The 130,347-nt window shown below is 39.3% G+C and overlaps 3 protein-coding genes across 4 annotated transcripts; all 3 read left to right on the top strand.

Moving 5' to 3' along the window:
* Positions 1-26,819: 26,819 nt before the first annotated feature.
* Positions 26,820-38,753, top strand: LOC127643275 (copper chaperone for superoxide dismutase-like). The gene is made up of 8 exons (XM_052125983.1): positions 26,820-26,873; positions 28,668-28,740; positions 30,257-30,394; positions 31,328-31,502; positions 33,321-33,381; positions 35,260-35,337; positions 35,659-35,762; positions 37,155-38,753. Exons 1-8 carry the CDS (start codon positions 26,850-26,852, stop codon positions 37,306-37,308), a joined length of 807 nt encoding a protein of 268 aa, XP_051981943.1. The 5' UTR covers positions 26,820-26,849; the 3' UTR covers positions 37,309-38,753.
* A 241-nt stretch (positions 38,754-38,994) lies between these two features.
* rbm14b (RNA binding motif protein 14b) lies at positions 38,995-61,018 on the top strand. Of its 2 annotated transcripts, XR_007971086.1 has the most exons (5): positions 38,995-39,182; positions 41,288-41,640; positions 53,766-54,756; positions 55,015-57,168; positions 57,599-61,018. XR_007971086.1 is itself a non-coding variant. In XM_052132018.1 (4 exons), the coding sequence occupies exons 2-4, from the start codon at positions 41,292-41,294 to the stop codon at positions 55,319-55,321; spliced, it is 1,647 nt and encodes a 548-aa protein (XP_051987978.1). In that variant the 5' UTR covers positions 38,995-39,182; positions 41,288-41,291; the 3' UTR covers positions 55,322-61,018. The 2 variants fall into 2 exon arrangements, 1 of the variants encoding a protein (XP_051987978.1); XM_052132018.1 differs by having other exon boundaries at positions 55,015-61,018.
* Positions 61,019-61,935: 917 nt separating this feature from the next.
* On the top strand, positions 61,936-122,493 carry LOC127643729 (alpha-actinin-2-like). The gene is made up of 21 exons (XM_052126572.1): positions 61,936-62,274; positions 82,551-82,665; positions 86,058-86,177; positions 86,329-86,415; positions 86,563-86,650; positions 93,211-93,289; positions 93,971-94,052; positions 94,155-94,240; positions 94,534-94,626; positions 96,331-96,561; positions 97,505-97,652; positions 97,863-98,013; positions 106,853-106,961; positions 107,155-107,295; positions 110,704-110,886; positions 111,335-111,469; positions 111,855-112,034; positions 112,535-112,681; positions 114,462-114,527; positions 115,670-115,828; positions 119,984-122,493. Exons 1-21 carry the CDS (start codon positions 62,137-62,139, stop codon positions 120,140-120,142), a joined length of 2,697 nt encoding a protein of 898 aa, XP_051982532.1. The 5' UTR covers positions 61,936-62,136; the 3' UTR covers positions 120,143-122,493.
* The last annotated feature ends 7,854 nt before the right edge of the window (positions 122,494-130,347 follow it).

Genomic DNA, 130,347 nt, shown 5'->3' with positions numbered 1-130,347 from the left:
CTTTGGGCCAGTACGCTGAGACATGCTAAACTGTGCACTGTGCTGTAGCGAATCAGCTCTATGAAATATTAATAATCAATCATAACTTGTTATAATCGATTATGAATATTTGGATCAGTTAATCGGGTTAACTTGATGTAGCTACATTAACATTACAACCAAATACTCGGTTCATCCCGTGAACACTCAATATTGGTTATTAATTAATTAATTAATAGAAAGGTACATTTCCGGGGCATGGGAAATGTCTTTCTTACTAAGTATTAAGAGCAAGTAGTCAAAATCTATGATTAGTGACTTTAGATATGAGCTTGAGACACAGACAACTTTACATGTGACATGAACAAGACTTTATTAACTAGACTAAACATTTAAACTACTCTAACATACATATACATACATGCATACAGTTTACCAAGGGAAAGAGGGCTGAAGCAGAATACAGGAAGGCAAGAAGTTATAGCATTGTTTGAAATTCAGCAGATCAACAGCCTGAGCAAACCATCATATTAGTTCTGACACGCCCTTTTTAGAAAGGGGTGAGGATACTTAATGTATCAAATAATGAGACTAAGTTTGATACTTGCATGTCCCACTTGAATTAAACTGTCCTGATGCAATTTGTTGAGGCTCCAGTTGATCTTTGATGATGTTGTCTTGATGAGAGAGAACCAGTGGGAGTCAGAGGATCTTTGGTGAATGGAAAGACAAGGCCGTAGCCTGGCGCATGCTTGGGAGTCCTTGGGGGCCTTCTAGTTCAGCATCATCTTCATTAGGACTTCTCAGGAAGGCCCAAGAGAGTAAGAGAGCACAAGGCTCAGAGAACCAGAAAGCAAGAGAGGCAGGAAGCAAGAGAGGCTAAGAGAGCAAGAAGAGAGTGAACCAAGAGAGAGAGAAGCAATTTATAACCTTAGGAAACATGTCCCACCTCTCATTGGCTCGACCAATAAGAAGGGTTTGAGTTCCAGGCGGGAATTTGGTTTATGGCTCTTTGTTCTAAGAGGGGTGGTAGCCAATGAAGAAACTAGGAAATATTCTTGTAATACTAATATGTTGTTGTTATCGACATATCATGTACACAGTCATTTTGATCTTCAAAATACCAAGTTATAGAGACCAAATATGCCACACATATGATTTCGGTTAACCATAGTATGCAAAGTCTGAAACATTAACCCATTAGAGTTTGCAAGAGAACATAGACCAAACAACATTTAGGAAAATTATGAGATGGAACATTAGATACATGTTAATACATTTATCACAGGGATATATATAGGATATATAGGATTAAAAGGGGTTCATTTCTCCTTCTCAGTAAGGATTGAGTGAGCTTCAGCAGTCTGAGCATTCCTTTGGGGGTCGTAAAAGTCCCCTTTCTTTGGGCAGGAGAATGATTCCTTTGTTCCGTCACGGCTCATTTGCATGTTTCTGGCTGGGTTTATGACGGTAAGAGATTTTGGGCTGAATGACTCAAAAGATGGTGAAAACCTAGCAGGATACAATTCTAAGGTGACCTCATATTTATATTCGGCTAGGGCAAGTTGTAAGGTTTAATTTGATATCAAGAAAAATGTATTTGTGACACTTAAAAAAAATGGTTAAACACTCTCAGGCTATTACATATAAAGCCTCAGAGTTTTCTACACAAATGAAACAATTCTACTAATTTTGATCTAACACCAAACATACACAGCACACAGGGATTAAAACATTTTTCATTAAAAATAAGCCCTTTTAGGCTTTATGGGAAAGGCACACACATTTTTACGTTCAAAGTTCCACATGGTTTTTCTCATGGTAAGCACGCGGGTGTCACGTGCGGGGGAGGGGGGCACCACAAGGGAGCACCATGAGGGTTCTCTGTCAACAGTTCTTTTGTACTATCACAGACCATTTCCGTGATCTTACAGGGGTCCTTTGTCCCAAAATAGCTGAGTCCATGATTATCCTTCATTGATTCCTCCAGACGCTACAGTCCCCCTTTTCGCCAGGTGATGTCCCTGTTGGAGACATCATCGGGCGACAATCATCACAATGGCGGATGGCAGGTGAATCATGAGGGTTTTGTAGCAGGTGGTTGTTCCACGGTGGGTGATGTAGACAGTAGCCAAATCCAGGTCTCTGCAGCAGGTGCAGAGGCAGCAGGTGCCTTGACAATGTGTCACCTGTCATTATGAAGTCAGTTCGTTTGAGGCAGGTGCTTGTTTGTGGCTGCAGGGAGTGGTTATGGGCATTGTGTAGTGTGGAGAGAGTTTCAGACTGACCTAGTACTGGTAGCAAAAGGGCAGCAGGTGGCCGTTCAGCCCTTGGTTCGGCACCCAGTCACCAGGTGTCTGAAGTCTGCAGTGTTACTCTGCTCTGGCAGCAGTGCTGACTTGAGCTTGCCTGAGTGGTGTTGGGCAAGAGTCAGAGGTTTGTTCTTCCCAGTACTCCTCAGGGGAGTTCTGTTCCAGGAGCTCTTTTGCTAGTGCTAGCAGCTCTTGTAACTCAGAAACAGGCATTTCTAGCTGTCTTTGTGCAGCCTCTGTTTGGCACCTGTTTGAAAGGTGTACAGGAGGATGTTGTTGTAGACTGCTGTGGGACGTCCTGTGGTGTTTGCTGGGTGAGGATGTTCTTTTCCATGGCTTCTCCCAGCGGTTGGTCTTGTGTCTAGATCTATGGCCATGGTGACGGTTCTGCCCTCTGCTGGCTAGTAGCATTTCGTTGAAGACTCTTGCATTGTGGCAATGCTGGGTGCCTTCTGGTACCAGCTTTGGATTCTGGATTTTGCAGTTCAGAATCACTGGGGTCTTACAAACTCTTTTTGAGGAGGCCTTGTGTTTGTTAAAGGCCTTCTGTGTCAGGTCACGCAGTTGTTGGATAGGCATTGTGTGGGGGCAGGCCATAATGCCTAAATGGTGACTTACCATAGGATGGAGGATTCGGAGGAAAAGGCTCTTGAAGCTGGTGTCCTCCTCCATCCCAGGTTTGTTGCGAGCTCCGAAGTAAGCTTGTCTGAGTCTGTGGTAGTAAACATAGGGAGTTTCTTGCCGACCCTGTTTGGTGTCTAGGGCAGCGATCAGTCCGTTTTTATACTCTGAGAATTCCCTTATGATGGCTTGTTTCAGCTGCTGGTAGTTAGACTGGATGTTTTCTGGCTGTCGAGCCAGAAGTCAAGTCAAGTGGTTTTTATTGTCGTTTCAACCATATACAGTTAGTACAGTACACAGCAAAACGAGACAACGTTCCTCCAGGACCATGGTGCTACATAAAAACAACAAAGGACCAACATAGGACCACATGAGACTACACAACTAAATAAAATACCTATATAAACTACCTATATATACCTATATAAAGTGCACGTGCAAACATGTGCAAAAAGTACAGGACAGTACAACAAATTACTGACAATGAACAGGACAATAGACAGTGCAGTGCCGACCAGTACTCAGTAGTGCAAAAAGATGACAGTTTCTAAAAATGTAAACATAACATACTATGAGATAGTGTTCTATGCACATAGCAGTTATTGAGGTAGCAGACAGTTATAAAGTGACAGTAATTAAAGTGCAACTCAGGACACGTGTGTGTCAAACCAGTCTCTGAGTATTGAGGAGTCTGATGGCTTGGGGAAGAAGCTGTTACACAGTCTGGCGTGAGGGCCCGAATGCTTCGGTACCTCTTGCCAGGCGGGAGGAGGAGTAAAGAGTTTGTGTGAGGGGTGTGTGGGGTCGTCCACAATGCTGGTTGCTTTATGGATACAGTGTTTTTTGTAAATGTCTTTGATGGAGGGAAGAGAGACCCCAATGATCTTCTCAGCTGTCCTCACTATCCTCTGCAGGGCTTTGCGGTCCGAAGCGGTGCAAGTCCCAAACCAGGCAGTGATGCAGCTGCTCAGGATGCTCTCAATAGTCCCTCTATAGAATGTAGTGAGGATGGGGGTTGGGAGATGTGCTTTCCTCAGCCTTCGAAGAAAGTAGAGACGCTGCTGGGCTTTCTTGGTGATAGAGCTGGTGTTGAGGGACCAGGTGAGGTTCTCCGCCAAGTGAACACCAAGGAATTTGGTGCTTTTGACGATCTCCACAGAGGAGCCGTCGATGTTCAGCGGAGTGTGTTCACCTTGTGCTCTCCTAAAGTCAACAACCATCTCTTTTGTTTTGTCGACATTCAGGGACAGGTTGTTGGCTCTACACCAGTTAGATCAGCCGCTGCACCTCCTCTCTGTATGCTGACTCGTTGTTCTTGCTGATGAGACCCACCACGGTGCGTGTCATCGGCGAACTTGATGATGTGATTCGAGCTGTGCATTGCTGCACAGTCGTGAGTCAGCAGAGTGAACAGCAGTGGACTGAGCACACAGCCCTGGGGGCCCCAGTGCTCAGTGTGGTGGTGGTGGAGATGCTGTTCCCGATCCGGACTGACTGAGGTCTCCCAGTCAGGAAGTCCAGGATCCAGTTGCAGAGGGAGGAGTCCAGGCCCAGCAGGTTCAGCTTTCCAATCAGGTGCTGGGGAATGATTGTGTTGAATGCTGAGCTGAAATCTATGAACAGCATTCGAACGTATGAGTCCTTATTGTCTAGGTGGGTGAGGGCCAGATGGAGGGTTGTGGTGATGGCATCGTCCGTTGAATGGTTTGAACGATCACGCAAACTGCAGTGGGTCTAGTGAGGGGGCAGCTGGGTCTTAATCTGCCTCATGGCGAGCCTCTCGAAGCACTTCATGATGATGGGTGTAAGTCGCGACGGGACGGTAGTCGTTGAGGCAGGACACTGAAGACTTCATGGCATGGGGATGATGGTGGTGGCCTTGAAGCACGTTGGAACAACGGCGCTGCTCAGAGAGATGTTGAAGATGTCGGTAAGAACATCTGCTAGCTGGTCTGCACATCCTCTGAGCACTCTGCCAGGAATGTTGTCTGGTCCAGCAGCCTTCCGTGGGTTGACTCTACGTAGAGTTTTCCTCACATCTGCCGTGGTAAGACAGAGCACCTGGTCGTTGGGAGGAGGGGTGGACTTCCTCGCCATCACGTCGTTCTGCACTTCAAACCGAGCGTAGAAGTCGTTCAGCGCATCTGGAAGGGAGGCATCTTTGTCACAGGCAACTGATGTTGTCCTGTAGTTGGTGATGGCCTGGATGCCCTGCCACATGCGCGCGTGTCACCGCTGTCCTGGAAGTGACTGTGGATTCTCTGGGCGTGTCGCGCTTTGCCTCTCTGATTGCCCGTGACAGTTTGGCCCTAGCTGTTCTTAGGGCTGCCTTATCGCCTGCTCTGAAGGCGAGTCTCGGGACCTCAGCAGCGTGCGCACCTCCGCAGTCATCCACGGCTTCTGGTTGGAGCGTGTGGTGATGGTCTTGGAGAAAGTGACATCATCAATGCACTTGCTGATGTAGCTGGTCACTGATGCTGTGTATTCCTCCAAGTTGGTAGAATCGCCATATGTTGCAGCCTCCCTGAACATGTGCCAGTCAGTACACTCAAAACAGTCCTGAAGAGCAGAGATGGCTCCTGCTGGCCAGGTTTTCACCTGCTTCTGAAGCGGTTTTGTGCGACTGACGAGCGGTCTGTATGCTGGAATTAACATAACAGAGATGTGGTCTGAGTAGCCGAGGTGGGGGCGGGGCTCCGCCCGTACGCGCCTGGGATGTTTGTGTAAACAAGATCAAGCGCGTTAGCCCCTCTCGTTGCAAAGTCCTCATACTGATGGAATTTAGGGAGCACTGTCTTGAGATTTGCATGGTTGAAATCTCCGCGACAATAAACAGTCCGTCGGGGTGAGTGTTCTGCAGTTCAGCTCATAGCCCCATACAGTTCACAGAGCGCTTCCTTAGCGTTAGCGCTGGGGAATGTAAACTCGGTTATAATAACAGTGGTGAATTCCTGTGGTAGATAAAAGGTCTGCATCTAACAGTCACAAGCTCCAACAGCGATGAACAGTAACTAGAGACTAGCATAGAGTTCTTGCACCATTCGTGTTGATGTAAACACACAAGCCACCACCGCGAGTCTTACCGCAGAGAGCTGTATTTCTGTCGGCGCGAAGCGAGGCGAGCCCGTCTAGCTGAATGGCGGCATCCGGAACTCTGTCGCTGAGCCACGTCTCCGTGAAAACAAAGGCGCAGCAGTCTCTAAACTCACGCTGCGTAGCCTGCTGGAGTCGGATATAGTCCAGTTTATTGTCCAGGGAGCAAACATTTGAGAGCAGGATAGGCGGGAGAGCCGGCCGGCTAGGGTTTGTTTTTAGCCTAGCATGGACCCCGCCCTCTTTCAGCGCTTCAGCTTTCTGCACACCGCTTACGACATCCTCTCCCCGGCCACCGGCATCAGGCGACGCCGAGGGCTGGAGGCCTGGTCTCCGCAGCAAGCCGAGTACGGCGTAGCGCCTCCTGCAGGTCATCATGCAGCTTGGTTTTTGCATGAGTCTTATATTTCAGTAGTGTCTGGCGATGGTAGACACGAACACCGGTTGCTCCGATGTCCATGTGTTGCAAAAGTCGGGCTTTTTTAACAAAAATAGTACCATTGTGGATCCGGAGTGGCCGCTGCGTGCTACTGCGCCGCCAAGCGCGGTAGCGTGCCGAAAGCGTCGCAACTCTGGGCTGGATGTGATCCAGATCAGATGAAGTCTATCTTGATGGTTCACACTCATCAAAGACTGCAGGTGAAAGTCAATGTCTCGCAGGTAAGCGTGGACGTCGTGGTCTCCTGCAAGCTCTGATGTAAATGCAGGGATATGTCTGGCCATTCGGTTGAGGTCTTTGAGTGTTGCTACACGTGTCGTTTCAAGATTCGTCTGAATCAATCCTTTTCCTTCCGCGGCTGCATAAGCTTTAAGGAAACTGTCCGATGACGTGTTAAGCAGAGGGGTTTGTCTCCCCCCTTTGTAACTCTGTGCTTGGCTGGGGGAGGTTTCTCTGCTGATTGCAAGTGGGGGAGTGAGATGTCTCTCCTGCTGTGGTTCCTTTTGCAGCAGGTAAGAGTGTCTCAGTTCTCGTTGGACCATGTCAAGTTCATCTTTGGTGTTGTCCAGCTGCTGGGTCAGCACTTTAACTCCAGCTCTGGACACATTCAGGTGACCTTCACATGCCATGATTCTGGTATCATTGTCCAAGAGTTCAGAATTTGCTGTTTTTAACAGTGAATCTTTGTGAAAGAGTACCTTTTCCAGGTGCTCTCTGGCTGTCTTTTCCAACTGCTCTTGTTGTTTAGCAGCTGTCAGAGCCGTTTGAAGTCTGTGGATTACCTCCTGTGACTCCCTTCTGCCAGGGTCCTTGTGTCTGTCCTGAGCCTCCATCTCTAGCTGGTCTATGCGGTTTTTAGCATGTGTCAGCTCCGTTTGGGACTCAGTGATCTGGCGTTGGAGGTTGTTTACCTCCTGTTTCAAACCTGTGAGGTTGTGGGCCAGGACGATAACCTCAGTCAGATATTTGTGCTCATACCTCTGGTTTGAGTCGTCTGTCATTAGTTCTTTTCCCTCGTTTTCCAGTTGCTTTTTGTTCTGTTGCTGAAGGTCGTCAGCAGCCATGGATAAAAGGGTGTTCCTCAAAACACCTAGCCAGTCCTTTTGGCCTGCCATCTGGGCAGTTAGGCTGAGCATCTGCAACATTTTGGCACACTTCTGGTGAGAGTAAGGGCAAGAGACTAATGCAAGATCAAACAGAATTTGGAGCTAAAGGCAAAGTGAGACAGCAAGGTGTATAATGTACAGCTAGGTTTTGCTAGGTGTGGTTAACAAGTGAAATGTGTTCCTGATTATTACTATCTTAGCTGCAAATAGCAGGATGCTCAGATTTGTGTGGATCGGAGTGGCTTTGCTAAAAGAGCGTAAGCCTAGATTGAATAAATGACTTAAGATGTTTCTTTGGGTCAAATTATTTATCAGCACTTACTGATAGCATACAACAGGCTTGATCTTTGAACACATGAAGAAGAGAAAGAAAGAGGAAGAAAAGAGCTTTCCTATTAGATTGTGTCTATTAGTGGTGCTCAAAATTATGCCATAGAAATCGTCTAGATTACTAGTGTAGCTGGCTCATAAAATTTAAGCAACTTGTTGCAAATAAACACAAAATCGAGAAGAAAAGTATGTCTAGTTACTTTTGCAGTTTTATGGGGAAATAAAACCACACTAGACCAAGAGGGTTAAATGGGAAAATAAATAGCTGACTTCTATTATTAGTAAAAATAATAAAAAGACTTGAAGAAGTGATTAAAATAGCAGAATAACCTTGTATTGGGAATAATCAATAGCACTTATGATTAACAATTAGATTTGCTTTGGACATCATTCTATAGTTGGTCACAGTTGTTGCGTGTTCAAGACCACACAATGTGTTTGTCCCTCTATAAAGTTTAGTCAACGTGCCATTGAAAGTTCCCAATAACTATAGAAATTATTCTCTATCTAAACAGTTTACATGTAATTAAGTTTTTAGATTTAATTAACAAAGTAACTGCAAATTTAGCTGAACAGCGTTCAGTAAGGGATGCACCTGAAAGGTGCAGGTGAAGTTAGATGAGAAGAATTAAAGTTAAGGAAAGAGAAAGTGAAAATTCAGAAACCAGAAATGGGGTTAAAGGAAAATGGTTTAGCTCACTTCACTCTGCATACACACAAGCTGTAGATAAAGGCTTCATGTAAATTGTGCTAGCAGCTAACTGTTGAAGCTATTAGTTAGCTTAGCCTATGCTGAGGGGCTGCTAAGTTGGGTTAGCTTAGCCACCTAGGCTGGTTTGTTTACAAAATGGCGTCGGAAGGTGACATGTGCTATCTGGAGTGAGCACTTCCTGTGACAAGTCGTTGTCATGGGAACCAATGCACTTCAGAGTTTCAGTGAGTGAAACACACTTTTGATCACCAGGGAGCTAAGCCTTTTAGATGCACAGATAGTTTAGATGAAGGACATCAATCTAACTATAATTTGTAAGGCCTTTATACTGTGAAAAGGGGAGCATCGCCCAAATCTACATTTATATAACACTGTACTGAGATTTCTTCATCAGAAACAGGTTAAGCAATCAATTCTGGTACTGTTTACATGCCGCTGAGCTGAGATTCCTTCATCAAAACAGACTTAGACTTTAATACTGAAATTAGGGTTTCTCCGCTAAAATCATATTACTCGTACACTGATACCTTTTGAAAATATGCTTAAATGTGTTAAGACTCTTTCAATTACAGTAGAGATGTCAATTCAAGCCATCACTTTATCCGCATCCAAACAAGCCAGCAACTAGTGAAGCAAATGCCGTTTCGCATGTCATGTCCTATTCTGACCGGAATTATTCAATGCACACTTTTAGGTTGACAGTGGTTCAAGCTCATAACCATTGTTTAATCATGCCTGCGCATTCACCACCATTATGTAGCGAATCAGCTCTATGACATATTAATAATCAGTCATAACTTGTTATAATCGATTATGAATATTTGGATCAGTTAATCGGGTTAACTTGATGTAGCTACATTAACATTACAACCAAATACTCGGTTCATCCCGTGAACACTCAATATTGGTTATTAATTAATTAATTAATAGAAATGTACATTTCCGGGGCATGGGAAATGTCTTTCTTACTAAGTATTAAGAGCAAGTAGTCAAAATCTATGATTAGTGACTTTAGATATGAGCTTGAGACACAGACAACTTTACATGTGACATGAACAAGACTTTATTAACTAGACTAAACATTTAAACTACTCTAACATACATATACATACATGCATACAGTTTACCAAGGGAAAGAGGGCTGAAGCAGAATACAGGAAGGCAAGAAGTTATAGCATTGTTTGAAATTCAGCAGATCAACAGCCTGAGCAAACCATCATATTAGTTCTGACACACCCTTTTTAGAAAGGGGTGAGGATACTTAATGTATCAAATAATGAGACTAAGTTTGATACTTGCATTTCCCACTTGAATTAAACTGTCCTGATGCAATTTGTTGAGGCTCCAGTTGATCTTTGATGATGTTGTCTTGATGAGAGAGAACCAGTGGGAGTCAGAGGATCTTTGGTGAATGGAAAGACAAGGCCGTAGCCTGGCGCACGCTTGGGAGTCCTTGGGGGGCCTTCTAGTTCAGCATCATCTTCATTAGGACTTCTCAGGAAGGCCCAAGAGAGTAAGAGAGCACAAGGCTCAGAGAACCAGAAAGCAAGAGAGGCAGGAAGCAAGAGAGGCTAAGAGAGCAAGAAGAGAGTGAACCAAGAGAGAGAGAAGCCATTTATAACCTTAGGAAACATGTCCCACCTCTCATTGGCTCGACCAATAAGAAGGGTTTGAGTTCCATGCGGGAATTTGGTTTATGGCTCTTTGTTCTAAGAGGGGTGGTAGCCAATGAAGAAACTAGGAAATATTCTTGTAATACTAATATGTTATCGACATATCATGTACACAGTCATTTTGATCTTCAAAATACCAAGTTATAGAGACCAAATATGCCACACATATGATTTCGGTTAACCATAGTACGCAAAGTCTGAAACATTAACCCATTAGAGTTTGCAAGAGAACATAGACCAAACAACATTTAGGAAAATTATGAGATGGAACATTAGATACATGTTAAGACATTTATCACAGGGATATATATAGGATATATAGGATTAAAAGGGGTTCATTTCTCCTTCTCAGTAAGGATTGAGTGAGCTTCAGCAGTCTGAGCATTCCTTTGGGGGGTCGTAAAAGTCCCCTTTCTTTGGGCAGGAGAATGATTCCTTTGTTCGTCATGGCTCATTTGCATGTTTCTGGCTGGGTTTATGACGGTAAGAGATTTTGGGCTGAATGACTCAAAAGATGGTGAAAACCTAGCAGGATACAATTCTAAGGTGACCTCATATTTATATTCGGCTAGGGCAAGTTGTAAGGTTTAATTTGATATCAAGAAAAATGTATTTGTGACACTTAAAAAAATGGTTAAACACTCTCAGGCTATTACATATAAAGCCTCAGAGTTTTCTACACAAATGAAACAATTCTACTAATTTTGATCTAACACCAAACATACACAGCACACAGGGATTAAAACATTTTTCATTAAAAATAAGCCCTTTTAGGCTTTATGGGAAAGGCACACACATTTTTACGTTCAAAGTTCCACATGGTTTTTCTCATGGTAAGCACGTGGGTGTCACGTGCGGGGGAGGGGGGCACCACAAGGGAGCACCACGAGGTTCTCTGTCAACAGTTCTTTTGTACTATCACAGACCATTTCCGTGATCTTACAGGGGTCCTTTGTCCCAAAATAGCTGAGTCCATGATTATCCTTCATTGATTCCTCCAGACGCTACAGTGTACACGGAACCGTCTTTTGTGCTCCTGTGCACTTTTTTCATGGTTGTTCAAAGTAAACATGTTAAATGGATCTCTTTGACTGTTTCTCCTTGTCCTGCTGTTTTTCTGTGTGTTTTTTCAGTGTCTCGTGCATGTATTAGATGCTGTGTAAGGAAGAAAAAAAGAATGTAAGCATGTCTCGAGACACCTGCATTCTGCTATGTGTTCGGCTGGATCTAGGACACAGTTTCCACCTGGTATTAAGATGTGTGTCAGGAGATCCAATCATGTGGTCTGGCGAGACACGCTGTTTACACCTGGTCGCTTAAATGCTCTTGTGCTTGGATTTTGAGGGGAGGGTTGCTGATTTCATGACGACACGCATCAAAAAAATGTCTGAAAAGATAAAATTAGTTTATATTAGGTTTTTGTTTGGTGTAGTGTTAATTGAGAGGTGAGGTGTGGTGCTTCACTGTTTTCCGGGATGTATTCAGAACTAATTAGCAATTACACATGAAATGCGATGTGGTCACGTGTTTTTTACCTTCGCATGTAATTTTTGAGATCTGAATACAAAACATTTTAGACCCCGTTTTGACCTGAATTTAGCCTTACCACTTGTGATAGGATAACCCAAAATGCATCTTGATAACAGGTGGAAACGGGGTCTAGCTTCTTTTTAGCACAAAAACACAGTCGGTCTAAACGGCCACTAAGCAATGCATTTTAAAACGCTGTGTCAAGTTAACAGGAGTTCAGTTTGGAAAAGTGTGTCTCAAGATCCTCACGCTCTTTTCCATTCTGTTGCGCTTGGACTAGCATCCTGTTTGAACAGCCTTTATTGCAGTTGCCACATTGAGGCAGAGGCTTACTTTGGCAGCGGGGGCGTGGTCAAGCACCCGTCCGGGAGAGGAAAGCGGTAAGGGCGCTTAACACCTGAGCTAAATTATGCCTAACACCTGTCTCTAATTCCAGTGAGCACGAGGAGAGCGGCATAAAAGCAGACACCGAGCCTCCAGTCAGAGAGAGACGACAAGCCAACTCAGTGCGCTTGCATGATATTGTGTATTGTAAAAGTAGAGAGAATTAAAAGCTTACCTTGTGCTGAACACCTGTTCCCTGTCCTCCTTCTTGTGGGAAGCGTTACACTGGTGCCGAAACCCGGGACTTGTTCATCCAAGTATGGAGATGGGTCGCCCCGTAGAATCCTCCCAGCTGACGGAGGTCCTCCAGTCCCTCGCGACACTACACCAGAGCCACCAACAATCCCTGCTTGAGCTTAGCCAGGAGGCCGCGCCGGCCATAGCCGCGACCCCGGACACCCGCTCCACGCTGCCCCCGCCCACGTTACAGAGGATGGGGGTAGCAGACGATCCTGAGGCCTTTCTTGATTTGTTTGAGCGAACGGCAGAAATCTGGGGCTGGCCGCATGAACAATGGTCAGCCCGCCTAGTTCCTCTCCTGTCCGGGGAAGCTCAACTCCCGGCTAAACAACTGCCGGCAACTAACCTCCTGGCCTATACAGACCTAAAAAGAGCCATTTTGCAACGGGTCGGTCGGAGCCCGGAAGAGAATCGTCAGCTCTTCCGGGGCATGAAGTTGGAAAAGTCCGATCGCCCGTTCGCATTTGCCCAACGGCTCCGGGACGCCTGTCGGAGGTGGCTGATTGCGGGGGACCTCGACGTCGAGGGTGTTATCGATCAGGTGGTACTGGAGCAATTTTGTCAATGGCTGCCCCGGAAAATGGCGGAGTGGGTCCAGTGCCACCGCCCGGCGTCGCTGGAGGAAGCCGTTCGTCTCGCGGAGGACCATCTGGCGGCGATCCCGAGGGCGGACGAGCCCTCTTCTTCATCTCTCTCTCTCTCCCCTTCCCTTGTGTCTGCCCCTGCCCTCGCCCCCTCCCCTGTGTTCTCTCCTTCTGTTCTCTCCCCAGGGCCTGTTCCTGCCCCGCGCAGGTGTGGAGGGTTCCAGAGACCAGCTTCCCGGCCTTGGGAGAATGTACCCTCCCATTCCCCGTCTTTCAGCCGCTCTCCTCCTCAGGTGGGGGCGCCCGCCAGCACAAGTGCGGCCGCAACGCCTGGGCCGGCCTGTTGGAGGTGCGGAGACCCGGACCACTTCCGTGATCAGTGTCCGCTGATGGAGGTGGGGACGGTGGTGCAGGTCTCCGACGTCCCGCAGGCTGCCCCCTATCGGGCTGGAGCATACCGGTTCGGTAAGGATCAGGGGGGGTATTTACCAAGCTTTGCTGGATACCGGCTGCAATCAGACCACCATCCACCAACGCTTCGTTCAACCCGGGGCTTTGGGTTTAGCTAAACTGGTTGGGGTGAGGTGTGTGCATGGGGATGTTCACAAGTATCCCATGGTGACTTTGGCGATTAAATTCGGGGGAAAAAACCATAGTGTGGAGGCAGCGGTTAGTTCCCGCCTCACCCATCCGCTAATCTTGGGTACCGATTGGCTGAATTTTAAAGATATTTTAGAGGGTATTTGTGCGGATGGGTCCTGCATAAAGAGGTGTACGGTGTGCGATGCTTTGGCAGGGGAGGCGGAGCCGGGGCCGTCCTCGGCTGCTCGGAATGACGAGGGAAGGGGCGAGGTGGCCGCCCCTCCTCTCAGGGAATTCCCTGAGGGGACTTCCCCTCTAGGCAGTCGCGGGACCGAAACCCTTAAACATGCTCTTGACCAAGTGAGAGTAATTGATGGTCAACAGCTCCGGCCGGGCATCGCCATTGCATACCCATATTTTGCCATGATTAGAGATCGGTTATATAGAGTGATGCAGGACGCTCAAACAAAGGAGGAAGTAACACAATTATTCATTCCACGGAGCCGCCGGGAAATGGTTTTCCAGGCGGCTCACTATAATCCTATGGCCGGTCACCTAGGGGAACGGAAAACACTTCTCCGTCTAATAGCCCGTTTCTATTGGCCGGGCATTGGCGGTGACGTCCGCAGGTGGTGTGCGGCATGCTGTGAATGTCAGCTGGTAAACCCACCGGCCACATCGCTTCGTGTTAGTCCTAGTGGATTACGCAACGCGATATCCGGAAGCAGTGCCTCTGAGCAACATCTCCGCACGTAGTGTTGCAGGGGCACTCTTCAAGATAATCTCCCGGGTGGGGATTCCGAAAGAAATCACTTCGCGAACTTTACGAGCTTTTGGGCATTAAATCGATTCGCACTAGCGTTTACCATCCGCAGACTGATGGCCTAGTGGAACGATTTAATAAAACGCTCAAGAACATGATTCGTAAATTCGTACACGATGATGCTAGAAATTGGGATAAGTGGCTAGACCCCCTGTTGTTTGCAGTACGAGAGGTCCCGCAAGCCTCCACAGGGTTCTCCCCGTTTGAGATGCTGTATGGTTGACGCCCCCGCGGGGTCATTGACGTCATCCGCGAAGCGTGGGAGGAGGGACCTTCTAATAGCAAAAATGAAATTCAGTTCGTTCTCGATCTTAGAGCAAAACTCCACACACTGGGGCGACTAACACAGGAGAATTTGCTCCAAGCTCAAGAACGCCAACGCCGGCTGTATGACAGGGGTGCTCGGCTACGGGAATTCGCACCGGGAGATAAGATACTCGTATTACTCCCGACATCGAGCTCTAAATTACTCGCCAAGTGGCAAGGACCTTTTGAGGTCACCACGGCCAGTAGGGGATCTCGATTATGAAGTTAAGCGTACTGATAGAGGGCGCGCGTCAAATTTGTCACCTCAACCTCCTGAAATTATGGAGGGAGGCGGCCTCTGTGGCGTTGGCCACGGTAGTTCGGAGAGGGCGGAGCTCGGACCGGAGGTAAACAAAAACTACAATCTTAACACTCCGGTTACTTGTGGAGACCAACTCTCACCGCGGCAACTCACAGAGGTTTCCGAATTACAAAAGGAATTTGCGGCTGTGTTTTCCCCTCTACCGGGCCGTACAAACATCATACCTCACCACATCGAGACCGAGCGGGCGCGGTGGTGCGTTGCCGCCCTATCAGCTACCCGAACATAAAAAGAAAATAGTACGGGAGGAATTAGATCGCGATGCTTGATATGGGCGTAATAGAGGAATCCCACAGTGATTGGTCCAGCCCGGTTGTTCTTGTTCCCAAGAGTGATGGGTCTGTTCGATTCTGTGTGGATTACAGAAAAGTCAACGCGGTGTCTAAATTTGATGCGTACCCAATGCCTCGTGTTGATGAACTGCTCGATCGGTTAGGTACTGCTTCGATTTTATTCGACCTTGGATTTAACAAAGGGTTATTGGCAGATCCCTTGACACCAATGTCCCGTGAGAAAACAGCCTTCACTACGCCGTTTGGATTACACCAATTTGTGGCGCTTCCTTTCGGTTTGTTTGGGGCGCCGCCACGTTTCAGCGACTCATGGATCGGATCCTCAGACCTCACACCGCGTACGCCGCTGCCTATTTAGATGATATTATCATTTATAGCAATGATTGGCAGCGGCACATGCAACATCTGAGGGCCGATCCTGAGATCGCTGCGGCGGCGGGGCTCACAGCAAACCCTAAGAAATGCTGCGATTGAGCGTGTGGAGGTACGGTATCTGGGGTTCCACTTGGGTCATGGCCAGGTCGTCCCCAAATTGATAAGACCGCGGCGATTGCGACTTGCCCTAGACCTAAGACCAAAAAGGGGGTGAGGCAGTTCCTGGGGCTGGCTGGCTATTATAGAAGGTTTGTGCCTAATTATTCGGACGTCACCAGCCCACTGACTGACCTCACTAAAAAGGGGCTCCAGATCCGGTTCAATGGTCGGAGCAGTGTCAACAGGCGTTTATGCAGATTAAAGCCGCACTTTGTGGGGGCAGCTTCTTCATGCACCTGATTTCTCTCTCCCTTTTATTTTGCAGGCGGACGCTTCAGACAGAGGGCTGGGGGCCGTACTCTCGCAGGTGGCGGAGGGAGGCGCCCAGTGCTGTACATTAGCTGGAAGCTCTCTTTGAGGGAGACTAAGTACAGCACCGTGGGGAAGGAGTGTTTGGCCATCAAGTGGGCGGTCCTCACCCTCGGTATTACCTGCTGGGGCGGGCCTTCACCCTCTGCTCGGATCACGCCCCACTCCAGTGGCTCCACCGCATGAAAGATACTAGCGCCCGGATCACCCGTTGGTACCTGGCTCTCCAGCCCTTTAAATTCAAGGTGGTCCACAGACCGGGGTGCAGATGGCTGTCGCCGACTTTCTCTCCAGAAATGGGGGAGTGGTAGGCAGGCGGATGGTGCCCGGCCTGAGTCGGGCGGTGGGGGTATGTGGCAGTGGGGGCGTGGTCAAGCGCCCGTCCGGGAGAGGAAAGCGGTAAGGGCGCTTACACCTGAGCTAAATTATGCCTAACACCTGTCTCTAATTCCAGTGAGCACGAGGAGAGCGGCATAAAAGCAGACACCGAGCCTCCAGTCAGAGAGAGACGACAAGCCAACTCAGTGCGCTTGCATGATATTGTGTATTGTAAAAGTAGAGAGAATTAAAAGCTTACCTTGTGCTGAACACCTGTTCCCTGTCCTCCTTCTTGTGGGAAGCGTTACACTTACCAACTGAATTAAACAGAATACCACTACTATTTTGTGTACCGTGGTAGTACCATGGAACTACCATGCATGCATTTTGTTTTTGTTTCATTTTTTCTTGTTTTATGATTTAATTAAGTTTTGAAAACATGATGTGGCTAAAAATATTTTTTATGCACTTTATTTTAGAATGGAATGCACTTTTGTTACTTGCAATAAACAGTATAACACTGCTGTTTTGTTAATATTGTACTGTATTCATTGCGGCCTCTCATGGACAACGTTGATTAAATAAAAAGTGAGTCTAAAATATGTTGAGTCTGTCTATTTCTCCTCTTGCTTTTTCTTAATCTGCTCCAGACTTGTAGGTGCGCTTCATGATGATGAAAAACCCTTTGAGAGTGTGCATATCTTTCACATCTAGCTACAACTCTCTTCTTGCAGTTACATTTTCCCTTCCCTGTTGGCCCACAAGGGGGCCCACTGTACAACCTCCAAATGGGGGCGTGGTTTCTCCAGAAGGTGTTGAGGTTACTCCAAAAGGGGGCAACACCACAGGCAGTTAGGGTAAGGGGCTCCCTATATCTTTGCTGCCGATTTAGAGCAAAATATGCTACTACACTTATCAGCCACAACATTAAACCCACTGACAGGTGAAGGGAATAACTTTTTATATTTTTATTACACTGGCACCTGACAAGGGGTGGGATTTATTAGGCAGCAAGTGAACAGTCAGTTCATGCTTTGGAAGTACCAAAAATTGGCAAGCGAAAGGATCTGATCGACTTTGACAAGGGCCAAATTGTGATTTCTAGAAGACCAGGTCAGAGCATTTCCAAAGCAGCTGGTCTTGTGGTGTATTCCCATTATGCAGTGGTTAGTACCTACCAAAAGAGGTCCAAGGAAGGACAACCGGTGAACCGGCGACAGGGTCATGGGCACCCAAGGCTCATTGATGAGCGTGGGAGGTGAAGGCTAGCCCATCTGGAAGGCTAGCCCATCAATAACTACTGTAGCACAAATTGCTGAAAAACTTATGCTGGCCATGATAGAAAGGTGCCTTTCGATGCATTGCAGCTTGCTGTGTATGGGGTTGCATAGCCGTTCGGTCAGAGTGCCATGCTGACCCCTGTCCACCGCAGAAAGCACTTACAATGGGCACGTGAGCATCAGAACTGGCCAATGGAGCAATGGAAGTAGGTGGCCTAGTCTGATGAATCATGTTTTCTTTTAGATCATGTGGACGGCCGTGTGATGACAAATGTCATTTACCTGGGGAAGAGATGGCAGAAGGATGCAGTATGGGAAGAATGCAGGCCAGCGGAGGCAGTGTGATGCTCTGGGCAATGTTCTGCTGGGAAGTTCTGGCGTTCATGTGGATGTTACTTTATTTACCTAAATATTGTTGCAGACCACATACACCCCTTCATGGTGGTAACGGTATTCCCTTATGGCACTGGCCTCTTTCAGCAGGATAATGCGCCCTTCCACACTGCACAAATTGTTCAGGAATGGTGTGAGGAACATGTAAAAGAGTTTAAGGTGTTGTCTTGGCCTCCAAATTCCCCAGATCTTAATCCGATTGAGCATCTATGGGATGTGCTGGACCAACAATTCCGATCCATTGAGGCCCCACTTTGCAACTTACAGGACTTTAAGATTCTGCTGCTAATGTCTTGGTGCCAGATACCACAGGACACCTTCAGAGGTCTTGTGGAGTCCATGCCTCAGCAGGTCAGAGCTGTTTTGGCAGCATGAGGGGACCTATGCAAAAGATGTTGTAATATCATCTCTCTTGCCAGGTGATTTGAATAGAACGCACAGTGAACCGAGATTCAACATCTGTCTTTGTGTACAGTGTAAAAGTGTTAGGCTATTTTAGATTTAAGCATTCCCACAATATGTTGAATTAGGATGACAGCAAGAGGAATTTACTTAATTGCAATTTAAAAATAAATTTAACAGTAATACAACAGAGGAACTTTGTTTCTCAAAATTAAGCATTCTGGGAAATGAAGTTTTCTTCCTGCATAGTCTATGAATGAAAGTAAATGTATTAAATATAACAAATTTGTGGCATTCCAAATATTGATTATTAGTATCATCTAATGTTTCTGAAAATACTCTGTATGTTGTGGTTCAATTCTGCATCCTGTTTGCTCAATTCAAATGTATTGCAATTTAAAAGACATTATCAATTCAGTTCTTTATCCTATCAATGTTTTTTTAACTGCATCCCCTCAAACCAACTGCCAAAAATACCTATAGAAATGTGCTGTTAAAGTTGTTTTCAAAATGACAACCACTGTGTTTTGTTGTGGACATCTGTGAGCTGTATCAGACCTTCTCTGATGAAGTGTTGGGTTCTGGTCAATTCGGGGTGGTTTACGGAGGTGCTCACAGACAGACAGGTTGCCTGATCCCTGTTAAAGTAAATGATAAAACCAGATTTCCCAGCAAACAACAGAGGCAGACTAAAAATGTAGTCTCAATATTGCAGGTAGGTCTCACCATTCACATTTTAAGTATTTCCCCCATTATAATAAAAACCCAAATTTCTTCTTTACCGTTTACTCTATAAAGATATCGGCATTTTGTGTATGTGTGTGGATCATATATTATCTCATCATGGTGTGATTCATTTGGAGGGGAACATACTTTCATTGTCATGGAGAAGCTCCACAGTGACATGTTAGAGATGATTATGTCCCATGAGAATGGAAGTCTGGCTGAGCGAACCACTCGTTTTCTTGTTACACAGGGTAACTAGTGTATTTATTGCATGAATTTCACAACAATCTGTTTCCTGTATGCCTTGTTTATAAATCAGCAAAGATTTAACAAATTTGAGTCTTCTTTTGGATTAACAAGCACTTGCATTATATTGATGACCTGTTGTTATGTGTTGTTAGTGCCATAGGTTTTGGAGGCTCTGAGGTACCTCCACTTTAGGAACATTGCACACTGTAACCTGAAACCAGAGAATGTGCTACTGGCCTCACCTGATCCATTTCCTCGGGTCTGATACTGTATCTTCACATATGACTGAACTGATTGATATCCTCAGGTCAGGGCTGAGTTTCCCAAAAGTATCGCAAGCTTAAGTTGATCGTAGAGACCACTGGTGCCAATAATTTCTCCAACATACTTAGGTTTACCATACTTTTGGGAAACGCAGCTCTTGTACGTTCACATATTACTGAATGGATCCATTTCCCCAGGTCTGAAGCTGTGTTGTATCACTTTATATTGGTTCAGTTTTGTCAGATTTAACAACTTAAGTAAAAAATTTAATTTTTATCAATTTATTGCATAACAAATACTTATTACAAATACATATAAATATCAAATGTAAATGTAATATAAACCATAAATCTAAATCTAAATGTTACATCTAAAATTAATATAAATGTAAATCATTATAAATGTAACATTCATTTATTACATTCAAAATCTAAAAAAATTAAAAAAATAAAATTTATGTTAAATCTAAATCTTGAGCTAAACATTTAGAGGTCAGCCTATGCTGTCACTGTCCTGCCTCAGGCACGTCCATCAAAAAGCCCTTGTGGGCTTTGTTCACTGCAAGAAAAATCAGATTTTTTTCTCAAACTGTTCAAACTGCAGTTTATATGTGGACGGATCCGATTTTTTCCAGTTCAGACTGCAGTCACTTTTGCTAGCATGTCCACATTAGTTGTCATAGTAATGATGCAAACATGTGCACGTTCACCATGTTTGAGAGTTTAGCGATGGACGTTTTCCATGAGGGCAGTATTCAAATATGACTTTTATCACTGCATGCGTGCGTGTGTGTGTGCTGGCCTTTTCTGCATATCGCGGCGGCGTTTTGAGGCGCCGGCCCGCTCTGTTCTCCCAATGGCCAGTCTGCACCTGATCGGCCCCAAAGTGCGTCCGGGAAAATGCCTGGTATACCAGTTAACCAGTCCAGCCCTGACCCCTGGTTTCAGGTGTGATATCTTTTTTCTCTTTCCTTTTCCAACACTGTTACAAAAAACCTGAAACCTCCCTAAAAGAGAACAAGGGTAGCTGGACTAGTGCGTGAATTATAAAGTGACTTTCAAAATGACCTAATTTCTTTAGGTAAGCACATTCAGTTTAGGTTAATTTCCCACAACAAGTTTCTATTTGTCTATTAGTCAACAGAGAATGGCCAGACTGGTTCGAACTGACAAAGTCTACGGTAACTCAGATAACCGCTCTGTACAATTTTGGTGAGAAGATTAGCATCTCAGAATGCTAATCTGGTTGGCGCTGTTTTGGCGGCACGAGGGGGACCTCCACAATATTAGGTAGGTGGTTTTAAAGTTGTGGCTGATCGGTGTATTTCTCTCCAGGAGTTTAGACTAAAGATGTCTTTATAGTCCTTCAGACTCGAGTTATACAATTGGTATCTCCTGACCTCCTCACACACGTGTTCTTGACATCCATAATCCACTGTTATTGTTTCCACCTTAGCTGTATTACATGATCTTCTAGCGCTTCTTCGTGACAGCAATGGCTAAATGGTGAGTGTTGCCTCCTTGTGGACACACTAATTAGGGCAAATAATTCCAGGCGCATGTGTATTCTGCATGTTCAAAGATGTGCTGCTGGAATTATCTGGCTGCGTGCTCAGTGATCGATCACAATGCTAATGACAAAATTTGTGTCACGCTTGCTGTACGTGGACAAAGTATACTTTGGGCTTTATACATTTTTATTTTAGTTTATTTAGCATTTATTTTAAATGTTATGGTTTGTAAAAATAATGAAAATATAATGAAAAAGATTTTCCAAAAAAGCTGCCTTACTTTTAGATAAAGATCCTCATTATTTGCAATAGCCCCCATTCCAAATTATTTCACAAAAATGTGTCCGATGTAGCGAATCAGCTCTATATTCTTCCACCATTAGGTAGCGAATCAGCTCTATGAAATATTAATAATCAATCATAACTTGTTATAATCGATTATGAATATTTGGATCAGTTAATCGGGTTAACTTGATGTAGCTACATTAACATTACAACCAAATACTCGGTTCATCCGTGAACACTCAATTTTGGTTATTAATTAATTAATTAATAGAAATGTACATTTCGGGGCAAGGAAATGTCTTTCTTACTAAGTATTAAGAGCAAGTAGTCAAAATCTATGATTAGTGACTTTAGATATGAGCTTGAGACACAGACAACTTTACATGTGACATGAACAAGACTTTATTAACTAGACTAAACATTTAAACTACTCTAACATACATATACATACATTCATACAGTTTACCAAGGGAAAGAGGGCTGAAGCAGAATACAGGAAGGCAAGAAGTTATAGCATTGTTTGAAGTTCAGCAGATCAACAGCCTGAGCAAACCATCATATTAGTTCTGACACGCCCTTTTAGAAAGGGGTTAAGGATACTTAATATATCAAATAATGAGACTAAGTTTGATACTTGCATGTCCCATTTGAATTAAACTGTCCTGATGCAATTTGTTGAGGCTCCAGTTGATCTTTGATGTTGTCTTGATGAGAGAGAGAACCAGTGGGAGTCAGAGACAAGGCCGTAGCCTGGCACACGCTTGGGAGTCCTTGGGGCCGTCTAGTTTGGCATCATTCAGCGAGAGAGTGAGAGAGCACAAGGCTCAGAGGGCAAGAGAGGCAGGAAGCCAGAGGAGCATAAGAGAGCGAAGAGACGAGAAGGGCTAAGAGGGGGCTAAGAGAGGAGATAGAGAGAGCGAGGAAGTGGGCGCAGCAATTTTATACCCTCAGGAAACAGGTCCCACCTCTCATTGGCTCGACCAATGAGAAGGGTTTGGGTTCCAGGCGGGAATTTGGTTTATTGCTCTTTGTTGTAAAATTGCCCATTGCATGTGCAAGAAAGAAAATAGGAAATATACTTGTAATACTAATATGTTGTTGTTATCGACATATCATGTACACAGTCATTTCAATCTTCAAAATACCAAGTTATAGAGACCAAATATGCCACACATATGATTTTGGTTAACCATAGTATGCAAAGTCTGAAACATTAACCCATTAGTTTGCAAGAAAACATAGATCAAGCACATTTAAGGGAAAATGTGAGATGGCACACTAGATACATGTCAATATTTATCACATGGATATATAGAATATATATATAGGATTAACAGGGTTCATTTCTCTTTCTCAGTAAGAGAATGAAGTGAGGGTCAGCACTTCTCTGAACATTCCTTTGGAGGTCGTAAAATTCTCCTTCCATTGGGACAGGAGAATGATTCCTTTGTCAAGGCTCATTTGCATGTTTATGACAGTAAGAGATTTTGGGCTGAATGACTCAAAAGATAGTAAAACATCGCGTAATATCATTCTACAGAGATCTTATATTCGAATTCAGCTCGGACAAATCGTAAGGTTTAATTTGATACCAAGAAAGGTATATTTGGTACCTTTAAAAGTGGGTTTAACATTCTTACACTCAGGCTATCAAATATAAAGCCTCTTATTAGATATAATGAGTTCTCCTACACTACTAAACAATTCTACTAATTTTGATCTACACCAAAATACATAGCACACAGGGATTACAACATATTTCATTAAAACTAAGCCCTTTTAGGCTTTATAAGAAAGACACACATTTTTACGTTCAAAAGTTTCCCCTTCCTGTCCACACGATAAGCACGTGGTGAGCATGCGGATGTCACATGCGATTCTCTGTCAATAGTTCATTGTCTCTTTGTCAATACATTTATTGTGCTTGTGGAGACTGGTTGGCGCTATTTCAGTAATTAGGGGAGTTTTTAACAGTAAGTTCTTGTTTGTTCGTGAATCTGTTAAGGCCACTGATCCTCCGCCATACCTTACACCGACTTAATAATTCTTTCTCTCCCCGGCCTCTTAAATGTTTGTATCCCCAGTATACAAACACATTGGTAACATTAATAAAAAAAACAATTAATCATAGCAAATGTTATCAGCATAACAATTTGAGAGATACGTTGAAAATTTACTTAATTTCTAAAATTCTCATTATTTGGGATGCCCTCTTTTGCTTTAATTTCAGCATGCACATAAACTGGCATGGACAAAATGTTATGATTCAGGTTATCCAACATGATTTGAAATGTTCCAAAGAGCATCTTGTGTGCTTTATTGGAAGCAAGGCAATCTGACCTTTATGTTCAACTCATATTTAGTGAACATGGTCACAAAATGATTTTATTTGTTTTGTGACCTAGAAATTACTGCCTTTAAATTAGTTTAACACAGCAAACTTAACAAGTTTTCAATCGGTATTTAACTAGCATGAAAACATTTGAGCTTTTTAACTAATTAAGCTGAGGTTGGGAAATGGGGTACCTCACACATGAGGCAGATGATGATCACTGGAGATCTCATGCCCAGGAGAAAGGCCTCAGTTTTCCAGAACATTTAGCAGCAGGAGCAAGTGAAGAGCAGGAACATCAGTCATCAGCCGTTTAGATTTTACTTTCATAACTGTAAATAATGCATTATGTGCAGGGTTGGGAGGATTACTTTTGAAATATATTCCACTACAGATTAAAAAATACATGCTGAAAAAGGTCAGTAACGTATTCTAAATACTTTGGATTACTTCTTCAGCACTGGTCGATTTTTTCACTTGTTTTGACCATAAAAACTCTGCCAGTACAGTAAGACAAAATACACATGTTAAAAATACATTCTCTGAAAAACCTAAAATATCTTATGCAGTGTTGTTTCTAGAACAAGATACATCTAATTAAACTTGTTTTAAGGATTTTTAGATATTTTTACAGGAAAACAATACAAAAAAATATTATCAAGAATATGATTTTTGCACTAATATCAAAGGTCTTACTAGAAAAATGAAATTATGATCTAACATGAATTTTCTTGATAAAAAAATATGAACAAGGTTTATTTCTATTTCTTCTGCTCCAAACTTCTTACTTCAAACGTACTTCTCTGTCTGCTCGTATGAATGTAACACAATCTAAGAAAGTGTTTCACCGCTGTTCAAAAGCATTTTGGATCGCATCATTTATATGTATATATGTTTTCCATCTGAAAGGACTAAATATCTAGAATGAAACAAATGACAATAAAATGCAAAGTAATCTCTTCAGTAATAAAAATACTTTTTGAATGTAACTGTATTCTAATTACAAATTATTTAAATTGTAACTGTATTGGAATACAGTTACTTGTATTTTGCATTTTAAATATGTAATCCTGTTACATGTATTCTGTCCCAACCCTGATTATGTGTGCAGCATTGTAAAACTGGTTTGTTGTGGGTTTTTTTTGTGTGTATATAAGTTTGAAAAAATTGTTCAATAAAATAAGAAAAAACTCATAAACTGTAATTATAACAATCTTGACATCATACCTCCTCGCACAACCACCACGCCCAGATGTGAAAACCTGCTTTTGGATCATTGTGAAATTGTGGTAGTAATGTGGGGAATCTTAAATTGTTTAATAGTAAAGGCAAATAATAAATTAGTTACTAGAAGGTGTTGACCATGGTCAGAAATTAAGCAGAGTTTAGCACAAAAATGCCACTGAAAGGGGAAATCATTCATATTTTTACATGTTATTGAAGTACAAGTTGATTGAATTTATGAATAAGGGGTAATAAATTCTCAATCTAGTCATTCATCCTGAGAATTTATCCAAACTGATTGAATTATTTGACTGACACTGTTATTATTTTTTTATGCGGTTTGAAAAATGTGCGATTTAAATACCCCTGAAAATTAAAACCAGGGGGCAAATAATATCCCTTTGGAAAATGTTATTTTTGACCCTAGTGCTGACACAGTGAATGACAAGGCTAGATTGTTTCCCTATTAAAGGGTTGGTTCACCCAGAAATGACAATTCTCTCATTATTTACTCACCCTCATGATATCCCAGATGTGTATGACTTTCATTCTTCACCAGAACACATTTGACAAAAAATAGCTCAGTATGTCCTTAAAATGCAGAGTTAAATGAAGGTCTTCTAAAGTGACATGAAAAAGATCAATATTTAAGTACTTTCTATCTTTAAACCATCGCTTCTGGCCAGCAGAGGTACGCATGTTGATGTAATCACGTTGACATGGTAGCCGAGAACTGACGCACATGCGACACACACACAGAAGAGCAGTGCTGTTTACAAGTGAGGAGGAGGAACGCTGCACAGATGTTTAATTGGTTTTGGTTTAGATCTGTTTGTTGTATCGGTTTGTTTACTCATAATGGTGTGTTTGTGTGCTTATCCTGGATATTTCAACCAAGAAAATAATGTGAGATTGTGTCCGGTACATGGCAACATGAATACGTCACACGAGAGACCACGTGAACTCGTCTCTCTCGTGAATGAGTAGCCTATACTGCTGCTGACCATAAGCGATGGCTTATAGTTAAAAAGTTCTTAAATATTTATCTTTTTTGCAACAAAAGTGAACGCATCGCTTTAGAAGACATTGATTTAATGGATGACGTTTATGCTGACTGTCTGTGATTTTTGGAGCTTCAAAAATCAGATCACCATCCGTTTGCATTTCAAGGACCTACTGAGCTAAGATATTTTTCTATTTCTCTTAAAATGTGCTCTGCTGAAGAAAGAAAGTCATACACATCTGCTATGGCATGAGCGTGAGTAAATGATGAGAGAAATTAAAATTTTGGGTGAAATATCCCTTTAAGTGACTTATTTGCTGACAGTTTTAGTTGACATATTTCACTAGTGCCTTTCTCTTTTACTTGCGCTCGCAATTTTATCAACTCTCTTTTAATTCTTCTCATTAACAGTAAGGAAACTGTAAGTGCATATACCATGAAAGTGCATTTACCGCCACTTTCTGGTTTCATGGATCAGAGACTGCGCTCCCTCTCTACCTTCTCTTCCCCCACCCCTTCAGATCCGCTAGGACCCCGGCTTCCACCGTCTCTGCGTGTTCTTTGTCTCCTCTCATTTTGGGCTAGGGACTCTTATTTTATTATTCGATAGCCTCAGATCGCGACTTTTATTTTGAAATGTTCTTTAAGGTCTGAATTTCCGTCTACGTCACTGTCGGCGCGCAGACAAGAGATGGACACAAACAGGAAAGCAAAGGTGTGAAACTAATACAATTCTTATGGTGAACTGCAGTCATAATTATTAAGGGCACGAGTTATATATTAATTATGGGCTAAATATTATGGTAGTGTCAAATAAATCGATGTAATGTAAGAGCGAAATAGCAGCAATAACGTCATTCAAGTCATTTTGGTGAACCTATTATTGATTCAATCATTATAATCATATAATTTGCACGATTCATACGCGTTTATATGTTATGGATGAATAACATATGTAATTTACCTCTGTATTTTAACCAGTTGTTGCAGTCTTGCTCTTACCGGACACTTATGAAACTTGTTTTACCGGTTCTCATGTAAAATGTTATATGTATTTATATAAAGTTTTGTAATTTATAAATATAATGTATATACATATTTTTTTTTTTATAATGTTCTCATATTATTATTTCGTGTTGTTTATATTCATATTATTATATTGTCTGGAATGTAAGACTCAAAAACTCAATTATGATTTTCATTAGTTTTTTATTTAGTAAATAATCCGAACTGTAGGGGAGAACGGGGTAATGTGAGACATCGGGTAATGTGAGACACCCCCTTTTATATATTTTTATTTATAACAAATCATGGATTAAAGGCTGTATTAAAAATATTTATAATGAAATATTTTGTGTAATTACTATATCATTAGTTATTTTATGTATGTTTTGTAATTATTCATATTTTTTACATTTTATTTTCATAATCTTTTTTTTTTTGTCATTTTGAGTAATGAGAATTGGGGTGATGTGCTCAACTGTCATAAAAAATGTAACAGTGCAAAAATTAGGCTTCAAATTCTTTATGAGAAATATATATATATATATATATATATATATATATATATATATATATATATATAGTGTGTGTGTATATATACATATATACAGGGTTGAGATGGTTACTTTTGAAATGTATTCCATTACAGATTACAAAATACATGCTGTAAAATGTAATTTGTAATGTATTCTGTTATATTACTCAAGGTCGGTAACGTATTCTAAATATTTTGGATATCTTCTTCAGCACTGGTAGAGTTTCTTCACTTGTTTTGACTATAAATAATCTGCCAGTACAGTAAGACAAAATACATTCTCTGAAACACCTAAATATCTTATGCAGTATTGTTTCTAAAACAAGATCAGGATTTTTTTATATTTTTACAGAAAAACAATACAAAAAGTATTAAGGATACAATTTTTGCCATAATATCAAAGATCTTACTAGAAAAAAGAAATTATGATTCAACATGATTTTCTTTTATATAAAAATGTGATCGTGCCTGTTGCATGTAAAATGGCTAGAAATAGCATTTTAGCTTAGCATAAAGCTGACAATTTACACAAGGTTTATTTCTATTTCGTCTGCTCCAAACTTACTTCAAACTTATTTCTCTGTCTGCTCGTATGAATGTAACTTATCATAAGAAAGTGTTTCACCGCTGTTCAAATGCATTTTGGATCGCATCATTTATATGTATATATGTTTTCCATCTGAAAGGACTAAATATCTAGAATGAAACAAATGACAATAAAATGCAAAGTAATCTCTTCAGTAATAAAAATACTTTTTGAATGTAACTGTATTCTAATTACCTATCATTTAAATTGTAACTAGTGGAATACAGTTACTTATATTTTGTATTTTAAATATGTAATCCCATTACTTGTATTTCGTTACTCCCCGACCATGTTTATATATAAATATTCCTTTTGATTTTGTGATGAGAAATAAACATGTTCTTAATAGGATTTTAAGAGATTCACTAATGTGTGTGTTTGCGCAGCTTGAGTTTGCAGTACAGATGTCGTGTGACGGCTGTGTAAAAGCAGTGAAGGGTGTCTTGGAGAAAGAGCCAGGTGAGTTAAAACAACCCAAAACACTCTTGACTTTGTGTCAAGGGTATTAACTCATATATATCAGAGGTGCAAAACACTAAACACTGAGAAATGTTTATTTTTGCCTTATTTAATTCAGTTGGCATGTAGGAGTTGATAACAGTTTGCTTAATCTCATTCCATATCTGGATAATTGCTGCAATATCATAGAGGATGAATTTCCTCCTCTATGAAATTGCATTATATTAGTTTTGTACAGTATGTTAACTTAATAGCCAAATTACTTGAATGAGAGTATACCTGAAATAGGAATATGTTTCAGTCAAAATGTACATTATGTAGTTTAGAGATGATTTAGAGACATGTAGGAAATGGCTATTTCCATTTAAATAAATGGTGTATTCTTCTTGCAGCAATGCAGATCTTTGGCATTTAGAAGCTGCTAGTTTAGGACCTGTTAGGAGTCTGTTTCTCAAACTAGAGACTGTGACTTACTTGTCTTTTTGTTGTGTTTTTTGTCTACTTCCCTCTCTATCCTGGTTAGAGATTCTTTTTTCAAAACAGTAATGCATGGAATAGCCTTCATCTGTCTAAAACAATAGATTTTAGGAGAAAATTGAATTTCTGGAGAAATTTGTATTTTTACCTATTTTTAAAACCAAAATTTGACTTGCAAGTGTAAAGTAACTTGTAAGAACTCAGTACCTCAGCAAATTGTGGAAAAAAACCCCAATGTATTGTGATTTCCGCATTGCAGTGCAACCGTTTTCAATTGTTCTAATAATAAGATAATTTTCTTGAGTACCAAATGAACACTTTAGAATACTTTTGTAAGGAATAGGTGACACCGTTTGCCATCACAGGTAAAGAAAAATGGAATATAAATCACTTAAAACAATTATTTCAAACCACCAAAATAATTTGCAATGAATGATTTTGGCAGTATTTTTGACCAATTTAAAGCATCTTTGGTGAAAGTTCTTTCAAGAACAAAAATGACTTTGTGTCCTAAAAATGGAAGCATATATACTATATATAATATAATTTTCATAAAGTAACTTGCAATATAATTACTTGAGTAGATTTTTGGCAAACTACTTATTTACTCTTACTTGAGTCATAATAATTCTCAGTATTTCTTCTTGTACTCAAGTAAATGATTTCTTCAGTAGCAGTACTTTTAATATCTGTACTCTTTCCACCACTGATATATACAGAAACATACTCTCAGTGATCACTTTATTAGGTAAACCTGTACACCTATTTATTCATGCGATTATCTAATCAGCCAATCGTGTTGCAGCAGTGCAATGCATAAAATTCAGATATGGGACAGGAGCTTCAGTTAATGTCCACATTAACCATCAGAATGGTGAAAAGATGTGATCTCAGTGATTTAGACCGTGGCATGATTGCTAGTGCCAAACGGGCTGGTTTGAGTGTTTCTGTAACTGCTGAGCTCCTGGGATTTTCACACACAACAGTCTCATATAATATACATTTGAGTATATGTTTTGTGTGTGTTTTGTGTTTTTAGGTGTGCAGTCAGTGCACATAGACTTGGCTAAGGAGGAAGTGTTGGTTGAAACTGAACTCACCTCTCTGCAGGTCCAGAACCTCATTGAAAGCACAGGCAAAAGAGCTGTGCTGAAGGGAATGGGCAGCTCAGAAACAGGTAAATTATGTTAATTCACATCTCTATGCACTTGCTTTGGTCTTGTTGTGGCACACAATTACTGAAAATAATGACTAAAGTGGTTGGATGATGACATGGTGAACAAAGGTGAAGTGTTTTAACAGTTTAACTAAAAAGTACATCACAATGTGGCACATGTCTGATGGTTCTGGAATGCTTCTTGTTCAGTTCGGCTGAGGTTTACATTTGTTCTTGTCAAGTATTTCATGAAAGACTTTGCTGTGCCACTGCTATTCTGTTTAGAATAGACCTCTTTTAGTTAGAATTTGCTCATATTCCCATTATGTTTGCATCATTTTAATGCTTAAAACAATATACAGACAGGTGGAGTGTCTTAAGAGTCTTTTGGCTTACATTTTGTGTTTGTATATGCTGTTGTCAATTACATTATTGAGTGAATAAACTGATAGTTCGCCCAAAAATGAAAATTCAGTGGTTAAATCAATGTCTTCAGAAGTGATTTGTTAGATGTGGGTGAGAAACAGATCAACATTTAAGTCCTTTTTCACTCTAAATCTCCACTTTCGACCAGCCCTCCTATGCGTTTTCACACGAGAACAGAGTTCTTCTTCTTTTGTTTTTTCATATAGCCACCTACTGGCCAGGAAGGAGAAAGAGAAAAAAGAGAGGGATGAAGGAAAGTAAAAGAATAAATAAATCAGATTTGTTCAACAGCCCACTAGGTGGTTTTGCAGAAGAAAAAAATCATACACATCTGGGATGGCATGAGGGTGAGTAAATGATGAGAGAATTTTCATTTTTGGGTGAACTATCCCTTCAGAGTTGAGTAAAGACCAGAACACACAGTTTAATCAGAAAATGATGTGCATGTTAATGTGGTCATTATTAGTAGTGTATCACAGGAGAAACATAATGACATCGGTGTGCGTTCGACATGCGTGTGTGTTGTAGACTTGGGCACTGCCGTGGCGATGTTGAGTGGGGCGGGGCTAGTGCAGGGCATTGTCCATTTCCTGCAACTATCACAGGATCGTTGTTTGATTGACGGGACGATTGATGGGCTGGCACCTGGAGCGCACGGCCTGCATGTGCATGAACTGGGGGACCTCACACAGGATTGCATAAGGTCTGTGATGTGCACAGAATGGGGGCAGCAGGGGCACGAGACTCTTTACCTGCTATATTTTACTGTAGACAAACACATTGCAGAACCAACTGCTATTTTATTGCAAGTGTGATATAACAAAGTATTGCAATAATTTCAATAAAGACAGAGTGTCGGGGTATTCTTTTATATTCTTTCATTATGCATATTTTATAATATACCTGTTATTCTTAATGTACTGTATTTTATTCCACATGTATTTACCACTGTACCTTGTGCTATATTATCCAGGCTTAAATGCAGGCATTATAAAAAGAGAAGTTGGCTTCAGGTGTCCATTTGTAAAATACTCGTAGAAAAATACATTTGCAAATAAATATCCAACAGCACTCTTTACTCATCTTTCTCACATAAAAAACAAAGATTATATACTCCTCAAATTGCATCAACACCATGAAAAGAACATAATGTAACAGTTATACCATTAGGTAAATAAATGCTTTAACAGTGTTCATTATATTAATCTTTAACAGCTTAAGGTGCGGACAGGAGACAACAGCACCATCTACTGTACAGGAGTGAAATCGTTTTTAGTTTCACTTTTTATGGACTCTTCCGTCAGTGGTTTGTCTTGCAAAATCGTCATGGATTTGGTGTGAACAGGCCTTTGGTGATGTCTTGTGATGTTTGGTAGTATAAAACACTGACTCAATTCGATACCTCCAAGCTGTCTGAAGTTTGGGGAAAAAATGAATGCACAATTAATCAAATTAAAATGGTGACATGCCCAAGTGTTATTGTTTAATGACAAGACTGCAATCTAAGTCTGCATGAGCTATGTGCTTAAAAGTGATTGTGTGAATCAGACCACTCATATCTCTGAACTCCAAAGAATCATGCTCGCTGTGTGTTACATGAGATGACAGATTAGAGCAATAAGCAACTGTTAAGTGTACAGCACAATCAAACTATACATTTCTATTATTAAATCACAGCATTTTCGCTTGAATGATAACCCGTGAATCTTCTGTCAAAATAAAAGCTAGATGCCTGAAATTGAAGAAATTGCGACAGAAATATATTACAACTGTATAGTAAAATGTAATATTAATAATAGAAATATTATTATTATTATTAACAAGATAGTAATACAAATTAAGCAATATATTAGAATCAAGAGTGCTGTTGTACTGAATAAACATTTGGTAAATAAAATGCAATGTTATGTTGAAGAGTAATTTTTCTATATTTGTTAAAAGTTTTAGGAATTAATTTGATTAGATACTATTTTATTGATGAAAGTAAATGAAACTTTAAAACTTTAATACATTGGAAAACAATATTTAGGAGGGGGAAAAAAAATGATTTCAATAGGGCCCTACTGTAAAACACTTAAGCAATGCATTCATGCATTTGTTTTAATTTATTATTTACATTGAAATGTGACATTTTAAATAGGCTAAAGGAGTGTTCAATAGCACATTGGTGTCTAGAACCGTGAACTTTTTGTGGTATCTGTACCGACTATTGAAATTTCGGTATTGTGACAACACTTTGCCAAGTTTGATTGAACCTGCGGACACATAAATGGGATTTTAATGACATGATTACATTTTGGGTGAAATATCCATTTAATATTCTTAAGTGGTGTAGTTATTTATTATTATATTGTTATATGTCTAAATCAGAAATAATTAAAATAAATAAATACAACAACAAAAATCCAGACGTAAAGAAAGACTTCAAAGACTTGATGTAATTTGCAGGCATATGATTTTGTCTTTGTATAAGTTTTTGCTAAATAATCATTTATGTATGTTCTTTCTCTCTCTGTCTCAGCTGTGGAGATCACTTCAACCCTTTCAGGAAACTGCATGGAGCTCCTCAAGACTCAGAGAGGGTATAGTGCTCATGTAAAATGATTTAAGTACTTGAAACATTTCAATTCAAGATCTTCATTAACAGACATTCTATTTATTAATAGTGCATAAAGTAAGGTTAATGTAGCAGTTACCACTGGAGAAAGAACAATTGGGAAAACCAATGGCAACTCTGTACCAAAACTGAAAATGATCCAACATTTTTTTAATCTAAATATGAATTAAATTAATATTTCTTTAATTAATTAAAATTAGTATACATTTGGAACTCCCACAAACTCATATTGAGTGAATCATTATCATTTATCCTTTAATATTACTCTTAAAAGCCCAACTCATCCTTTCTTTCTTGCATTTTCTGTAGAATAACTTTTGATGAAAACTAATTCATAATTAAACTCAATTATATCACTATAAACACTTCCAAATAAATAAATAATGACAGTAATATAATTTATGCCATTATCTTTAAAGATTGACAATGGGGGAATGCATTCTCCATTACAGCATTTCCATTATGGTACAGAATTGCCATATGACAACCTGGCTAGTTTGTTGATCTGTGAACTGCTCAACTTATCATTGATGCAGCACAAATAAACAAGCAAACAAAACAAAATTCCATATGTAGAATATTCAGAAATGGAATATGATGAGCACTTTAGCTCTTAGGTCTTCCAGTCATGGAGAGACAATAAAAATGTCATGTGACTTAAAAACAGCATATTATTGCTTTTTTTTTAGAGACTGACCTTTTATTTTGAACAAAGTATTTTGTTGTATTTTCTTTCTCTGAAATACAAGAACGTGAAGGGAAACAATATGTGGCCTTTGGCTACTCTAAGCCAGTACTCTATACCATACAGTAGGGAAGGAAGGAAACTGATGTGTTATCAGAATCAGAATGAGCTTTATTGCCAAGTCTCGGTTGCCTCCGCTTCTGAGACAGTCAATCCGCACATCTTACTCACAGCATGTAGAGGCTCATGCTACTCTCAGCAATCCACGCGCAACTTACCACATGCCCCATTATGAACAAGAACCCTTAATTGTGACCACGAGGAGGTTACCCCATGTGACTCTACCCACCCTAGCAACCGGGCCAATTTGGTTGCTTAGGAGACCTGACTGGAGTCACTCAGCACACCCTGGATTCCAACTCGCGACTCCAGGGGTGGTAGTCTCAATGGGGCAGTTTGAACTATTCATGAGATGAATAGCCTGAGGGAAAAAACTGTTTTTGTGCCTAATGGTTCTGGTGCTCAGTGCTCTGAAGGCGCTGTTCAAAAAGGTAGTGTGCTGCGTGAGTGGGGTCCTGAGTGATTTTTCGAGCCCTATTCCTCACTCTGGAAGTGTACAGTTCTTGAGGGGAGGGCAGGGGGCAACCAATAATCTGCTCAGCAATCCGAACTGTCCTTTGTAGTCTTCTGATGTCCTATTTTATAGCTGAACCAAACCAGACAGTTTGAAGTGCAGAGGACAGACTCAATGACTGCTGTGTAGAACTGTATTGGCAGCGCCTGTGGCAGGTTGAACTTCTTCAACTGGCGAAGGAAGTATAACCTCTGCTGGGCCTTTTTCACAATGGAGTCAATGTGGGTCTCCCACTTCAGGTCCTGTGAAGTGGTAGTGCCCAGGAACTTCAATGACTCCACTGCTACCACAGTGCTGTTTAGAATGGTGAGCGGGGTCAATGTTGGGGTGTTCCTCATAAAGTCACTATCATCTCCACTGTTTTGAGCACGTTCAGCTCCAGGTTGTTTTGACTTTACCAGTGAGCCAGCCATTCAACCTCCCTTCTGTATACAGACTCATCATTATCTTTCGGGTAGTGATGATTGCTGATTTATGGTAATGCTGTGTAATAATTACTATACTAATGTCTGTTTGGTCTGCAGCATGTGGGAGATCTGGGAAATATCAGAGCTGGTCCTGATGGCAGAGCTTCATTCAGATTAGAAGACACTCAGATAAAGGTATTTCAGTTTGTATTGTAATAAGGACTTCAAAAAGCAGTCCTGTGTTGCTGATTCCTGTGTGTATTTGCAAACCCTGCTGTGGCGTATTTGGAGTAACCTTTCTAACTATCCAAAGTCTGTTTATAAAAGTAAATTCTGCTTTACTCATACTTTACCTACTTCCCTCTTAATCACTACCACTGTGTCATGATTATACTTATACAAAGTAAAATGTGACCCTACTTTTTTTGCTGGAATAATATTAAGCCTGAAAGGAGACACAGTTTACTCCGGCCTGTGTAGTGTTGTATTCATTGTCCAAAATGAACATTTTCACAGGTGTGGGATGTGATTGGTCGATCTCTAGTGGTAGATTCAGGAGAGGATGATTTGGGCCGTGGGAGTCACCCACTGTCCAAAATAACAGGAAATTCAGGAGAAAGGTAAAAACTGTTTGTCACCCAGACAAAACATTAATAAAATTAACCCTTTGAGACCCCGCATCCGCATGCATCGACATTACATTTTAGCTTCGCTATAGGCTATTCTTAATTTAATTTCTTTAAAACCAACTGATCTCAGTTCAGGAGACTCTAGGTTGTCAGTAAAACATTCAGCGCACCGCATCATGTGACAAAACAACATGGTGCCAATCTCAACAGAGTTTGTCTTTGGGAGAAAAGAAAAGAAAACTACATCTGGTAAGAAACCAGGTTCATTTTACACATTAAAACCTTTTTGAGTCAAAAGAGTAGAGTCTCTAGTTTAATTCGATATGCCATTTTAAAAATTGCATCGATTTATCGGAAAATGGTACGCTGTTAAACACACAATGTCCAGGGAATAACTGTCCAAAAAAATCCTATGTTCACCCTGCATTATCACATTAAGAATCCAGTGCTGGAAAATTTTCAGAGGTTGTATACAGTTAGAATGAAAATAAGGTGTATTTAAAACTGTTCTGAGACCAGTGAAGACAGACAGCACACCGGAGGCTAAGTCATTCACTAATTAGGGAGCAAGGGACCATCCTATAGCTTTCCTATGCAGCCAAGTCCATTCACTTCTAACATCGGGTCAAACGTTCAGTTTCATGCTGTAGATGATGTTTGCATACATCAACATGGTTGGCAGACATGGGACAATGGTAATCAGAACATAGATTTAATCATTTTTCATGCTAAATATTTGAACATGCTTGGCAGTTATTGGGCATTGCTGACCATTACTTTCAAATATAATTAATTATGCTAATTTCTGATTGTTAAAATGCTTTAGCACTGGCTATCACTTATTTGTTTGACAGAGCAAAGAGAGAACATTGAGATTTTGTTGCCAAAGTAGAAACAAAAACATTGTAACATAAGTCAAATAATTTGTATATGTAGTTTATTTGTGCTTTTCCCAATACACATTGTTCCTAAGCAGCTTTACAGAATATCAGCTGTAATGTCTGTAACGTCTCAAAAACATGAATAAGCAACACTCCTGGAAACATAATAAACAATTCGATATACAAAATCTGACTTTCTATAGCTTGGTATTATTTAAAAATTTTATAACTTAGTTCCGCTGTCCACAAATGTAGACATCAATGTTGAGGAAAACAATGCTTTTTTGCATGTTTCATAGGGGCTACTAGTTCCAAATAAAAAAGGGGAATAGAAATTGCAAAGAGCAGTCATGCTCTGGTCTCAGGAGGTCAAAGTGAATCTGCTTTTTTTGTATTTATTCTTTACAGACATCACAATCCCATGCAGAGCCCACATGTTTCACTATACTTCCATGTGTGTTTGGTTTTCTTTTGACTGGTTCCCCTCTCGCTCTTTTGTCAGGCTGGCATGTGGAATCATTGCACGCTCTGCCGGGTTGTTTCAGAATCCCAAACAGATTTGTGCCTGTGACGGTGTCACTCTGTGGGAGGAGAGAGATCGGCCGATAGCTGGGAAAGGACGTAAAGTCACTGACGCACCAGCAGCTAATTTGTAATTGGGTGAGGATGTGACCTTCCAACGTGTTAAGGACTGCAGATGGATGTGAGCTGCACAGAAGGAAGGAAGGAAGGAACGAAGGAACGAACGAACGAAAGGAAGATGATCAAAGAAAAACCAAAATGTGCCTGTTTGAAGCTGCCCAGAATGTCCATTCAAGTTGTAGCATGTAAGATCGAGCCAGTTCTTGAAGTTCAGATACTCACTTGACACAAATACAATATCAAGCCGTGTATAAATATGTAAATTGATTGTGTGAATGCACCCTGTTCTCACCAGTTTCTCTTAAATCATCACAGTAATTCTGTTCTTAAGTGTCTGATATTACATACTCTAGCTTAAACTAAAGCGGTCATTCTCACAAGATGTAAAGGACTGCTTTTTTTAGCCATATGAAATTATAAAATATTTCAAGTCTTCAAAGTCATGCTGTCATCAAAATAACTGTTGCTGACATATGTAATTGAACTCAATTATGAAGTCTACCATACAACTGAAGATATCTAAAATCTGTGAATATCTGACCTTAAAGGAACAGTTCACCCTAAAATGAAAATGTTCTCATCATTTACTCACCCTCATGCCATCCCAGATGTGTGACTTATTGTCTTCTGCAGAACTCAGAAGAAGATTTTTAGAAGAGTATCTCATCTCTGTAGGTCCATATAATGCAAGTGAGTGGTGGTTAGAACGTTGAAACTCCAAAAATGGCATAAAGGAAAGATAAAAGTAATCAACACCACTCCAGTAATCCATGTCTTCTGAAGCAATATGATAGCTGTGGGTGAGAAATAGATACATATTTGATCTGAAAAAAAAGACTTTTTATTTTATTATAAACCAATTTCAAACTAGCCCTCCTATGCATGTTCACAAGATTATCAAGTTAATCTTCTTGTGTTTTTGCCGATTTGCATTCTTTGTGCATATCGCCACCTACGGGGCAGCAAGTAGAATAAAAAAAGAAGGGAAGGATTAAAGAAAAGAAATTAATAAATAAATAACACAGTATTTGCACAGCAGCCCAGTAGGTGGTGATTTCAGTATGCATGAAGAATGCAAATCTGCAAAAACAGAAGAAGAACTCTTGTGAACGCACGCCCTTGGAGAAAATTAGGCCTTTGCCACTCATAATCTGTCCCTGCCCACACCTATCATATCACTTCTGAAGACATGGATTTAACCACTGGAGTCATGTGGATTACTTTTATGCTGCCTTTATATGCATTTTGGAGCTTCAAATTTCTGATCACCATTCACTTACATTGTATGGACCTACAGAGCTGAGATATTCTTCTAAAAATCTTCATTTGTGTTCAGCAGAAGAAAGTCATTCACATCTGGGATGGCATGAGGGTGTCATATGTCATTTTTCTGTCATATATAATTGTTGTGATTGTTATACAGAGAATGGTATTTTTTATTTTTTAAATAAAATGAACTGCAGCAAATAATTTTTATTTGTACTGTTTTTCATTTTTAATGGTTTAATGGTGTTTTTGGACAATTATCATGATGATGGAAGGTGTATATCATGTTTTCTGGTCATGAGGCAGTAACATTGCATTCTTTGAGGTACCCTGGAGTAACAAGTAGGTTCATGAATATGGTAATTATTCTGTACAATGGTATCAAAGTCCTACCTTAACTGCACCATGGTACCGCTACAATACTGATTCAGTGGTCTCTAGTTGCTTTTGTGCGTTTTGTAAAATGTACGTTTAGTTAACTTATGCATAGTGTAGAAGTAGATGAGCGGCACTCTCAGCCCCCAGTCTCCCTCAGCATGCGTTCATTCCTCACTACTGAAGAATGAGCGTGTTTCTAAAGAACGGAAGTAGACCGACCATTTTGAAACCCCGCACCGCTAAGGTAAGATGGAAGATTTCCCCCCTCTCTTTATACTTATGTTTCAAACAATCCGATACTCCTAAGTCATCCTATGTAGATCAATAAATAACAATTACCAATGAAACACGCTATGGCATACTTACGCCCGCAGTGTGATTTATGGACAAACGCGGAGGGTTTGGGGGGAGCGGGGACACAAAAATACCAACAAAATGAGTCATCTATTGAGTTATGTTGGAAAGAATGAATATGCGCTAAAGCTTAATGAAAATATGACAATAGATTGTGTCACTGCAGTACTTTGCGCTGCTATTCGTGTCAGACATCGGGAGTGTTTTGTAAACATCTGGTGTCAGAATTGTAACATTTTGTGTAAATCACTCGACACGCGTTACTCATGTTTTTGACGCCAGACTGTTATAAAGGGAGCGTCAAGTCAGCGGTTTCTCATATTGATAGGCCTGAGCGGTCGTTAAAAACAGTTTTTTTCCTCTTTTTTTTTTTTTTTAAACGCTAGAAGAATATAGTTCTCTTGTGTTCATGAGTGTGCTCGTACGCCGTAACATTGAGGAAGTGAACGTGTTTACCCTGCGTCACCAGATTGCTGTGGGGTTGTGTCTGCTCCTATTTAATTGTCTGTACTATTAAATAAATGCTTGCCCGTATTTCAATTTCTGATCAGCCTTGAACAACGTGTTTAGTAATTTTTATGCATGTATGTTGTGTGCTAGCTAGCTTAACCTAAGTTTCATTTAGTATAATGTTTTTTTCAAGACATTGTTATGAAAAGATTAAGTTTAACCCCAAAATGATAATTCTATCATTTACTCACTCTTATGTTGTCTCAAACTCGTATGACTTTGTTCCTTCTGCAGAATACAAACAAAGATATTTTAATGGAAATATTATATCTGTTTGTCTATACAATGAAAGTGAAAGGTGACCAAAACTTTGAAGCTCCAAAAATGACATAAAGGTAATCCATAAAACTCCAGTGGTTTAATCCATGCATTCTGCAGTGATTTAATCAGTTTAACCAATCAAAACTAGTGTTTCTTGACACATGAGCTAGATAGCACTAGGATGTGTAATCAAGAAATCATTAAGGAGACTTCTGATGTCAAGCTTTATATTGAAAAGGGAGATTGGATTGGATACAGAAGACGTGCTAAAAGACTGGAGTGTTATGGATTACTTTTAAGCTTTTTGGAGCTTGAAAATTTGGTCAACATTAATTTCCATTGTATGGACAAACAGACATAATATCTCCTTTAAAACGTCTTAATTTGTGTTCCACGGATGACAGAGTCATACAAGTTTGTTACTATGACTAGCACAGACATAGAAGTAACAAGAGTCTAAAATGAATAAAATCACAAATGCTGTTTATTGTTCAACCAAAATCCCAGTTATAACCAGGAATTATTTTTTGTTTGTTTATTTGGTACATAACATGGGACTTTTAACTATAAATATGCTCAAAACACATAAGGGACTCTTATTTTGAAATGACTTAGACTTGGCTCTGTTACAATTATCTCTATTTAAGTATTTACCAAATCAAGCTTTTAATAGCCTATATATATTCACCAGATGAAGGGTATTGTTTAGATATAATGTATACATAACCAGGTGAGGTTTAATGAGGAATGTGGTTTATTATTATTCACAAGATATTAAGTTATAGACAGGATGTAACTGCTGATGAGGCACATTTCCATATGGTCGCATTTTTCTTTGCATGTCCTCGCTTCAAATTATAACACAATTATCGGATCAAAATAATTGATCTCACCTCTGCAGGAGATTGTTGTAATGTAACAACTACATTTTCTAACTGTAGATTCCTCCAGCGCGCCGGTGGAACCAGGGGGAATAAAATAAATAAATGAATAATCTATGAGCATAGATTTTTTTGCAGATAACCGATAGATTCATAAAGCAACTATCGGCACTGATTATCCCATTAAACCGATATATCGGTCCACAACTAGTACCACATTACTTTATTACTTTATTGTAAGGGAATCACTAGTTTTCAGAGACCTTTCCCCTAAAAGGCCCCACCCATGTTGTAAAACATTCTGACACCACTGCTTTTAATCCTGAAATGCCTATCTTTACAGCACAATGGATAAGGGCAACACTGTTAAGCTCTTTGTTGGGAACCTGGCCCTGGACACTACGCAAGAAGAACTGTCAGCCATCTTTGAGTCATACGGACAGGTGGTTAGCTGCAGCGTCTTGAGGCAGTTCGCTTTTGTCCACCTGCAAGGAGAGGGTGCTGCCGAACGTGCTATTAGGGAGCTCAGTGGCAGAGAGTTCAAAGGCCGTAACCTAGTGGTGGAGGAGTCACGGGGACGCCCACTCCATTCCACAAAGGTTTTTGTGGGTAATCTGAGCAGTATGTGCACCACAGAAGACCTCCAGGAGCTGTTTCAGACTTTTGGGAAAGTTTTGGAGTGTGACAAGGTGAAAGGTGAGTGTACAGAAAAATTATCACAAGTAGTTAAAAGTATCTAACACATTTCTGTTCTCAAGTGGCTTCCACATGACTCGCAGCGGGGCGTCAATGCTCAGCTCATTGCAGGGATCCAGACTAACATTTGAGAGTGGTAGCACCATTATCTGATTTGGTAACACCTGTGAAATTTTTTTTTGTAATTTATATTTATAAGGAGAGAAAATAATCATAGTAATATTATTAGTGTATAATATTGATATGATATGATTGGACAAAACATACATTTTATGTTAGTCAACTCAACAATCAGTTCATTCCAAATGGATTGTTTAGTGTAAAACATGTTGAAGATTAGCGGACAGGTGGTCAATTTATTAAGAGATGAGCTGTTTATTCAGCTCACTGAAGCATCTCCTCCATAGACATCCATAAAATAAATGGCCTCCTGTCTCCTCGCCAGTGTACAGAATGTATATAGAATGTCTATGGGAGGGCCACATTATGCTATTTTATGCTCAGCTTGTAGGTTTATGCCTAGCATAGAAAGGCTCTGATATGCGCCTCGCTCATTCAACTGTAAGCATTTGCCTGTGGAGTTAAAGGAAAAAGTAACAATTTAGTGCTTGTTATACATATCAATGTAAGCTCAGTGTAAATTGCACAAGTGCATATAAAAAAAACATGTTACAAAATGTAGTAATGTAGGAAGTGTAATAGCAATAGCAATAGCAACTTTATTTATATAGCACATTTAAAAACAACACAAGTTGACCAAAGTGCTTTACATTGTAACACATAACACAGAAGGTAAAAAAGATCTAATCTTAAAAGTAAGCATCACATAGGCAGCAACACGTTTAATAAAAAATTATCACTGATTAAAAGCTATTGAAAACAGATGTGTTTTAAGTTGTCTTTTAAAATCCTGCACATTAGCGGCATCTCTAATATGTTCAGGCAAACTATTCCAAAGTTTAGAGCTGCTACAGCAAAGGTACGATCACCTTTTTTATTTCGATGTGTCCTAGGTATTTTGAGTAGCTTCTGAGTCGCTGATCTCAAACTTCGGTCCAGTCTGATATTCAGTTAAAAGATCTGACAGATAGGCCGGTCGCGAGTCCATGCAGAGATTTGTACACCAGTAACAAAAGTTTAAAATCAATCCTATAATAAACCGGAAGCCAGTGCAAGGAGATCAGGGTAGGAGTAATGTGTTCACGTTTTTAATCCCCATTAAAAGTCTAGCAGCTGAATTTTGAACTTTTTGTAAACGAGAAATAGATGACTGACTAATTCCCGTATATAACGCATTACAATAATCAAGTCTGGATGTTATCAAAGCGTGGATCGCGGTTTCAAGGCTTTTAAACGTCAAGCATGATTTCATCTTTGCTAGATTGCGTAAGTGAAAGAAACTTGACTTTACAACAGAATTGATCTGTTTGTCTAGTTTTAAAGAGCTGTCCATATTTACACCTAGATTTCGAATACATGTTTTAACATGAGGTGACAAAAGGCCAAAGTCTATTTCTGCTGTACCCTTGGCTCCACTAGAACTGCAGACAATAATCTCAGTCTTGGTTTCATTTAAATGTAAAAAATTCAAAGTCAACCATGTTTTAAGATCTTTAAGACAGGCCATAAGTGGTTCTAAACCATTTTCATGTGACAATGGCAGATACACTTGTACGTCATCAGCGTAGCAGTGAAACTTAATGTTATGTTTCCTGAAAATATTTCCCAACGGAATCATATAGAGAGAAAATAAAATAGCAAGAATGGAGCCTTGCGGCACACCATACATGATCGGTGCTGATCTAGAAGAACATGTCCCGATCTTCACTACCATACTTCTACCAGTCAGATAGGATTTAAACCACTCCAGGACCTTCCCCTGAACCCCCACATACTCCTCCAAACGTGAGATCATCACTGAGTGATCAATTGTATCAAAAGCCGCGGTTAAATCTAATAAAACTAACACAGCAGACTTTCCAACATCAACAGTCATCAACAAATCATTAAAAACTTTTACAAGTGTTGTCTCAGTTGAGTGGTGTTTCTTGAAACCAGACTGGTAGACTTCACCGATCTTATGTTCTTCTACAAAGTTATTTAATTGATGAAAAACAATTTTTTCTAAAATTCTGGATAAAAATGAAAGATGAGATACCGGTCTGAAGTTAGCCAGGACAGTCGGGTCCAGATTTGGTTTCTTTAGTAAAGGCTGCACACATGTTTGTTTCAACATGTTTGGAAATATCCCAGTATCTAAACTGTTATTTATAATTTGCAAGGTACCAGGCCCAATCACCTCAATAGTTTCTTTAAAAAACCATGGAGGGACCATATCTCCATCGGAGCCTGTGGGTTTTAATTTACTTACCACCTTTTGTAACCACTGAAATGTAGCCAATTCAAATTGATCAAAAACTGCAATATGCCGAACAGGACTTAATGGTTTATAAGTCATCGGTGAGAAATCCAGTCTAATTGCATCAATCTTAGAAATAAAATAATCAAGAAAGTTCTCACATACAGACGGGGACGGAGTTCATTTTACCTTAGGAGAAGGATTTACTACAATATTAATAATATTAAAAAGTGTTTTCGGATTATTCAAGTTTTTCTCTATAAGTTCTGTGAAGTATCTAGATTTAGCTGATTTTACAGCTCTCAGAAATTGTGTTAAAGTTTCCTTAAAAATGTTATAAAAGATTTGAAGTTTATCCTTTTTCCATTTTCTTTCCGCCTGCCTGCAAGCTTGTCTACAGCGCCGTATCTCATCATCATTCAACCAGGGATCAGACCTATTTTTACAATATTTACTTTTTAATGGAGCCACTGCATCCAACACTTCTTGACAGGTTAAGTGTAGCAGTTGAAGGTGTTCATCCACTCCCCTGTCCTGAAGACCACTGTCTGACACATTGTACACCTCCCTGAACCTTGTAGTAAAATCTGCACAGGTTGTAGATGAAAACTTATGAAAATACTGAATAGATTTTACAGGGTTGTTAAAATGGCAGACAACAGGAATAGTAAACAAAACAGGTTTATGATCAGAGATACTGTAATCACTTAATTCTAAGTCCTCAACAAGAAAACCATGTGTTAGTACCAGGTCTAATGTATGGCCATGCATGTGGGTTGGGCCTTTAACTTCCTGAGTTAGGCCAAAGGAGTCAATCAAACCTAAAAATCCTTTGCCAGGGAATTTTCAGAACAACACAGATGAATATTAAAATCACCCACAATAAGCAGTCTATCAAACTTTGATATCAAACCTCCGAGAAAATCTCCAAAATCATTGGTAAAGTCCTTATGTTGTTTAGGTGGCCTATATATGACTGCTATTACCACTGGGTTGTCAATGTCTAATATCATTAACTGCAGTTCGAACGACTGATATCCCTCGGTCACTATTTGTCTACAGTTAAACTTCTCTTTAAAAATAGAAGCCAACCCTCCTCCTCGACCAGATAAACGAGGAGTATTATAAAACTTACATTTCTGTGGTAGAAGTTCAGAGAAAGGGCTTATTTCTCCACGCGTGAGCCACATTTCAGTAATAAACATAAAATCCAAACCGCTCGCGGTAAAGAATTCATTCAATAAAAAGGTCTTATTTACCACTGATCTTGCGTTGATCAAGGCAATCCTCAGTTTTACCGGGTCATTGTTTACTTGAGATATCCGGCGCAAAGGTCTAATATTGCACGATCTCACACCACCACGATGAAGTCGAGGCGGGCGATACAGTTGCTCCAATCCAGACGAGGTCGGGGAGATCAGAATGTTCCAAGCATATGATGGTTCTCTTATGAGAGGTTCTCTCGTATTGCGTAAGCTAGCTTACGCTACGGGAAAGATTCATCTTTTCTGAGATATTGAAGCCAAAAAATTATCCTTAATTTTGTATCCATTGTCAACGCAGTGCGGCAGCTGCAGACCTTGAGCGGGCTAGCTAGCTCCTCTCAGCGCCGGAGACCGACACATCATCTGCGCTGTCTGCCTGGGACTGGGGCATGCAGAGCTCGCCCTCGCTGACGGCGGATGCGACCTCTGCGAGGAGCTTCCGATGTCGACCCTGCGGGCTCGACTCGAAGTATGCAAAACCGGAGCTGCCGCGCCGCCTTCTGTTTCACCGCGCCGGAAGATGCGCCGGTCCCAAAGGCTGCCGGAACCGGTTTTAGAAGCGACTGTCTCGCCGGAGTCCCTCCCTCGAGCATCGCGTTCACCCTCCCCGCCCTCCCGGGACGCGCAGTTGCCGCCGAGCGGCCGCACTGCTGCCACCTTGGAGAGCGAGGCGGAGGACAAAGGCTGCTGTTCCATCATGGCTTAGGACAGCGAGGAGTGGTCACAAGCCTCCTCAACGGCCCAGGAATCAAGCAGGACCCGCGCCGGAGTCGAAGGGGAACTGATATGCCTCCTCACACAGGCCGTCGACTGCCTCGGGCTCGAGTGGTCACCGCCCCCTAAGCAGGCTCCCAACAGACTCGACGGCTGTTTTCTTCAAAGCCGTCACCGCGCAGTTCCTGCCAGAACTCCACGCCGAGCTCTCTAAATCGTGGAACGCGCCTCTCTCGGCCAGGACTCGATCCCACGTCTCCACCGCTCTCGCTTCAGTGGACGGTGCCGCCGAGAAGGGCTACTCTTCCATCCCCCCGGTCGAGGATTCGGTAGCAGCACACCTTTGCCCGCCCTCCGCGAGATGGCGGTCTAAACCAGGAACTACTTCCGCCTGTGTTGGCCGCGCCTATTCCGCCGCCAGCCAAGCCGCATCTGCTCTGCATTCCATGGCCGTCTTGCAGATCCTCCAAGCGGACCTTCTTCGGGAGTGGGATGAGAGAGGCAGGCACCCAGAGGCTGTTACAGATCTAAGGAGCGTGACGGACCTGCGCCCTTCAGCGCCACCAAAGCTGCAGCCCAAGCTATAGGGAAGTGCATGGCCTCGCTGACTGTAACCGAGAGACACCTGTGGCTAACGCTAGCCGACATGGGAGAAACTGAGCGCTCAACGCGCCGCTCTCTCCGTCCGGTCTCTTCGGTTCCGTGGTAAGTGGCATTGTTGACCGTTTTTGGAAGTCCAGAAAGCCACCCAAGCCATGAATCTCTTCCTGCCTCGCTGCGCTAGCTCCTCTGCAGGCAGCCCACGTAACCAGCCTCCTGCACGAGCATCTTCACAGCGCCCAGCTCAACAAAGCCAGACTTCCCAGCGCTGACAGGGCGGCCGCCCCAGATCGGCTCAGACAGCCGCCGTAGACCACCGCCCCAGCGGGCCTCGGCCTAAGATTGCGCTGAAACCTGAACAACCGAAGTCCTCCTAGCTTTGTTGAACAAGCGACGGCTCAGTCCGCCGCGGCGGACCACCGTCAAAGCTTCAGCCCCTGTCAGTCCCCTTCTCTCAGGCTACTGCAGTGGTGAATTTAGCAGCCAACAAGCGGTGACACTGCCGGCTTGCCTGCACTCAAGCGCCGTTTTCACGGCGACCCAAATAAATCTTGTAAAGAGCAAACATGTCTTATGTGTAGAAAATGTGCCCACAACCCTGTGTTAGCCCCTACACACAAGCATAACACATCCGTGCCCCTATCAGAGCACGCTCTCATAAAGCGATTCACGAACCGCTCGGCGTCAGAGTCAATGAAAGCGCCCACAAATGCGTCTGTGCGCCCATTCTCTGGCTGCTCTGTCACCCGACCAGCCCTATGTGTGAAAGCGTGCCCACAATCCAGTGTTCACTTCTGCACACAAGCACTGCATGTCTCGTGTCCCCACCAGAGCACGCTCACATAAATCGATTACTGAACCGCTCGGCGCTAGAGTCAATAAATCGCCCACGAATACGTCGCGGCGTGCCCATTCTCTGCCAGCTCTGTTACACGGCCAGCAAACATTCCTCTGTGTGTAAGTCCGTGCCCATGACTATGCTTGCGCATCACGTAACAGATGTGACTCTTTCCCCATTCATTCCAATCGGAAGTCACTCACAAAACAGCCTGTTCATGCTGTCTGCGAGCAATCATGCATAAACACACTAAGCGCGCTCACACATTTTGTTCAGCTCTGTGTCGCGGCAATCAGAGCGAATTGGCCATTCACCCTCTAGCGTTACGCTTCAAAGCGTGGGAAGCTATTCCAGGGATATCCAAGTGGGTGTTAAGCAAAATACAACAGGGCTATTTGCTACAGTTCGATCGCCGCCCTCCTCGCTTCAGAGCTGGCTCGAAACCACTGTGAACACGGAAGCTTAGCGTGCATGCTTCGTTCAGAAATAACAAGCCTTCTGTGCAAAAGGGCCATAGAGAAAGTGCCACCCTCTCTGAGCGAGTCGGGGCTTTACAGCCGTTATTTTCTTGTTCCCAAGAAAGGCGGTGACCTCAGACCCATATTAGATCTCAGGGTTTTGAACAAGGTGCTTGCAAAAAGACCGTTCAAAATGCTTACAATCAGGAAACTCCTCGCGCATGTGCGCCAGGGGGACTGGTTTATTCTCTCGATCTGAAAGATGCATACTTTCAGATTCAGATAAATCCCCGTCACAGGCCATTCTTGAGATTCGGCCAGGTTTATCAATACACCGTCCTTCCGTTCGGCCTGTCCTTAGCACCCCGTACTTTCACGAAGTGCATGGATGCGGCGCTCGCACCCCTGCGGAGTCAGGGTTTGCGAATTCTGAACTATTTGGATGACTGGCTGATTATGGCTCAGTCACATATGGAGCTTCTGTCTCACAGAGCAGTTCTCCTCAGCCATCTGAACAGTTTGGGTCTTGCAGACAATTGGACCAAGAGCTCACTACAGCCCAGTCAGACAATTTCCTTCCTTGGGATAGAACTAGACTCCGTGGCAATGACGGCTCGCTTATCTACACAGCGTGCATCTTTTCAGATGAACAGCCTCACGCCTCTGAAGAAATTCCAGAGAGTGCTAGGTTACATGGCCTCAGCCGCAGCAGTACTTCAGCTGGGTTTACTGCACATGTGCCCGCTTCAGCATTGGCTAAGCACCCGCGCGTCTCGCCGGGCTTGGGCCACAGGCCGCCAGCCCATCAAGGTGACTCAGACCTGTATTTCAGCTCTGCAGCCTTGGACAGTGGCCGAGTGGTATCAGCGAGGAGTGACAATGGGAGCTGTATCTCGCCGAAAAGTCATCTCGACAGGCAGCGTCCAACACGGGTTGGGGCGCGGTCTCGCGAGGGCTCTCCGGTTTTCGGCCTATGGTCAGTTCAGGAAAAGCTCCTTCACATAAATTGTCTGGAAATGATAGCGGTCGATGCGCGCTCGTGCGCTTTCTCCCGGTCATTCAGGGTCACCACGTCCTGGTCCATTCGGACAACAGATCTGTGGTATCCTACCTAAACCGTCAGGGCGGTGTCAGATCCAGGAACCTTTTCCATCTGGCGGAGCGCATACTGAGTTGGTCCCAGTGCCACCTGTGCTCGTTGAGGGCGACGCGCGTGCCAGGCCACCTGAGCGGCGGCCCGGACAGACTGTCCAGAGACAATATTCCCCAGGGGAATGGTCCCTGCACGCTCAAACAGTCCAGGCGTTATGGCACCTATTCGGCAGAGCAGAGATGAGACCTCTTTAGCGTCAGAAGAGAACTCTCACTGCCCGATATTTTTCTCAGCGAGGGCAGCTGGCCCAGGACTGGCCCAGGCGCCCGCTTTACGCCTTCCCCCCAGTCTCGCTATTGCCACAGGTAATGCAGAGGATCAGGGAAACGCGTCACTCGGTGCTCCTCCAACGACTACCCGTCGCTCTGCCAGAAGGAGTAATAAATACCATTATACACGCTAGAGCCCCTTCCACAAGAATACTCTATGCGTCAGAATGGTCTGTGTTCTCAAAATGGTGCACCGACAGAGACCTGGACCCGCGGACATGTGGGGTGTTGTCGCTGCTCGTATTTCTACAAGAGCTGCTGGATAAGGGCAGATCCCCATCCACGCTCAGAGTGTATGTGGCAGCCGTTGCGGCGTTCGCTGAACCCCTGCACGGCCAGTCATGGGGAAAAAAACGAGCTGGTCATCCGCTTCCTTAGGGGAGCTAGAAGGATGAACCCCAGCGCCCCATCGGTTCCTATCTGGGATCTTTCTATAGTTCTCGAAACTATGAAAGCCCCCTTTCGAACCACTTCAATCCGTGGATTTGAAATACCTTTCACTCAAAACCATTTTTCTGACTGCCCTGTCATCAGTCAAACGTGTGGGAGACCTTCACGCGCTGTCTGTCAGCGCTGCGTGTCTTGAGTTTGGACCAAGTGACTCCAAGGTCATTTTAAAACCTAGACACGGCTTTGTTCCCAAGGTGATCGGTACTCCTTTCAGAGCACAGGTCATTTCCCTATCGGCGCTACCAGCATCCGATAGTGAACGCGACGCCAATCTCCTTTGCCCAGTCAGAGCACTGAGATTGTATACCACGCGCTCCGCCGCTTTCAGACGCTCTGAGCAGCTTTTCGTTTCATTCGGAGGGCGCACCAAAGGTCTCGCCGCCTCGAAACAGACACTATCTAGATGGATAGTGGACGCTATTGCTGCTGCATACGCGTCAAAAGACCTGCCATGCCCGTTGGGCATTAGGGCTCACTCCATTAGAGGCATGGCATCCTCGTGGGCATGGTCCAGCGGGATTCCCATTCACGACATATGTGTGGCAGCGGGATGGACTTCCCCTCCACATTTGTCAGATTTTACAATATGGAAGTGCCCGCTCTGCAGGCAAAACTACTAGCGGTTTAATACGCTACAGCTCCCCTGGTGAGCTGCACTGATGGGACACATTCCACACAGACCGGCACCGCCCTCTGTCGTTCCCTTCCCACTATGTGCTTATATATTACACAAACACTGACCCGCATTCTTGCCGGCCAAATCTTATTTCCCCACTCATAAGGGCTCCCCGGTTTCCCCTTAATTCCCTGGGGCTCATACAGTGGATGCTTGGCGCGCAGCGTTGACAATGGGTTCCCGTGAGCGTAAGCTAGCTTACACAATACGAGAGAACCTCTCGTAAGAGAACGTATAGTTTACCTAACGTAACCTCGGTTCTCTCTAGATGAGGGAGCGAGTATTGCGTAGCCGGCCGTGCTTCGGCGCCACGGCGACTTTTCGCTTCAGTCAATGAAAACCAGGGTTCCAGCCTACGAACTACGCTTATATGCACTCTAGTCTCGCCCTTTTTGGCGGGCTTTGATGCAGTGAGCGCGCGGACGCCTCTCATTGGATGCGAGTTTGCCCAAGCTCGTCTATAGGCTGCAGCAGTTGCCGCAGAGCAACCAATGAGCTCGCTAGCTAGCCCGCTCAAGGTCTGCAGCTGCCGCACTGCGTTGACAATGGATACAAAATTAAGAATAATTTTTTGGCTTCAATATCTCAGAAAAGATGAATCTTTCCCGTAGCGTAAGCTAGCTTACGCAATACTCGTTCCCTCATCTAGAGAGAACCGAGGTTACGTTAGGTAACCGATACGTTCCAATGAACGGCGTCTTATGAGATGACAGCAGTCCATTTTGTTGATAGAGGAACTCCGAAGGGTATACCTCTCCCGGTTTTTCACAAGGGTAAGCTTAATCTGAACAGCAACACCACCTCTTTTCCCTCTTCGCCTTCGGCGTTTCCTTCCCGTCGGCAAACATGGCACGCGCCGCAGAAAGGGAGGCACGGCCGCCAGCAGCGGTGGTGGAGTGCAATAAGCATCCAGCAACACCCAGTGAGATTGCTCATCGACCAGAAATTTAATGTTCAATAGAGTTTGCCGATCATACGCTATTAATGGCAGCGCATTTTGGCTTAAGACAACACTTGAGTTTAAAATCACTTGGCTTAAAAGACTCATAAAACACCATAAAATAAACAAACTTGGAAAAAGTCTCAGGAACTGACGGCCTGCCAAAAACACCGGCGCCATCTTGAAAAAAAAAATCAAATAAATTATAATAGATGGATAATTTATTGTCCTCAAATTGGAAATTTGTTTCCACCGTCGGTGCATAGAAAAACATAAACACAACAACACCATACATATTAACCATCAAAACAATCACAAACATAGCGTAAAAAAATCAGTATCATCTGCGTATATAAAGTAATGAGTGGTGGTAACTGAACTGGATTAATTATACAATAATTGTGTAAATACATAAATTCAAGGCACAGTCATACGTAATGAAATATTTTACCTCAGGAGGTAAAATATTCTGAAGTTATATATAAAATTTTTTACAAATAGGCTTGTGCTGCATCTATGCAAGTTTTTTTTTTTTTATCAATTAAATTATTATTTTATATAATACAATTATTAAATAATTGTTATAAGTGTAATTCTTCTTTCATCTTTAGGTTCCAACCTTGTGAATATTTTGTTAAAAATGTGTATGAAATGTTAAACAGTGAGAACAGCTTGTATCATTAATGAATATGCAATTTCATGACACATTATAAATTGACAGTGAAGTCATATATTTGAATATTATATATATTTATATACTGTATGTGAAGATTTCCCCTTCTAGATTTGCTTAACATCTTTTTTAGTTTTCACTTGCATTAAGCTTACATGTCATCAAAAATTTGGCGAGTAAAAACCAAAATGTACTAGCCAATGGCGATTCTTTTGCCGAGTCAGTTGAGGTTTGAATAGTCCAGTGGTATTTTTAATTAGACCACAACTACAGGTAAGACCATTGCTCCTCACTACCACATTAACAGCAATGAAAAAAACAAAATTGCTATTTCTGTTTTGAAAATACATTCAAACCTATACATTTAGATACTACAAAGACTAAATAAAACATTTAACCTGTCATAGTTGTAATAAAACAAATTAGCGTATATTCCCCCACAAATTAGCATATATTCCCCTATTAAGTAGATCTATATAAATAATAATATTTAGAATAAATATTTCTGCCAAAAAAAAAGTACAATACCATTAGTTACTATAGTAAATCCATGGTACATTTTTTGTTTGGGTGGAAAGCCTTAAAATTTATGTCTGTGTTCCCTGCCGTTTTCTTCATCAATGCTGTTTAGAATGGTGGGGCAGTTATATAATGTTTTGAATTAGTTTATTAATGAGCCATTTGGGCTTTTCATAATGGTTTGTTATAGGAATGCACCGATCCGATACCTGGATCAGCTACAGTTTTTAGACTGATAGTATCGGCCCGACAAGCCTGATCCAAATCCAATTCTGTGTTTTAGTCTTGTTCGTTAATGTCAAGCTCCAAAAATTACACAATAGAACCACAAAAGCACTATTAAAGTAGTCATATGACTCCTGCATTTTATTCAAAGTCTCTTATAGACATGCAAGAGTTTTGTGTATCACAAAAGGCTAATATGTAGCATGCATGCCTAGCGCTGAATGGTGTGGCTCTGTTGACACACACATAAGTATGCAATGGCTGGAGATGTTTCTTTACATATAAAAGAGTACCCTCAATAAATATCACACTGTGAGGTATAAATCTTCTACACTGATTAAGAAAAACAACACTGGTATCGGATTGGTATTGGCCGATACTGAGATTGCAGGTATCAGAATCAAGTTGGGAGAGAAAAAGTTGTATCGGTGCATCTCTAGTTTGTATGCACTGTGAATTCTGTGCCAAGTTCAAATGGGTTCGGCAACCTGTGCCACGCTTCTCATGAACCGAGTTCACGAGAGTTTAACAACTGAGGAAAGAAGGTAAATATTTATGAGTATGACATTCAATATCTCTCCATAAAGTCTTAAATATATATATATATTATTACTACTATTAATTTTTTGCTTTTTACTTTATACGTCATCATTAATGAGGTACAAAAGTGTGTGAAAATCAACCTGTCATTGCAAAGATAGACTGGTAATCATTGGCTGCCATTTTGAAAGAAAAGCATTTACAAGGTCAGAGTTGAAATTGTTTGAACTTTAAGTGCCATGTTACAATGCTTAACAGAAGCGCAATGTGGTGCCAGGGGAAACGCTGAATGAAGCTGATGCTTCAGTCCATAGAGTTCAATGTATTTATTAATGCTCATGTGAAGCCTCCTTATGGATTAGAGTGCATACAGGGTTCCATTTGGCTCTGATTGGTTCTCACTTACTAGTTGGATTCCTTAACAAAAAGTCTGTCTTCTTCTGCAGGTTATGCCTTTGTACATATGGAGAACAAGGAAGATGCCCTGCAGGCTATCGAGGCTTTGCATGGGACCTCCTTCAAAGGCCGGCCACTATCAGTGGAGCTCTCCAAAGTTCAGCCAAGTAAGCAGGCCCCTACTGGAAAGATCCCATGCGTAAGCTGTGGCAAACAGGGTCACTACGCAGGTGAATGCCCTGCTGGGAAGCCCACCCTGGAGCAATATCAGAGCCAAGCAGCCGTGCTAGCCGCTGCGGCTGCTGCGGCTGCTGGCCTGCCATTGCAGGTTCAACAGAGTGTCCACAATTCTGTGTACAACACCTCTACTTTTGATCCCACTTACGCTGCTCTGACTGGACTTACAGCCGGTGCAAGGGCAGAGGGAGGAACAGCGGTGGCTCCAGCCGTCTATGGAGCATTAGCCAGTCAAGTGTACGGAACAGTTGCCAATCAGTTCTACAGCGGGACATTTGCAAATCAGGCGCTCGGCAACAGTGCTGCTGCTGCGCAGATGTATGGCTCTGTTAACCCAGTTCTTTATGGACAGATGACGAGTGGTGCAGTCGCAGCTGCTGCTGCTGCATATGGTCCACAGGTTTATGCGTCGGCGGTAGCTAATCCAGTGTTCCTAGCCGCGGCACACAGCATGGATGTACCGGCAGCTGGTGCTACTGCTGTTAACCCAGCCTATACAGTAGCACCAGCTCTCTACAGTGCTACACCAGCTTACGGGGCTCTGGGGGCAGCTGATCCAGCAGCTTTCTTAGAGGCAGCAAGGGCACACTACTTTGCACAAGGACAGCAAATGCTAGCTGAACAGCAACATACCAGCTCCAAGTCAGGAGAGAGGGACCGGAGTCCACTAAGAAGATCAGCCCCTTTGCTGCCAGACCCTGTTATGAAACCATTTATGTACCAGAGGGCCAAACGCAGAGCCTTGTTACCTACTCCAGCTGGTCGAGAGGAAGCTTCTGCACAGGAGGATGACCCTATAGCCAGGTAAATTGACTAGCAATAAACTTTGGAAAAAGAGAGAGATCATGAATGATAACATTTATTTGATTTAGTTAATCTTGTAGTAAATTTAGTGAAGACCTTTCATGGAATAGTGTAGCAATATATATATGTTTTTCCTTCCTGTCTAATGGTGTATGTGTGTGTGTATATATGTATATGTGTTTGTTTATGTGATTTCTGTCTCTCTTTCCCTGTCTGTGTGGATGTGCACATGTGTTTCCTGTCCTCTGTTTCTCTCAGATACTATGCCGAATACTACCAGCAGTACCAGCAGCTGCAGCACTACCCACAGTACCAGTATGCCTACTCATCTCCCAATCCCCTTGTGGCGATGCCCGGACTATCCACACTGTCTGGTGTGCCTGCTCAACAAGTAGCAACGCTCGACACTCTCAGGCCAGTGCTGAACGCCGCCCCCATGCCTGCTGCAATCGCCATGGCAACACAGCGCGTGTATGAGCCTCCGCCGATTCCGCCGTCGCACAAGGAGCCCCTCCTCCGCCGCCCCGAACTCGCCCTACACACCCCTGAAACACCCTTCCGATAGTGTCCTCCACGTCCTTTCTGCCTCTCCTTTCTTGTGCTGCCTGTGTGTGTGTGTGTGTGTGTGTGTGTGTGTGTGTGTGTGTGTGTGTGTGTGTGTGTGTGTGTGTGTGTGTGTGTGTGTGTTTGTTTGTGTGTTTAAGATGGTGGGCGTGTTGGTTTTATCTATAGACTGGAACCTCTAACCTTGGTTCTGATCACACACCGGTGCAGTCAGGGCTGAAAAAGGGAAACTGCATGCTCTCATTCCCTCACACTTTACCAATGAAACACATCAGTGGTCTGTTTAAGAAATGTCCACTGACCTTAAATCTATTGCCAGTTAGGTGTAGATTAGGGGTATAGGGTAGATTAGGTATTTGCCATGATGATTTTAAACTTTTATATTCATAAGTGTTTGTAGTCTATGAATGATACTGTACTTGATAATTTTAAACATTGCTTGAAATTGTCATACGAACGTAACCAGTTTACATATTCATATAGTTATTGAGAAATTAGATATTGAAATATTTCAATAAGTTTGAATGTAAGTTTACTCCAAAGGGGTGTGAAGTGTTGGACCAGGGTTGGACAGTGTTTTACATGTCTTTGTGTGTGTTTCTTGTTTTTCTCTGGGACTGTGTTGTAGCTTGTATGCTTTCCATTGGTTGTCACAATAGGACATGTACACGTGCACAGGGAAGCAACCTCGATCCACACGCACATACATACGCATCCCTTACACCCCAGATGGGGAAACATTAGTTATGACCTTTAACACCTCCCTTCCATCCCTGTCCACCCATCCTGAAAGCTGAAAGACACTGTGACTTTTCTCCCCTCCTACTTTATGTAGCTACTTCCATAAATATGGAGATGTATGGGAAATACTTAATCATGAAGGTGTAGTTAGTAATTTGCTGGGATTGGCCCTCCGGCCTGTCTGTCTTATGGGAGCGTCTCTACGTTCACCGACTTAACTGCCACAAAATTAATCATAGAATCTGTTTTAAGTGTCTTATTAATGCTATCATGTTTTTTTTTATTTTTTATATTAAAGTAGTTATAAGGGACTCAAATATTCATTTAAAGAAACATGCTCAACAAACATAAACATTTTTTTTTTAACTTTTGTTTACAGCTTCAAGCGAGATATACTTTTACGCAAAGATTGTTTATAGCCAAAAAAAGAAATCCTGCCAAAATCATGTTTTTCAGTGGCCTATGATTCTTATGCCTTAGTAGTGAAATGTATTAAAGATTTTTTTATTTTTATTTTTTATCTGTAGTCTTATAATGTGAAACTGGATTAAGGCTACACTTAAGTGCTGTATATTTTGTGGTGCTGTGATTTGGAATTAAATGCATTGGGAGATTCCTATCAGTTTCTTTCAGTCTTCCTGCTCTTTTCACTGCTGAAACTCCATAGTTGACCCTCACTGCATCTCTCTTCTTCTCTCATTGCATCTGCCTCTCATTTAGTGCCAGTATGTCATTCGTTTACCATGCCCTTATTCAAACCTACAGTATGTGATGAGGATGTCAATGTGTGAATGTGAATGCTTATCTTACTAAATGTTTTGCATCGACATTCACATTTGTAGTTTCTATCAAGGTAACTATTTTTGCCACAAGTGAAGACTGTACACAATCTATACTGACTATATAACAAGACTACAAATAAAGAGCCCGCCCGATCATTTAAAGAGGAAACACTAGAGCTTTTGCTGGAGCTTTTACTATTTTTGCCTTTTGATGTTTCATGATTGTTTTTCCTTTGTGAAAGACCAGACTCATGAATCGGAATCCTGAAAAGAAGCTTAAGGAGTAGAGACTGATCCCAATCTCACCCCTGTCTCTATGGATGGGGTAAGTCTGGGGTCAACCCCACTCTATACCCCACCCCACCATACCAAACCCCCTACAGGAGCAACAAATTCTTCTGCCCAGCTTCTGGTCCCTTTTAGCCACCCAAAGACTGCATGCAGCTTTTGTAACTGGTGTGGTGTACAATGACAATTTGTGACTAGATTTTAAGATTCAAGCAGTTTTGCATATTGCAAAACGTTATTTATGTGTGAGTGTCAGATGACACTAGCACTGTTAGACCATTTTGCAATTGTTTTCTGATGTTTTACGTGATGGGGCTGAGTGCACATGTAAATTTAAGACTTATTCCATATATCTTCGCTCGTTTGTATAGCAGTGGCTTTGCTGTAGTGCATGCTTCCTTTTTGTTTTCTTGTTTCAAGCCCCATAAAACGAACACTTACTGATGTGATTGTTCCAACTGAACTAGGTCCCTATGGAACTGTGAACACCATGAGCAGTGCTGGTTGGGTGAAAGAAAGTTAGTGCCAGGCAATGCACGGGAAGTTCTCTATCTCCATTCAGGTAAAAGCACTGTGCCCCCTTTCTGCCTGTCGTGCACCCTTTCTGCGTGTGCGCCTTGACCGCATACCTGCTCTATTTCTCCTCACTACCACCCCACCCCTTCTGTAGATTCCTCACTATTTGTCACCATTGCCAGAGCCAATGAGATTCTCTAAACACTATTATTACGCTACTATCTGTTACTGCCAAAGGGGGTGGGGGTTGGGGAGTGACCATTTATTTTTTTGGTGGTTAGTGTCTCGTAATGGTTGGGTACTTGGTGATGTGTGGGTTTAGCTTTGGAGAGAATGTGGTCATAATTGGTTCATATACGGTTTAATTAATGGTTTATTAGTTGGTGGGTGAATAAATCAATGAGATTTGAATGTGTCTTTGAGTGGCTATATGAACACATGGGGGTGGCAAGGGGTGGCTGATAAAAAAAGAGTGTCAAAGGTTAGTACTTGTGAGTCAAACTGTTCTAAGGCTTGGTAGATGTGGACCTTGCTCAAGAGTTCCTACAGTATCGCCGACTTCGCCTGGCCCCCGTCGCCTGTGCCTTTAGTTTTTTATGATTTTACTCCAACACCATCAGGCCTCCCCAAGTCTGCTCGCCGTTGACTCCCAATTTGCCGTCGCCCTCGTCGTATCATCAGTGATAGCTGTTGAGTTTGTTTACTGTTAACCAATGCCTAAACGAATCCTCATAGCTTTGTGTCACTAGACCTGAGATACCGGTTAAACTTAATTCGCAAGACTCTCATTTGGACACTGGCAGGCCTTATCTTGTAGGGCAGCACTTATGATTTGCCTCAATCCAGCAGTGAATTCTCTGTATAAACTTCTACTTATGCCTTCTCGATCAGTGTTGGGTAGTAATGGATTTCTTGTAATCTTGATAAAGTAATCAGAATTGAAAAATTGTGTGTGTGGGGGGTTATAACTGAGCGATGCAATCTTTGGTTCTCTATATGCATTATTTATATGAAATATAAAATTACAATTAATATATCATTAAAAATATATATTTTAATAAATGTTTTGCTTATCATCTAGCCATGTGTGCATAACAAAATTGATTTGGCCACACCTTCTCATGAATAATTACATGGTACAAATTGTTAATCTCCAAAACATATCTTGAGACATTCAATTTGTTTTATTTCAAAGCTTGATTAAGTTTTTTTTTTACAATACCTAAATGACATGCCTAAATAACAACAATAATGATAACGTGCATGATATCACTGCCTTGCATCTTGAATCTTGAGAAACACAGTTTACTGAGTGACTGACAAATAGGAAGTTCATCATTTTATGTTATTTACTGATTACAATTTTAGTTGTGTAATTTATAATCAATACCATAACATATTTCAGAAGTAATCTACCCAACACTCTCCTTGATTGACAAAACTTTTCAGGCTAGAGGAGAATTTATGAAATTATATTCAGAGAGTTTATCTGAAAGCCAACTTTTGTCACCTGTTCAAATGAGAGTCTGATAAGTTTGTGTTTGAAGTAACTTGGGTATCTTGCAGATCCTTTTTCCTTGGGAAAAAAAAGGAACCACAAATCCACGTAAATCTCTCCTTTCCACTGCCAAGGTGCCGGTGCCCATTCTGGAATTATCCTGTGTGTTTTATTTTTAAATCAGTAGTAAGACTCATGAAGCGCCATGTTTGTTTGTGGGCAGGTTGTGTTGAAATGTTGTCACTTACGTCATTATTTAGCTCTCAAATCAGTGGAAGAACTGTCAGTGGGCTGGTTTACCATTTTGGTGGAAGAGGGGTATCTAGGCTCCTATAGGACTTCCTTCAGAGGAGCATAGTAGTGGTGTACCTCATTCGAAGGTGCTATTTTTTACAGGCCACATGATCACTTTAAAGTGTCTGATCATGTGTGTTCAAGGTAAATCTCTTTTTGTTTGGCAAAACATGCAAAGACAGATTGATCTACTGAATTCGGAAACAGTAGGTTGAATTTTCTTGAGCTAAAGTCAGTCTCTGCTTACCAAAATTTTAAGAACTGCCTCCAGTGGCCAAAAGGAGAGTGTTTTTAAACATAAGGGTGCATGTGAGCTCCAGTTTTCGGGTGAAATACACCCTCAGAGTGGGCGCCAAAGACAAGTTGTTTATAGCTGTATAGGATGTAATACAGTGAAGAGCAATGCATATTTTATTCATTCTTCCCCAAGCCTAAACCTAATCATCAGTGGAATAAAAATGTATTCTTAGAGGGAAATTGGAACCTTCGAATCTTACTCAACACAGATGTCACAAACATGATTACTTCCTGGATTCAACAATCTGGATTTCCCACTTGGCCTCTGCGCACTTCCGGTTGCACTACTGGAGAAGTTAATAGTTTGAACCGATGCAACAAGTTCTGGATGTTGATGGCGCTTGTCAGTAACTCTGCATAATGGGGCCGGTATCAGGGTACTGGCACATTCTGAAGCAAATTTCGACTTCTCGTGTGTTCATGTTGCAAGACATTTAGCATCTTTACGCATACTGTCTTGTGTTTCTTTCACTTTGCCAGTAGAAATAAGGAAAAACGGTAAATGAGCCGGAAATGGAAAAAGGGCTAAATAACCCCCTTTTCAATCTATTCAGACCATATTATGGAAGAAGAACTGTCCATGACCTTAAGGCAGATACAATGTCTGTGATCCAGAGATAGAGTATCAGTGGCACTCCCAATATCAATAGTTCTGTATTAAGATATCTGGCGTGCAGGTATTTGTGGTTGACAGATATTTCTATGATGTCTCCGCGACTGGGGTTCGTCTTTGATGGCAGATGTCTGTGGCAGATAGATTTCCGAGTTGTATGAGTGGAACCTTCCATATTCAGTATGTTGGTTCTGTAATATTTAGAATTGAAAAACAATCCTCCTAGAATATACTCTTCCAACATAAGCCTCCCTGAATGTAGATGGTATGTTCCATGGTTTCCATGGATTACGGAATGCTCCCCCTGATAATTTTTTCCTCCACAGATCCCTTCTAGTGTTTGTATCCCCTTAAATGTGAAAAGGTCCAGTATTTTAATTTTGTATCTCTGAGTAATTTTTAGAACTGGGTGAAGATAGTGCTTTGACTTTTGAAGGTTAAAGTCAGTCATTTTATAACTGATGTTTGGAACTGGAATAAATTCTATTGCAGGCGATAGGACATGAGCTGGTTGTAATTGTTTTAATTACCTTCTGTTGAATATATGCATGCTTTTGTTCATGTGTGTATATCCAAAAACCTTGCAACTTGTAAAGTGTACTCTTCTACACCAGCTTTTGCATGAACACTGTCTGGCATTGCATGCTTGCTGCAATAAACTAGTACTACACCACATCATAAGCTTTGTTGTGCTCATTTACTTGTCATGGTTTGAAAATAAGAACAGTTTACTTTTTTTTTAGGAAGTAAATAATTGATAACAAATTGGTCTTGTGTTTTTATAATTGTATGTATGAGTGTATGTGTATATATATATATATATATATATATATATATATATATATATATATATATATATATATATATAATCAGCTTGTTTTACTGTATAATAGGCTTTGTGACTTACATATTTGAGGATGAGGTCACTTTAACTTTGTAAATATTAGGCTGAAATGTTTTTTCAATGGCTGATGCCAATACAGATATCTTTAAAGCAGGGTGGCCAATGGTTAATTAACATAATATGATTTAACAACATCAAATGAGATATTTACACAAGTTTATTTAGAAAAAATTCACATTGGCTGTTATGTTTTGAAACTGAAACGAGGGGGAGGTAACACTTAAATCCAAGTGAGCAAATTATATCGGCCAATAATCTCAAAATGGCCAAATATCATCCAATGAATCAGCCTGACCAATATATCAGTCTGTCACCAGTAGTAAACATAGATCTTAGTGTTTACTAGGAGGGGCACATTCAGCGGGGCCAGATATCCAACAACAGCCCTGAGATCTGCTGTTGTAACTATATTTAATCTACAGCAATTAAGCTGAAGAAGTTAAAACTGTCCCCAGAACTGCTGCTCAAGGAAGGAGACACCAGCTATTGCCAAGGACAACAGGTGTCCTTAGCAAAGCAGGGGCCACCAGTAGGCGTGTATGGGGTCTTTCCCTGCCCTTCAGTAAAACAGCCTTCAGTTATTGGTCCAAGTACACAGTTTGTCCTGCCTCTCAAACCTTTTAGGTTGCAGAACTTGATACCACATTTTTAGCCCTGTTATTTATTGGGGTGCAGTCACGTGTGATACTCTTGACCAGGAAAGGAGCACTGGGCAGCAGAACTTCTGCTCGCACCTCCACACGGGCACCTCGGACAAGTGGAGTCTGGCCTCTTCCTCCACGGTCATACACAGAGTCCACTAACCCACGGACGGGATTTAGAGTTCCTAAGGCGCAAGGCGCATAACTTTTAATTTTAAGAGTTAGAGGGATAAGTGAAAAAGATGACGGCTGTTGTTGAGACACAGATGCAGTATAACACCACCTACATGATGTCTACAACTGAAGACTACATGACTCAAGAGGATGACTGGGACAGGGACCATCTGTTGGACCCTGCCTGGGAGAAACAACAGAGGAAGGTAGGTCCACGTAAATGTGCTGGGCATGCAACACAATGAGGTAACTTTGCTAGAAGATCTTCATTTCCAATACTATTCCCCTTTTGTCAAAAATGTACCAGGGTAACCACAACTATGATTCTGTGGTAACAATATAAACAACATAATGACCATAAGATTCTGAAAGCATCTATCACTGGAGGACATCCCCGTTAATTTTTTTTTATAATTTTACAGGAGTAGTTAGCATACTGCAGTAGTGGTACTTTTGGCAGAAAATATAAAAGTTAGAATGATACATTTGGCAAAAAGAGTAATTGTAGAAGTGCTACATAAAACACAACCAGGGCACTTTGTGGGGTGGTTTTATTTTTTATATTACATGACTGTCCTTACTGTCACCTAAATTTACCACGATAACATAGCTTCAGTCAAAGTATGACGGATACTTCTATAAGCCACCACTGTCATCCCAAAATAATTAATACAACAATTACCAAAAGGTTATGAATGGATATTCTGAAAAGATTCTGACACTGTTTTAAGGAGATACCATATACATTTGTAACATTAACTAAGAACTATTTAAGCAGAAACTATGGTACCCATTCTAATTCTGGTAACTTTAAGTGCTATATATATATATATATACACATTTAAGCAATATCACAGGAGCAAGAGTGCTAGATGGCCCTACATTAGCACTGCTGTGATTTGGCTGCAGGCGGAGTGCTGTTGGAAATCATAGCAGTGCTGATTTAGGGCCATATTGCACTATTGTGAGTGTGATTTTGATTATCTACAACAGCTCAATGAAGAAGTACATTTAAAAAAAGTACAATCATTAAAACGCATATGTACATGGAACTAATTTATTACAGGGCAGATCAGAATCTGCCATTGCTGGTTCAAACCAAATGATGCGTCCAAGCATTCGTTAGTAATTAAAAAATGTAATTTCAGAAATAGTATCACGGCTTGTGCTATTTCTAACAAGATATTGGATAAACAAGGATGGATGTGTGTGTGTGTGTGAGAGAGAGATGGAGTGTGTGCGATCACCTTTTGCCATGCCCAAGCAGAGATGCTGTCAGCTTTCTGAAGATCAGCTTTCTTATTGGAAAAAGTAGCCATTCAAGCGGGTGTATTTCTCCCTATTTCGCGGTAGCCGGTGCACAAGAGTCTTTCACTATAGAAACCGCATTTTAAACAGTTTGCCCACTCCAATGTGGAAAGTACGTTAAGAGGTAAGCACTTTCAGTTTGTGTAATTAATCTGTCTGTTTTGTCTCTCAGCTGTGATGAGTCATAATGCTGAAGTTGTTCATTTAAAGCCATTTCCTAGCTTTAATAGCCTATCACAGATTGTTGTGTGTAAACACTGGCTGACACGAAATTTACTTCATGTCACCTAACTGGCACATATTACACACAAAGATTATCTTTTGCCACCACCTGCTGGCTAACATATATAATTAAAAAAAAATACATGTAAAAAAAGACAAACAGTAGCTCTTACACTTTAGTTTAAAATGGCATGAACACAAGCGGAGTGATACCCACACAGTGAAGTATGGAGTGCTGATGGAATGTCTCACGTCCAATCAGATTCAAGGACCGGAACTAACTGTTGTGTGTGTGTGAGTGTACACACACACACACACACAAAACAGTTAGTTTCAAGGACCAGCTTGTGCTCTCTCGTGCAGTCTTTTATTGTCATGTGTGAAACAGAAGCAAGTGCTCCACAAGATGCCCTATATTTTTACAGATAATTAAATAGCTAAATTATTTTATTATTTTGCAATACTAAAATGTTAATGTTAAATTGTAAGTATATATTAATTTAACACATATCATACTTGTAATATACATACTATAATATATTAATACTGCACTGTAAGTGTTGGGTCTCTGCAAGCCACCTACTGACAGCTGTGCCCCCACACTTTCAAAATGAATGCTACATCCCAGGTCATCCCCCTACCCCACATACAAATATTTGCCTATTTTTAAGATTTACTTATTTCAATTACATAACAAAATTCCATCACATTGATTTGAATTTAAATGTTTAACAAAACTGTTAATTAACTTATATTAGGCTATTCAGCTCAATTTGATGGAATTTCTTTATGAAATTTAAATACATAAATCTTCAAATACTTTTCTGAGGGTATTTTGCTTATTTTGTATGTTTTACATTTAAAAGAAATAAACTGCAGTCATTGGGAGAAACAACTCTTATGTAGAAGATAATGTAGAAAACACATGTGCAGGCACTCTTCATAAAGGTGTCTCATAAACACTTATTTGATGTTGGCAAGACCTGACAAGGCTTGAAGGATATCAACAGATGGTTCCTCACAGAGTGAGAGAGAGAGAGAGAAAGAGAAAGAGAAGTGCAAGAAGGGTTCATTTCAGTCTGTGAATAAACACGCCCTAAAAATACTCCTGAACCTTGCCGCCCCATCTCCCGTATTCCTGCATCGTTCCCTACATTGATAAGGACATTTTTTTAGCCTCCTTTGCCTGTGTAGTCACTCCCTTTTTGTTCCACAGCCAGGAAAAACAGGGTACCACGTCAATTGTCACTATTTTAATTGCGCATGATTTTTAAGGTGCATCTGGAGGCGTTCCATTGCCAACACCTTTTGGCACAAAGCTGATGTAGTCTTTGCACTTTACACATGTCAGTAGTTATTTCATCTACCCAGCTAGAATAAGTTCTTGTGAACTTTCTTTTTAAACCATTTATATTTTCTTACTTTTACTCCAGACATAAGGCCATCTATATGCTACTGTATTTCTAAAAGATGACAATTTTTTTTTTTAGCATATACTGTATATATGCACTTAAAATGTACAGCCTCTCCTACGACAGCAATGTTGTTTTTTTTTGGAGCTCGAAGGCTCATTTAGTGGATTTGAAATGTGGAAACCTGTGGATTTGCATCTGTTTTTGTAACAGGCCTAAGCCTACAGGTGACACAAGTACATTTGCATATGCTTGCATATAGACACTGAAACGTGCAATATTGACATACTGACAACCTCTTAAACGTAATTCATTTTACGTATATGAAACTTTAGGGATGTACAAATGTTTATGAAACCTTAAATGAAATTTGTGTAATTAATCAGTTGATTTTCCTGTATTCATAATCAATGAGAGTAAATAAATGATCAATGTATTCACATTTATTCACGTAATTGTAGCATTTACCCAATTTGAAATTATAGAACAGTTTCTTTCTGTGTAATTTCTGGTGCACTGTTCAACAGGTTTAGAATGATTACCTCATTTTTGAGATTTTAGACATGCCACTATGAATGAGCTGCTCTCATGCACTAATGCTCAATGAATGTCCAGATTATTATTATTTTGTTTTTAAATGAATTCAATTTTGGGTTGTTTCTGACCTGAATCTATCGTATGCCTTCAGAAGACATGCAATATGATGCTCGAGTTGCATGAACTGCTTTTGGGTCCTCCTTATTTGCTTAATAGTAAGCCAATATTCATTGCCATTGTATTAAAAATACAGACAGTGGTATTCATTAAACATCTCTGGTAATTAACAAATTATTCAGTAATATAATTTCCTTTATAAGAAATATTCTGGGTTCAATACAAGTTAAGCACAATCGACAACATTTGTGGCATAACATTGATTACCACAAAAATTAAACAAAAGAAAAAAATCTAATTGAGTTTACAGTTAGGCGCTTACAATGGAAGTGAATGGGGATCATTTTTGGAGTGTTTAAAGGCATATAGGTTAAGCTTTTTAAAAAAGGAGGGGCACGTCAAAATAATGTTTTGTGGTAATGAACACACAAATGCTGTCGATTGAGGTTATATTGAATCCGGAATATTCCTTTAAGGGCATCGGTTGCAGTGAGCTCCTTTTGAGGAAATTATGTCAATTAGTGGCAACTGGGTGACACATTGTAGTCATCTGTAGATGTGACAATGGATCTTCCAATCTGATTAAATGAATCTTGTTATCTTGTAGCTATAATTTTGTTTTGTTTTGAATGGCTTCAAAACTGCGTATTAGATCAGTCTCAGAGTCTTGTTCAGTGGCAGAGGGTCTTCAAACATCCTCAGGCATGTGAGATCAGCATGAGGAGCTGATATCACAGAGTAAATATAGAAAGTGCATCATTTTGCAATGAATCAAATATGGAGGGGAGGGGAGGTGAGGAGGGGGTCTGCACCTGTTGTAGCTCCCCAACACATAGACTAAAGTCACAGTAAGCGATTGTCAACATGCTATTTCATCTGATATGTGTCAAAAGGCAGCAGAAAATAGACAAATAATTTCTCAGCATCACCCTGCTGTTGACTTGTAAATTCTGAGGATTTAAATTTCTGTTTGAAATATTTTTCAATGGCTGATGCCAATACAGATATCTTTAAAGCAGGGTGGCCAATGGTTAATTAACATAATATGATTTAACAACATCAAATGAGATATTTACACAAGTTTATTTAGAAAAAATTCACATTGGCTGTAATTATGTTTTGAAACTGAAACGAGGGGGAGGTAACACTTAAATCCAAGTGAGCACATTATATCGGCCAATAATCTCAAAATGGCCAAATATCATCCAATGAATCAGCCTGACCAATATATCAGTCTGTCACCAGTAGTAAACATAGATCTTAGTGTTTACTAGGAGGGGCACATTAAGCGGGGCCAGATATCCAACAACAGCCCTGAGATCTGCTGTTGTAACTATATTTAATCTACAGCAATTAAGCTGAAGAAGTTAAAACTGTCCCCAGAACTGCTGCTCAAGGAAGGAGACATGCCACTATGAATGAGCTGCTCTCATGCACTAATGAATGCTCAATGAATGTCCAGATTATTATTATTTTGTTTTTAAATGAATTCAATTTTGGGTTGTTTCTGACCTGAATCTATCGTATGCCTTCAGAAGACATGCAATATGATGCTCGAGTTGCATGAACTGCTTTTGCGTCCTCCTTATTTGCTTAATAGTAAGCCACTATTCATTGCCATTGTATTAAAAATACAGACAGTGGTATTCATTAAACATCTCTGGTAATTAACAAATTATTCAGTAATATAATTTCCTTTATAAGAAATATTCTGGGTTCAATACAAGTTAAGCACAATCGACAACATTTGTGGCATAACATTGATTACCACAAAAATTAAACAAAGAAAAAAAAAAGAAAAAAATCTAACTGAGTTTACAGTTAGGCGCTTACAATGGAAGTGAATGGGGATCATTTTTGGAGTGTTTAAAGGCATATAGGTTAAGCTTTTTAAAAAAGGAGGGGCAAGTCAAAATAATGTTTTGTGGTAATGAACACACAAATGCTGTCGATTGAGGTTATATTGAATCCGGAATATTCCTTTAAGGGCATCGTTTGCGGTGAGCTCCTTTTGAGGAAATGATGTCAATTAGTGGCAACTGGGTGACACATTGTAGTCATCTGTAGATGTGACAATGGATCTTCCAATCTGATTAAATGAATCTTGTTATCTTGTATCTATAATTTTGTTTTGTTTTGAATGGCTTCAAAACTGCGTATTAGATCAGTCTCAGAGTCTTGTTCAGTGGCAGAGGGTCTTCAAACATCCTCAGGCATGTGAGATCAGCAAGAGGAGCTGATATCACAGAGTAAATATAGAAAGTGCATCATTTTGCAATGAATCAAATATGGAGGGGAGGGGGGGAGGGGAGGGGGGGGGGGTCTGCACCTGTTGTAGCTCCCCAACACATAGACTAAAGTCACAGTAAGCGATTGTCAACATGCTATTTCATCTGATATGTGTCAAAAAGCAGCAGAAAATACACAAATAATTTCTCAGCATCACCCTGCTGTTGACTTGTAAATTCTGAGGATGAAGTGTACCATTCTCAAGTAAAATATATATGAAAGATCTTTTCACTTTAAAAGAATCATTAAATGTAATGCAATTGTTTTGATCAGTCAAATCAGACCCGTGAGAACCAATAGCATTCAGTATCAATGTCGTCAAATCTGGTGAGATCCAAAATGCGGAAGTATTGAGAATTGAGTTGTTCTTTGAACTGTCTGTTTCAATGAATGTGTACAAACAAAGATTCAGCAATTCAGCAACCGATTCATTTATTTGTATAAAAACGTTCAACTTATACACCAACCAATCACATACGCTTCCCTCGTCTCCTTCAAACCCCTCATATTTCCTTTCTTCTGTCGAACACAGAACATTTTTATATATTACAATCATGGCCACAGGTTCAAATTTATGGTTAGGTATGGGGTTTGGGTTAGGGGTTAAATTACTAAATATAACACAAATACCTGTTCTGAACCTGGAAGATTTGCTTTCTTCATTCATGGACAACAGTGCTTTATTACATTACAATCATCATTATGTTTAGGGTCTGGCTTAGCTGTCCCACTTTACCCATATCACCATACTATTAAGGGCTACAAAATATAGCCTACTGTGACATGCAAAAGTAATTTAAACCTGGAAATACAGAGGTTTTATGATTGTAAAAAGATTTAAACAAAGAAATATTGTGGCGTAAAATGGTACGAATAAAATAAGAAAATGTGTGACATTGACCATGTTAACTCCTTGTTTATTATTATTATTATTATTATTATTATTATTATTGTCAGTTTATTGTATTATTGTTTATTGATTCTCATTGGATCACTAATCAGCATAAACTACAAAACATTTTAAATAAAATATGCACAGCAAGTGAGCAACGGATGTCTGTGATTGGTTAAAATGTGCAACTGCTTCAAAAAACATATTGTAAATAGAAAATATTGATGCAAAGTGAGTAGACCTAAAAGGAATGTTGTTATTGACCATATTCTGTAATTGTAATCTCAGTTATTTATTTGATTAATTGAAGCTACACCCAGACCTTTGAACGGCATTGTATATAATACTGTACATTATCGTCTACTGTACAGTATATATTCAGCTATGCCTATGTGGTTAAGATCCAAAAAAATACACTGCTGCTTTGAAGGCCAGAATTTCTATTATAAACATTACACGTTCTTGAAATGATCTTTGACATAAATATAAGTGTAAACAATACAGTGAGATTCTAGCAAAAAAAGTGCAATATATTGACTGAAAGTAATGTGGTGTGGTGCAATTATATTTGCTAGCTATGACTGTTATGCACTAATCTTTAACCCCATAACATTTTTAATGTAACATGGTTGGCATAAAATGTTTTGAAAAACATTTTTTTTTCCCACCAATTATATTTTGATGTATTACAAAGCACATCGATTCTAGCAGAATTTATTCAGTTGTTTATTAAAATGCGAATATATGAGTTACAAACTGTTGGATTTAAATAGTAGTAATTCTTTGTTTTGCATGATATAACCACATATTTAGGATTATAAGAATTATTTGATTTTAAGGCTAATTAAATAGATTTTCAGAGAATGACAGGTATAGTATGTTTAAGAAAGATTTAGATTTTCAGTGTTTTTTGAATTTCTACACTCTTGTAGTGCTATTTTGTAGTGTTACGTAGTTTCTGTTAGACCTGTATTTATTTAAACTTTTTATTTTTTTTTTTAAACCTACGACCATTGGAATCTTAACCAAACTAACAGGTTTTAACGATTTTGAAATGTTTTTTAAATGCATTGTATTGTATTGTATAAAAAAGCACTTTGTGCTTTGGCCTAGCAGTCAGCTCACATGCTCGGACACATTCAGCTGTGGTGCTAATGCAAGCAACAAAAGTTCGACTCTAGCTCACAAAATTTCCAATCCCATAAATTACTGTCTATTCATTACTGTTACAAAAATAAACTCAATCAAACAAATAATTTTTTTAAGTTTTTAATTTTAGTTAATTATTTTTTTATAAAAAGTGACAGAAGTCTAAAGATAACATTTTAACACATACAGAATTGCTTTACATTATCAATACTTAATTTTATGCACTGTTACTTTGCATTGTTACTAAAATTTTAAAGAAACATTTCATTTGAGGAGAATCTGCATTAAATGTTCCCACAAAACCCTTTGTCTTTTCTTGGGTTCAGATTCATTTATTTTCAAGCAGAGCATGACATTGAGTTTTATGGTCTGTATTTGAAATGTCAGCAGGGTTAAATACTTGGAACATCAGACTGTGAATCAGTGTAGTGAGACTTCACACAGCTTTCCCTCAATGTCAGTTCACTAATGGATTGTCCACTTTAAATGTGGTCAGATCAGTAACTGCAATGATTTGTCATGCCATTTTATGACACTGCAGATACGACAGAAGGGACTCTAGAATGTTTAGTCATGCCACGTGAACACAGAAACAGTACCTCACCTTTCCTGCATGCCAAGTAGAACAACCTTCAATGCAAGAACAGGAGGATGCATAGAATAAAGTGTTTCCAAGAGAAAGCGAGAAAGAGATTGTGTGGTCATATCAGATGGCAGTTTCTATTCCAGAAGCAGTGTCCATGTATGGCAGCAACTATAAACTACCAGAGAGACAGATAGGTCTAATGACGGATTTGTGTGTGCGTGTTCAGGTGTTTGTAAATGTGTGTTTATTTTTGTGTGTATGTATGTAGTTGTATATTTGAAGGCTTACTTCACTTACAAAAAAGTGCCATGATTTTAGCATGTCTTTTAGGACATTTTATATGGTAATGACATGTTTTTTTTGTATTGGGGTGTGTATGTGTGTGTGTGTGTGTCTGTGTCCATCTGTTCAACTCATTACTAAAGTGTCAAATTAATATTTATGTTCCTGTAGCTGTCTGTAATGAAGAAACGTCACTATATTTTTCATTTAATGTTTGAAATTGAATATCTTTTTTCTTTTTTTTTCATTTGAATTCCAGAAAATACCCAGAAATGTATATGTACTATTTAAAATGAGATAAAATAATCAGATGGCACTTTACATGAAAAGGTCAAATAGGGCTTGAGACTCTACTGGAAGTGAAAAGTTGTTTTATTTTAAAGTTTTGTCATTTCTGACACCAAAATTTGAGATGTGTCTGGATATAGTTGAGTTTAAAACCCTTATTTGTGTGATTTTTGTTATTTTCTAGCAATTAATACAAAAAAGAAATACAACAATAATATGAAATAAATAAAACATAACATTTTAAATAAATCAAATGCCAGAATTGGTGACTGGGTTGTATATTTAGCCTAAATTAAGCAATCGCTCAGTAGGAACTAGCTAGTTTGGGACCCAGTGTTGAGTTATTGATAAACTTTAATTTCCATAAATTAAACAAAAACATTTGTTTGATCTCTTTTCTAAAAACGAAAGTGGTAACAGGGTTGAATGTTTGAGCCTGACCAATAGTCAACAAAAAACTAAATAAATAGCTAAAATAAATGAGATTTTTTCTTGTCTTCTCTGCTGTAAAAAGGGTCCAAAAGATGTTGTGATAGCAGGGTTTTATGCAAAACGTGGGGAAAAAGTTAACATTATTTATTTATTTTTTGCTAGTTAAAATCAGTACATTTATATATTAGTACATAACAACAATACATTTGATATAAATCCATTACCAATGATGTCACAGTTAAAACAATTGCGTAATTTAAGTTTGGCTAAAATGACCATTTGTTCAGTAACAATTTATTATATTTAACAGTTCTCATTCCACAGCCCCTAGTCATGGAAAGTGACTGATAATAATAACAATAATACAAATTGAAATATTTTGCTTTACACATTATGGATAATTTGTTGATAATTTGGATAAAAACTTGGAGTACATTAACATATAGATAAGCTAATATGGTCTAAAAGCCATTAAAATCCAGATACTCAGATGAAATCACCCATTTAAAAGGCAGTCATTTCCTTTTGGACAAACACAGCATTCTTGAGATACCATAGAGGATGCTGTTAAATTAGGTTGCCATGGTAACTCTATATAGAACTTATTTTTAAGGATATGAGATTCTTTCTTTCACTAACACACATATCCACACACATGCACTGACTTGAAATGAGACATGCAGTGATGGATCCTTCTTTCACAGTCATATTCTCAGAGGTGGTCAGTCACACTTCTGGGTGCTCTTTAATGAGTGTTGCTATGCTCAATAAATGTTGAAATGTGAGATCTCAGGTCCACCCATGCCTTGAGTGTGTGGGTGTGTGTGTGTGTGTGTTAGGTGACAGAAAGGTTGCTGCCATGTCATTCCTTTAAGATGATTTCAGATTTTCCAGAGTGCCTATCATTGGTTAACCTAAGTCAACCCCTGAGTCATCAGTACATGTTGATCATAAGCATTAGAGCTTTTAATGGTATGCCATTAGAGTTCAGTTTGGTTAATAAGTATTATGAGAAAGATCTACAAATTTAACAATCTTGCTGTTTAAATATTGGTGTTGCATGTATGTGACATGAGTTTAGGCATTAGAGGCAATTGTTGTAGGCTATCCCAGATCAGCGTTAACAGCATATCAGATTGTCTTTTTTTTAAAATTCTAAATCAAACATAGTGTCAGTTCAGGAAAGTCACGTGAGTTAAGACTTATTAGAGTTGTCCAATTTAAGTCCTCCATTTATTCATTGCTTTAGCATCTTTCCATTGCATGGATGCAAGCTGCACTTAACACCCTCCTCCATCCCCAGCTCCACTTCTTGTATGGCAGCTTTGCTTTTAGTTTTCTTGACACCTGTCTTTTGTTCTGTCCTCTAAGGCAACAATTATTTACCAATTTGTTATTGTGCTTGTTCTTGATTTATCAACTTGATATACTTGATTTGAAATTCTTTTACTGTAAAGGCCTGAATATACTTTGGTTGTCCACGATGCTGATCGGCCTAACCATGGCACGGTGCGGATTTTCTCAACCCCCCCCGATGCGGTCCTCGTTTGTGCACATAGTCGGTGCATGCACCGGCCACTGACTGTACTAAAAGAGTATCACAAATCAGCTGTAGTGGGCATGTGTCAAACGCATTCGTATAGATTATGGTCAGAAGAGTATACTCAGAAATGCAACTTGGTCGGCCGGGCACGGTCCGATCTGGAACACAGAAAAACAAAGTATATCTGGGCCTTAAGTGTCCATTTAATCTATAATTCAATGAAGGATTGTCCCATGTTGCTCTGTCAGAAAGTTTAACAAAAGCTTAAATGTCACCTCAGTTTAGTCAAAGTTTTCAAACGGTTTAGTCAAACAGTAGCAAAACATCAGCAAAACAGCATTCTCGCACAACAAACTAACAGACAACCACGTATGAAGCTAAACATAGCATTAAACTTGAATCATGATCCGCTTCAACTATCACGCTCTCAGCTTCCTGCTGCCAATAAACAGGCTGCCCTGTGAACAAGCAAAATGATTGATGGCAAAAAGCACCTGAAAGTCATCTTGTTGTCTAAAGCTTAACTTTTAGTGGTAAGTATATATCATAAAACAATTAGATTAGAATTTGGGTCAATGAGGTGATGCTAATTTTTTGTCCAGATCTATTCAATAATTAAAAAAATACATGAAAAAAATATTTTATATATATATATATATATATATATATATATATATATATATATATATATATATATATATATATTATTATTTTTTTTTAATTTCCATTATTTATTTATTTTTTTAATTAATAATTGTATTTTTAATGGGGTTTTTTAAACTTCACTCACAAATATTAGAGTTTAAAGGGATTATCTTTGTTTTGATTTCTTTTTTTTTTTTTTTTTTTACAAAATTGCTACCTACATGTTAGATACACCACATGACTGATTTGGTGGACAAAAGTTTTTCAAGTATTAATCATACTTTAAAACAAAATTAAAAGTATGATTTTAAAAATGATTAAAATTAAAAACTGCTCTTTTTATGACATTAAAAAAATATATTCTGCAGTACTCATGCCAACATTTATTTTTTTCAAGAATTTAAGCTATTAATGTGAATTAATGTGTGTATTATTTAGACTTTTATTTATTTTTTCACACAAAATGTGTGCTTTCACAAAAGCGTAAAAATATAGATATTTTATGATATATATATATATATATATATATATATATATATATATATATATATATATATATATATATTATCATAAAATATCAATATTTTTATGTTTTTGTGAAAGCACACATTTTGTTCAGGTTATATGGCATAACCATGAGAGACCATCTTTAAAAAATGCATGATATTTGCAAAAAGAAAAATGTTTTATAACATTTTCAAAATTAATTATTAAGTTGTGTACACTCGTGTATTCAAACTGCAAGGAAAAAACACCACATGGCATTTTTAAAGTCATTAAATGTTTTTTTTTTTTTTTGAAAATACTATAAATATAAAAGACAAAAAATGTAAAAGATTTCTTATTTTTATCACCTCAGACAATATTATTTGTCAAAGACACATTTATTAAAGGAGCACTTAGTAATTTTGATTAAAATTATTAAATTGACTCCATCAAGTTGAGTTAATGAATTTCAGATTGAAGGAAAAGCACAGAGGGAGAGAAGAAGAAATATATTTTTAAACCTTTATGGAAGATAAACCCCTGGCAGTTCGACTTGACACACACACACACACACACTATAGTTGTTTTGCTGTACAAAGAACACAATCCCTCTGTAAGAACCCAATGTAAAAATGGTTAAAAGAGGTCAGGCTGCAGGAAGTGTGTGTGTGTGTGTGTATACACATCAGGGAACTGTTGCCTTTTCTCATTTGGAGTAATTTGCAAGCCCGTCATTCTTTTGCCTCCTCTGACAATTACCTTCATCAAGTGAGTGAACGGTTCGAACAAATGGCAGCCATTCAGAGCTAGGGCAAGCTATTAATACAGCCTGTTCTACTTTATTTATCCATAATTAGCAGCATCTCAGTGTGTACATTCTTCGGTAAGGTGATAATTCCCCCTATAGAGCCATTACCTGCCTCCTGTGTGTGAGTGTATTCACCAGGGTTGAGATGGTTACTTTTTGAATGTATCCCACTACAGATTGCAGAATACATGCTGTAAAATGTAATTTGTAACGTACTCAAGGTCTTTAACATTTTCTAAATACTCTGGATTACTTCTTCAGCACTGGTACATATTTAACAAGGTTTTACTAGAAAAAAAGAAATTATGATCTAATGTGAATTTTATGTGAAAAATATGATCGTGTCTGTAACGTGCATGTAAAATGGCTAGAAATAGCATTTTAGCTTGGCGTAAAGCTGACAATTTACAAAAGGTTTATTTCTATTTCTTCTGCTCCAAACTTACTTCAAACTTACTTCTCTGTCTGCTCGTATGAATTACACTAAAATCCAGTTTACATGTGGTGGCTCAGCGGTTAAGGCTCTGGGTTACTGACTGAAAGGTCGGGGGTTCAAGCCCCAGCACTGTCAAGATACCACTGTTGGGCCCTTGAGCAAGGCCCTTGACCCTATCTGCTCCAGGGGCGCCGTTTCATGGTTGGCCCTGCGCTCTGACCCCAGCTTAGTTGGGATATGCGAAAACATTAACATCTAAATACATTTTTGGTAATCAATATTATGTCACTAATGCAGTCAATTGAGCATTATTGAACCTGTAACATTCCTTTAACATTCACTTTATTTGAATGAAAACAGAAGCAATAAAAGTGAATGGTGACTGAGACAAAATAAAATTGTGTTCCATGGAGTAAGGAAAGTTCTACGTGTTTAAATCAATATGAGGGTGAGTAAATGATGACATTTTTATTTTTGTGTAAACTAAAAATTTGGTCATGCATTACAAATGATTTAACTGCTGTCAGTGTTAACACGACTATAATCAACAAAGTTGTCTACACGGACTATGTTGCTGTGAGGACATAGTGTTAAAACTGTTGTCTGTGTCTCATCAGGGGAAAAATGCTATGATAAAACATCAAGGAAACAATGTCTCTTCCATGTTAATCTGAGTTATCCAGTCACGACCACCAACAGCATCGCATGATGAAACGGTTTGTTAGTAATTTGGTTTCAAGACTTAATTAACATACTTTTACAATGCTCCAGGAGTAGGCCTATGGACTTTGCTAATGATGGGACTTTTGAGTATGTAGTAATATATAGTACACATGGGTACAATATCATAAATTTGTGTCTTGACACCACTGACCAATTTTTCATGTACAGTTTGGATTTACATGTACGTGTTAATAGAGCGAAATTCATAACCTTAAAATACAACATTTCTTAACTTTTAAGTTAAAAGTTTTAAAAACTGTTCAAAACACCTAAATACAACTTATATGTAAACAGCTTTTTAATAAACCAAGCAAAATTGGATGACAGAAACGAATGTGCTACTTGTTGCATATTTCATGATTTCTATAAAACAGAGCAACTGCTCATGAATATGTTGCCTCTACCAGCGTCTGTCCTGGCTAGAAGCATAATGAACCTTTTTTTTAGCAAGTACGCATTGAATGAACACAGTAGGCCTGAAATGAACTGGATGGAGCATACAAGAAATGGAATGGACTGACAAACAAGCTGACATCCTTCTCTGAATCAGAGATGCCAGAACGCCCAATTCATGCCTTGGATGTGGGCAATAGTAGCCCAAATAGCATGCATCAATGCATACTTCAAATATCCTCTTTTTGTATGTTACAGTTCAGATAATTAGTACTGTCAATGTAACTCTTCTTTTGTCAGAGGCTCTTTTCAGGTTTTGAACAGGTAATATGTAATGATATGTAAATATATGATACTATAGGGTGTAATGGGGCTAAAGGAGAATATATTGGGGATGAAACAAGGAGGATAACAGGGAGACAGGTGGAAATACTGAACTGATAACAAGGCAAAGGAGTAAGTGGGGTTAAGATATAAGACAGGGAACTAAAACACTGTCACATGAGAGAACATAGAGAAACTAAATTAAAAAGTTGGTGGACAAACTAACTTTAAGTTGAGGCATCCTTGGCCATGTTTGCCCATTTTTTTTAATATTTAAAAATACTAAAGTAACATTTAATAATAATCATTATACACTTTGAGAACACAATAAAACTGATTTCCTTGAGGGTTGATTTAGCACTATTGTATACTAAACATGAATTCATGTATTTGTAATGGTTTTCAATATGGGTCAAAAATGACCTGAAATACAAAAGGAGGGTGCAGTTTTTTAAGACAATGCAATTTCATTTGAATATATGGAAAATAATGTATTAAAAAAGTAACACAATTTATAATGCCCCCTGACTGCTTTATTTGAGGAATTCAATTCCTTCAATTAAATTACAGCCTAAATTTGTTTGTTAATCTGGGGTAGAAGGGGGTGGTCAGCGCAGACTCATCTTGGGGCTGTACTGGCAACACGTCAGTTGTGGCTCTGGAGAGTAGGCAGTAGGACCTTTCACAGATGATGTACCATTGCGCAAAATTGAAATTCAAATTCAGCGGGCCTGAGCACAACAGAATGCAGGAAGTATTTGGAGACTTTCACATTTGTCAAAGTTTGAAACTATGTTTAACTCGACAAAGCATCCTGATACTCAATTGCAAAATGGATTGCTTTCTAGAGTAGGCCAATAATTTGGAATAAAATAAACAATACATTTAATTCCAAAATCACTTTTTGTATTGTGCAGCCATAATAATGTAATGTATATAAATTATGAAATTTAAATTAAATTATGTTTATTAGTATTTAAATTTTTATATACAAAATTATCTTTATTTGGAGACTTTCTAAGTAATTATTGATATATACAAGTAATATTTCATGCATATTTCTTTAATTATGAGGCACATCATGTAATTAATTAACGGTTTATCATGTCACAATACATCGTGGTTCAAAAATAAGACAATGCGCAGATGGGACAGGTTGTGTTGATGTTGTTGTTTTTATTATTATTATTATTTTAGCGTCTGTTCTATCCAAAACACGTGACTTTCTCATTAAATAACACGGCATACAAATTAAATAGTTTCACTGCACACAACGACCTCTAAAATATGATGCTAGGTGTTGTACGATGAGTTCGACTGAAACTGCAGAAACTGAAACCAGGAGTGGGAAAGAGATGCACCTTTTCAGCCAAAGGAGCCATGGTTTGTTCCTGGGAGGCAGCAGATGCCCTTACCCCGACCCCACCCTAATCATAACCAACTGGAGCCAGTAAGGCAGAGGAGCCTGCCAGAAACAACAAATGACACCTTTCTTCCATCCAATGAGAATATTTGAGTTTATTCTTCGACTTGCGATTTAATATTCTTCGAAAACATATTTATAAAATAGTTAAAAAAAATGCATAAATACTGAAAAAAAACAAGAAAAACAAGCAGAACCTCTGGCAACCCATTGCGCCACAGTGGACTGAATAATTACAAAAACTATGAACGTACAGAATTATTGTTGGAATATACTTAATATTCATGAGCAAAGTTGATAAGTTATTGTAAAAATTGTAAAATGACCTCTGAATAGCAACCCCCTCCCCCCTCTCTCTCTCTTTCTTTCTATCTGATAAACAATCCTCTTAAAATAGTAGTACAATTCTGACCCTGCTTGTATTTTGGTTTAAAAGGTCACCCATAGGATAGGGCTTCCCCAGCCGTCCAGTGGGGTTTGGAGAAGGCATGCATCTCCACTCGAGCTACATCACCTCATTTTTAAAGATTGACGCCCCCACACAGACACAGACATAGACACACAAATGCAAACACTCACCCACATGCACATACTGGTAACAGGTGGATGGTGGGAAATGCATTTACTTAACAGAGTGGAAGCGTCAGCTGCACTCACAGAGAGCTGTTATTTAAAGACGCAGGGTTTCATTATTGGCTTCACACAGTATTAGCGGTTATGACTTTCGTTTCATTTTCAGTGACAATTTACAGTTCGTGAGGTGGGTTCACATACTTTTGTGCCTGAAAATTCTTTCTGGTGGAGCAAATGACAGACTTTGGAAATAAGACACCTTTGCCCTCTAAGTTGAAGCCCCCTCATGTCTCTCTGTTCCTGTTGTGTCTCTTACTTTCCTCCTCAGGTATCCCTCTCTCAGCTGTGTCTCGGGTGTCCTGTGACATCCACATTTAGACATTGTCACCCCTCCTCCCTCAGTCCTCCTTTTCACCCTTCCTGCTCTCCCCCTTTTCGACCTTTCCAATCTCTCTATTACATCCTTGCTCTGTGCTCTATTTTTTATATTAAGGTTCTGGGTTATTCAGATTTTCTCTGTTGTTACACTTACTTACTAGTAAAGGTTCAAATTAGAAACAAAAAGTTTTTTCCCCCAAACTTTTCAAGTTCTACAAAATAATCTTTATTTTCTTTGGAAAACATTCTATGTACTGGTCCAGACACAGAGCCCAGAAACAAATATGCTGATCAGAACAACATACACACAAAAAAGGGGTAACCTGCAATTGTTACCTTACCGGCATATCCAGTGGGTGGGGCCAGGACTATATAATAAGTTTCCGCTTAAAATGTATAAGTTCCTGAATACATAAATAGTCATATATAGAAAAAATAAACTAAGCTCCAAGCAGTAACAAAACTCTATATCAGCTGTTACCTTAGGTTGTTTTCTTCAAAATGAGCCATTTTTTACTTGTCTGTGAACTTGCTTGGCTAAATAATTTAATGTTATGTCTCAGATGTCCACAAAATATGCAGTCCAGCAGAAAAAGCTAGATAAACAAATAATCAGAAAATATATTGCTGACTACCGAAGATAAAATATACATATTGCCATTGCCTGATGTTCTAAGCTTTTCATCGACACCTAGATTAGGCTTCTAGTTCACTAAGAGGCTGAGATATTTGCTAAAACACCGGGGAAGGTGTGTGGGATCACAAAATATGTGACTGAATGCCTGTGGACAAGGCGAGTGCATGGCAAGTGCTCAGTTGCATTAGAGCGCAACATGCATTTCAGATCTGTATACAGTGAAGGAAGTTGATAAAGAAACATTTATTTTCCCAAGTACTTGCTGCCATATAGTGGAATGCACTTTTTGTATAGGCATAGAGCAAACAGAGCCTGAATTACAGCCTTTCAAAAGACAGGATCAAATTGATGAATTATTGAAAAATAATTAATCTATCTATATGTATATCTATCTCTCTCTCTCTCTCTCTCTCTCTCTCTCTCTCTCTCTCTCTCTCTCTCTCTCTCTCATATATATATATATATATATATATAATGTTGGGGGGTAATATGAGACTGTAATATGAGACTTAAAGTACATTTTATATTTAGTCCATTGTACTGTATGTGAGCTTTTAAATTTGGGTGTGGTTAAATTGCAGGTGGCAGCCAAAATATGGAATAGAGTTAATTTAATTTAAATGCGACCACATGAAGCACATTTTTAGGTAAACATATTTTTTTCAGTGTATGTAACATCAAGAAAAATATAGCCATCTCCCTTGTCTCTACTCATCACTTTTATTTAATTTTGAGTCTTCTCTCATTCTCTTCTTTGCTATTTTCTTCTCTTTTCATCATGGAGCCTAAATATATTCATGCTTCTCTGTTTTGCTGCCTGCCTGCCCACCCACTCAGCCCTACAGAGCCCCCCGGATTCCAACACTGCATCGCATTTCACCTCCACAAGCTCCCATTTTCCTCCATTTTATTGTCATTTTTAATTTCACATCTTTTTCTTTTCTAAGTCTACTTTCACTATCATTGGGTATACAATTGTTATCCTCTGGCTTTCTCTCAGCACATCCGGATCTCCTACATTTCACATTGTTAAGCACCTATCTTTCTCTGTCATGCATTACTCACCTGCCTCCAACAAACAAATGAATGTACACGCACACATTTAGATCAACCAGCTTGGCCTTGTAACGCCTACATCACTGGCTCACTTTCCTTGGCATATCGCTCCCTGGAAGTGGATGATATTTATAAGATCTTTGAAATATGATGATAGCACTGAAATAAAATGAATAAAACTCCTGCATGTACCCCTGATACACACGGTATTCTACAACATCAAGTCCAAATTAACAAGATGGTAAATGTTTTTGTAGGTTGTTCATTAAGAAAGTCGTCATGAAATCAGAATCAACCCTATTTACTTTCTTAATACACAATCCTGGTCTTAATGTGTGTGATTCATGACTTCACGTTATTCCAGATTTTTAAAAAGTAAACTTTTTGCCTCGCTTCTGAGGTAACTACTTTTCGGCAGACTTTACTTAAGCCAGAAAATAATGTTAGCCAATAGCCAAATAGCTAATCTAGCATTTTTGGTAGGCCACCAATGTATGTAATGCAGCCTTTCAAAAATATTGCCAATCATTAACAGGATAGTTCACCCAAAAATGATAATTCTCTTATCATTTACTCACCCTCATGCCATCTCAAACTCATATGACTTTCTTCTGCAGAACAAAAATGTTTTGAAAAAAATATTTTTTTAAAGAATGAATAAGATGTTTTTGTCCATACAAAGTTAGTTAATGAGGTCCAAAGCGTTCAAGTTAAAGGCGGCGTAAAGGTAATCCATATGACAACAGTGGTTTATTCTATGTCTTCTAAAGCTATATGATCGCTGGGCCAAAACTGAAGTCTTTGTTCACTATACATTTTGCAATCTGCACTCTCCTTGGTGTGTTCATGAGAGACACTCATTTACACACACACACGCGCGGACATAATGATTTTTATACCGTACAAATTATAGATTCTATTCCTTAATACTAAAAATACATTTTTACATTTTCAAAAAAACATAGTTTAGTATGTTTAGAAATGTCCTCATAAACCACATTTATAGCATAATATCCTTGTAGTTACCAGTTTGTAAACTTAAAAAAAAAAGTCCTCATAAACCACCCAAACTTCATCCACACACACACTTGTGTTGCGTTTCAGGAGGGGAGTAATCCTCCACAATGGACTGAAAATCCACATTCAGATCTGGCTGTATTTTGTTACGGAACACCCAATTATCACGATTCAATCAAATCCCAGTGAATAAAATCACGTAAACATTTCCCATTAAATATCCTGTTTTCCACAGAAATATGTTGCAATAAGGAAGTACAATGGTTTATGAACGGCATTTAATATAGCCTTCAAAACGTCATCCTGATTAAAATGTCAGATTGTCCAATTCTTAAAGAATAGGATAGCTACACTAGAGAGTAAAAATTATATAAAATATATACCTAGAATTTGAACAGAGGGTTCAGCAAGTGAGGAACGCCAAACAGCACCTCAAGTATCTTTGAACTTTTACAGTATTGAATTTGTCTTATTGTTATAGAGAATAAAAAGGCAGTTTAACAATCTGTTTGTCTATCTCTTTCAGACATTCACGGCGTGGTGTAACTCTCATCTGCGCAAAGCAGGGACTCAGATCGAGAACATTGAAGAAGATTTCAGGAATGGCCTAAAACTCATGCTGCTGCTTGAGGTTATCTCAGGTAACTATATACATATGAAAAACTGGAAATAACACAAATTTAACAATTGTGATTTTAGCCTTTCATAACCATAAACAGAATTAATTTATCCTGTGACTCCTGTAATACTTAAGTTATCCTGAGAGAACCATTAAATTCATTGTGGTCATAGCTGTCAGACTAGTGATATAATGAATGTATGGAGTTTTCCATACATTCACCTTTGTAAAACTCTCAAATGGTCTTTTACCAATGAAATGACACTTTAAACTGCTTGTTGTCTGATCAGAACTTTTCACAATAATGTTACAGGTTATATGTCATTTTCTTGGCGCTCAAATACTTTCTCATACTGTATGTCAGTTTAATTGGAAGAGACAACTATGATGGCACTTTTCCTTTGCACGTTACGGTTCAACACAATTCGACTCTACTTGCTTTACTTTTCTGAGCTTGCTTTTCCACTGCTGTTTAGTGCCGCCTCAATATAGGTGGGATTATAGGCTGGTCGTTATAGTTGCGCCACCTCTACTGCCGTGACATCATCTTAAACGTGACACAAAACAATAAACAATACCGTGACTGCTAGCTGTTAACTACTAGCTCATTGTGCTGCATAAAGCAGTTGTTGCATGGTGATTTTACACAAGTGTAACAGTTAAATTGGCCTGGTTGTTTTAGAAGCAAGCTTTCCAGTAGCTGGTCAACTAAATAAAGTGAAGCTTTCAAGCAGAGTATAGAGTTAACATAAAACGTACATCCTCCAACTTGGACTCCAGCCGAGTCTAGGGCACTCTCCCTCCAATTGTTCTCCAGTCTAGATAGCGTCCTTTGGCCAAACCACTTCCACTTTCCCTTGATGGTTCTGTAGTCACTTAAATTTTTTTTTACTTACTTTTCCCTACACTGTTGGTAGGGTGGTAGCCATGTGCGGCCAACAGCTGAGACACTTCCTTTAAGACTTTTAGGTTTTGCATCATTTCATTCATCACTAACGAGAGGAATGCCTGCACCTCATTTATGGACCGGCATGGTTTGGTTTTGCGCATAGCCATTTCTTTTTACAATTTGAAAGTTGTAGTGATGATTCCCTCTGACCAATCAGTGATCTGCAGGGTTTGTATCAGCTCGGCTCACTTGGAACCTTGACCGAGGTGGTACTAAAAAAAGTACCAGGTACCATCCACAGTGGAACACCCCCAAAAGTTGAGTCAAGTTGTACTGTGCAGAGGAAAAGCCCCAAAAGTAAGCCATTCATAGTTTGAATGTCTGGAGAATATAAACACTGTCTGGCACTGGAACACTGGAATGCAGTGGGGCAGTAAGACTGCTAGGGGAACCTGTGATTAACCTGAAATAACTAAATTCAACTGTACATTTCATTGAATGCTGTAATCATGTTTTATAGCTGAATATTTCATCATGATCAAACAAAGTGATTTGGATGTTGAGGATTTTGTAATTACCTTGTTCAACATGTTGCTACTGAATGTTCCAGTACCCGAACATTGATCACATTCTGCCAAGTTCCCCGGGATCTTCCATCCAACATTCCTGCGTCAGTTTAAGTTTCAGTTAGGACTGACTGCATGCTGCAACAGCTGTGTCAGCAGTACAGCCGAACTGATATGGGATTTTTGAGACCGATAACGATTTTAGAGAGGGAAAATTCACAGATTACCGATATGGTGGCCAATATAGTTCATTTTTGAGCTGGAATGAAAACTGACGTTTTCTATGTGGATAGTGCACCGATTTTGACTACGCAAAGGTACTCAAAAGGCTGCTTTCTTAAACAAATATTTTTATCAAAGAATATTTGACATTATTATTATACATTGTCAACAAATTCTAGAAATGAACACTTGGAAAATAAAAAATAAATAAAAATACAATAAATAACCATCAGTACAGTATGTTCAGTATCAGTCAGTTGCTGACCATTTAAATAAAGAATAAATAAAAATACAATAAATTGCTAAATAAACATCAGTACTGTTTAGCAGAAGTCAATTGCTGACCATTTAAATAAAGAATAAATAAAAATACAATAAATAGCTAAATAAACATCAGTACTGTATGTTTAGTATCAGTCAAATGCTGACTATTTTACTACTGCCAGTCAATTAGGGGCAGGTTGTAAAACAAAAAGCATTTACACCTGCCGAGTGAAGAGATAAACAGTGGCAGCGGTGTTATACCATATTCTGTTATACAAGTTCAGGGGAAAATTTCAACGATGGAAAACCAGACTTTTAAATATTACATTTTGTAAATGCAATGACTGGAATTGTTTGGTTGAAGAGGGTACCAAACTGTGAATCAAAACAGTTTGGTGAATACATGTTTACACATTAGCTTCGACTCAGCTGACAAGCAATGAAAGTGGCTACCTGGTTGGCTAATTATCTATAAGCTTGTGGTTACGGAAAATATGGATGTTGTTTATTTACTTTCCAGCATTGAATCTCACCAACTAGGTAACAACATAGCATGAAATCAACACTCAACAGACACAATCTACCACCGCACTGTTGTCTGCTGAGCTGCAAAAAGATGCTCTGATGTTTACCTTTCAATCTGCTACATTACTGACTGCACTGACTATAGCTGGCTAACATAGAAAAAAGGTGTGATAAACATGAGTGACATGGTTATCAGGGACAGGGTTAATGTTATATTAGTTATATTGAAAAGGGAAAATGATGGGGTCATTGTTTATTAACATTCAATTACGTATTTCACAAACTAGTTAGCAACTTACAGAGAAGACATCGCTTAACTCCGCCCTGTCTGCAAGGTGTATATGTTTACCGATACACGCAGATATGAAAACTTTTTTCAGAACATATTATGCATAAAACAATGCTTGAATTGGTGTCATAACGTATAAAATCGGCTGACCGATAAATCAATCGGACACTAGTCATGAGCGTCTAAGACTCAGGTTTGCATCCTGCATTGAAAACAGAAAGTAACTGCATTCAAATGACTATTGGATTTAGGGTTGGGGGTAAAATTGATAATCCCCTTTATGGACATTTCATTCAAGTCCACACTTCCTGCCTTGGCAACTGGGGGCATTAGTTTGAATTTTGGTAAGCAGAGACCATATTTACCCTTAAATAAAATCTAGAGTTTCCACAAACTTGCCGCAAATTCACCACTCATAAATTTTCACATGCCAACAAGCTTTGCTGCAAACTCTTAATTGTCTGCAAACATTTGCAGCGAATAACAAGCTAATTTTCATGTGAAATAATGATTGGCAAGTTTGTAGCAACTCTAGACTGTATTAAGGCTAGATGAAAAACTTTTTAACTACTATTAAAGATGCATTCACTTGCAAATTATTATCATTAAATGAACAATAATGATATCTGTTGGGACTGACTGTCTTCATAAATTGGTAGGTGAGAGACTGCCCAAACCTGACAAAGGAAAGATGCGTTTCCACAAGATTGCCAATGTCAACAAGGCTCTGGACTACATCTGCAGCAAAGGGGTCAAACTGGTATCCATTGGTGCCGAAGGTGTGTAAAGTGAAATATAGACTTTTAGAAAACTGCATCTGTCACTTAAACACTTTTATATAATTTATATATCGTAATTAACCCTCAAAATGCAGTTGAATAAACTTACATTAAAAGAAAATCCTTTCTGTTCCTCTATCTACCACTGCAGAGATTGTTGATGGTAATGTGAAAATGACTCTAGGAATGATCTGGACCATCATTCTTCGTTTCGCTATCCAAGACATTTCTGTAGAGGGTACGTACACACTCACTTTTGCATTTTTAATGTCAAAGAGAAACCTGACCAAACATGTTACTAATATAACAGTCATTATCACTTCAGGCAGATCCATTAATTGAAAGCAAATTCTAATTTTCTGTTTTGTGTGTGGTCACTCCACAGAGACCTCTGCTAAAGAGGGTCTTTTGCTGTGGTGTCAGAGGAAGACTGCCCCCTACAGGAATGTTAACGTGCAGAACTTCCACATCAGGTGAGAATGACTGAATGAGATGCAGTCAAGTGTGTGATCGCAAGCCCTTTCGATATTTAATCATGTGCAGGATATGAATTATAGATATCAACAATTACATTTTCAATAGTTAATTATTGATATCTGGAAATAAATTAATACTAGTAAAAGTGCACATTTTTGATATCAACAATTACATTTGTATTAGTAAAACTAGGGCTGTCAAACGATCACGATTAATTGCAATAGCTTTATAAACATGAGTGGACAAAATATGCTTCATCCAGATGTATTTTGTAGTCATCCACACAAAACCTACCCCACCAACAGAGTTGAACAACAGAAAATGAACACAACACAACTCAATTCAAATTATGTAAATAATGTGGTAGTTGTAAGTGTATTGTGACTGGATTTATTAGCTTCTTTTTATGGAGTTTTGACAGACATAATCTTTCCAGGAGCACAGGGGAATTAAATAAATCATGTGACTATTTGTACCACTCATGAAAAAAAAGAAAAAGTCTGCACTTTCATTTACAATTGACAACTCATTAAAATACATAAAAAACTAGGATGGCCAGACTCCCGTTTTTCCTGGGACAGTCTCGTATTCAAGCACTTTTCAAATTTCCTTATCACCTATGTGGCATTCTCAGTCACGTGAGTATCCTAAGCAAAGGTAGCCAAGGATACAGCTTGTAAAACCAATAAAATCACACTGTGTTATTTGAAGTAAAAGACTGAATTAAACTATCCAATCACAATCCCCTATCAATAGACGTCCAGTTAGTGAACTGCTTGAAGAGTCAGTTTGAAAAAGCACACAGATAAAATTGCTGCTGGAAAAATGTCAAGGAAGCGTGCATACACATTTAATGAGGATCTTCAAAAAGAGTTTACATTTCTAAAAAAGGAGTCACAGACAGAGCCTAGTAATGTGAGGTGTGAGATTTGTGGAGTTCACTTTTCCATCGCCCATGTAGGCTGGTCCGACATCGCACAGCATGTTCATACAAAAAAGCATGTGGATGCTGCTAAAAGTATGTGTGCTACACCAAGTGTTAGGGATTTTTTTGTGAAGCAAAGTTCAGAATCTGACATGGTGCATGCAAATGAAGGAATTTTTGCTTATCATTCTGTTGTGCACGACCATAGTTTTCAGTCGGCTGACTGCACTGCGAAACTGATCAAGTAATTGTATGATCCGAAATGTCCTTCTGTCCACACCAAATCTGAAGCTGTCATATGCAACATACTAGCTTTTGTGCAGCTGGACTCTCAGAAATGACTGCAGCATGGCAACACACATTTCGTCTCTCTTGGTCCAGCTCTTGAAAGAATATTACGCATTTTCAATGGTCAGTGTAACAATAATGAAGGCAATGCTTTTCATATGTCTTAATTTTGGACTGGAGTGCTCTGCATTTTACAATAAACTCTAGAAAGACAAGTGCACACTGAGAAAAATTGCTGCCAGCGGAAAGTACAAGGTGACAACAGTTACAAATGCGGATGCACCCTCTACTTCGCATAGATCTGTGCCTAGTTAAGGATACCTCAATTTAATTTTTGATGGAAGGGGGCTGTCCTGTTTTCTACAAGCAGTAATCTGGTCACCCTATCAAAAACTCCTTTTAGACCCCATTCACAATTGAACAGGTGGGATTAAATGGGTTAATGACAGATTACCTGCAGGGTTCCAGAAATGTCTCCAACTGCTTTATTGACTAGTGCACTATCAAACAGAGACACTGACAGAGCCTTATAGAAAATAGCAGGGTTACATTAGCCGGTAAACAGTACCGCCACTCCCTATTTACACATATTACACAGTCTGCATAGGGCACCAACTACCTAGGGCGGCACTGACACGTTATGCGTTTTTCAAGGACCCGGTAGTAGTCGCGGAACACAGACGATCGCCTCGCACCACGCCTCGTATGGCAAGCCACGAGTTCAGAATAACACAATATTTTTTTAACGCGTGTACATCTAAAACAGCGTATTTTGCGGCATTCTAAACAACCATAAAACCGTAAAATAATCAGTAGAAATGCCATATAAACAATGTTTTGGGCTGCACAAACCAGCGCTTTTTTCAGCGTTTTCTATGTAGTAGGCCTATAATGAGCCCCGCCTGCAGGTTTTCACAGCCAGTAAAGTGTAAGGTGTTCCCACCCAATCAATGATGTCAGACCAGACCAGTTCACTGCTGCAGGTTATTTCTGCAAAAATGAGCTGGTGATTTTACAGGATATATACATATACGTGCTGTGCGTGTGTGTGTGTGTGTGTGTGTGTGTGTATTCTTAATCATTTCTTGATTAAAATTAATCATAATAAAATATAGTGAGCTAAATTTATAAAGATTTGTAATGAATTGCTGCTTTTTACCCCATTAATTCATCTTAATGCACCAGTGTTTTCTCTATTTTTCTGAGGTGACATTTTGAACTCAGAAATCTGTACAAGGAGGAAATTATAATAAGATGTAAATTATTATTCAAATAATAGGTTATCTCCTGTAGGTAATGTATTAATTTTATTAATGATTGTTATTGATGACATCAGTACTGTTTGTGGTCGGATGAGGACACTATGTGCCTGTGATCTTTTCTCTAAATGCAGCACAGTTTGGATGGGTGAGTTTTGTGATATTAAATAAATAATTATATTAAATAAATGAATAATTTACACTTGTTCATGTGTGCTTTTTCCTGTTGACAGTTCGTTATTATTTTTAATCATTATGAACATATTAAACATGACAAATAGAATGAAGATTTATTGTATTACTGTAATAGGGCCTATACCATGAATGAAACTACAACGTGCCATATGTATAGATACAAAATAAAGCTGTTATTATTGTTAACATCATAATCATTATTTTCCAAAGTAAGCTACAGTGTGTGTAAGATGGAAAGCACATATGTGACTGTAAAGCAGTTAAAGGATGGGCAAGGAGGAGGCGAGAACCGGCTTGTCAACATACATAATATTTTAATGTAAACTTAAACCAAAAGCACAAACATAAACACACATGACAGACATGCCCGTAATTCTCCCTCTCTCGAACCCTCGTCACCGGCCGCCTTTATCCCTCGCGCGCCTCATCAGGCTGATTGGGGACCGGGCGCGCGATATTCCGACCGGCCCCGCCCCCCTCCGCTCCACACTCCTCCCGGCGTTATCTCAGGCCGGGGTGCCACCGGCATGACGTACACCCCCCCCTATCCCTGGGCGGGGTGTATCTTGCGTCCCGCGTGGTCATCCCCGCCTTCCTCGCCCTGGGAGGAGACAGGAGGGGAAGACAACAACAACAAAACAAAATATGTGAGGGAAAAGGCCAACACGGTGCGACAGGGAGAGAGAGAGGAGAGAGAGAAAGCTCACTCACCGGTTCTCTGATGTACCGTCGCGTGGTCCTCGAACACTCCTCCACAATCAGGCGGATGACAGCCGCTCCACCCCCGGGCGAACCGGAGTGAAACCGTTGACCCCTAGTGGGTAGAACACGCCTCCGCTTTTCTGGCGGCAAATGGGGACACTCCTCCGCCCCTGGCAGCGGCTCTACCGCTCCGGGCGGTTGGAGAGTTTCTTCCCTCCTCCCCTCACGGACGGCGGTCTTCCCTCAACCCCTCCGCGTCTCTGGGGACGGCAGGGCACTCCTCCGCCCCTGGCAGCGGCTCCCTCGCTCCAGGCGGTCGGGGTATCCAGTCCCCACTTGCCCCGCGGACGACGGCCGTACCCCGCATCCGGGCAGTCGGGCTACTCCGTCACCCGGCAGATGGCAGCGGCGCTCCCCTGGGTGGACGGCAGTGTCGAGGACTCTGCGACGGGCATCCCTCCTCCTTCCCGGGTTTCAGCACCAATGTAACACAGTTGAAGGATGGGCAAGGAGGAGGCGAGAACCGGCTTGTCAACATAAATTATATTTTAATGAGAAACTTAAACTCAAAAACACATAAACAAACACACATGACGGACATGTCCGTAATTCTCTCTCTCTCGAACCATCGTCACCGGCCGCCTTTATCCCTCGCGCGCCTCATCAGGCCGATTGGGGACCGGGCGCGCGATATTCCGACCCGGCCCCGCCCCCCTCCGCTCCACAGTGACTAACTTGTTTCTGCGATAGCTCTGCAGCCATCTCCGATACACAGAGTATATTACGCAAGATTTGCTCACCATTTTCCATCATTCATTTCTAAAATTGTGCACTTACATCTGCTATTTCAGTGAATGAGGGGATATGGGGCGATTTCAGACACAACTTATCACATATGAAGGCATATTATTAAATCAAAAGAATATGAACATGTTTAGTCATGTTTTTTATTATTATTAAATATGGTTGATTGTGTATTAGTAGGCCTACCACAGTTGATTAATAAGTGATTAAGTCATAATAATGAGAATACTTGTCATTGTAATGAAATTATTAAACCGTTTCTTAGTGTTTTGAGTTACGGTAATATCTTTATCTACAATTTTTTTTTTTAATCAAATTTTATCAACAAATTAGTCTCAATGTCTGACTTATGGAAGTCATTTGTCTTTTTACCCTTTAATAAGTTCAGAGTCAAGTAGCTTAAAAGTAGGCCTATAATGCACTGAAGTGTGCCAAGCCAAGCTGAGCAAAAAAGCGGCGCACTTCACATACACTAAACACCGTCCAATGGCCTACGGCATTTTAAACTATTTTAATGCGTTTTTTTTTTAAAGATTTTTTACGGCGTTTGAAATTACTACGCCGTATTTTATGGCTTTATGGTTGTCTAGACTCTAGAACGCCGCAAAATACGCAGTTTTAGATGTTTTAGAATTGACTCGCTTGTCATGTAGAGCTACTACGGTTTATATAAAGGGTCATATTACACGTTAACGGTGCGTCTTTCGGGACATTTTTGTCTTTTTCATTGTCGTTTTTTCTATAATTTTGGCTGTTTTAATGCTGTTCATAACTTTTGCCAAAGGTGTATTTTTTGGGGAATTTTGATATTTCAACCTTAATTCATAATACATCACCGTGTACACAAAATAGTTACACTCGGGAACTTAAGGACAAAAATGGCCCATTAAAACGACAATATTTGATCCCAGTGCCATTAAAACATAAACTCGTGAATCCCGAAATTAATTATTCTTTCATTCCGGAGCCCTGGGTTAAAATGTACATTTCTTAAAATATTTTCCACAAAATGGCGCCATTTTGTTTTCATGTTTAGTCTATGGAGAAAATACATGCTTATTTCCTATATTCTGTTTGCTGTAATGTAGAGCACTGCAGGCCAATTGAATAAATGATGCAACTAAAATTGAGTGGGTGTGTTAATATGGATGTCAAAGTGTGTTTTGTATGTGTGTAAGCTATTGATAAATTTGTGTGTGTGTAAAAAAACAACAGTGACATTATGTAAACAAACTGGCATTTAAAGATTAAAAAACCTGAAAAAGAAAGAACATTTGGTAGTTATTATCAGGACTGATGTTGGTTAAAAAAATTAACTAATTGAAAGTGGAAAATAATATTAATATATAATATTAATATGGCAGTTTTTTGATGTGGACATTTTTGTCCTCTAAGGACTTCTGAGTAATTGTTTTTATGACGCAAAAGGGTTAAAAAAAAAATGTGTGGTGTTAAACGAATTTTGTGTTAACGTGTTAACTTGCATTTTCACTAGTAGAATTTCACAATGATCTGTAACTATACTATTCAAAACACAATTACTGATATCTATAATTAATATCAGCAATGCACTACTTACAAATGCAAATGTCAATTCCTGAATTATAACTTTTTGTTTTTTGATATGGTAATTTGGTTTTTGATATCATTATGTAGTTTTTCTAGTGGAAGTGTTAATTTTAGACATCTATAATGGTTTTGTAAGTAGTAAGAAAGCCTTTTAAGATAATTTTTAATGACCCTTCAGTGTATTGATATCTGAAATCCATTTCCAGATATCTGAGACACCAAAGCTAACATGTTAAAATAATATATCACAAATGTGCATTTTGTTGGCAAATGTAACATTTTTAAACTTAAATTGCTGAATAAAAGGACACACATTTGTCTTACAACTATCCATTTGTCTTGGCAAATGAATAAAGAAAAGCAATTGAAAAATGATATCAAGAAGTTGGTTGCATTTAAAATGATTTATTGAAAATTATTTGATTGTTACATTTAATAGCTACCACCACACAATTTTACAGTAATTTTTAAAAATATTTCTATTTATTTGCTAACTTTAAGTAATTAAATTATAGATATAGTAATCCACTACAAATGTAGTGTAATTCTATTTTATTGTAATCAGATTACTTTACTAATTACTTAATTAAAATAAATAATAACATTACTAATTACTTTACTTTTAAGTTACTTTCTAAAAAAATATTCCACTCAACAAATTCATTCTAATTAAATATTTACTCCTTGTTCATATATATAAATTTATATATATATTAATTAATAATTGATTTCTCCATTCTCTTCAAGTGTATTTTAAAGTTCTTTGCTGTCATATTTTCTCTCACTATTGTTGTTCTTCCTCTATGGTTGTCAGCTGGAAGGATGGCCTTGCTCTGTGTGCCCTCATCCACAGACACAGACCAGACCTCATTGACTACTCTAAACTCAGAAAGGTGCATCTAAAGTCTCAGTCTCTTCTCTTCTGACCTTCACTTTTTTGTTTTCCTATAGTCTATTGCTTAGTTTTATACACAGTAGTTTTATTTCCACTGTCTATACTCAGAACAGCCTTGAGCCCAAAGCCCCAAATCTGTGTTCATAAAATCACGACTTGCAGGCTCAAATAAAACTCTCAAATAATTACTTGTAAAAATACTCAAATTTGATTGGAGGGGCCATATTTAAAGCTGTTGAAAAATATACTAGTATTTGCCAATATACTCACACTGGTGACCACAAATCTATGCATTCTTTATTCATTTGCTAAATTGATACACTGCTTGGTAAGCATAAACAGCCTAATAAGCTCAAATCTAATTCTGAAGCAGGATCTGGAATCTCTCTTGTATATCTCTTTACTGTCTCAAAGCTTCTATGCTTGATCTAGTCAACCCATTTTGTTTGGAGAGCTTAAATCTAACTCAGGTTTCTAATGCATCAGAATTGACATATAATACTATGAGAAAATGAAAAATATAATGATGTATAACATTTAAAACCTCGAAAATTTTTATAAACTTAATACAGACTGGAATCATTGTCTTTTTTTAAGGGTAGTTTATGATTTGACTGGTCTCTATATAGCTATTTGTTCACTCTTATGCTCATTCTCTTCGGTTATTCTTTGTCTGAAGGATGACCCTATTGGAAATCTGAACACTGCATTTGAGGTGGCAGAGAAATATCTGGATATCCCTAAAATGCTCGACGCTGAAGGTCAGTAAAATCAGAACCTCCCAGCACAACTCAGATTCTCAAATCAAACCAAGGTAATATTTAGGTAATATTAACTTGATTCTCTCTTACGTTTGCCCTCAGACATTGTTAACACCCCTAAACCTGATGAGAAAGCCATCATGACCTATGTGTCCTGCTTTTATCATGCCTTTGCGGGAGCAGAACAGGTAAGAGTCCTTAAAAATAAAAGTATTATTTATTAAATTTTAATTAAATCAAAATAATGTCTATCTTCATTATAGTGTGAGATGTATCTTTTGATTGTGTTAACGATTTATGGAAATTGATTGGTGTAATGAATTGAGCTTCCATTTGCCCTCCAGTGTACTGCAGAGTGAATGTGTAAATCAGGGTAAATGAATTAAGGAAACTCAGATATGGCCATCATAATCTATAAGCAGCTCAGTTTCTAACAGGTTTTCGTATAGCACTAAACTTCTCTTTCTCTCTCTCTCTCCAGGCTGAGACAGCTGCTAACAGAATCTGTAAGGTTCTGGCTGTAAATCAGGAGAATGAACGGCTAATGGAAGAGTATGAGAAACTGGCCAGTGAGGTGAGGATAATATATCAACCAACATAAGAAAACAATGGTTATAGTAGAACAAACTAATCTGATGATGTTCGGGTTTGAGAATGCTCATACACATTGCATACACATTATGTACAGTATAGAACCAAACATACTCAGGATGTGTGCATTTATGTAGGTTCAGTGATGTTTCACGTTATCAGTTTTTGCAAGCAATACAGAGTCTGATCATCTAAGACAACACAGTCTCATGAGAATTCGTAATAATAGTACGTGATGGCAAATTCGTAAGAAAACGTACAAATTATACATCAATCAATCACATACGCTTCCCTCTTGTCCTTGAAGACCCGTACGTCTGGTTTCTTCCATGTTTAAAAAATTACCTAACAAAGAATTCTAACATCTTACCCAGACCCTAAACCTAACTATGATAGTAATGTAAAAAGCCCTTTTGTGTACGACTGAAGAAAGCGAAACTTCCGGGTTCAGAATGCGCATTCGTAAGATATTTAGTAATTTGAACACCTAACCAAACCCCATATCTAAACCTAGTCATAAATTTAAACCTGTGACCATGATTGTAATTGATAACTATGTTTTGTGTGCCATGGAATAAAGGAAATATGAGGGTTTTGAAGGAGAGGAGGAAAGAGGGTTAATGGGTTGATGTAGTCATATGATTTCTTACTAACTTTTCTAAGTATTCACATCTCTTACAATTCATACAGATTTTCATGAGATCGGTTTGGATGAGACGCCTGTTTAACACTTCAAGAATAGTGAATAAAAGCAAACCTTTCTGTGCATTTTCTTTGAAGGATCGCTTTTCGTTATTAATTTCCTTGTAGTTTAATAAGATTGTGCAAACAGACCGACATCACGTCTGAAACAATTGCTGTGATAATATATTTTTACGTGTATAGTTTTGACTGCACTCTGTACCACAGCTATGCAATTTGCATAAATAACTTTGAAGGAATAATACTTTATAAAAAATGCTCACCTAAACTATGTTTTGGAAAGCACTATAACTGAACTGTGGCAAAAGACTTCCAGTACTCATCTGGACCTTGAATCGATAACTGACTGAATGTAGTTGCATGTGCCACTGAGTGCTGTTAAACTTAACACTGAGTTTTGCGGACAGAGTGCTCTGATGATCAGCCTGCGAGTCGATTTTATCAAAATCAGACGGAGGGCTAGATAAAAATAATTGGTGGGCGCATGGGCTGCCAATTGAATAGCCTTGCCCTTGTGAGATGCCTCAATGTCTACTGTCTACACATTCAGCTACTTTCAAAGGAAGCATCAAAACTATCATAATGGAACATCATAAGTGACTGTATCGAAATGCCCTACCAAGATAGAAACTCCACACTAATAGTGAAGCAACCAAGAGACTTGACTAATGCTCACAGTTGATTTCAATAGTGTTTGGTTTTAGCATCTTGCTAAGCTAATGACTTGATACTCTAGTAAGCACAAAAATACATAGCACCAGCATGGTCTGGCTGGTGAGAATGGTTTACTAAGGTAATCTTGTTGGTTAAGCTAGTTAAACAGCCTGGTTGGGACACCAGTATTCATAACAAAACATATTCTAGTGACCAGCATTGTTTTCAGCAGGTGATCAGTATAGCAACAACACTTTTTCTACACCCTTCCAACACGTTCTCGTGGCTGTCAATCCATCTCTCCGTCTCTGTCTCCGCTTTCTCTCTGTAGTTGTTGGAATGGATCCGTCGTACTATCCCATGGCTGGAGAACCGCACAGCAGAACAGACGATGCGTGCCATGCAGCAGAAGCTGGAGGATTTCCGGGACTACAGGCGCATCCACAAGCCTCCCCGTGTTCAGGAGAAATGCCAGCTGGAGATCAACTTCAACACCCTGCAGACAAAACTCCGTTTGAGCAACCGCCCTGCCTTTATGCCCTCTGAGGGGAAGATGGTGTCGGTGAGTTAGGCTTAACTCATCTCCTTCCCAGACTATGAAAAGTTTATATTCCTAAAAGTTAAGATCCCTTGTGTCACTAAACTGTTGTACAGTTCTGAACCAGTAAAAAGAACCAAAAACAAAGGTTTTGATTATGGTAGCAACTTGTAAGAAACCAAAATATCTGTCAGGTTGAGCAATTGGTCGATATTTGACCATATTGACATGATTAGCATTGGTTATTAACCATGTTGACCGATTAACAGAAATGTTCCCTCCCACATGCGTCAGTTTCAAAATCAACCGAAAGCCTTGGCGATGGATAATAAAACATTTTCAATTTCCAAAAATATTTGACAGAATATTGTGTAAAATAAATGTTTATGTAACTTTAGTCATTTTGAGAATGTCTCATTGATATTCAGTCAAATGACATGAGCCATTAGACTTGTTTAAGTAATGTACCTCACATTTAAAGGTGAGCGATCAGGCAGTTACAGTCAAGGAAGGAATCATAAGAACTGTTAAGTTGCTTCAGGTTGAACTGTATATGAAGGTTCAGCAAGTCCTTTCCCGTGATACTTTAAGTTTGCACAGATAGAGGAGAGCATCAAACTGCAATTGACCCAGAGAGATTTAGCTACACGTGATTGCAACAGCCAGTGTTCATTCAATGGATTTCATATAATTTCTCATTAGCAAGACAAATTCAGTTTATTTCTAAAAGCTCTCGTGGGCTGCATCAGAACAGGTGGCAGGCCACAGTTTGCACACTCCTGGTCTGTATATTTAATGTGACAATGAAGTGATTTGATTTAATTTGCTCAAAAGCTACTTGTAATGTCTCTTTGTTATGAAAAGCCACATCCACTCCATAGAAATTTGTTTAATCAAATCAAGTTGATATTGATAAGATGATCAATCAAATTACAATCCCAATCTGACAGTCTGTGTGTGATTGCAGGACATTGCTAATGCATGGAAAGGTCTGGAGCAGGTGGAAAAGGGATATGAGGAATGGCTGCTCACTGAGATCCGCCGTCTGGAGAGACTCGATCATCTGGCAGAAAAGTTCAAACAAAAATGTGGCCTGCATGAGGCCTGGACTACAGGTACATGCTCAGATTCACACATGTACTAAACAAGAACAAGATGGTCTATAATACTTGCAGAGAACTATCCTTAAGCATTCCCATTCATCTCAGTGGTAGTTGCTCGACTGGTACATTGCCCTCCTAGAAGTGCACGATTTAGGTTCACAGAACCTTTTAAGAACTTTTAACTTTTTCTTGCGGTGCTGATTTGACAGAATGTCTTTCCAGGGAAGGAGCACTTACTGTTACAGAAGGACTATGAGACGGCCTCTCTGATGGAGATCCGAGCTCTAATGAGGAAACATGAGGCGTTTGAAAGTGACCTGGCTGCTCACCAGGACAGAGTGGAGCAGATTGCAGCTATCGCTCAGGAGCTGAAGTAAGACAAACAAAGAGAAAAATTTAATAAACTGATAGCCTTGTTTATTTGCACAAGCTGTCTGCAATTTGCACAGCACAATTCACAGTGTTGGGCAAGCTATTATTTTTTTTTTTAGCTAGCTTAGCTACCAACTTGACTGAGAAATTAGCTAAGCTAAGCTAAGCTAAATGCTACACTTTTAGAAAAAGTTGCTATTTTTAAGCATATTTTTTATAAATATGAAACATTAAAATTGGTATAGTATAGTACAGTATAGTGCAGGGGTCGGGAACCTATGGCTCACGAGCCACAAGTGAAAATCAAGTGGCTCGCTGGGTGTCTCACATTTACCAACTCATGATCGTTTAAAACTTTCTAGAAATTATTTTCCTGCAGAAAGTGTGGGTGTGATTGCAAAGCTTGAATTCATAGACACAGTTTTTATTTCCTTTCTCCTGAATTTGTCATACAGCCTACTCCTGGTGAACAAGGTTTGAAATTAACAACTGCCAAATGCTGATTTTTCAAGTGCAGTGGTGGGTAATTTTGCTGATATACCAGCCACTGTGGAGGGCGACCTGTAAGACTTCTCAGAGTGATATATGACAAGAAATTAGACACAAAGACATGTGTTTGATGAAACGTGTGATTATAGTTTGAAGAACAGATGAAAGAAAAGCCGCCGATGTGCGTCTGATTTGATATGTGTGCGCAATTAGCTCTGCTTTTCACGAGTGCAATGAAAGCACTTCTCCAAGACACACACATGCATAGAGTTCTGGGCCTCGTTTCCCAATAATCTTAGCGGTTAAGAGCATATTCTATGAGCGATTTTACGAACGTTCATAATTTTTTATGTGCTCCCAGTGTGTGATATACTGTAGTACCCACCACCTGACAAATGCTACAAGGCACAGTCCAGTTCGTGAGCTCCTTTGTCCAAATGCAGGTATTTCATGCATGAGTCATTTTGCTTATCTGCCCGCAACAAGTGGGTGACCTGTATGACGTCTCAGAGTGGCACATGACAAGAAATGCTGTTAGTCACAAAGACACGCACTTGAAGAAACGTTATTATATTTTATTATATAAGAACAGATAAAAGAAATCCATCAATGTTTGTGTCTGATTCGCTGATTGTTCAGAGGCGTGCAGTAGGACACTGTTATCACTCCTTTTTCTTGGTTTCATTTATCTGAAAAATTTTGCAAGAATAACCTAGTCTATGTGAATGCTGCAAATGATCTCCGATCAGCTCAGAAGATGCTGTGAATTTTGCTTTATTTCCACGGAGCAGTTCACTCTTACGTATTGTGAACGCAACTCTGTTATACTGTATATAGTATATATACAGTATTTGTATTAAAGAAACAGGATGATAGTGATTAAATCATAAAATAATATAAGACACCTTGAACCTAAATTTGAGTTCTATATTCTTTTCTTTAGGCATCATAAACTATATTACCAAAATGCAATACAAATACATTAGATAAGAAAACACATTCCCTATCTGTCACTCACTCGACGTTGTGTCGATGAGTTGACTCTAGGAGTCGCTTCTTGGGAGCCCAGACATCTCTGATTTTGAGAAAAGGCCAATGAAAATTGGCGAGTGGAATTTGCGAGCCACTCCCCCGGACATATGGGTAAAAAAGGAGCGACTCTGCAAGTGCACATCAGACATCTTCTTCGGAGCCAAGCAGTCAAGTTCACTGAGTTCCTCCTGCCATTTCCATTCATCTCTCTCTAGGCTGTTGGATCTACGGCGCATTCCAGCAGTCCTCCCCCTCACACACCACGGTTGTGCTGAACAAATACCCCTAGGCACTTCAGCAGCAGAAAACTATGGAGTGAACAACTTAGTTTATATATATATATTTATTTATACCTACGTATACATACATACATATATATATATATATATATATATATATATATATATATATATATATATATATATATACGTATGTATATATACGCACCGGCAGTCTGCGTAACTCGGTTCAGCTTTTGTGGCGTTTTCCATTGGGACCCCTAGTGTCAACTCATCGACACAATGTCGAATGAGTGACAGATAGGGAACGTCTCGGTTACTGATGTAACCTCCGTTCCCTGATGTAAGGAACGAGACGTTTTGTCCCTCCTGCCACAACACTGAACCAACCACTGAAAGGGCCGGGTCTTTGGCTCGGCTCCTCAGTGCGATACCTGATGTGCACTTGCAGCGTCACTCCTTTTATACCCGTATGTCTGGGGGAGTGGCATGCAAATTCCACACGGCAATTTTCATTGGCCTTTTCTCAAAATCAGAGATGTTTGGGCTCCCAAGAAGAGACCCCTAGTGTCAACTCATTGACACAATGTCTCGTTCCTTCCATCAGGGAACGGAGGTTACATCAGTAACCGAGACGTCTGGCAGCATTTTTTTGGGGAACAAATGAGAATTTATTAGGCTTATTTATTATGATGATTATTATTATTATCTTTACATTGATCTTTAGTTCTTAATTTGTAGGCTATGAGTAATTTTTCACCTATTTTCATTGCTGGATGTTTGCCTGATGACAAATGGGGCCGTTGGAGATGGTAAATGTTTGAATTTGAGGTGGTTATATAATAAGATTTTTTGATCAATTTGTTATTTTAATTGCTTTTTAGTTTCGTTAAAAGTGCAATTTGAATTTAGAAATGTATTCATGTTTCAATTAATTTATTAAAATTTTAAAGCAAAATCAATAAAGTAAAAATATTCACTGACCCTGAGCAATATTTTTAAGGCGATTATCATCACTTTATTGAAAGTAGTAAATTATTAGTTTGTAAATTATTTAGTGCAATGGCTCTTTCAAAAAAATGTATCAATCAAATTGTTTTAAATTGGTACATCAGTGTAAAAGGTTCCCGACCCCTAGTATAGTGAAATACAAGTATTCTTGTATACAGTACAATATGGTGCCTTATAAATTTATGTGAGACATGTTAATTCATACAGTATTTATACACGCTACCTGTACAAACCAATACTTCTTTTTAGGGTACAACGGGACCCCTGTTTTTTTTCTGTTCACAAATGTATCAAGATTCTAGATGGAGCAACAAAATTTGCATGAAAAGAAATAACAATGGAAGGTTGTTTTGACTAAAACTCATAAAAAAGAGGTAAGGGGCCTTTTACACCACACTTGGGGTAAAAGGCCCACTTATAGCCTTATAGGGCAAAATTTGTCAACTTATGCAAAAAATGTGTTGCAGCAAGATGATTTTTTTGCTATTAACAATTTTTTACAATTCTTGTATAAAAAACAAAACAAAACACATAATTAATTAACATATATATATATATATATATACAAAGAGAGAGAGAGAGAGAGAGAGAGAGAGAGAGAGAGAGAGAATCAAATTTAACCCCCATTATTTCCCCCTCCCTAACCCCACCCTGTCCCTCAACAAACATCCCTGTGGTCAAAGCCTAAATTACAAAATGCACACATATAAACAAACAAACAAACAAACAAACAAAAAATATTTGAGATAATCAACAATATCAAAATCAACACATAAAAAAACAAAAGAAAGAAATACACAAAGAACAGAATCCACAATAACTAACACAATTTTGTTTCTCTCCACATGATCAGCACTGAGAGCCTTCCAGAAAGGACAAATACCTGTCGCAATTCTAACCATACGTGTCCAATCTGCCTAGCTACTTGTATGACATCTTTTCAAATGCCGCCACCCTGTCCAAATTGGAGAACAATTCTTGAAATGAGGGAGCGCCAACTGACTTCCATCCTCTAAGAATTATCTGTGTGCCAATCATTACACTAGTTTGGACCCAGATTGTTTTATATTAGTCACCTACTTTAATAACTGCCCCTTCACCCAATATACATAGTTTGGGGAAGAATTAAATTGGAGTATCCAAAACTCACAAATAAAATTCTGGACTCATAGCATGGGCTACTGTAGCATATCTCCATCCTCCAAATTACATCGCCAGCAGGTTGTGTGTCTTTTTAAAGCAAGCCTAAATACTCTAGAGGGAGTCCAGTAGAAACGATGCAAAATCTTAAACTGGACAAGGCATACCCATGCATCCCTAGACATAGTTTTAACATTTTTTTTTAATTATTTTCCACTTCCCATCCTCCAATACCAAGTTCAAATCTCTTTCCCATAACCTCTTAAGAGCTGTTAAGGCCCTGTCACCAAGAATAAATGAGGAATAATATACTGACGCTTCATGCCCCTTTCCAAAGGCCATGAGCACCATATAGAGGGGGTCTGCAGTTTTAGGGGGCTGTGTACTACCACCAAAAATCGGTAAACCACACCTTAGACAAATGCAGTGAAGCCCACCTATCCAAATCACATTAGAACTTTTTCCATTAATGGGGAAATATGAACTCTAACTAAATCTCTCAAATTTGCTGGAAATAAAATATCTAAATACCTAATGCCTTGCGTGGGCCATTGAAAGGTGCCAGGTTGGAAAGCCGTAGCAGGGCAATATGCTGTCAGAGAAAGAGCTTCTGATTTAGACCAATTCACCCTGTACCCTGAAAATTTGGAGAAAGAATTAATAATTTTATGGAGGCTAGGCATAGATCTACTAGGGTCAGAGACAAATAATTAATGTATTATCTGCGTAGAGTAGAAGTTTATGCACCACACCTCCTGCTACAATGCCAGGAAAATCATCCTCTTTTCTTGTTGGGGCTGCAAATGGCTCCAGGGTAAAAGAACTGGGTTCCCCTACCAAGAGAAAAACGAAAAAATTTAATTAATCCATTAGCACCGCCGCTAACGGTTGTTTATAAAGTAGCTTAATCCACCCAATAACATTGTTCCCAAACCTGTAAAGTTCCAAAATCTTAAAAAGTAGTCCCAATCCACCCTATCAAGTGTGATTTCAAGTGAGCGTTCAGAGTCTGAACATTCACTACTGACCACATAATATTTAAAGAATGTCTAATATTATCAGAAGAACTATGACCACGAATAAACCCCACTTGATCTTATGTATAATAGATGTACATCATTACTCTGCCTAATCGATTATATCAATTATATATAATCATATCTGTGGCAGAAGTAAATATATTGCCTTCAGAAGTATTCACTAAAGGAATGGTGGGAAAAAAACCTCTCTGTTTAATTTATCTGGCAAGAGTTGCTGCTTTGTCTGGTTGTCTTGCCCTGAATAGCCAAATTTCTATCTTCTGTGACAAAATTGTATTGTACCTATACCCTTTAAATGAGTCAACTCTCTAAGACATTGGATGACATTCGGCACTTCAGCTCTGTTTCAGCACTTTTAATACTCTTTTCTAATTCCAGGAATTCCTGTGCTTTGATCTTTTTAATGAATGAGGCATATTGTATAATCTACAGCATAAGAACTCCCTTTAGGGCCTCCCATGCCACACCCACAGTGGGTGTGGCATGGGAGGCCCTAAAGGCATGTCTTTAACATTTGTTGAAATGCTGGGTCCTGTAGAAGGGATGTATTAAAGTGCCATCTATATGATTGACTTTTCTCTATATGCAGCAACATCTCTAAACACACCAAAGCATGATCTGAAACTAAAATATTCCCAATTGAGCAGTCAGTGGCAGATGGAATTAGTGACTTAGATACATAATAAAAAATCTTCGAGTTAGAATCCAGAGCGAGCTGACTGACTCCAGCCAGGTCTCCTAAGCAACCTAATTGGCCTGGTTGCTAGGGAGGGTAGAGTCACAAGGGGTAACCTCCTCGTGGTCGCTATAATGTGGTTTGCTTTCAGTGGGCCGCGTGGTGAGTTGTGCATGGATGCCGTGGTGGATGACGTGAAGCTCCACATACACTATGTCTCCACGGTAACGCGCTCAATGAGCCGTGTGATCAGATGCATGGGTTGACGGTCTCAGACGCGGAGGCTTCTGCGATCCGTACTACACCACCCGGATTGAGGCGAGTCACTACGCCACCACATTGGCAATTGGGCATTCCAAATTGGAAAGAAAAAGGTGAGAAAAAATATATATTCTAGAGTAAATCTTATGAACTGATGAAAAAAAGGTGTAGTGCTTGCAAATTTCCAACAAGATCTATAAAAAAGTTCTCATCACCAGCATTAGGTGCATAAATATTAGCCAAAATAAGATTTTGCCCTTGTATTTCAGCCAAAACAATAATGACTCTTCCTAAATTATCTTTGATCTATTTGAGATATTTGAATTGTAAATGCTTACTTATCAATGTGGTAAGTGTGAAATGCTTACTTATCAATGTGATGACTCCCCTGCTCTTACTCAAACCAGCACTACAAATCACATGCCCACCCTATGCCCTATCAAGTTTTTCAGCTTCCTGTGGAGAAAGGTGAATTTCATGAAGGAACACTATATCACATTTTTTTACAATTAAGAAATTATACCACCTTCCTTCTTTTTATAGGGTGCCCCAGCACATTAACATTCCACGTGGAGAGAAATATTTAACCTATATTAAAGTGTGACATATTGACATGCAAAGAAAAATTGTGTACCCAAGGCTAAATTACATAGACCAAAATCCAGCATTGATGCAACCACAAAATCCCCAACAACACACAGAACAGAAAAATATGCTTCTCATCAAAAATGCACATAACAGTCCCAAATTGTGTCCATCAATTGAATAGTTTTTTGTTTTTTACCTTGTTCCCTTTCTTTCCTCCAAACATAAACCATGCCATTAAACTGTAAATAAACACATAAACTGTTCAATAAAAAAATAAAATAAAATAGGCCCTAGTAAACAATAACATCAAACCCACAAAGTGAACAAATGAGCTCAACAGCAGGTCAACAAAGGGAGGTGGAAAAAAAAAGGTCAGTCAGGAGCCAGTGGGCAGACAACAGAACAACAAACCCTCTCAGGTTGCATCTGTAAAATGCACAATATGTAGTCTGTATTGTTGATCATGTGCAGGCAAAATTACCCACTCAAACCATTGATTTAATGAAGGCCATAGCTTGTTGTGGGTATGTAATAGTCATCCATCTGACCTTGCTGCCAATTCTCAGCTTTGCAGAAAAGAGCAGTGCGAAGCTTATTGGTGTAGTACTTAAATACACTCTTAGAAACCATCTACTCTTAGGTCACACTAGCAAAGTCAGAAAAAACCATGATGTTGTGGTTCTCCCAGCACAACCTGCCTTTATTCCTCGCTGCTCGTAGAACCAAGTCACTGTCAGCCGACCACAAGAATCTTGCCAGGATACATTGCGCGCTCTAACTAATGGCCAGCTGTGTCGATCAAATTCACAATAAGCCCCTCCAAAAACCCCACCATTCCTTGACCTTCCTTTCCAACATGAATTCCAAAGAAACGCACATTATTACATCTGCTCAGAGTTTCCATATCCTCTAGTTTTTCCCACACTCATTCCACATCAGTCTTTGTAGCAGGCATGTTAGTCTGTAGCTCTCTTTCGGCCAACACTAGAAATCCATCAATTTCAATCACATTTGGCATTTAATAAAATCTCAAGTATTCTATAAATAAGTGAACATCCATTGTGATTGGATCAGTCAATTTGAGTACACTTTGAACATATTTCATAACAAATCTATTCGGCCCACTTAAGAAAAACAGTGGGGCGAATAGATTTAGCCCCTGCAACAGGAGGGCTTTTTACCCCATATTTTTTTTACTTACTGGACAGTTATTTTATATATATATATATATATATATATATATATATATATATATATATATATATATATATATATAGCCTTTTGCCCCATTGTACATTATGTACTTTCCTTTGTCCATTTCTGTATATAATGTTTTTTAATGTAATGTTCGTATTGTCCTGTAATTCTGCATCTATTGCATTTCTGTATTTCTCTTTGTAGCGAGTACTGGAAGCTTCTATTCAAAGGCCAAATTCCTTGTGTGTGTGTGAGCATACCTAGGCACAAGATGATATGAGATGGTAATACCATGGTACTATGGGACACGATTCCCATATTAATGTTCCATTCATTATTAACACAGTGCTTCAAGGTATTTCAAAGAATACCATGGTACATGCCCAAAACATGGTAATATCATGGTACTTTAAGTTTTTAACAGTAAGGCTACTGTTAGTGTTTTAATGCTCTTTTTGTTTTCTTACCCTTTTCGGAAATGTCTTTACCAAACTGCACACTGGATTTAAGGTTTGGTTTCAATTGATTGTAGATAAATATCCACTGCATTCAGTGTTGTTTTTCTTTTCAATGTTTTAAAGTATTTCACTACTGTGTGGGTGAGTAAAAAAAAACCTCTCCAGGCAATTCAGTGCATATGTGAGCAGTCCAAGTGATTCACTCTGTGCTGCAATTCCATATGACCAAGTCATCATAAAGAACTGACTTAAAAGAGTGATACATTTTCAAATCGGACATCTGTAGTTTTGTGTCATTGTCCAATGTGACATTGTCCAAGTGCTTTGAAATGCTGTCCTACTACCTAATCCATAGAATAGTGTCACTACCGAAAAGCTACATTATTTAAAATCTGCCGATGCTACCACCTCACTACTGAGAACATCTGTAATGCTATTATGTATGACTTGATGAATTACTGCCGCCATGATCACTATGCATAAAATATGCACAAACTTCTCTTTGCTTAAAATCCACTTACTTAAGACTTTGTAGAGTTAAAGTGTAAATTCTGTGTAAAAGTCAGCATAAAAGCCATACTATTCTATAGCCATCTGCTTATAGAATAAACAGGAATAATAATATCAGAGGTGATTCTGTGGCTTTCGTTCTTTGAAATGGAAAGCTGCATCAGAATCACAGCTTTTAAAGATTTTATTTTTTTTCTAGTGAGTTAGACTATCATGATGCTGCTACAGTGAATGCCCGCTGCCAAGGGATCTGTGACCAGTGGGACAACTTGGGAACCCTGACCCAGAAGAGAAGAGATGCCCTTGAGGTACTCAAAGACTCTCATTTACATAGACAAAAGGAAACAAACAATTGCTACTGTTACAATATCTGGAATTGCAATGACCATTCAACTTGGTATACACATACATATATCAGTATATCTAATAAGATTTTCAGGAATTGCTTTGTGCCTAATATTGATGTTTATCATGTGATTCTATTGTCTTTTCCGCCCCCAGCGTGTAGAGAAGCTATGGGAGACGATTGATCAGCTGTACCTGGAGTTTGCTAAGAGAGCAGCACCCTTCAACAACTGGATGGATGGAGCCATGGAGGATCTGCAGGATATGTTCATCGTACACTGTATTGAGGAAATTCAGGTTGGCAATTCTGGCATTTTATGCAAAATTTATTTAGAATGCTTGAACAAAATCCTAAAAAAGCTGAGTAAAAATGAGCAGGTTTAAAGATGACATAATAAAATCCTTTACAATGGTCACAGCCTTCTGTAATGTCACATTTCTGATTGGAATAGAATATGCAGCTGGACATGTAATTCTTAAAAGTGGGCTATGATATTATTATATTTTTGGTCAATATAACTTTTTTCTGCACACATGGCCATGATTACATACTCGACTGCATTTTTAATAAATATAAATTAATTAATGTTTATAATTCAATATATAATTAAATAATTATAAATAAATATATTTTAATAATTATAAATAAAATATACAGTATAGGCTATAAGAAATGTAATTCAGATATTTAAAATAAATTACAATATTGTGGCAGATGACTAAAGCAATTTCAAGTTTGAAATTTGAAGAACTGAAAAACACATCTCGAGACCCGTGCATTTGAAGTTGTGCTTCTTCCAGCTGTGTTTGGACACAAGAGGGCATTTTCATCCTGGGTAGGGTCTAGAAGGTAACAGTGTCATGTCAAGATGCTCACGCTCTGTTGATGTTTTGCATAGGTATGTGAAGTGGCGAAACTCACGGATCTTAATTAGGTTATGGGGAGTAAAAGATTATTTTTAAATGGTCTGTTTTGATAAATAGTAATTGAATTTTAGGACAAATTCAAACGCTCAAATAAATATTTCAGATCATTAATTTGTTGTAGGATATCCTTGCCTCTTGATAGAATACATACATTGACCCTTCGCTAGGGCCTGCCATAAAAGCTTTTCTGACCAATCCTGTCTTAGCAACTGTTGCCCTGCCACCATTACTTTGACACGCGTTTGCTATTTTCCAATGACAGCCTAGCCACCTTTTTCCTGAACACGGAAGTGTTCCACGATTCTACTGTTTCTCCAGTGTTTTCACTCGCATACATTATTATGACAGCCAACATCTGCATATGTTGAGCCTGAAATTTTTACTCCAAGTAACACTTGGTTGTTGTCCTCCTCTGAATCACTCATTTTAGTGGTTGTTCTTGGTGTCTCGAGGCCAGTAATAGAAAACAGGCAATTAGAATCATCATTGGGCTGCCTAATGGTTGCTCAGGAAAACTGTGGATAGAAGTTATGTGTGTTTGAGTACTTTTAAGTGGGATATTATCAAAATAATAAAAAACATGTAAAACACATTGTTACCAGGTCATTTGTAATAGTAACTCAAATTACTCAGAGAAGACACCCGCATTGTGTTTCTTTCCTTTTTCAAAAATAATCTTAAATATATCTGGAGAAGAGCATGTCCTGGATTAAACTGTCAGCCCTCATTCCCAAATGAACATATACAATAATATCTGCAACGACACCTACATTTGCTCCAAGGTAAATTAAAGCTAATAACTGAACGTTAATTAATTTATGTGTTGATTCAAGTCATAATAAAAGTGAGAGTAGTGGGGAGTTTTGCAGAGCTTGTCAGAGCAAGCTACCATAACTAAGATTAGCGAAGGATCAAATGTCAGAGCCTGAGTGGTTGGTCTAGTGGTAGCATATTCATCTATAGTGCATATGGTTGTGGGTTCAAATTCACTCTTTTGCAACTTTTTATTTTAATAAACCAAGATTGCATCTGCATATCTGTGGATGAATATCTTGAGTGGGGACGCGTGTTTGTGTATTTCTTTGTGATTCGACTTGAAAGCAATGAGCAGAGCGCACGTCTGTGTGCACTAGAAAACATAACAGCTCAAGCCACTGATACCAGCCAACGAGCACTCATCATACAATTTAAAATAACACATCAGAGCGCTCGATCGTCACTTATTTGAGCACACACGAATGAAATGGAAACTCCTGCTCAAGAACGGGCAATGTTCGCAACCCCCCCCGCACACGATGGAGAACGTACTATCCATCCAACCACTTAATTTAATTTAAAGTTTAAAGTTATACGTGCCTTGACATGAACTTCTGTCAAAACATTACTGTACCCTAGAAACATGGGATGCAATATGAGATTTCAAGAAGACAAAAGGCTTTTTAATCGACCCACCCCAAGCGTGATTCGAATAAGCGATTCTCAGCATGGGAGTCGGATATGCTAACATGAAGACTATAAAGCCATTGTCTGTAGCCTCAGTCGCTAGTGCGTCTGGAGAGTGAGGTTTACACACTGCACAACTATCACGTACCAGCTGGCTACCATTACACATGGCACCTGTGATCATCATTGCATGACTCTTAATTGAGATATCCAGATTGCATGCATAGTGCAAATGTTCTTCTGAGTTAATAAAAATTAAGTCCCGAATCAACTTTATTTTGCTTTAATAATGGATATTGGGATAAAACAAAAGAGAGCATAGTCAGCACACTCTTATTACTCTTTACAGGGTTCCCATTGTCATGGAAAACTTGAAAATATCAGGGAATATAAATATAGTTTTTCTCTAAATATTTCATGAGCTTGAAATTACTTATGTATACAGTACAACTTGCCAATCCATAATGATGTCTCACTTGTCAGTGAATCGTTCTTTTGAGTCAGTAATATTGAATAAGGAAAAGACATGGAAATTCATATGTTAAAATGGTGGGAACCCTGACTTGTAAATCACAAACTAAGTCTTGAATAAAAATAAACTGCAGGAAGATTACAGTTCTGCTTCTCCGCCAAAATACGGTAAAATCATATCTGTATTAATGCATTAGGCTAAATCTAATTAACCGATCAGTGACATGTAAACAATGGTGAAATTAACTTTTAGCTCTAGTATTTTCCATATACAGTATAGGTCTCTATAGTAATTATTGCCATGATCGAGGATATTAACTGACCTGCCTTGTCACTTACAGACCCAGTTTCAGATGAAAAGCATGTTAATGCGCTTATTTGCGAGACTGTGAGCATCAACTAGCCCAAAAACACAACTGTACTCTGAAAACCAGCCCCAAAAACATCAAGCCACAACTTCCTATATTGATAACCTATATTGATACTTCCTATATAAAATCGCTTATGACATGGCAACACTGTTAGAAAGTGTGGTTAGTTGACTTTACAGCTGTGCATTGCCTGTACAGCTGCAGTTGTGCTTACTACCCCCTGCTGACTGGGACTTGTAAAAACATGAAGATGGTACAGTACATCAAGCTTGAATTGCGCCGATGGTACAAAAATTCCTTATTACGGCCCGGGGGCATGATTATATGCATTAATCTGGATTTTTTATATAATTAATTGCACTAGATAAACTTGTTAAATTTAGACAGCCCTACGTATAATAATATGTATGTAATATACTTTCTATACTGTGATAATGGTGTAGCAAGCAGTCTTTCATCTCCTTTCACCCCTCTGTGTCTTGTCCTGTTTCAGAGTCTGATCACAGCTCACGATCAATTCAAGGCCACTCTACCAGAGGCTGATAAGGAGCGCATGGCCATCATGGGTATCCAGAATGAGATCGTAAAGATTGCTCAGACTTACGGCATCAAGCTGGTCGGAGTCAATCCATACACCGTCCTCAGCCCACAGGACATCACCAACAAATGGGAGGCTGTGAGTACAGCGTAGAATAATTAAAAAAATATATATATTTTGCATGCATACATCGCATGCTAATATACAAGTATAAGCATTATGGCTGGTATTGGGCCCCAGAACATCATACATGGTCCTGATTGAATGGTGTTTATTGTAGTATAGTTGCTGGTTTGATCACTGTCACTCTCAGGAGTGAAGGGAACCTGTTCCATCAACACTGTGCTGGTGCAAGAGATGGTGCCCAGTTTGGCCCAATGGGGACAGTGGTGTTAGTGAAACAGGGGTATCTGAGAACATCTGCTGATCTAGGATCAGTTTTATCACCTCCCACATCCTGATGTGCTCATGTTTCGACATTAGAAGGAGCTTGGTGAATTGACTAAAATACTGGACACATGAACAGAACACTTCCACATGTTGTTATGCTGTTTTTATAGACCTCCCACTCTATCGCCCCCTCTAGGTGAAGCAGCTGGTTCCCCTGAGAGACCAGATGCTACAGGAGGAGGTTGCCAGGCAACAGGCCAATGAGAGGCTGAGGCGCTCATTTGCCGCTCAGGCCAACATCATCGGTCCTTGGATTCAGACCAAGATGGAGGTGGGCCAATTCAACAGAAAAACAATGAGGATTTATGTGGGAAAAAAAAGTTTCAATTTTGTTTTCATAATTCATAAAAGTTTCAACTTTCACAGCAACATGCTACTGTTTATAACAAAATGCTACATTGCTATTTTTAATGTCATATTTTGTTGCACACATAACTTTAAGCTGACCAAACTAAGGCAATAAACAGATGTCGTCTATTTTTATTCACTTGACTGTAATTTATTTTCTTTAAACTATGAATAGTGTGTAGCTCAAAGTAGTTACAAATAGACACTTGGTGCTTGTTAGAATTATTGTTCTTCCCCTTCAAATAAACATTCTGTCTCTCTGTCTCTCTCTTTCTCTCTCTCTTCCTTACTCTCTTTCCTGTTGTTAGGAGATCGGTCATGTGTCAGTGGACATCACCGGCTCTCTGGAGGAGCAGATGAATAATCTGAAACAATATGAGCAGAACATCATTAACTACAAATCCAACATTGACAAACTGGAGGGAGATCACCAGCTCATCCAGGAGGCACTCGTCTTTGACAACAAACACACTAATTACACTATGGAGGTATTTATGCACACACACACACACACACACACACACACACACACACACACACACACACACACACACACACACACACACACACACACACACACACACACACACACACACACACAAACAGATACTTCCCTGAAGAATCCCATCTTTCCCAGTTGCAAAACTTTGTTTCATGTTATATATATTGTAATTACTTAAAAGGATAATTCACCCAGAAACGAAAATTCTCTCTCATTTACTCACCCTCATGCCATCACAGATGTGCATGAATTTATTTCTTCTTCAGAACATATAATGCATAGAGAAAGCATAGAAGTAATCCATAAGACTCCAGTGGTTAAATCCATATCTCCAGAACTGATATAATACTGTAGGTGTGTTTGAAAAACAGATCAAAATTCTAGTCCTTTTTTTTTTACTTTACTTTCACATTTTACAATCCTTTGCGTTCCATCCTCTCTCTTTCTCTTTCTCTCTCTCTTTCTCTCATTCATTCCTTACTCCAGCACATCCGTGTGGGTTGGGAGCAGCTGCTCACCACCATTGCTCGCACCATCAATGAGGTGGAGAACCATATCTTAACCCGCGACGCCAAAGGCATCAGCCAGGAGCAGCTCAATGAGTTCAGAGCCTCCTTCAACCACTTCGACAGGGTCAGTGTGACAGAGATAATAACTCATACAATAATACATTATTTAATCCCCCATTTTTCACACATAGTATGTGTATATTACTTTTGAAAAGCCCAGTGAAACAAACTGCATGCCTTTTCCTGCAGTCACAGTTGGTTGTAAGACTTATTTCAATACAGCAGCCCCCAAAAATATTTAGAAATTTCAGTCACACTAAAAATGTGTGGATTAAATTTTTGTAATGACTTTTAACCACCTGTGTCTAAGTGCTTTATGGCTTTTTTTTTATACACCTGGCTTGTTTAGAGCATTGGCTTCAGAATCTGGTTCGTTTTCTCCCTTGGTTCAGTTTATTTAGGCATATATGAACATTGCAGTCACACTCAGATCCACATCAAAGCAATCGGTCCGATTGCAAACAAAATTTAACCAGTATATCCATGTACTGTACAGTATGAGTTAAATCCCAGAACAGCGCACAAAATTCTGACCAATGAGGGGACCATTTGCTCACGTGACTTTAATTAACACAATTTTGGTCTGTTTTGAAATATTCTCTTGTGAAAGTGAACCGAACCATGAAGGAAATGCAACATTGTAACAATTTTAGCCCGTTTTGGAACAAATCAAGTCTGAAAATTCTAAGTAAATACATATGAAGTTCACAGGTAGCAGAGTATCCACAGGTGTAGTTCTTCACATAAACTATGGACATGTTCCACTAATATTTGACAACCAGAAAGTGTCACAATGCTTTCTGTCTTGATTTTAAACAATATATCTATTGACTATTGTTTTATATTTTTTAACATAACTAACTATCACTTGAAGAATGTGCTTGTGCTATCTTTCTTCAAAATAAATTGCACTTGGTTTGATATATATATATATATATACATATATATTGGTATCTAATGTAATAACATTCAGACATGTGTCCAAATACTTTTTGGGGCCACTGTATTGTTTTTGCTAATAGGCAATTGTGGAGGGAAAGAAATCATAAACCAATAGTAACTGCATATTTTAATTTAATGTAACAATACTCTAAAATCTAAAATTTTATAATGTACTTCAGTATCTGTACATCTATTCAATGAGACTGCTTGTATCCAAATGGTGATCACTGTCCCGTGAGAGGGATTATTACGACCCAGAACACATTTCTTTATTAAATTAATAATGTTCTCAGGGCTGCACGATATTTACAAAAATAATAATGGTTGATAATTTGCCTTGATAATGTTATCATGATTATTCATTTTAATTAATATAATTTACATTAAAATACATCTAATACAAGCTGAGAGCTGTGTTTCTGAATTACTTCTGAATTCTGAATTACACAGAACCTAAATGGTAAACTTCCCAGTGGGCCTCTTAACAGCATGAAAAATAGTTATTCAGTTTTGTAATGAATTAAACACATAGCAAGCGCTGGACATGTCTGTGATTGATTACAATGCTCAATAATTATATAATTTTGTGAAATAAAATGTTGACCCTCCAGGAGAAGACCCAAATGGAACACAGTAATTGACAATTTTCACGATTAGTTTGTGGCAGCCGTAATTGTAATCTTAATAATTTTTTCGATTCATTGTGCAGCTCTTAATCTGATGAGTTCCAAATATGGCAGCTAAATATTGTAAATATGAACCAAACATGGTAGTTGTACCTGAATTATGACAAGAATTGACTGACTGGTCATTTTTCAGAAGACTGAATATAAATGTGTCTGGTCATGTGACTACTTACACCACCACATGTAAAATGTATTATTATTATTTTTACCATGCAGAAGAGAAACGGCATGATGGACCCAGATGATTTCCGCGCATGTCTCATCTCTATGGGCTACGATCTGGTGAGTGTTGAGGAAACTTGCCCACTCATGTATTTACCAACAGCCACGCCCCTTCACAAAAATAATAAAGACCCTCTACCCTCACCAAGCACTTGATTAGGAACATCTGTACAACTACTTATTCATGTGATTATCTGACGAGCCAATCATGTGGAAGCAGTGCAATGCATAAAATCCTGCAGATACAGGTCAGGAGCATTAGTTAATGTTCACATCAACCATGTTGGTTGAACATTTTTTGGCGAAAAAATGTGATCTCAGTGATTTCGATCATGGCATGACTGTTGGTGCCAGATGGACTGGTTTGAGTTTTTCTGTAACTGCTGATCTCCTGGGATTTTCACGCACAACAGTCTCTAGAGTTTACTCAGAATGGTGCCAAAAACTAAAAAACATCCAGTGAGCGACAGTTCTGCGGATAGAAACTTGTTGACGAGATAGGTCAACGAAGAATGGCTAGACTGGTCTGAGCTGACAGAAAGGCTATGGTAACTCAGATAACCCCTCTGTACAATTGTAGTGAGCAGAATAGCATCTCAGAATGCACAACAGGTTGAATCTTAAGGCGGATGTGCAACAAGAGCAGAATACCACGTAGGGTTCCACTTCTGTCAGCCATAGTGCTTCTAATAAAGTGCTTTGTGAGTGTATATCAATAGTACAAATAAAAAAACATTTAACCCTCAACGAACTACATTCAAATACATTAAAATAGGACATTTTTCAATTTCAATAGATGGTTTGCTGAACATTGTACAGTTAAAGGGGTCATATCATGGGAATCAAACATGCATTGATCTTTTCAAACAAAAAGCAAAAAAAATCATTTTACTATGAAAACATACTGTAACAAGGTAATAAGAAGAATATAGGATTGAAATAAAAGTGTACAATGTGATTGAAAGTCTTTGTGTAGCACTTATGTCTCCGTATATCCATCTGAAGGATCCAAACATTTGCAAATTTTTAGTTTTGACATGTTTGTGAAGTTTATTTTTAAGTCCCTGAATATTTCAGTCTGACCCAGATCATGTGGCCCATTTCAGCATGAATTGTAAATATAATGTAACAAATGTATGTTTTGAGCTCTTTAACTGTGTTGGACCACAAAAGTAAACATGTAACTGGTGGTGTTCTGTCAGGGTGAGGTGGAGTTTGCCCGCATCATGACCCTGGTGGACCCCAACAACACAGGGGTGGTCACCTTCCAGGCCTTCATTGACTTCATGACACGTGAGACTGCTGAAACTGACACTGCTGAACAGGTCATGGCCTCCTTCAAGATTCTGGCTTCTGACAAGGTGAGAACATGATGCGTTAAGGCCAAAGTATACTTGGGTTGTCCGCATTGCTGAGCAGAACATGCACAATATGCTTGACGCAAATTTCATCATCAGCACAGTTATTGTCCGTGCGTATCTTTGGCGCATGCGTCTGCTATTGACTGTGCTAAAAGAGTATCACAAAGCAGTTGTAGTGTACATGATTCTAACTTGTTTTTAATTCGCTTGCAGTCAATAGAGTTTACTTTGAAAAGCTGAGCGCTTGACCATGTGCCAGGCGATCCAAAACATGGAAAAATTAAGTATTTCCAAGCCTTTAAGGCCTGTTCACACAAATATGTTTTTTCGGTGCGATTGTTCATTCTGAAAGTTCTTTTGATTGGGAACAAGTGATTCTTATGGTGCTATTCACTCCGGTGCCGATAAATTGTCTGCAAACAATACAAAGATTTTTTTTTTACAGAGAGTGGTCACATTTTTTTTCCTTCGGACTGCAATGAAAACGGACTGACCAATGACATGAGAGCTTTTTGAAAATGTTCTAGAGTTACTGCAGCTGCTCAATCCAGCGTGTTGATGTGCTCTTTTACGCGTCTCATGCAGAAAAACACAAAATTGAATGAGCAAATACTGTAAGTAGTAAATAAATTATATAGAAACTGTAAACACGTTCTATCTTTTTTGAATATTTATTTAACGTGTTAAAACCTCAAATTATATATTATAGCCTATCTGGAGCAACCTGGATTAAGTGTCTTGCTCAAGGACACAATGGTGGTGGCTGTGGTTCGATCCCCACAGCCACCACCATTGTGTCCTTGAGCAAGACACTTAATCCAGGTTGCTCCGGGGGGATTGTCCCTGTAATAAGTGTACTGTAAGTCGCTTTGGATAAAAGCGTCTGCCAAATGCATAAATGTAAATGTAAATCTGATGTTGTCTTAATGTACATTATTCCATACAGCATTGGTTCTAAAATGGTGTGCCGCAGCACACTGGTGTACCGGTACATGTCGGCCAGTGTTCCATGGAATTTGTAGTGCTTCAGAATTTGCGAGTGAAAATTACTGTGTACGAAATCAGACAATTATTTGGCTGCACCAGTGCGAGTGACATCTGATCTTACACCCAATGTTATGTACTTATTGTTGCAACCTACAATCAGAATAAAAACTCCCTGATGCATCTTGCATCATATACCAAGTAGCCTAATTTTAATAGAGGCGTTAGTTAGTTTTGCATTCAAAGCGCCATTTTCTCACTCACTCAGCTGCAAGCGCTCTACTCTTCTCTCTTCCTCTTTTTCGCGTGCACGTATCAACCGAGAGATAGTGAAGATATACCATGTGAAGATGGTTTAAGTGGAGATTCTTGATTCTTGCTAGTAGGCCTATCTGTCAAAATGATGAACAGCTTTTTGAATAATTAATTGTTGATGGATGATGTCTTAACCTCGCACTCAATCGCAAGATTCTGTGAAAAATAGCGAGTCAAATAAAAATGCATGAATCCATAAAATGTGGATACCAGCAAACAGCATGTCAGCATCCTCGTTTAACTTAACATGATAAGCAAAATAAAAAACAAAAAACAAAAAAAAATTAAATGTCACTAACAATAAGAGCCTCTTTGCACAACTTTGAGAGGTTGTCGGCGCACCAAACTTACAGTATTCTGCTTCTAACGGAGGTGCCCATTATAACATTCTAACCACGGACTGCCAGACTCCAAAAACCTATTAAATCAGTTGTATGGCTCTGCGTCGATCATGTATATCCCGCTTATGCAAATTCCAGGTCAATGCACGTTCCACAAAATAAACAAACATTGTTTTATAATCATCATATTACTTTTTATTCATCATTATTCTTTTGAATATTTTTCCTAAAAAACTAATGTTAGCGGAGAGATTTGTCCTTACAACCTAAATAACCTTTTTCAAATATTCCATGAAATTTGTGAAGTACATTTAATTTTTTTTATTAAATTAGCAGATATAATTTCAAGTCCATTTAAAACATTTTATTTGTGTTTCAGAGGCAGCATGGGGTTTAATAAAATGTATTTCACATTTATGAGGATGTACTCATCATTGTATTTTGAGAAAAAAATGGTGTGCCTTGTGCCCATTATATTATCCTGGCATTAAAAATAGCATCAGACAGGACTGGACTGGGTAAAAAAACTATAATATCTGTAAATATTCAGCCCAAGTGGGGGTGGGTGATTATATTATAGATAGTGAAATTATTATTGAATTGCAAATGCAGTTATCATTATTAATATTGCATAATCAGATTGGGAGGCAGATGTGAATTTACTCAAATAATTAAAAAAAATCTGTAAACAGTAATGTATGTAAGGCTATGACAATAGATATAGTACAAATTGATATTTTTCTTTCATCAGGATCTTAATTATTTAATGAACTTTTTCCATTAAAGTTAATTAGAACTGAACATATTTACAGGGGAAAACCTCATAGCTTCATCCTGAATTCATGGGGGTCCAGGCTTTAAAGCTCTTGTTAAATTCTCCTTTGTACTTGCCCTTATGAACATTTACCATAGTTCTTGCATAGTATCCCTGGTATTAGTAAGAGCATGATGATCACAGGTAAAACCATGCTCCTCATTACCAGATGTAATAATGGTTTCTAAAAGACTAAATGGTTTCCCACACAGCTCTCGTGCTGCAGCCAGTGGATGCTTTGCGTGGGAGGGCTGGTCCTGCTCAGCTCTCGCACTGTGGCCAGTGCATGCGTTGCATGGGGTGGCTGGTCAGGTTCAGCTCTTGCAGCGTTTCGTCATATGTTTGAAAAATATCCCATAAAAAGATGTGCATGCAATATTTTATGTGTAGAAAAATTTATTTCTGAAACTTATTGCTATTTTTATAGGTTATATAACAAAGTATTCCTGTAACAGTGCCCTTTTCTTACCATGAGATGAATTCTCTAAATTCAATACAAATATGCAATAATTAAATAAAGAATAGACCATGAGCCCAGTTATGCCAAATTAAGTAAGTAAATGCTTTAACAGTGTTCAATATACTGTATGAATCTCTTGCATTGACTGCTGAATGCTGAAGTGTTCAGGCAGGAGACTGGTATAAATGTTTGTTGAGCAGCAACAAGTTTGTCTGGCGAAATCGTCAAGTATTTGGTGTGAATAGACCTTTACTCTTTTTTTTACATTCAAATGATATCAACATTGTCTCAAAAATGAACGATAATGTAACACAATTTTTACGTGCCACTTTCTATGCTTCATTGCTGTTTCCTGGTGAAATAAACACTAGAGGCGCTACAACAACTGTGTTTTATATTCACTTTCACACAAATCACGAGAACAATGACTGATTATGACTTTATGAACACTTATTTTTCACACTATTACTCACACACTATGTTATGATATAGAAAAACTTTTACTATAGCACATATTTGACAAACAATACATTTTAACTCTTGTATTACAGACCCACCTACATTTACACACTTATTCCAATTCGATTAGCCTGTGCAGTAACTCACTTGACAGAGTGTCAGACTTTGGATCTCAGTGATAGGCCGAGGCTTGAGTGTAGCCAAGCACACAAGCTGACACATTACCCCAAAGTGCCATTGAAGTGATAAACAATGACCTGGTTGTTTCAGAAAATGTGCTTTTCATGTTGCATTTGCTTTTAGGACACTCGGTTAGGTTTACATTAATGTTTTAGTTTAGGGAGGTATGTTTTACTCATTAAAACTTCCATATAACATTACCCTTAAAAACCTCATCCGATTACGACACATTCCACTCACTTTTGGTGCCCTCTGCTGGATTCTGGGGAACTGCAGACAAATGTGTAATGAAGCACGTAATTTTGGTTTGTTAAATTGTTGCCGTTGTCATGTAATTTTCATGAGATCAGGCTGAATCATATTGATACATACTCATAAAATAGAATGCTAATGTGTTCTCAACGTGTTGATTAATATCCAAGGAGATGTGTTGATGCTTTTATGAGCAAGACAATATGGTAACGTTTTGTGTTTTCGGTTGCAATGAGAACCCTATTTATGCTATTGCTGAGAGTTATTGCATAGCTGATGATGTGTACTGTATAGTTTATTAACATTGCGATTGTGAGAGTGATTTAAAAGTGTCTTCTCTCATCTCTCAGCCCTACATCACTGTGGAAGAGCTTCGTCGTGAACTTCCACCTGAACAAGCCGAGTACTGCATCAGCCGCATGACCAAGTACGTCAGCGCTGATGGGACTCCTGGAGCCCTGGATTACATCTCCTTCTCCAGTGCCCTCTATGGAGAGAGTGATTTATAAATGCTCCAAATGTCTTGCTTTCACCCCTTCTTTCTTTTTTCAAGCCCCCAAATTTAATGCTCAATTTGAGAGAGTGAGTTAACAATATTGTTCCTCTCTTCTTCTTTTTCTGCCCTCTTTCTTTTTTCTTCTCCTCGCACAGCTACACAAAATTAAACTTTGTGTACTCTGTTTAAAGGGGAACAGTTCACCCCCAAAAGCCTCAGTCACCATTCACTTTCCAAATACCCCCGCCCATACAATAGAAGTGAATGGTGACTGAGGCTAACATCCTCTCTAACATCTCGGAATAATCAGGGAAGAGCATGATGACCCTCCCCCTTCTCTTTGCCTAAAAAAACTGTCATTTTCATAAAACATATATTAAAAAGTTTGTTGGTTGATGAGCGCTTGTGAAGATTCATGCTGTGTTTATTTTACTGACGTTTATATGTGAGAGCCCCCCCACACACATTAGATCTGTACTGTATTCTAATGGCACTTTTCTACTGCATGTTACGGTTCGACTCAATTCAATTAAACTCTACTCGATTTACTTTCTAAGCTTGCGTTTCCATTGCAGTTTAGTATCGCCTCAATGTGGGTGGGATTATAGGCTGATCATCATAGTTGTGCTGCCTCTACTGTCATGACATCATCTTAAACATGACACAAACACCAAAACAATAACAACCACTAGCTGTTCTACTAGCTCATTGTGCTGCATAAACCAGTTGTTGCATGGTGATTTGACACAAGTGTAACAGTTAAATTGGCCTGGTTGTTTTAGAAGCAAGCTTTCCAGTAACTGGTCAACTAAATAAAGCAAAGCTTTCAAGCAGAGTATAGAGTTAATGTGACAAAACATACCATCCTCCATCGTGGATCAACGCCATGGCGCTCTCCCTCCCATTGCTCGCTGGTTTAGAGAGCGTCCATTTGGTTGAACCACTTCCACTTTTCCTTGATGGTTCTGTAGTCACTTTTAAGTTAGTTTTACTTTTCCCTACACTGTTGGTAGGTCCGGTGGTAGCCGTGTGCGGCCAATAGCTGAGACACTTCCTGAAATACATTTTCATTTCGCTCATTCACAAATCAGTGATCTGCAGTTGAGTCGAGTTGTACCATGCAGTGGAAAAGACCCATAAGACCCCAAAAACCACTACTGCTGTCCAGTGTCTTCTTCATATGAAACTGTGAGAACAACTTTAAAGTCTCTACACAGAACGTTCTTTCCCCCTTCCACTGATTTTGTGACATAGTTCAAATCGTTATGTTTTGTTGTCATATTTTATCCCTTAATATTGTTTATGTATGTATGTCTTAGTTATTGTGGTGTTATTGTGTGTTCAATGTGGTTTTTCTTTTATTTTGAAATGTTTTTTTGCCAAAAAGTATCAATTGGAGCCAGTAAATGAACTTTAAGGTTACGGTAAAAAGTGGTTCATGTTTTTGATGCTGACAGGAAAGGTTTCTACTATCCCGAGAGTTGATTGAAAACAAAGTTTGCCTTTAATCCCTGTGAGCTAGAATGATATTGCCAAAGTGTATTAGTGAAAGCCGGGGATGTGTAAGATGGATTCATTAAATGAAAATCTGGATGTTCCTGTCTCTGTGGTGAACCATTTCTTTCCTTTCATCCACATGCACACTAAAATGTCCTGTACTGTGATTTTAAGACTCTTACTATGTACACAAATCTGTAACTTAAAGTGATAGTTCAACCACGACTTTGTCATAATTTAATCATTCTCCTGTTGAACTAGTTGACTATCTAATGTAAATTACAAAATTAAATGTTTTAACAGAATTTTCACACTATTGTTTAAACTCTGACTTGGGCAATCGAGCTTCAAAAATGATATACATATGTACACTTCTGAAGCATCTTAGGAACATATTGAAATTCAAGTCTAAAAATCTTTCACTCCATTGTAACTCTTAAATTTAATTTGCAAATGTGTATATTCAATCTTGGTATGTTATGACATCATTGGTACTTGTGTGTCTTGTGACCGAAGTAATTCAATTTAAGGTGAACTATGCCTTTAAGAGGTAAAAGTGTCATAAAAAACACAGAGACCTAACAGTTTTATTCAGGATTTAAGATTTGGTCTAGTGTTTATTAGCGATGCTCAAATAATGAAATAATTTGTTGATTTTTACCCATAATGCTGTAATGTTGTGACCCACTGTTGAGTTATTTTGTTGTTTTCTGGGTAAATGACTTTCACGGACCTCACTGTGAGTCTCTCTCCCTGGACACCCCCCCACCCCCCATGGGTCTATGTCGTCACACCTTTATTTCCAAACACAGAATTAATCAATATAGATAAATACCCAGAATAAAACATCTTAAATTGTACCTGCAATCCTGAGTCTTTATTTCTTCTGTGGTATGTGTGCTGTGAATGAAAACCTTTTAACTATCTCTTAAAAGTAAACCTCAAAAAGCAGGCTGATTTTAACCCTCAATACTGGTGTCAGTTTTCTACAGTAGGGGGCACTTTGTAATAAACAGTTACAGTAGATCCCATCTATTCAACTTTAACAAGTGGACCCATAATAATCATTATTTTGGAAAAGGCCAACGTATTAATTAACAAATGGTTACTAATCTACAGAACTGTTTATTTAAATAGATACATTATATATTTGTTATATATATATATATATATATATATATATATATATATATATATATATATATATATATATATATATATATATATATATATATGTGTGTGTGTGTGTGTGTATGTATATATATATGCTTTATATTATTTACATATTATTGTTACCCTACAGACCATAATGTTGTCATTACTGGAAAAATCAAGTTGTCTTTATTAAGCATAACTTGTCATGTTTATAATGTTTTTGGCTTACATCTCAAATATCTAAGTTCTTTAATTTGTGTCCATTCAATTAAAATCCTTATGTTGAAACAACAACTTTTAAATATCAATTCTGAGTTAAATCTTCTTGCGTGTAGTTACCCTAACTTAAATAGTTAAGCTAATTCTACATGAACACCAAGTTAAGTGAACATAACTACACAAGTTTTGGTGACGCCATTACTCAAAACAATTGAGTGAATGAGTTTAGTAGCGTGGCATCGAGTAGCTTCAAATTATTAGGGTTTTCAGTGTATATTTTATTTATGAAGAACATTTTCACCTGGGAATTCAGACAAAATGTAGTTAAATTTGAGACAAATAAATCACAAAACAATCAAAATGTGCTTTGTAAATGTTTACATTTTTGTTTGTGTGTGTGACAGGTTTGAAAGGGCATAAGTTGTCATTTAAACCCAGCCCTTAAACAACACTGTATGACCTGACCAATTATTTTATATTTTACACCACCGAAATAATAAAATGATTACTCTCATTTAACTTATAGTCTTTAACAGTCAGGCCTGCTCACAACCCATTTAATGAGACAGAGAGCAAAGAGCTCTCATATATTACCCTTTTATTAAAATATTAAATATCAAATATTACTTAAAAACACTTACAAAAAATCTAGAGTACTGGCAAACTTGGCGCAAATTTGCCACTCATTATTTTCACATGATAATGAGCTTGCTGTTTACCACAAATGTTTGCCAGAAGTTTGAGCTCTTCACCGGTAGTGGTGAACCTTTGCTGCAAGCTTATTTACATGTGAAAATTAATGAGTTAATTTGCTGCAACTCTAGATTTTTTGTAAGGGAACAAATATTAAAATATTATCTGACCTATGTACTGTACACACCAGCATGATCTGATATTTGATAGCGTGAAACTGAAGAGGAACTGAGATCAGATTTTCAAGCTCTTAATTTAGTAGGAAAACATCCATCACAGTTATTGGTCTAATTCAATTGGGAAGTTCTCGGCAGGGGAGAGTCAATGAAAACAAGGGATGCCCATCCATCTTTAGTTGCTTTAGTTGCAAAGTCCTGTCATTCACTAAACCCCTTGAAAAAAAATATTTGGAATCCTGAACAGCATCATTGTGTAGAGGACTTGACAGCCATTAACTGTGTAAGTTTGTTGTATGAAAAAGAGCAGCTGTGAAATTTCTGTAATAACTCCAGGTTATGGCTGCTATCGTGTAACTTATTTCTAGAAGACATAAATTTAGTTTTATAGGAAGTAGCATTTAACGTCTACTTGGCCCCTTCAGTTTGAACAGGCATGACACTTGTGATTGCAGCACTTGAAAAACCAATGCTGAAATAAAGAGGATTGAGAGGATTAATTCTGGAACTGTGTACACAGCTAAAGTGCTCTGAAATGAAATTGTATTTGAGGATGTGTGGGGTGTATTCATAGATAAGCTGGTCTGAATTGCCCAGACTGGATGTGAGATGTAGCCGACACCAGGCTTGCCTTCATTATGAAGATTGGGAGTTTAAGGAAGCTACTCAAACAGGCTGGTCGCCCCCTGGATTTTCCTTGTTTTTTTATCACCATCAGTTCGGGGGTACCTATGAAAGATCGGGTGCTTGGCTGATTGATTAGGGGCTTAAGCACTGAAGTGCTTATGAAGTACCCTTGCTCTGCTTTACAAACTACATAAATTAAGCCTTCAGTGTACACTAAGATGGGAGAACAATCATGACGGCCATACTTTAAGGTTATTCCAAAACAAAAAGTTACTTAAAAAGGAGTTTTGAATTTTTGAGCCCCACACCTCAGCACTCATAGCTCTTACAACGGATGGTAAAATATATAAAGGGAATAGGGCTTAGGGTTAATCATTCATGAATGAAAAGCACTCTGTGACTCCTAGTGAAGCACAGCAACTGGGCAGGACCTAAAACAACATGCTTAGAGCCTCTTGCAATGAACATAGAGTCCCATTGAAGTAGAGGTCTGCATTCCCGGAACTCATGCAAGACCCACGGGACCCAATCAGATGGTGTGGGTTAAATTTCCGAGTTGAAGGCAGGAGCAGACGGTATCTTCATGGTCAGTTTAAGTGTTAAGGAACCAACCTCGGGCAAGTCAGATGGGCATCATGTCACGCATCATATGCTAATAGCAATAAAAAGAAATAATACGATTTTTGTACACTTGTTGTCTTTTTGTATGGTGTATGTGTAAAATAAATGTGGGGTTGCGGAAATGTGGAAACAGAGAGTGGGTGGACATGGAGTAAAATTCAGCAGGAGCGCACGTCCACTATCTTCTGTGAACATATGTAAAAAAAAAAGTGGATTGTGTTACTTGAACAAATAGTAGTAATATGTGATATATTACACTTTTATTCTCTTAAAATATTGAAATGCACATAGAGTAACGTAAAATACACAGTATAGTATTATACTGTATACATTTATAAAGGTGGGGGCGCAATTTGTAGAAAATTCTTGTGTTTCAACCAGACTATTGAAGTGCAAATAGTAACTCCATTCTCTGTTCTCTTAACCCACTAAACGTGTAACCCGTTAACCAGTTCAATGTCCCTGCCCATTACGAAATATTCAAATATGCCCACCTTCATTTGATCAGCAGTTGATCCTTAAGAAATTTGTTGTGGCTGTCTTCAGCTTGGTCTCAGCAGTGGTGGCTGGAGTTAGTGTAAATTGACACAATAATAAAATAATTTATCTTTTCAGAAACTATGTCTTGTTTATTGAATTATATATAGTTATATATATATGGTTAAACTATTATAAACTATAGAGATATAAAAGCTATTTAATTTTTTTGTTGTTTTTAACTATCACTTGCATGCTAAACGGAATACAGTATTCACAGTAATCGCATGAGATACATTTTTTGCGGTTTCATTGTTGCGCTTGTGCTACATTAGGCAGATCGAAAAATCTTTTTGCTTGCCACCGTGTAGAATTACCTGAAGCATCTGGGCATTCAGTTCCTTAATTAGTAAACACTGTTAATAATTTCACTTTCGGAGACAAGCCATTTTTCCCTCAGATAAGCCAGTTAAGTTTTAAATTGCATCAATGGGGCCCGAGACATGCAGTTGTGGCTTTTACAGCAGACTCACGTGAATTTTGACTGACAGCACAGAGACCTGCGGTTTATTCAGTATATTAAGTTCATTGTATTCCCATATTGAGTTTTACCTGTAATAATGATTTATTGGAAGAGGGGCATTGCAATCTTATTTTTAAACACAATCGTCAAAAAAATCTAATTTACATGAAGAGAAAGATCGCATTTAAACTCAAATGGTAATTCATTTACATAGAACAGAACTCAAATGATGATTTGCTGAAAATAACCTTCTTAGATCATCTGTATTCGGTCAGATTTATTGAACAGAATGTGTTTGTGAATTTGTAACTGCGTAACTTTAATCATGTCTGAAGGATGTCTTTTTCATAACATTATTTGGTAACACTTTTAATGTTCCATTTGTAAAGGGTTTGCAAAAGGGTTTATTAATGACTAATAACTAATCTACTAATTTATATGCAGTTATAACAGCATGAACATAAAGGGTGAAGTTCATGCAATACCTGCCAAATAGTGAGCTAGTTTTTAACTCAGATGAAATAAATGCTTAATAAAGGTAACAGTTCATTCATATTTTAATCATGAATCATGAAATGTCATGATTCATTATTTATGTCATGATAAACCAAAAATAGATTATAACAGGGAGATTAAAAGGTGTTATTAATATATTAATTAATCTAATGTCTTGACTCATGTTACCTTGCTTGTCAAGTTGGGGACAAAAGAATGCCGCTACTCAGAGTGGTAACCTATGTATCATAGTTGGAATGTCTCAGCCAAACACCTTTCAGGTCTTCATGCTCAAAAATTTGATTTCTCTCATTTATCAAAAGTATATCTTTATTATTTACTTCTCTTAAGTTTTTGGGTAATTTATTAATTAAGTAACAATATCTGCACTTTCTAGTTCTAGACTTAATGTAAGGTGGATTTACAAACTTATTTAGCAACCTCAAAAAAGGTATGCAAACAGAACAATTATGGCAAATTTATTGAGTTATCCATGGACCATTCACTGTATTAATGACTTACCAACATTTGTAAGCTAGGGAAATTGTACCTTAATGTAAAGTGAACACATGTGAACTATTTATTAATGACTTACTAACATTAATAAGCTATGAAATTGTACCTTAATGTAAAGTGAATACCTGTGAAACCATTTATTAATGACTTACTAACATTAATAAGCTATAAAAGTGTACCTTAATGTAAAGTGAGCACATGTGAACAATTTATTAATAACTTCCTAACATTTGTAATTACTTTCAAACATTAATAATCTATGAAAGTGTGTCACGAAATGCATAGGGGATTTATTTATAAAAACAAAAACCAACATAAAGCTCCCACAAAGGGGAAAACAAACATAAACTACCCCAAAAGGGAAAAAAGATAATCCAGGTTGGGGCAGAGGGAAACAGGACAACAAAAAGACAACAAAACACCAGAATGGCATGATCGCACATCATTTTCAAGACAATGAGGCAATTTACGCCCATGCCAACTGATAATCAAGATGAGAGAATGCGTAGCAGTGGCAAACAAATTGATGTCATGCATTCTCACATTAAACTAAACCTGAGCGTACATCTAAAGGCAAACGCCACACGATGCACGCAACAGGTGACAAAAACAAGTCAAGACACCTGTGCGAGAGTTCGGCCAAACACACCCGACACCTTAGACTGAAGTGACCGAACCTCAGCACAACATGAAGACAGCTCATGACCAGGGTGTGGCGCACCTGCGCTTGAGAGAGCCTGACAAACTAGTGACGCGAGTGCATACTGCCAAGATGACATAGGCATAATGCGCCCACGTCAATAACAGACTGACATGGAGTATGAGTGACCGACACAGACCGAAACAGAACCAGAAAGGAAGTCAGGATCCAGACACCGCACTCTCAAAAAGAAACAGGATGGACCAAAGAGCGAAAGGCAGGGAATACACCCGAAACCACGCGCTCACACAAAGACAGACAATGAAACACAAGACAGACATGGGACGATAATGCCAAGTCCTGTCAGACTAAAATCCAGACTGACAGAGTGACAGGATCATGACAAAGTGTACCTTAAAGTAAAGTTAACATTGTGAACCATTTATTAATGACTTCCTAACATTTATAAGCTATGAAAGTGTACCTTAATGTAAAGTGAACACCTGTGAACCATTTACCAATGAATTACCAACATTATTAAGCTATAAATGTGTACCTTAATGTAAAGTGTAAAGTTTGTGTGACACTGATCTGATTGAACTGAGAAAAGCTCTGAGAAGAGTGCACACAGAGTGTTGAAGGCAGAGAAATAAAGAGCCTTATTTGACTGCATCATTGCTCTCTGTCTCCTCCCTTCCATCTCCGAACTTGGAGTTCTTACACTGGTGCTGAAAACCGGGATCTGCCCCATGGAGCCTCCCAGTTGGCCGAGGTCCTCCAGTCCCTTGCCGGCCTAAATCAGAGTCACCAACAATCCCTGCTTGAGCTGCGCCAGCACCAGGATTGCCGATTCTTTGAGAACATGCGAGCTCAAGCAGAGGACCGGCATGTGATCCGGAGCCTTCTCCGCAAGGAGAGAGCCCCGGCTGTGACCCCGAAAAAACCACAGCCCCCTGCCCCCACCCACGCTCCTGAAGATGGGGGCAGAAGATGACATGGAGGCTTTCCTCGATCTGTTCGAGTGGACCACTTAGATCTGGAGCTGGCCGCGTGACCAGTGGGCGGCCTGGCTCCTTCCGCTCTTGTCCGGGGAAGCCCAGCTTGCTGCTCAACAACTGCTGGCGGCTAACCTCCTGGGGTATGCCGACCTGAAAAAGGCCATTCTACAGTGGGTTGGAATCCAGAGCATTACCAGCAGCTCTTCCGGTGCCTGAAGCTGGGGAGGTCCAACTGCCCATTTGCCTTCTCCCAACAGCTCCGAGATGCGTGCCGGAAATGGCTGCTGGTGGAGAACTGCGACGTCGTGGTAGTCGATCAGGTGGTACTGGATCCTTCATCTGCCAAAGGGAATGGCAGAGTGGGTCCAGGGGTGTCCAGGAGGAAGCTATCCAGCTTGCGGAGGACCATATGGCAGCATACCCAAGGGCAGAAGATCCCTCTTCTTCCCTCTCTCTCTCTCTTCCCCCTCCCCCTGTGTGTTCCCCCCTCCCCTCTCAGTCTGCTCTCTTCCCAGGGCATGTTTCTTCCCTCAAGAGGCAAGGAGGAGCTCCGCCACCATGGCCAATTCCCCGCGCAAGGTGGTGGGCACCCCCCCCCGCCTCTACAGTGGCTCGTCGCCCTCCCCCTCAGGTGGAAGTGTCCGCCGATGCAGGTGCTAACGTGGCATCTGGGCAAGACGGCTGGAGTTGTGGGGATCCAGGGCACTTCCGGTATCAATTCCCCGTGATGGAGCTGGGGATGGTGGTCCGGATCCCCGATGTCCCGCAGGCTGCCCCGACTGAGCCTGAACATACCGAGTACCAGTAAGAATCAAGAGGGGAACTCACCAAACTTTGGGGGACACCGGATGTAATCAAACCACTATCCACCAACGATGAAAACGCTGCATAAAAGTGACGAGATGTAAAGTGCGTGATGCTCTGGCAGGGGAAGCGGAGCCGGGGCTGTCTTCGTCAGCTCCACGTCATGATGACTTGAGGGGGAGAGGCTGCTGTCCCTCCCCTCCTCAGGGGATTTCCCTGTGGAGCAGTTGCGAGACTAAACCCTCAAGCACGCCTTTGACCAAGTAAGAGTGATTGATGGTCAACAAATCCACCCGAATGTCACACTTTCATATCCCTATTTTTACAATTATTTTACTCCATACAAGCGGTTGTATTGAGTGATGCAGGACACTCATACGAAGGAAGATACAACCCAGCTCTTAATACCACTGAGTTGCTGGGAAATTGTTTTCCAGGTGGCTCACTATAATCCAATGGCAGGTCACCTAGGGGAAAGAAACAGTTTAATAGCCTGTTTTTATTGGCAGGGCATTGATGGCGATGTCCGCAGGAGGTGTGTGGCATGTTGCGAATGTCAGCTGGTGAACTCACCGGCCACCTCAAAAGTGCCATTTTGCCCTCTTTTGCTAATCGAGGTCCCCTACGAAAGAATTGGCATGGACCTCGTCGGGCCATTAGAGCGGTCAGCACACGGACAATGCTTTGTATTATTCCTAGTGGATTATGCAATGCGATATCCGGAAGCAGTGCCTCTGAGCAACATCATAGCTAGTAGTGTTGCGGAGGCACTCTTCA

This window comes from Xyrauchen texanus, chromosome 1 (assembly GCF_025860055.1).
Source record: "Xyrauchen texanus isolate HMW12.3.18 chromosome 1, RBS_HiC_50CHRs, whole genome shotgun sequence".
Classification (NCBI taxonomy): Eukaryota; Metazoa; Chordata; class Actinopteri; order Cypriniformes; family Catostomidae; genus Xyrauchen; species Xyrauchen texanus.
The sequence above is the reverse complement of the archived record's forward strand: the minus strand, read 5'-3'. Positions and strand labels throughout refer to the sequence as shown.

Excerpts from the sequence above, each read along its gene's own strand:
- LOC127643275 (XM_052125983.1), top strand. The coding sequence starts at position 26,850 with ATGGACACAAACAGGAAAGCAAAG. Across the intron at positions 30,395-31,327 it reads AATGGGCAGCTCAGAAACAG|ACTTGGGCACTGCCGTGGCG; the intron begins GTAAATTATGTT and ends TGTGTGTTGTAG. Across the intron at positions 33,382-35,259 it reads CTCCTCAAGACTCAGAGAGG|CATGTGGGAGATCTGGGAAA; the intron begins GTATAGTGCTCA and ends TTTGGTCTGCAG.
- rbm14b (XM_052132018.1), top strand. The coding sequence starts at position 41,292 with ATGGATAAGGGCAACACTGTTAAGCTCTTTGTTGGGAACCTGGCCCTG. Across the intron at positions 41,641-53,765 it reads GGAGTGTGACAAGGTGAAAG|GTTATGCCTTTGTACATATG; the intron begins GTGAGTGTACAG and ends CTTCTTCTGCAG. Across the intron at positions 54,757-55,014 it reads GAGGATGACCCTATAGCCAG|ATACTATGCCGAATACTACC; the intron begins GTAAATTGACTA and ends TGTTTCTCTCAG.
- LOC127643729 (XM_052126572.1), top strand. The coding sequence starts at position 62,137 with ATGACGGCTGTTGTTGAGACACAGATGCAGTATAACACCACCTACATG. Across the intron at positions 62,275-82,550 it reads GGGAGAAACAACAGAGGAAG|ACATTCACGGCGTGGTGTAA; the intron begins GTAGGTCCACGT and ends TATCTCTTTCAG. Across the intron at positions 97,653-97,862 it reads GCATGAGGCCTGGACTACAG|GGAAGGAGCACTTACTGTTA; the intron begins GTACATGCTCAG and ends ATGTCTTTCCAG.